We start from the raw sequence: 144,179 nt of genomic DNA, 5'->3' as shown, positions 1-144,179 counted from the left end.
TTCTAACCAAAAAAACATCCTCGCTGTTTTCCCTAATCATAAGCGGACCCGCAGACACATCACAACCTACGGAAGTGAACTCGAAAGCATCCGGATTGACTTTAACAAATTGACTTCAAATGAATTGCAGTCGGTCTTACTTGAAGTGTTTTGGAGATGTACAAGACGCAACTGTCAGAAACTGCTGTTATTGCAATACATTAGATAGGACCTACTTAATGTCGTGAGGCTTAATGCAACTTAAACCCGACATATTGAAGTGTCTTGTTTCCTGCTATCTTATCAAATCCAGGATTCTACTTAACATCCAGCGGTACAGGATTAAGGATTAAATGTATTTGCCTAAACCCTGCGAGAAACGCAGACTTGAACCTTGCACTTTTATTAGATTGCTCATCTGGAAGTATTCTGGCGGTATATTGACTCCAAGATTGCTGGCACGTCGCTGACTTTATCGAAATCATCTGACCTTTTCCATCCATTAAAATGATTGATTTGAATGAAGGACAGGGTTTCAACGTACAAATTACCACCAGCGATAATTTAAGATTGTCATGATTAGGAAGGCATTCGTGTGGGTTTTTTTTTCTTGACGTGTTAAAATCTCGGCTTCGTCTCCGGCTCCGGCTTCAGGACGTCTACACTCTAAAACTTCAATGGTCAGTTGATCCAGAATTCGGGTTCTTTTTCAAAACTGACACTTCTCCGGGTCAAAATGATACTTCCCTGACTCAATTGTCAGGTCATTTTGACCTGGAGAAGTATCCTTCTGACCCCAAAGTGTTGACCCTGAAAGGTGTCAGGCCAAGTAGAACCAGGATCATCCGGGTCACATTTGACCAGGGAGTTTTTACGGCATAGGCCCCTGCCTTGAAGACTCAGTCTCAATGACCAACCGTCTGCTTCATGATTGTCAACTCATATAAAATGAGAACAATCTTTTCATGAGTTTTGACAATAAAAGCTTGTAAGTGACGGAGACGCTAAAAACCGGAGACGCAACCGGGATTTCGAAAACACGCATCACATGAAACACTTTCCTCTGACGAAGGAGAAACCCCTGGCGATCACGTGACCATCATCCCTCAAGACATGCACTTAATACTTGCACACCTTGGGATGGGATTGGGAATTTAATTCACTCTGATGTACTCCGCAATCAAATTACTCCGAGTAAATGGGTGCGCTATAAAATGTAATCAAATCGAACCAAATTACGTCTACCAACGGTACGAAAACGCCACATTTAGTCATTTTAAACGTTAAGCCCGATAAACTGTCAAATCTGCACAGCGTGACCACGACGAATTCACTGGTTGGGCGGACAACTGTTTTTCTTGCAAATCGGAGTAGGCCTACATCCAGAGGCGAGTCTTCTTCACGGATTTTTTTGACGGCGTTTTCTGCCCCTGACCTGCCGTGCAAAGGGCGTTTCAATTAAGTCAAAGTGGCCCGCAGGATTTCAGGAAATCTGTCAAGAACTATCAATGGACTGAAGCAGAAACAACGCGACGACACGCTACAAACCGTGCGGTGACGATGAAAGACTGCCAAAAAAATAATACACGTATACCATGATAGAGCTGCCCAGTATAACACGTTACTTTGCGGTAAAACCATCCTTATTCTTAACCGCCCCCAATGCTACAAAATACTACTGAGGAGTAACCTGTAGTATGATTTTTTTTTCCCATACAAGTGTGCACAACACATGTAGTATTCTGTGGTATTTGGTACTTGACCCCCAAACAGCCCTTTGGGATTTTTAAAATGTACATGTACATACCACGCGATGTGAACAACATACATACCTCATGCGTTGCAGGTGTTTCAGAGAATGTTCTTTGTTATGTTAATTTCGTAACAATGAATACACAAAGGGTTTACTCATGCCTATCATAGCAATACAATACCACTGTCCTCTGACTCCGCCCTAACGCATAAGGTCTATTCCGGAAGCTCCGTTTGAACAGCTTATAACATCATTGTGTATATTATAATATACGAATGCAATATTGTCTACATCTTTTTATACAAATGCACTTAGTATCATGGTTATTGCACAAGCAACAGAGAAGCTAAATGAATTCGATATTTAATATGGAAAGTTTATAAATCAACTGATATAAAAGGTAATCATGTGTGTACACGGAGATAGTGCCTACATTTAAAGAAACAAAATTCTCGAAACTGTAACATCGATTGAGAACTCCAGAAAATTGACTTGACTTTAGCGTTTGCACTATTTTTTTTCATTACGTGATGAACACCAAGTCAGTTTGAGCCTCATCATTAGAACTAGGAATTTATTCGCACAATGTTCTGCCAATCACACATTTCGTAAAGTTAAGTCTTGTTAATTCCAGACTAGTCGTCCCTCGTAATTTAGCTCATCGCGGATCTTGAACACTAATAAATTGCTTGCTATGGTTTAAGCTAGCTACAATCCCGAAGCCATACTCGGTGTGATGACATAACACGTAACCTGTCCGTATTCACACCCTTTTTGAACGGCTCAGTTAACCATACACTGATTCTTGCAAACAGTCTCGTTTAAAAAGTCAATCTTAAACCTTATAAATGTATAAAAGCAAAAAAAGCATTGGGCGAGCATATTCTGCGAATTCTTGGAAGCTAATGATGCGATATGTTGGTTTTTCCCGCGTCTTTTATGGATGCTTGATTTTGTTGGGTAATCCCAGATCAATTTAATCCGCGTCGGAGGTCAGGCAGACAATCTATTGCCCTTATGGACTTGCCGTCGTTAAGAAAATATTGGCTATAGAGACGTAAACTAACGATCACATGAAGCCCCCCCCCCCTTTACAAACCATTATATTTTGTGTTGAGTCAAGTTAAGTCGCAGGTGGATTGACCCAATTGAAACATACTCGATGTAGACTAAAACAAAAGAAAGAACATTGACTTACTATGCAATGATTGTTGTGTTATTTTTTTTTTTAAAGGAATCGAACATCAGATCTCTATTACTGCAGGTTAAGGTCATAAAATCACTATCGTGGGTGTTCGTTGTCCACGGCTAATTAATTGGTATTCGATTTATATATTTTTTTTCGGGGGGGGGGGCATTGTGAAGATGCATAGCAATTTAACAAGGGTGTGTCTTGATCTTTCCAGTTAACAATTGCATAAATCATTTATAGCCATAGACCTGTTTAGTTAACACAAAACACGCAGTTGCAGACCACCTTTCGTTCCACATTTAATATTTCCTCAACTCCAGAAAGATCTGTTGAAAATAAAAAAGAAGTCATCACGATTGTGTTGTACACACGCCTGCATCAAGTACCAACACGAACTATCCATGCTACTGTAAAAGGCAAACAAAAGCTCTGTATAGAAATGATAATGCCTTTGGTGAAATGACACTGACACAGAACTGACCTGCTCAAAAATTGCCTTCAATGTCAAAATAATCTAAGAGGCTTGTCATAATACGGAGCCATCGTAGTGACCAATTTGGCGTAAGATGTTGGCCATCAGTGTCATGACTTGTAGTGGTATAGTATACAGTTTCACTATATTCGAGCCACCATATGCATTATTCATATTCTAAAATCTGAAGAAGAAAAAATGAATCGAAAAATTTTTTTTGCTCCTTCTTTTTTAGGGGTGGAGGTGGGGTGGGTTTTGCGTGTATTTTTATTTATTTTATGTTTTGTTTTGGACGGATTTTGTACAATAAAATACGTGTTTTGGTGGTTTTTCGACTATCGATTTTGACAATAAAAAACGCTATCGAGGATTTCTTAAAGCGATCTCTTTAGTAGCTATTTAAAAAAATAAACTGTACAAATCGAAATCAACTTCATTAGTTTTTGTTCTAATAAAGAATACATCACGTTATATAAAATATATCACAGCGACCAGGTTATTAGAACACAATGCCATTGTTAGGTAAGACAGGTATTGTGGCCCGAGCATGCATTTACAGCCCGGCATAATTGAGACCGTTTGGTGGTTTCTTGTCACTACGATGTCCTTGTATCACTCAGGTCTATGACAAGTCCCTGCCTAAACGACAACCAACAAAACCGAATCGAATCGGTGCAGCTTTCCTGACACAATTGACTTAAAAGCCCCGGCCATTCAGCTGGGATTTTACGACTGAACGTCCAAAGTGAAATAATTCCCGCCAAGGCCGTACACGTAGCGAGAATCTTCTATTGACAGTAACTTTCCTATATCAAACGGTACGAAGGACATACAGGCGCGTGACAATGAGGCAAATGCCTTCTTATGGCATGTGTGCATACCAAAATTATGCAGCTAACGCGGAATATCATTATAGAAAATAAATATTCCAGCAGGTATTTTTAATCTAATGCTGCAGTTTGTTGAACATTAGGAACTTCTTGAATACAGACCACGTCAGCTGTGATATTATCATGCCTAGCAGCTGTCAACATATACACACCGTCACCCAAACATCTTTCTCATGTGATTCTTCTCGTAATGTATAGTTTTAAAATACTGTTAAACCACAAATGTTTCAATTAATAACCACGCATGCAGTTTGCTTAAAGTCGGCATCATCACGTGACCACAATATCAAAATGTCTACACACAAAATGTGACAGTCTATATAGATACTGTTTTCAAATGTTAATGCATGTAATACTTAAAGAAAAATCAGTGCAGATGTCGTGTGCGACTTTACATTGCACTGAAATGAAACACGTATCCCGATACATTGATGATAGGAGTCCACATTCCGGTAATTTCAGAGTGTCACTCTACAGGGGCCGAATTCATCGGCCGAGACACGGCTGGTGTACTTTTCCAGGAGTCATTTTGATGTTTCATGTTTACATTGCTGTACAGCTGCTATCTGTCAGCGTGTACGCGCGGAGCCTGTGCCCTGGACAGTTTGGATTTGCACGGAGATCGAATATTGGGATCCTATAGATGAGTGAGAACACGGAGGAATTTATTCCTCCATGGTGAGACTTAGTAACATGACGGTGATAGTTTATCATCTTCTGCGCATACTCAGGAAAGTCATCTTCATCACTGGAAGACATTATCCTAACGTCAGGATAGGACTGTGCATCCGATTGCAATTAACCTGAAAACATGACCAGATTGTGGCCAACAGATGTTAGCGATGAACATGTTTGTGAAAAGTTGAGCCGGAATTGGAGTGACATGGTTGATAATAATGGCGATTGCGATTGCGATTCATAGCGAGAGATGTCAGACGCCAGTTAGACGCGGAACTTACTCGAATTGAAAATAAATGAGTTCCCCTTTCATTCAAAATTGTTTTTCTCGTAGGCCCTATGAAATGTTCAACTTGTCTGTTTTATTCCAACCAAAAAAAAGCTCCTTTTTACTTTTTGCCGTCTGCAAAATAACGGTTTTAACTTTAGTGTCATGTATTTACGTGGGTTATTCCGGGGAAATAACGTCAACAATGATACTGGGGGCTGCCATATTGGAAAGGTGATTTATTATGCTCACGTGACCTGACGTCATAACTGAGTTGATTATCAATGGGCGCATAAGTGATATAGTTCCAACATACAGTTCCGGTCATGCACAATACATTACATTTAGTCACTAACAGATCCGACAGGACTATAGTACATGAAGAATTCAATAACGAAATAACGTGGGTCGATTTTATCGGTCGATGTCTCATTCAAAAGTGAGTAACTTTGGTATTGCAAGTAAAATAGCAATTTAGAAAAGGAATCTATTTTTACAGGGTGAAACTCCAAAAACAGAAATGCATACTTTAATTTGATAAAGGAATCCGGTTGATCCAACAAAACTCTTCGAGATATGGGTAGGCCTACCGGTATGAGATATTCGACTTATTATTTGCGTCATTAAGATTTACACTCAAAATATTATTGTAGAAGTTGAACGGTAGAACTTCCCTGTTGGTTTCTGTTAGCAACAGCTAGTTCTGCCTTGGATTTAATTAAGTTATTCCACTTCCATATCCATCATGAAAAAATGCTGAAATCGGGACATTTGTATTATTTGAGCCCCGCTTTCAAGGGAGTTATGTACGTCTGTAACGACTGCTTTTAATACACACGGAGACGTAATTATTACAGACAACGCAAAAACCCAAACCGACCAATCAACTTGTGCTGTTGATTCAACGAGAAATCAATTTGACAATCTGGGCGAGATGCTCGTGATAAAAGTCTCCACCGTCTTGCAGGTTGTGATTCCAAGATAAGCCAGTCAAACAATTAGGGAAATCGTAGATGCGTGCACACGAAGATGGGCGTCGTTATAATAGAGATGGAGGCACAGGGGATGGCTGGACGGGAGACGTGGACTGAAATGGACCCGTCAGATTAGCCACTCAGTCTCTGGTACTCCAGCCATACCAACCACAATCTCTAAAAAACAAAAAAAATGGATAGCGCATTTGCTGTTACAAGTGACGTCACCGTCCGCCATCTTACCACTCCCATAACAACGGAATTGTAAACAAATCGATCTTAATTTGACCCCAAACCTATTTTACTTAATGTGTTCATTTTTTAAGGTAAAAATAAACTGGTGACTGAAATATTTTTATATCAAATTCTGTTATGATAAAAACTGTTTAATAAACGTTAATTATTATTTCAAATTTTATTATAAAAATCACCATGCATATATTTCAAGAACGCAATGTAGAATAGAAACGTCGCTGAAAACTGACCCAAAATCCAATTTTGTCAACAGGTGTGATGTTGTCTACATAAAAAGAAAACATCAATCTTTCAAGTGAATTTTTACATCCTTCTTCAGACCCGAAAACCCCCGAAATAATATAAAATATGATTTATACAAGAAACAAACAACAAGCTGATTAGTTGGGATAACCATTGGACGTTTGGAATCCGAAAGGGATTTGAGGTAAAACGAAATTTGCCAGACAATGAATAGGCAATGAGCAACGCCGAAGTCTTGGATTAAGGACCGAACCAAAATAACCGTCAGGCAATGCAAACACTCATAGTAATTGGACAAATAGTCTGGGCTCCTGAAGAGCACATTTCAGGGGAATCTCATCGGCTCGTGTTGCCACGGAGTCTGTAGCCAGATATTTCCAGGTTATGGTTTATACTGCCTTCGCCTTATTCCCCGTAAAAATACCTAAAACGGACCCACTGTTATCAGCTGTTATTCATGACGTGGGCTTTCTTTCAATTTCATGTTATTCATATACCACTGGAATATACATTCGACTGTTACAGTAAATTACAGTTGAAGGAAAGTCTCATCAACAAGTTTCATTAAGGTCTAGGATATAATGAATTCAAAGGATGTAAATGCTTGCGGATATAATCGGTCGGACATGAGGGCCTACTGTTACCACATGGAGTTATATCAGTGATTGATATCCCGGGTATAATTGAAAGAGAGATCCATTGGAATAAGTACATCATCAATTGTGTAAACCCAGGATGATAACAGAAACCTGATGGATACTGTAATCATGCCACTCACAAATGAGATACACGTATATCCATTACATTGAATTCAGGATAACACTAATCATCGTTTTACCATCAAATCTGGGCAGATGAGGCTTCATACTGTCTCACGTCAACGGACGAGACTCGTATGGACTACTCCGGCGAATGGTCTACAAATAATGAATGTTTGTGAGTGCAATGGTAAGAATAATTTCATGAGGTTGAACATTCCATCTGTCAGCGAATACAATAACTCTTTCCATTGCACCAATGTGCAATATTCATTGTTTGTTTTATACAACCTGAATAAATCCTCGTCATCTGATTGGCCAGAGCCGCCAAAGGTGTGACCGTGCAATAAGCCGTTTCGCGGATACCGCCATCTTTGACATTTTCGGGGGCATCACATTGAAAATACGTCCCATCATGCAACTGAAGCTGAGCATGATGGGACGTATTTTCATTGTGGTTCCCCCTAAAATTTCAAGTTGGCGGTATCCACAAAACGGCTTATGGGACTTCTATTTTTGTGGTGCGGCCGAGCCGCGCGTTGGGACGCATAAACCAATGACACGGATCAACGAACCACCAATCAGATGACGGGAATTTATTCAGGCGTTGTATAAAAGTCCACACTAACACGCTCGCATGTCGCATGCGTGCTTAAAGGGTAATGGGCAGTTTTCTCACAACGTATATCTTCCGAGATGGAGTTTCGACAGGTTACTTTTTTTAATAACCTGCTTCGCATATATTGTTTTTTTGTTCCTCGAATGAGCAAACAAAATGCTTTTTGTCCAATACCATAAATTCCGTCCATCAACACGCACACACAACTCCTGGACAATGAGCGATTGAATCGAGCTTTATGCTTTTTTCCATATACATGTACATTACATTGATTCGTCAGATTTTAAGAATAGATCATCCCTAATTGATATCGATTGTCTTGTTGCTCCACACAAACGTATCCATAGCCATTTTAGTGCCAGTTCGCACACTATGGTTCAACTATCAGTATTTTGCCGATGCTGTGCATCTCTCGCGGGGGATCGCACGAGAAAATAAGCAGCGACGATCCGGTCTCCTGGGGATTACATCTCTGCCAACTCAACTCAGAAGGATCTGTCTCTAAGCCTTACTGTCCGAACTAAAATGCCTGAAACATGATCCCTGAAGTAATGGACAAGGAACTAAAAACACGCAGAACAATATTAGAGAGATGGAAATACAAACTGTAGAATATTGACAAGTGACAAATGGCGAGTCGGCCGAGTGCCAAAAAGGATCTTCTCTACTTTTCAGAGTGGTTAGGCTACAGAATAAATCCACCATCTTTATTGCGATGTTCCATGATGACGTCATCCCTACACACTGCAATTGCATCAAAAATACATCAAACTTCGGTTTATTGATATCGTTCGCTTTGACTGAAAATGAAAATGAATTTTGTATCTTATTGTCGATATACCTCACCTGAAAGCAACGACACAAATCAGCGAATGGGGCATGCAAGGGAACACTAAAAAAAATGCAACAATAAAAGATGGGTTGTCAGAAAGTTTCATTACATTTGTACTGGCTTACAAGTCCATTGGGACACACGAGCCTCTCACGACTCCAATCAACAAACACAAAAACAGGAACACTTGTTTTTGTTCAATTAAAATTCGAGGATTTTCTAAGGCATTTGGTCTTCTTCATAAAATTCGTCATAACAGTAGAATCGATTTGCAAGTCAAATCCAAGGATGTGTTTGATGACAACACCATGTCGCTATACTCAGACACGAAACTGCAAGTATCGAGCCTTAAAATAAACCCGGAGTGTCGAAATCGATTTCTTCGCGTCGTATCAAAGATTTGTATTATTCGAATGACATTTTGTAAAATGTCTTCAAAGTCGATTTCTACGTTTTTAGTCGTGTCCTGTTTTCTTGTAATCCATGTAAACACCAACTACATATTACGTTTCCTGTCAAAATAGGACGGGCAACCGCAACGTGGTGTGAGTGCACGGTAGATGACCGGTGTTGACGGTGTGGGTAGGCACTTATACGAGGTTATTCCGTGTGACTTGATATCTGAACGTGCAAACGGATATAGAAGTCGCTCCCACCGACGTAGAGAAAACAGAAAATCTGATTTGCAAATTGGAAAATCCTCTGAAAATGATCTTAGTAAGGAGATCCAGCTTGAGAGGAAATGAGCGGTGCCTTAAGTCCTAGGGTTTACGGGTGATGTAAGCCAACGCTGGCCTGATTTCGGCGTGGGTATAGACGCGTATAGAAAACAGCAATTATGAAAACCAACTCGCGGATAAACAATAAATCCACATGTTGTGTTCTTAAATTAAGAGCGTTATTTCTGAATTGAACATGTGATTAAAGGGGCATTACGGCCTGAAAGCCCCGACAATTTCATGTTTTGGATTGGTTACTTATACTATTCAAAGGTCTGATCTCAAAGGAAACAAACCTATAATGTCTTATACTGTTCCCGAGAAAAGATGAAAAAAAAAAACCCCGATTGTTTACATCGGACGTGACAGACATTTTGTGGCATACGTGTTTTCAAGTCGAGTCTATTTAATGCAGCGTCACGCCTACACGTTGTGTGTGTGGCACATTAACACACATTTTTCTACGTCCTCAGAGTAGAGTGCGAACCACTGTGAGGCCGGCTGGATCACAACTAGCACTGCACAGCTCAATTTTTGGGGGACAAAATATTGTGACCCCCGAAATTTGTTCTCGCATGGTTCCCCCAAGAATACCAGGAAAACGCCCAGTTTTTAAAGGATGACTGTGTGGACGTTTGTATTCTTCTTTTAAATGCTCTTTCTACTTTAAAATCATTTCGTTTAAAACGCGTTTTATAGCCCAATTGGGCGCATTCCAGGCCGTAATATCCCTTTAAATCCTGCGGAAATGATACAAACATTCCCTTCTTCAACTATGAGGAATTCTCACTACGGAATCGTTGATCATTCTTGTTAATTTTAATGGGTTTTTTTTAACTATGGTTTATTATTTTACAGAGAACCTTTTTTTTTTTAATTTTAGGAAAATCATAGTTTGTCCGAGAAAATCAGTTTGAACCGATTTATGTGCTCATTCATTGGTACACTTTGATACTTTCATGTGTGTGACATACCGAGTGACGTCACTGAAGAGATAACTAAAGTGCCCTCTATTGTCCAAGCACAAAGAAGCCACACATTTTCCTGCATTTTATCAAGTCTCAGTCGGGTACTCCTTTAATCGATACACTTACCACGTTGATGCTTGCCGATAGGCGATCTGACTACATGTTTTGAGGAGCTGCCTACGTGTGGTCAAAGCGGGAAGGTTTTTCGAAACGTCGCCTTCAACCTAGATTTTGACTTCAGAAATTGTAAAGGTCATGTTACCTTAGACCAATAAAGTCCCTGTTCTACCTCAATAACCTTTATTCCTGTAATAAGGCCGACTTTTTTTGTGGAGTATTTGCACATACTTTTAATATTTAAGGCTTCAAAAACGAGTCTGAAGCTAGGTACCAATTTATCCAAAGCCAGGGACAGACCGGGGTTTGGAAACACCTAACCCCTGCCCATCTTCGTCCCCAGGGTACGATTTCCTGTCTCTCTACCATACAGGAATTGATGGAGATGTAGGGATCGATACATATCCGGACGATGAGGACCCCAGCTATCTAAAATTCCTAAGCATATAACCATATGAGCCAGCACAAAGCGATATGAAACATTTGAACACGGTGTTCTCACACTCTGTGTCCTTCCTCCATGCACTAACTCATGATATAGTCTGTCGATGAATGGGTTCTAAAGACTCGGAACACTTGAAGGCATCCCAAAATCTACCGTTAATTGAACTAATGTTACGAACTTTCATTCTCGGTTTACTCAATCTTATTCACATATCTGACATGAGAGATACAACTGCGATGTATCTGAAACTTTCAAATTTAAATCCACACACACTCACTCTGAATCCCTCATGTTTGAGTATGTTTTAGTGTAGCTTTCTGTAATGAAATTACAGGCTGCACTTGTGTCTTTCTTTCTGTCTGCATGACATGATTTAATGCAATTACTTAGACTCTATGTTTTAGCGAGACACAAAAGTTCCCCAGGGCACATGTTTCAATTCATCAAATTAACACCATACCGACAGAACCCCACTTGGTAGGTCAGCTCTATAGGCCCGAGAAATATTCCCCATCCCTAGTCCCAGGGATCTGATTTTATGGAATTACAGATCCCTTGGGCTTAATTAATAATTGGCTTTACAATGAGGGTGTTGAACTCTAAGGAATTCCACAATTAATCCAATCTAAGTAGTTCATCATCACGCATTCTCTTCTTCTCAGGTTTGACACACACATGGAGCCTTGGGTCTGCCTTAATGACACACAAGTCGTTGGTGTCCAGCTATTAGAGTGAGTACCTAGCGGTCTATATTAGCTTATTGCCTTGAATAAAAACTATGTTTTTAACGGGAAGGAATAATAATGACTATGACGTCATCGCTGGCTGGTTAGTTGGGCCATACCTCTTGGTTGTTCAGCGAACTTATAGTGGGGCAGATGGGGAAATATTTGTGGAATCGTGCCTTTGATGATGATACAAGCATGGCATTTGGCACACAGTCAGAGTATATAATGAGAAAGATATTATCTATTGGGCAGATTTGTCCTTTTTAAAAAATATAGGTAGAATAACAAGCAATGACAGCCATTTTTGAAAATTTTGAAAATTACTTGTTATTCTACTTATAATTAGGACAAATCTGTGATGGCCTTATAGCCAGATATATTTCTTAAGACATACTCTGCCTGTGTGCTAAATGCCATGCTTGTATCATCAAAGGCACAATCCCATCACCTATCTGCCGTACTATTGTGGAACCATAAAATCAAACTTAAAACATAGTACATTGGCTGTACTTCTGACGTGCAGTTTACAGATTCCTGACACGCACCGACCAAAGGACAGTTCGGCACATTCACCTTTAGGCTTTATCGACAAAACACATCTACTGTCATACATGGGCGCGTTCATCTTTTTAACGGCTAACGAAAGATCTGAAGGCATTTTGATTACGATAATAAGCACAGGTCGATGGACCCTTACAAGTGTCAAAAACAATAAAGATTTAGGCGAGGACTGGCTGGCCTTTTTCGCATGCCGCCAGCTGATGAATTAAACATGATGAAATTATACCTGCCGGTACCTCCATCTACTGCATCCGTTTAAACCCTTTGGTACTGTTTCTCCGGCCGCAATATGTGCTTCATTTCTCGCGTTGGTTCAGGTCAGTGAATCAATTCATTAAAATCAGCTCGCCACACCGACAGACCCAAGCACCTATCGACCGACCATTGTTATATGCTATATTCTCATCCATTTTGGTACATGACGTCATTGTTACGTCCATCACCAAGGTTACTGACTGTAGATAATTAATTTGTTTACTCGCACACTGACATTATAAATATCTCAAATTCGCAAAATTTATCTCGTCTTAATGAAATCCAAAACAGGAAAGAATTCTCAGCACATAATTGAAATAACCTCAAACCAAGAATCTACGGAAGACGACAAAAATTGCATTTGGTTTGCACGCAGAGTACAGTCTTACAAAACCCTTGGTTATCGTGTTTTGTTTTATGTTTTAATTCCTGAAAATATTAAAAATGTTTAGCTATAAAACAAACGTGATTGTTTTATAGGATCACTTACATTTTGAATTGAGTTGTTTCGAGGGTTTGAAGAGGTCATTAACCACCAGTCAATGACATTTTAAAGAGACGGCAGTTTTTTTGACTGGTCACAACATATAAAATGCGGAAAAAAATCTCTCCAGCATCGGAGAACTCATTTGACGAAAAGGGACTAAGAAAAGAAGAAGACCCTCTACAGAGAAAGAATGAATAATTTCCCGTGAGGTAATTTTTGTTTATGAAGGCAAACTTTTGAAGAGTCTAGGACGAGGTATAATTAAGATAAAAACCTTGTGTCTGGGATTGATGCCTGCGGCATTTCTGTAGACTGACACTATAGCTACTCGTTACCATGGCAATACCAGGAGTATTGGCAATTCACTAGATTGGCTTCTTGTCCATTTCTAAGCCTTAGATTGGGGGGGGGGGGGGGGTAGTTGGATGGTGGGAGATACATGTAGCCTGAGTGCGAAAGGCCAGGCGTTGGCGAGGCTGGTCACCAGGAACCCATCTCGCGCCTCGGCTGATGACCCGAGCCACACGCTTCCAACACCCACGCCTTCTAATCGAATCATGGGTATTATTAGCAACATAGAGTTTGACTGAAAACACGATAGACCTGAAAAATATAAATTAATGCTCCAAGTTTTCATGTATAAATATAGCGTGCGGTTAATCCGATGAAATGTTGATGATGCCACATTATTTGTGCTGATGTCCAAATCAATACCTCAGAACCAACTTAAAGGGCCTGCTTTTCGGAGGGCTACATTAAATTGAATCATATATGATAATGCATCGTAATTTGATTGAATGAAATTCCTGCTGATTACGTGTTGAATTGCATGGATAACGCAAGCGGTCGTTGACCTAGTGCCAAGATAGTTTCTTATAGCCAGCGGGACATTACAGGCAGAGAATATTAAGAATCTGTAGGAGGAGCACAATTATCAGCTATCAGCTGCTTCTATGAAGGCATCATACACCATGCTGCTCCCCAGCAATATTGACCCTATTAATTGAACGGCCAGCAAGTTTTAGCTGAGGGAGTTGCTTGTGAGCGCACGTAGACATGACCTAGACGGGTAAGGTCTTTGTAATAGAGCCGGTTGGATGTACCGCGTTTCGCCTGCTCCTTCCTCGCCTGACATCGACTTCTTACATCCCATGTCTTTCACTGTGGTTGCAGGGGGGTCACAGCTCGCCTCCGTTGTAATTCTCAATCACATGTCACTTGTCACGTCAGGCGAGAGGATCTTGTGGCCGCTTCCGTGTATTTCCCGGGTGAAATGAAAACACGTCAAGGAGCAGATGACAACGTAGCCATCTTAGTTCAACCAATGCTTGATATGCGACTGACCCCTTGATGGTGATACTATACTCTTGCCGATGCGTAACTGGCCGGTACATGATCAAACTACATTATCAGACTTAAAGGTACACCACGACGAAATGCTTACATTAACGTGGTTATTAAAATGAAAAGTTGTTAACAAAAGTATAGTGCTGTTCGTGCCATTGTGTACGCATGTCGGACATGCACGGCTGTAATGGCGTTCTCTATACGTTAGTCTATTTATCTGCCTCATAACAATCGCAGGTTTAGGCTAAAGACCTTTCGACCCCTCTCTCCAGAGTAGCTGTGTCTCGTATACACCTGCCCCCAGGCAAATAAATTACTTCTAAACGCCATTAGTTCAAACAAGCCCCTTGGTAACAACAGTTTCGTCCAATGGTTGTGCCTCATGCCTAGACTTGTAACCAGTCCTACATCAACATGTGGTGGGTCCTACATTGGCTGATGAATCGGATTTGCTCACCTAGTGACTGTTTGTACAACTGGTACAAGTTTACTCTCAGCTACCAACCCCCTATGGCACTAGGCGACTATCAGGGGCTGTTCTCATTTGGCAACTGTCTGAAAGTCATGCCTTACCCTTAGGCCAGCTATGTCCCATGCTTTGGTCAGACACACACCGATTCAATGCTGTACTAGCGTACTGTTAAACCTCAGTTGGCCTAAGCCCTAGGTGACAACACTTACTGTAATTGTAAGAAAGGTGCCAAGGCAGCTGTTCTGCTGTTCTGGTCAGCTTTGACCTTTCGCTAAGTGAGTTTCATCTGACCTAGGGTTACCCAAGACATGATCCAAGTCACCATGGCTACAGCAACGTCCCTTTAATCTACTTTGGACTTCTTAGAGGAAAAAGAAGGAGTGGTATTCCTACTTTGCCATTAGTAAATCACGTAACATGAGAAACGCCAGGTTAACGTGCTTTTACAAGATAAACTGACACTGTTGAGATACAATACAAGCAGAAGAACAAAGAAATCAAACTTGAACGGTCCTTGTACCCAATCCACTTTCTCTTTCACCAACTGCAGCATTGGTACCAGGTCTTTTACCAAGTAATCAATTCAGATTTGCGAGTAATGGATGAATCTTTCAAAAGATACATCGTCTGTTTTTTTATGCAAGGTGGAAGAGCTGGAAATTTGTCAAAAGGGAAGCTTGGCAGATTTGACCTGTATTCGATTATTTTTTTATTAAGGCCCAACACCTTTGCGTAATCTTGACAAAATAGGTGAACAAATCGATAGAAATATGAATAACAGCAGCCGGGTGTATAAATAGCTAACCAAAGGAACCAAACACACTGTAGAAATCCAATAATACAATAATGCACGCAGAATTTCAATTTTTCTCGGTAACTATTCACTTTTAGAGATATTGTGATTTCACGGGAACCTGCACTGTCAGAAACGCTTCCCTTTTTTTCGCTTTAGCGGGGCAGAATGTCCCCTGGCTACAACATACGTGTTGGACATCCTGCGCGTGGGAAGTCTCACTTGTACCAAATACCCAGAGATTTGGCAACTCTGTCAACGGCTGTTTATCATCTCTTGGTGGAAAGGTAAATAATACATGGAACAGTCGTTGAGTTAGCAGGTAGCAATGTCCTCTACTTCGGCGGAGGTGACAAGTTTGATGTTCGTAGTATAATGGGTTGACTTTGCAAGACAACAATAAGTGTCAGTTGCAAAATCAATACTGTCGGTTTCACTTGGCCGATAATTCCACAACCACGACTGATCAACCTTAATACTACTTATCCATGTCCCACTGCGTAATGTAAGGTCAGTTCACAACAGTGATATGGAAACGTTCAGTGCAGCAACACAAACAGCAGAAAGTTTTGAGGGTTGAGGGTTGCTAACCAAGTGGTTATCACGTGCAGACATGCGCAGGAAGATTCGAATCAAGATTCGAACGCGCTATTAGGGCCAAGTTCGGGCAAGGATCATTAGTCGACTAGTGGTTGATTTGTGACGTACCTTACGCCTGCGCACTAATAGCAACGTGCGAACGTCTCTAGTCAAACGCTGGTCAAAATGTCATCGCAAAACTTCTGGATCCTGGCTCTCTGCTAGCGTTATGAATGCGCGCGGCTATTGGTTACCAGCGAAGCAACCAACCCCAGTAGGCTGGTTCCAAATAGTCGACTAGCGTAGTCAACCACCGTCGACTAGACAGAGTTCGGGCAAACGTTAGTTAACCATTGGTCAACTATAGTCCTTGCGCAAACTTGGCCACGAATTAAATTCAAGTCACGTGAGTCAAACATCATGGAAATACCAATTTAAAACGAAGATGACCTTGTAAGTGCAGAAACAAAGGTGATTTAACGATCGTGTTCAACTAATTAAAAAAACCTTGATTTTTAACGTATGGATATTTTTAATGTATCTATGAAATTCTTTGAACCTGTCTACAACGTACAAATGATGACACCACAGATTTCTCAGCAATGCGTTTATCGTGTTTAGTACCAGCTTGGACTGGTAGGCAGCTGATTGTAACTACCATTACCAACGCAGACCTATTTGCCTTGGTTACCAGCTTGGACTGGTAGGCAGCTGATTGTAACTACCATTACCAACGCAGACCTATTTGCCTTGGTAACCAGCTAAGACTGGTATGCAGCAGATGGTAACTACAATTACCAACGAAGACCTATGGCCTAAGTTACCAGCTTAGACTAGTAGGAAGCTGATGGTAACTACCGTCCATTACTAACGCAGACCTATTTGCCTTGGTTAGCAGCTTAGACTGGAAGGCAGATGATTGTAACTACCATAACCAACGCAGACCTATTTGCCTCGGTTACCAGCTAGGACTGGCTGGCAGCTGATTGTAACTACCATTACCAAATGAGACCTATTTGCCTTTGCCTATAGTGCATGCGGAATTGGAACCTGGGACGATCCAAAAGACTTGACTTATATTTCACAACGATACAAGAAAAACTTCAAACAAAGTGAACAAAGAACACTGTAATCTGAGCGGTTTGTGGCACAGTACTGGCGCAAAGTGGAATCTCATGGGATCCGCAAGGCATATTGAAGTGGTATTCTGATTGTAATACACAGGAGTATAGCATTCACAATAAAGCTACCATCAGTGTAGGGCTACCATAATGTACACTTTCGAATTGGTACAAGTGTAATGTTAGGCTTTCAAATTCAAATAGGCACTAATGTGATGTTAGGGTCTTATTCAGGTTTATATATTTTGATCACAATCCGGGAAGACAAAATCTTCTCAATGTGTTGTGTATTCCATAGAACTATTAATTATATTCCATCAGGGTAAGACGTTCTGGCGTAGATAACACACAGTACAAGCAATAAAGAATATTTTATGGAAACAATCCATTTACAAACATAAGGACCTTCACATTCTTGTACCCATCTCAAGATTATATTATTATCATCACTACAGCCAGCACTAAGTTGACTGAAGATCTTCAAGACCAGTCAGGTCTGAAAAAGCCATCACGATAATATATCTGAGTTCAGACTCAAAGGTGAAGCAACGTGCTGAAAGAAGCACCTACCGTTAAGTTTAATATGACATCCAATGGCGGAGCATTTGATGTTTGCCCGACGCTGAAATATAGTCTGACAAAAAGACACCAAGTGCCGCCAAAGGAGTCTATATAGGAAACCTGCTAAAAACATCGGCTAAAACGACAGCCTTAAAAGCAAACACGCGTGGCTTGTTCTGTTAAAAACATAAAATGCTTGAAATTTAACTTAGAGGCCACACAAACATGCGCAATGCGATCCTCTCAATTTATCGGTCACTTCAATTCAGATGCCAAGGGAACCACTTACTTTGTCATCTTTCTTAAACATTGGTTTAAAATTATCCAGATATATCGAGCAGGTGAAAATCTACCAAATACCGTAGGTGGGACAATTCCTTACATAGAAGTCAAATGTCGTTATCCAGTTCGTTTGTAACACTACAAGAAATCAGGACAATAAATTGGCAGGGATCCGGAACGACAAACTTTTGCATCTCAGGTCTTTGAACTGAAATGGTGGGAGTGAAAGGACCTGTTTAAATTCAAAAGTTTACAGAGGTATCCTTGCAATTAAGTCTCATTATTGCCCAACTATATACATCAGGCATGACTGGTCATTTTGGTTACGCGTGACTGCAGAAAAGGTAACACTCTTGTGACAAATCCTTGAAAGAATAAAATAATAGCCACCCTGGTAAACAGGTCAACAAAACGTAACGCAGACAACAAGACGCGCAAGGTCTGGAACTTTGCCAACAATATTGATAACCTCCTCCTCGAGGTATTTGCTCTTTGTGCTGAGACGCCATGATAAAACCAAAGTGAGGCAGCGTTTGCAGAACAATGACTCTTTGGCGTTGTAATTAGCCCCTCTCCTCCTTTTTTTTAAGCGATGGCAGAAACAACAGGAGGGCACTATTTTAGTCTTGGTCAAATCTTTTGTATTTTACTCAAATTTACTCAAACCAAAAGCGCCCTTCTATCGTGTCCGCCATAGCTAAAATATGCTAATTTATAGGTTGATTCGCTATCAAGATCCTATTCAAACAAGTAAAGTCTGTCTTTCAACCCTTCCTCCCCACTTGTGTCTTCGGGAATACCTCCTAAAATCCTTAATAGCTTCCGTGTATGCAAATTAGATACATACTTAATCGTTTCAGTAGTAAAGTCTGTCACGGGCCAATATCGCCCTTCCGGCAGGGGTTTATATCTCCGGTTTCAGTAGCGTGAAACGACTGAGAATATTTCTATATGGGATGCCAGTCCATAGCAGGTTACTCCCAGCTGATGCCGGTATCCATTTATACTCCTGGGTGGAGAGAGGCAAGTGGGGTGAAGTGCCTTGCCCAAGGACACAACATACGACCAGCAGCTGGATTCGAACCCCTGACCCACTGATCATGAGTCACGAACCCTAACCACTAGGCCACACTCCTCCATTTCAGCCAATTTGGTGAGATCGCATCCAGATCGCTATAATTGAGATTTCTATTAAACTGATAACATGGAGACTTTCCTTCAATTATTGAGTTGCGTCTAACCAAAACAACTCGCATTGCATTTCAACTATCTTGAAAAAAGATAGTTAATAAGGAGATTTCTATTAAACTGATAACATGGAGACTTTCCTTCAATTATTGAGTTGCGTCTAACCAAAACAACTCGCATTGCATTTCAACTATCTTGAAAAAAGAAGAAGACACGATTGTTATAATCGGGGATTAAAATACTGAACCAATTTAAACCCGTTGAATGCTGCTCTATTTAAAAGACTAAAAAACTCGGCTGAAATGAATTATATATTCCTGTTTAAAAAGGAAACATCTATCCCATTTCATGATAGAACATAATTACAATTAGATTCTGCTCTTAAAATTCCTGCATGGATGGAGATGTCGTGCAGCATGATCAGCATCCAAAACATCAATTTAATCATTCTTTCCTTCACTCCCCCTACACATGGACTTTTTACCGTGTTTTCATTTTCAACGGATATATGATGTCAATAGCTCTAGAAAAACAACCCTGGGCTACACGCTGCAGATTTCTTTGCGCCAGGCACGCAGTGGAGTTTTTTGCATACTCTGTACCGTCTTCATATCGTTCCAGCCCCGTCATATTCCCTAAGGATCCGGCTCACAGTGACTGCTTTCTTCGGTGTTTACTCCCAGGTTGTGATTGTCCTCGTTTCTAGTGTAAATCAATGATTTTTTTTTCTCGCAATAATGAACCACTTCGAACTCGGTCACCTTTTCTTGTGCGACACACATCTTTTCTGGACCCAAAGTTTATTCTTGTTTCACATTCTGCGGACGTGCGAGGAACAACATGTGTGTGTTGGTGCTGTGTGTATTATGTGACACACGCACAGAACGTGTACCGTACATCGAATGGACACGGCGGGAAATACGTATGAGTATGCCACAGAATGTACGCCGCGTGCGATGTAAACACCCGGTTTTTTTTCCCGTCTATTCTCGGGATCGGTAAGACATTATTGGTTAGTTTCCCTTCAACCATGACCTTTGAAAAAGGATGAGTAAATAATCCCAAACATAAAAGTTTCGGGGATTTCAGACCGGAATGCACCTTTAAGTATGCTTCTCAGTACAAAGAGCATTATTCGGTAATGACACACTACTTCCCTAGGGAGATCTGAATTCATAAGATCGCTGTCACGCGGAAAGTTAGCCGAATATTTTTTCTTTCTTGAGAAAATGACGCATTGTATAAACATGACCGCGTGTTTTCCAAAATGTCAGCAGCTGAACGACCCGTGTTTTCTTACACAGGGAACGCCCACAGTCTGGTCATTTTCAACTCCAAAATAGTCTCCGATATTGATGTTTTGATTCAATACCTAGGTCAAATTAGCCCACTTAAATACTCTTACCCGGTTTTCTAATCAATTAGAGTCTTCCCTGCAACATGCCGCGCGTGACTTCCTGGATATTTTTACAAGTCTGAAAAACAAAGAAAAATTGTGCTGATTGCCGGCGGCGTGTCTTAGGTTAGGAGGATCCTAAGCCTGATGCAACGTTTTTATTACTTGATTGGTATGCTAGGCCGGGGATACAACCATAGCGACTGCTCCAATGTGTGTGGTTCTTACTGAAGAGGCTTGTGAAGCGGCTGCAGGCGAAATGGACACAGCAATACAGGTTTCCCGCCAACGCGAAAAAAAAATCTGTCGGCTGAGTAAATGAACCAACAAACACAATGTGCGTGATATCTACGAGTCCTCGCCAATTAACCCAACACTACTTTCTCCACTAGTCCAATATAATTTACACATTCCTCATCTGATGTGTCATTTGCCAGTATCAAACAAACAGTTGTATCAGAAGTAGATAAGAAACAAACGATAAGAAAAAGAGGGAAAGCAATTAGGTTGAAAAAAAAAATCCAGAGTGGGAAACGGCATTGAGCCGCCTTGGGGTCGAAACCCGTCCCACATAGGCCTAACTGCAATACGAACAAAAAATGATTTCGCAAGAGAACAAAAGCCAAAATCCATTTTGGTAACTCGATCTCTATGTTGACTTGAGTACCTACTGAGTTCCGGTCAGGGATTTATTCAGGGAAAGTACCATTTGACCAACCTTTCCTGCTCGCTGTTCAACACTGTAAGTCGAACCCGATAGCCGTATTACGTAGGTCAATATTTAGTCACCGCCAATGTGCAAATGATTGGACTGGCTTGAAACTCAAACAAATCCCTTCCAATTTACAACAAACCCGTAAGGATTCTTGCAGAACGAGGATTAACCCAAAGTGGAAATCGCAAAATCTGGGAAAATCCTCGCAATAAAGGCAGGAAATCCCCCACGGAATCAGACACTGAGTAACCGAACACCATGAGGCTTTCGAAAATACACATTAACTCTGCCATTTCCAGGTATTACAGAGATGGGGTACTTTTGTCATGTATTTTTTGTTTGTAAATCGAATTTTTATTTTCTGTGAATCCATTCTTATCAGCGTACTGGACACAACGCATAATAAGCCATCGCGAGTATTGCATCAATTGTAATAAACTGTTTCTTCGAATTGCTTCACTAAGTTTTATTTATGTTTTTTTTCTTCTTTTCTATGTAGTTTACGCATTATATTTTTGTAGATGTCTCTTTCACCCGTTCTTTCTTGATAATGTGGGAACACTTCATTTCAAAGAAATTGGATCGAGGGATCTATATCACATCGACGGAGAGTATGAAGTCTACATGCTGAACATGAGTGGCTGTTTAAAAACAGAGCAGTCATCTTTCTGAAATTACAGCCGTGGTATAGGTCATATCGGCCCGAGGGCGGGTCTACTAATTGCACGGTGCCCCAGAGACAAGATTCACTCTCCACTCTCACTGGGAAATCTCCCCCTTTAACTCACAAGTTCGTCTTGTATCTTTTTACTCCGACTGGTTGGCTGAAGATGTAACGAACAGCCTGAATATCCGGCCGTAATTAAGACTTGATTACATTAGCTGGTTGCGGGGGGGGGGGGGGGGGGGGGGCTGTGTGTATGGGTGTGTGGCTCTGTGGCAAGTATAGTCCAACATACAACATAGTCCAACTGCCTCAAAAACAGAAAATAACGCATGTATGCCTCAAAACACGAACATGTTCCAACTTCGTGTCAACGGGAAATGTACACAACACTTTTGCATGAGTGTATATCAACCTCCATACCGTATATTTGTGTTTGTAAGACAAACGTGATTTTCTTTAACAGTGTGGCAATTTCATATATATTTTAAATATGTTGAAAAATTTAAAAGGTATAAAAAAATCCTTAAGACGAATAGGGCCCCAATTGCGAAATTGGCGATTACTGTCTGCTTGAAATTACTTTTCAACTTGATCACCACGATAATTAAAGGTACACAATTTGTGTCAAAATATTGACTGTGATAACGTCACATTGAATTTATTCACATTTCTTGGACACTCCAGAAAAAAAAGAGAGTAAAATACAATGGCCTTGATTTGGCAAATTTCAAACGCCGAGTATTTTGTTATAATACTGTTGTGATCTGACCCAGTTAGATTAGTGAATGTTGATGAACCACATATTGTCCGACTTATCTTAATCCTATAAATACTAATCCGATTACCCAGTTATCCAATCTTTAGGGTGGTGTGAGCTGCACACCAAGCAAATCAGCAACAGCTATATGGGCAATATCATACGGGTCATTTCAATGCCCAAGTACGAATCAATTAAATTGTGTCTGGCCGTGAAACGGCTGCTACATGTACATGGCTACGGCCGCAGCTGTTGATCTTTACGCGCCAATGGCAAGAGCCTAACCGTAGCCATAAAAACAGCCGAGTCGGATGTCAGTAATGTCACTTTAGCTTGGTTGTCTTATCAGAGATATAATATGGAATCGAAAGTCTGATTTCAGTGTTCTTTAAATCTCTTCCTTTTGGATCATGTGATGAGCACTTATCCCACGTGCTGTCTGAATTCATTATATTTGACACAGTCACCCCATTTGCCATGGCTTTTTTTTTCTTATAAAAAAGACAAAGTCCACGAATCCACACATTCATTTGTGAGTGTTGTTTTAAAGAAGGCAATCTCAATTGCATGATTCTCATAATTTCGCATCCCACATTTTTGGGCTAAATCACTTATCGATTTTGTGGCTCAAAACATTAATGACGATTTTTCCATGCAAAGAAAAGCGGTTGCACTCCTTTATGCTGTATTGCTAATTTGTTCAAATTTGCACAGGCCTACACGGAAAACATACAATACAATCTGGTCTGACGGATTCAAAGCACATGTACTCTAACACCTTCCAGTTATTTGCAAATAATTCGAGTGAGAAGGAAAAAAAACACGCACGAAAGCTCAGTCACCTAAGAGTGCATAGTAAAATGTATATATTGATACAACTGGGTCAATATTGGAACTATACACTTGAACCCGAGCTGAAATATTAGGTTACATGGGGCTACCGCGTCACGTGATTTGCCATTTACAGTCAGTATACTATACAAAAATGAAGGGAATTTGGACATGCATCTGAGAGATTTACATTGAAGTGATCACATAATTATCATTAGTCACTAAAAAAAAAAGTGGAAATGCGACAAATTTATTTAAAGACTGAAATACTGTTTTTCCCTTTTCTGCGACCGTTTGTATTATAGTTGTATATTATTCAGTTTGGTATGATAGTAACTACTGACTGTACTAGGGAATTGACCGTTTACTTCTGTACTCTAAAATTTGATCTTTATTATTTTTTTTAAAATAAAAATGTTATGCTTATTTACAATGAACCCCTTGCAATAATCATCTGTTTCCTTCAACGGACTTGGACAAGTCTAGCTACGATCCTCACTTTCCTTGTAATTTGTGTGCGACTGGGATCAATCCGCAGAGCGTGTAACGAGCAAAACATGGAGAGACTTACTTCACAAGATCACGATGGGACCCTACAAGAATTAGGAGCAAGAAATACACAAACAGAGCAAAGAGAACGATGAATGATGAGTAAAGTACAAAGATTATCCTCCAGGGATGAAGCAGGGATCCATCAAAATTGTGTCCTCGGAATGCCAAGCACTCCAGATATCTAGCGGGTTGCTTGCGGTGTTTTGAAAAGACATCTATAGAAAAACAGACAATTTGACTTCAAACGGGCGCCAGGGCTAATATTGGTGTTGCCTTCTGTTGGGTCAGTCGACCCGATCGTACGGGTCAATGACAGGCTGAGCAACTGAATACATCAACAGAATGTCTTCAAATGATTGACGAATGTCACAACATACACCATCGGTGCGTCTACTACCGTGTTTATATGAAACAGTCTTTTTAGAAAATCGCAGGCCGTGTTGTAATTAAACTCCGAAATTAATTAAGCGACAAAAATATTCCACCTTCACGCATGATACAACAGACTGTTTGCTTGGCTAAGTCAATTTTCTGCTTCATCCGAACAACGTGTAATATATATAGATTCAAATATTTATGATTTGTTTTTTTCATATCAATAATATATCGCAGTAAGAGATTGATTGAGTCTCACCTTTTAAAAAGTTGAACAATTAACCAGGATTTAATTTTGAAATTCGTCTCCTTCCTTCGAATAACATCAACAAGACTCCCAAACAAACATGTTGACATTTTCCCAGTGTTTATCAACTAACATGATAATCTAATAAAAATAATTATAAGGTGGCAAAAAAACCACCACAAATTATGCAGGCAGGGGTGACTTCAGCGCGTGATTACCACGCGCGCGTTCTCTTCTTGACGTCATACACTTCACAACTTTCCTCATTCAGCCTGTGCAATATTCCACACCGTGACGTCATTTTGGCGCGCACGCCCCTGAAACTAATTCCCTGACTGGCAACAAAAGAAAACAAATAGCAGGAAAGCCGATGTTGAAATAAAACACTGCATAATAAGCTTGGCATTGACGGCGCTTGCATCTCATCGACACGAGACTGGAATTAATCTGGTTGACCGAATGAGCACTTTCAGGGAGGTTAGGAGAATTTTATTTTCTTGTCATCAACTAGGGTTTTTTTATATTTCATCACGTTACAGATTAAAATTCACAAAAAAAATTACAAATTTTTGCTTCTCATACCCACAAAACAATTAAAACACCCACCAACACACCCACCATCATAATTATGCGTAATTCAGGCAAAATATTCATGTTCATACACTATCTGCACGACCACAGCTCCCTGATAGCTTGTACTTACAACTGACGACTACACGCCGCATGGTGGCGATATTCAACATACCAATACTCGATTCCATTTATTCCTCTCTGTTTTTTTTTTATCTAGCTACAAAAAGTACAACTGATTAGATTCTTGAGGGTGGCGGTTGTTGTCTCAGGGGAGCAGATCGCTTACGTGATTTTTTTTTCAATAAAAATATCCACCACAGCCTTAAATTTGCAGAAAATAATAACAAAAACTTCAATCTATCAACCTATCAAGGATGAATCTTGGAAATGAAACAGAAAAGGTGATACATTAATCTTCAGAGGCATTGTACTTTTGTTTATTATCAATTGAGGCTATTTAATTTCAGAGTTTGACTGGAGGTTAAGATCCCCTTATACAGTTGTGGCGATAGAAGGATTTATAATGAATTAATTACAGAAGTCTTGATGCTTCCTGTGTGATTGATGAACGTTTACAAAAACAATGAAATCTTCCTCGAATTTTGCTGTTAATGCCATTCGTGGCAAAGCATACAATTAGTTTTCAAGCAGAATATGCATAATTATTTTCTCATTTGTGGCATTAAAAAAAAAAAAAACCACCAATAGTAGCATTTGCTTTACGATCACTCAGTTTTCATTAGAAATTGAGAATATGATACAAATTCACAAAATCCCACCTAACGACTTGAAAAGTGCATCAGCGGAATACCGAACACTATTGCTGTGCATTTTGAATAATTTAGTATTTGATTATTCTAACTTGAACCAGAACAAACATTTGAATATTCGAAATGTACTAATCAAGTTGCATATACCCCAAGCTAAGCTGGCCACCAATAGGGATTTGTGTGCAACTGCGCTTGTTGAGAATTGACTAAGAGATTATTCAAACTATATGCAAAGCATAACGTATGTATCGATACATTTTTTGAGGTAGCAGAATGGCTGATATTCAGAAGAAATTTGAGCCAATATTCCTCAAGAAAGCTCTCCAATCACGCATGTAAAGTGGCTTCCAACAAAAGTGTAGCATTTAACAAATAGCAAAACCACATTTTATACAATTAAAAATAACGTTATGGATGTTTTTCATCACCTCCTGGAGACCGCATAATTTTTGAATATCTGAATCAAAAAACATACTATTCAATTGCTGATCGAATATTCGAATATTGGGTATATTCAGCACAACCCTAATGAGCACGCTTGCCATATTTGTTTCCTGCATGCAACTCTGATTGACAGTGAGATGAAACAACGTACAGCAGGATACTCAAATCAAATTTCCATCAATTCAACGGAATAAATTGCAGCAAAAATGGTTCCTTTTTTAGAAGTTGTGGAGAGGTTCTTGACAAGATAAAACCACTTATTGTTGATTTCAATCCTACCATTTCATTTATACTGTCACTGAACACATAATTTGAGTCAGCACCAATTCAATTTGCTGCATTCAATCCGTGGGATTTGGTCAATATTTTAGCAACAGCAAATCAGCACTGGATATTTTGAAGAGTCTTTGATGGGAATTAACTGCTTGCATCCACAGCTTCCACATGAACATGATGAACATTACAGGCGTTTGGAACGTCATTGACACATGAAAACATACAGCACAATACAGACACATGCTTGCCTGCGTCCATCCAATCTCTGGACTCCCAAGGAGTTCTTGTCTTGTCATCTAGAAGATTCCTTGCTTCCAATCCTCAGGTATTTGAACCTGTACTGGCCGTTTCTCCCGTCTCATCTTTGATTAGAGTCAGAGGAGAATCTCTGCTGTGGAGAACAAGAAGAAATGTACACCTGTGATTTTGGATAGCAACAGATGATGCTGCAAGTTTAGAGGCAGGATTGTTTGCTTTTTATGCATTTTGTTTGTTTCCAATAATAACACCAATCAGAATCCAAAGACGAATGTTCTAAACCTAACCTGTTGAAGGTTCAGCTCAGTGGATATTACACTTTTTGAAAAAAGTGAAAAACCTTGCATAATCTTTTGATATCGTAACACGATTTTGTCCATAGCACACAGTATTTCCAAAAATCGGTCAATTGACCGATCGTTGGAAATATCATACATTTCTTGATTTCTGCTAAATGACAGCAAGCCAGACGAAATAATTTCACGGGGTATTTAGTACCAATACGATATTTAACCCAAGTAAGCTTGTTTTGATAATGATTGGGTAGGTTACTTTTGGGATAAATGCAAATGATCCCATATGCCTTTAAGTCTGCTTTAAACGTAGCTTTCATCAATAAGCGTCTTGTTTGTGGCAAGGAAGGAAGAGAACTTCTTCAAGCATTCAAATTGTCGTTTTCATTCTCACAACTGTGGCATGTTCATGAACTCGTCAATTAATTTTCTTGACAACAGGTGTTTTTACCTTGCTTTCACTGCCTTGGCTGCTTGGGCTTTGGCATTTAGTTGTCTCTTGCATGTTATGGAGTCTTTCAGCATATTTTCTATTGATGCGAAGGACTGAGTGCTATTCTGTATATCACTCACTGCCCTGCAGAGGTAAAAATCCAGTGTTTAAACTGACAACGTTATTACGAAACAGACGAGAATATAAACATCATGCATACAATCAGCACGACCTAAACTCTATAGGTTGTTCAATCGGTTGGGAACTTCATTGGTCATGTTGGTATAAACTCAATGGATTTGAAATATTATCTGTTCTTCGTTATTAAGATTTTCTTCCCCCCCCCTTTTTTTCTTGAGGGTGGGCGGGGGGGGGGGGGGGGGGGTTAGGGATGTTGGCTGGTGATTCAGTGAGATATTTTCATAAAGTCAGCGAGACTGACTTTATTTCTCATTTTTTTCTTCTTTTTTTTTTTTGGGGGGGGATTGACAACAAACTTGCTGACAAACAATCTAGCGAAGGTTCGTTTGCTCAATGAGGCTCTAAATGCCGACTGAGAGGAATTATTGGGGTGTATTTTTTTTTGGGGGGGGGATGCCACACACACCTCAGTTTGCTACACCCCTGATTAAATATTTCCCAATGTGTGTTTTTTCCCTACCTGATGGCATAATCCACATCATAATAGGCTCCTTGGACAAGTTGTTGCGTCTGACCAAGCTCCATCTAAGTACAATGTCAAAAAATCGTGAATTCAGGATTGATTTGAGGTATTTTGGTGTATTTAATCTGACAAAAATGTTAAGGGAGTAAATATGGAGTTATTTCAATCCCAAAGAACTACAATGGTGTTGAAGCATAACGACAAAAGTACAATACCTACAATCTTCAACCTACCTTACACTCTGCAAGCTTTGGTAGAGACTTCCTGATGTGTTCTTGAATTCTGAACATGGCAAGCGACGGCTCATTGGCAACAATATGCATACACTCGGAGAACTTCTCGGTAACTGTGGAGTAAATAAAGGCAGTGGCAAGGTGATTACAAATACACGATTCAGTGCACTTATAAAAAAACAATTGCGAGATAAGTACATGTACATTTCTAACTGTTACTCAAAACCTCATTTGGCAAAACTAGGACTGTATTAAACAAATAATACATTTTTATATTGCAAGGAAATATTTCATTACATCATACATTGTACCTTTTTTGACTCGATATTCCACTTCAGGATCACCAGAATCTATTGAGAATATAAAACAAATAAAAATAGCCTCATTGAGTCATTATTATATAGTCTTGCTGCACATGAAATTTCTTACGACAGCAGAGTTTGTTTCACAAACTACGTAAAAGTCTAGTGCACAACCAGCTTAAGTTACAACTCGCCGCGTCCTACCTCCATGGTCATAGTCATGTCTAAATAAACATATCGTGAAAAAAACATGCAAAACATGACACGTATTTCTACAGGTAGAAGCTATAACTAAGGCGCAGATATGACCATGATGACAAAATCAAAAATCATGACAAACAATAACAAAACATGTCATTTTTACTGTCCACATTATTATATTAACTGATTGACAAGTTTCCTACCTGAACTTCGATTTATTGATGCATGAAGAAGAGCTTGACTACCGAAAGAATCCATTACTAGTCGCCGACGCTAATTTCTAGCCTTTTCTCAACAATTTCAAATTTCAAACTGCTTAATTTACATGATTTTCGTTGCCTTTAAAAATGTCATTGTCAGTCCATTTTTCGAAACCCGTCTTTGCAAACACAGACTTACAATGTATGAGGTAAAAGGAGCTGGGCCCGCAATGCACAATTCATAGACTTTTATACCAGTGAATAGAACGTTTTGATCCTGAAAAGTGCAACAACTTTAGCACTTAGATGATTGTAATGCAACTGAAATGTGACACACCAATAAAGTGTCAATATTTGGAACTCAAATGATAGTGCGTTGCAGATATTTTTAGGTAATTGTTTACAAAAATAAACTTGATACTTTTGGAAATAGGAAAACTCTAAATCTCCCGTTACTGCATACGTTCAGTGTATCTTATTGAAAAAACATTTCTTGAGGGCGCTCGTCCGGAAAAATGGAGTAAATTTTTAATGTACAAATCTAACATTTTGACACTGAGCCAAATACATGCTTTAATTTCAACACAACCAACTGAGAGTACAGATAGTGTTGGAAAATTCAAAATATGTTGGATAATGTTATTTCAAAGTACTTTTAGGCATGTCGTTTAGCGCCCTCTGTTGACATAAACGACAAACAGCAGGAATACCAATGAATGATCGAACGTGCCCTCCCCCTCCTTCACCCCCCAACACACACACAGACACACACGCAGTCGTATCCTATACTTATGAGGAGCTCCCCTTCTTTGTTTTCATTGTTTGTAACTTTTTCTCAACATCTCCCGTAAGGTGTACACGAAAACCTCCCGAAGACTTGGCTGAGGTTCTTGGGATTATTGTTATTGCAAATCCCCCATAGTCTCAATTCACGATAACAAGATCAACCTTACAGATGAGTGTGGGGTACTTGCATTGTTCTCCCTTAGCTCCCTCTTCTTTAGAATTTCCCTACAGGGGGAACCTGTAGCGTTTAACAAAGGCTGACTTCAAGTGGGGTACCATTGTGCCCTTTCTTGGCACTACCCAATAAGGTAGCGCTCAGAGGAGCATACATCCAAGATTATTCAACCCACACGCCACCCCAAACCCCATCAACGAAAAAAGACGCATGCTCCTTGCCGTTGACGAATCAAGTTCGTGAAATATTAAAAGGGAAAGGTACAACGTCAAGGAGTCATGCAGGTTATAGCGGCACTTTCCTTGCCTTCCACCGCTGTGACCCGGGCTAGATACCTACCTGGGCCAATATGTGGATTGGGTTTTCAGTCCCTACTTGATTCTGTGGATTTTCCTCAGAATATTATACTGGGGTTTTCCTACCACATCGAAAACTGTAATTTCGTCACATAATTGTCTTCTCCTTAGGCCTCATGGGAGACAGGTGGATCCCATTTAATGGGCTTCCAAGTTAAAAATAAGAATTAGAATTAAAGAATAAGAATTAAAAAAAATATATACCATCCCCTCTTCCGATTTTTCAAATTGCTGGCTGGTCAACCAGTACAGTACCCGCTCACGACAAATTTTGGGTGCGCCACTGTTTTCCTGGCCCCCCTCTCCCCCCCCCTCCCCCTACCCCCCCCCCCCCAAAAAAAACACCCAACAACAACAACAACAACAACAACAACAACAAAAATCCCCGAATAACAGGGTCTGGCCGGGTCCGCAGGCCCAAAACGTGTCGTTTCTGGTCGGTCATTTTTTCCCAGTTTGTTTGGAAAATTGCAGTCCTTACATGATCGATTGTGTTTTACGCATTTGTGGGTATCCTGCATGGTTATGATAATAAACCGTTTAGGAATAATCAACGTTCTAGTATTACTGCCCGATTTCAGTGATCAATTATTTGCAATATAGCCTGCCATCCCACACTGAAACCTGATACCGAACTGCACTTTAAGCTCAAGCAAATCACATTCGATCCATCCGGTTGCTATTTTTTTTTTTTGCCATTCCCTCTTTTTCCCCGGGTTGCAAACCCTTACAGCTTGTCAAAACACCCGTGTGTGTTTGAACTGAGACGAATGACGAGCCAGCACTGACATTTTGATTACCATGGACCGAGAAACTGTCTCCAAGCTTGCTCATAGGTAACGGATAAATCGTACAAACAGACACTGCCAGAGTATTTGCAAATGTTTAGAGTAGACAAATCCGGGAAATCGGCCAAGTTATTCTAGCTTCGCGTCCCGCCGTCTTGTGCATCGTGTGCATGCAACCAACTTGGTTGGCTATTGTGAATTCTTCGATTCAAAATAGCAAGAGACAGATGAACGTATCTCAGATAATGGTGTTTGGTGATAGTCTAAAATAGGCCAAATACTTAGAATAACAAAATGGATCTAAACGTGGACTTACGCGATTGAACAACTTGCAAAAATAATAGAAGTATTTTGCGTATGACACGAAATTCGTCAAGCGTCCCAAAATTTTAAAGGTGTTTGATTGCGTATGAGATAGGTATTGAGATTTATTTTGTTTTTCTGGATGACTAAGAACATCACACGTCCTAATACTTGCTTGGCAGTCGGAATGTTGTTTAGAAAGTAATAATAATTTGTTCAAGAAATCATTTGTAAAATCTAACGAAAATACGAGGACAAATTTCAAGATAATGCCTCATTTCCACAACTAATAGATTTTCACTACGTGACCATCATTCTCTCTCTCTCATTAATCCAATCACATGTTCAATGGCTAAAATCATCATGATCCTGACGGAATTTCATCGTATGGCGGCGCCCTTTCAACAACCGCTAAAAGTTCTGACGGCCTATCGGCACCGCACGCAAAGTTGCATTATTCCACTCCAGTGTGTTTTTCAGCGTGCGCTTGGCCAATCAGGCGCGGCGCTAATCGATAATCGCCTGGTGGGTAAAGACTAGTGCCCCACAACTGCTCACTCAAAGGCTCTTCACGTCGACTTTCATTAGAATTGTTGATCGTCAGGGGATATGGTGGGTCCAGAGAGCACGGCTACCCCCTGGGTGGGGATGGGTTCACCGGGGACGTGGGATAGTTGGACGGGGAATCTCGCCTCCACATCCGGCGACTATCTCACCGATAACACGGTGGACTCGACCACAACGTCATCTCTCACTACTACATATATTCAGGACATTACTTCGGATCGTACGCAGACTTTGTGGTCGACTGTGACTCAGAGGCAATCGACCATTGCGTCTACCACTCATGAGGAGTTTTTCACCGGCTCGACAGCGATATCGACGGTGTATGCGACGACAGACAACACGCTTATATCTAGCGTAACGTCTGCAACATCATCAAACCCTTATGACTCTGGGACTACCATCGATGAGTTCCAGTCGACAATGATGGATTCAACATCATTTGTTGGAACTACTTGGCTGAACAATTCTGCCTCTATGGTTGATATCGTCACGAGTGAGACTCCAATAGAAGACACTCTTGCAAGGGATATTATTGTCGGTGTCTTACTCTCATCACTCGGACTTCTGACTGTCTTTGGAAACACCTTAGTTATTCTCGCCATTTATCGCGAGAGGTGCTTACGTACTGTCACCAATTTCTTCATAGCCTCACTTGCATCAGCTGACTTTATCATTGGAACAACGGTCATACCCTTCGCTATCTATAACGAGCTGCGTTTTGGTCAGTGGGTTTTTGGTAAACCCTGGTGCGACATGTGGCATGCCATTGACATATTAGCATGTACTGCATCCATAACTAATTTGTGTGTCATTGCAGTGGACCGATACTGGGCAATCACTCGTCCAATGAGCTATCCATCCAAAATGACCAAGAAACTGGGAACTCTCTTGGTCGCTTTCGTCTGGATTTGTTCGTCGTTAATCTCATTTCCTTGCATCGCTTGGTGGCACGCTGTCGAACCGGCTGACAGACCAGATACAGACTGCGTCTTTCCTGAAGATGCAACATATCTCATCATTTCATCTTGTATTTCATTCTATATCCCATCCGCTATGATGATATTCATGTATGCACAGGTTTACCGAACAGCCGTCGAGCAAGTGAAAGTTATCAAAAGTGGGCAGCGGAAAGTTCACGCCGGTCCGCAACAAGGTGCAATGTCTATGCGAGTACATCGAGGTGGAACTATGAATAACAACCATGCAGCTGGCTATACCAACGGGTATAACGCTCGAAACGTCGGCGTAACTGGCGGAGCACACGGTGGAGCTAAGAATGCTGTGAGCAATGCAAGAAGGTCGCTCCTGGCTGGAATGAACCGAGAACACAAAGCTGCTCGAACTCTTGGTATCGTCATGGGGGTCTTCATCATGTGTTGGTTACCTTTCTTTATTTGCAACGTCATGGCGCCTGTGTGTCCACAGTGCATTGTCAATCCACATATAACTTTTCCTGTGGTGACGTGGTTAGGCTACGCGAACAGCGCCCTGAATCCGGCAATCTATGCCTTTACCAGTCGTAAATTCAAACGTGCCTTCATCAAGATAATCTGCGACTGTCTACCGCGTCGATACCAACCAGACAAGTGGGAGAGGAGGCGGCGACCACGCCGTACAATGTCTATGAGTAACATGGAACAAGACTCATCTTATACCATGGTGGAGTATGGAGATTCGCTGGTTCGCTCACCAGACCGTATAAAGATTGATTCGTCAACAGCCATTCTCAGCGGAGGCAGGCCTCATTTGTATTCTCTTAGACAAACTTACTTCTAGAAACAAAGCAAACTTATGGCTTGAATATTTATGTGTTGATGGTGACTTGTACAAAGTGTCATTTTGTTCTCAAAAGGGAGAGTGTTGACCCTGAATTAATGATCTGTGTATGATTGTGGTAAAGAACAATTTGCTTCTTATAAATATAGGCACAATTTTTAAAATTATTTTAGGACATGAAATTCAGGGTATACAATTCTAAAATTCTAGGGCGACGCCATATTGAAACTCAACATTCAAATTGAATAGGAATGCACGCAAAAAGGCTCACTTAAGAAATACTAAGTCAACAGCAAAATCTACTGTGCATTGTTAGTAAACAAACAAAATATACATTTGTTAATACCATTAAGCCTAATTACTCGAAAGGGTAACGTCTTGTGTAAGGTTTAGTTGTGCACACTTAACTCTAAAAGAAATGACAACTCAGAACGAGGCCGGTAGGGGATCAAATGGATACAGTGACAATACAAGTGATAATTATGTGATCTCTTTTTTGGACGTCGGGGAGCACGACGAAAAGTTGCCTTTTTATATTACTTAAGTCAAGTTGATGATGTCTGTATTTTGAAAATGATATTCGTTATCTCAGTACGGCGGCACATGCGAAGGAACCGTTTCATACGGTAGGCCTATTTCCCGAGAAAACGTACGCGAGTGTAAACCATGAGAAGTCCACTTTATAATGCTAACTACGTAATGTCGTAAGTGTTGACGTTAGAATAGAAAAGTGTTCCGTTGTTGCTAATTGTTGATTCTGTTCATTTATAGGAAGGTTTGAATGCGATGGCAACCTAAATCGTACAATTTGAACTCACGCAAGTTTGTTGTTCAAGTTGACAAGATGGGTGAAATTAAGATGGATAACAAATTATTAGATAAGTAAATTTACATAGGTAAAACATTTAAATATTAGGCTAATAGACGTGTCATAATGACGTCACGCTTTGTTTACCCTTGCTCTTTCCTATGGGAGCTTGGTGGCTCTCACCCCAACAGGAATCCCACAGCAAAGCGCACTTGTAAACAAAGTATGACGTCATCGTGTTTCAGGAATTCAGGTCTATTATTAAACCGAACTGTCTGGCTGGTGTATCTGCCCACGTCAACCGCCAACCTCGGGCAAAATTGGTAGTAAATGGAGCGAAACGAATTCCATTTATCACTTTAATTACCGAATTCCGTTTACATCGCAATGAACGCAGTCAGAAACATAAAATCGATGAGAATTTTAGCTCAGCTGATGAGATGCCATCTGCAGTGATTACGGATATGCTTCGAGATCGTGGCGTCGTTTAATGATAAATATAATTAACGATCAAGGACTGGAAATACATGATGGCTGCTGGCCAAAATCGAGATAAAAAATTATAATAATTATATAGGAATTAAGTCCACTTGTTTTTTGAACGAATATTTTTTTCTTCAATGTGCATTTCAATTTATTTCACAAGGAATTTAAGTTATTCTGATAATTTACCTGAGCGAAAGTTTTGTTTGAAGACAGAAAGTATTTTCTTAATTTAGTTCGATTAAATGTTGTTTACTAAACATAAATCTTGCATTAATGGCAATGCTTTCTCTATACCAGCAACTTTTCTGATGTACAATGGCACACAATTCCTGCAGGCAGAATGTATTTATTTTGATATTTTTCAGCATTTTTGGTAAAAAAAAATGAGATCTATTTCGTTTTTGTACATTTTATTTAAAATAAAGTAAATTAAATGTGTTTAAGTTCATGATAATGCAACATTTATGTATTTTATTGTTTTGATATTGTGGTAAAAGATAACTAAGTGACGTAACGACTGTTTTACCTATCACAATTGTGGAAGGCCAATGGTACGTAAGTTCATGTTCGCTGTTTCTGCTTAAATGCAAACTGCAAAATATCTGTCCTTGAAAATCCATTATATTAACAGAATTCGTACCGAATTCTAAGGCTTCATTTACTGTCTTCAATCACTGCCAGTGAAAATCAATGCTAACAAAATCAAAGCAAAAAAAAAATCAATAAATAACTAAAATTAAAATACTAGGAATCTTTTCAACTCTAAGTTTTGATCTTAATCACTCAAAGTTTACCAAAACCTTTAATATCGAGTTCATCTCAATGTTTCGATCCAATACTGATTGCCACGTTTGTATACATGACAATCTCGCATAGCTTATTCAGTAGTGCTCTTTTTTATGTGTTAACGTCAATGTAATAAATGCAGACATGTTAGAAGATTTTAATGTGGATTTATTTTTGTATCGAAACTGTAGTGACAAACTTGACCAGTTCTATTCGATGATGCCAAATAAATCTTTCCTAACAGAAAAGCAACTCCCTTTATTTATACCTTAACATTTGTTTATTTTGTAAATCTGTAACGTTCACGTTCTGGTAAAAATGAGATATCTTTAAAGATATTTTGAATATCCTTTCTGATATCTTCAAAGATATCTATTGAATGGGTTCTTGAAGTAGTCGACACTGAATGGCGAAGAAAGTAACGATTGCTACTTTTTTACACTTAAGATATTGCTATGCACAGACGACATTTTGCTGCCTAACTGGAATTGTATAGTGCAAACAAGGCAAAGACGTGAACTTTATTTTAGATTCTGGGCGAGAAATTTAACCAGGTCCCATGAGGATTCCAAACTGTCACAATTATTGACTTGAATTGCAAAATGCACAACAGACAATCGACCAGTTGCCACGGGCAACTAGCCAGCCATCTAGTCTAATAGGACAATACCCTTTTGGGGGATCGAATGTAACCCTGATGTCATCGCCGACGTCATAGTTTACCCCCTTAACTTCCTGCAAGCTCGATTTTGTATCAGCGGAGATTGGGTTACCGACTATTAGATCAACGAAGTAACAGAATATAAGTGGACAAAAGAGTGTTGGTTTCATTTCATTCCGTAACCAGGGCTACCAGCCTTTATCAAGTTTTCATGATGCTGTGCATTACAAATTAACTAGAATGATCGTCTTGCAAAGACCTTTTTCTGTGAGCAAGGCGTGAGAGAACCGTTCAGGCAACGTAATCTCTTGTGATGTGTACACAGTACACCACACGGCAGTCACAGTATTAGGCACAATTAAGGAAAAAAAAAGATTGCAGCAGGCTTTATTGTCCAAGCAAGATGGAATGTGTTCCTTTGAATCATATACAAGCTTATAAAGTAAACGGAGTTGCATAAACTGCCGTTAGCTGAATAAAACCTGACTTGTTATTATGCACAATTACGGAGGCAGGATTTGCCGGACTTCTTGTAAAGCAGTCAAGCTTTTAAGACCTGATTTCAGCTTTCTATCCTAAGTGAGCATCTCATTAGGATGCAACAACGGCGCTGCTTTCCTGTGTCAGCTCCTCAGGGTCGTATCCAATCACGTACATCATTGTTAGCTTTAGTTGGTTGAAATCAACGACTCGAGTAGCGGGTCCAATGGGTATAATACGATACCCACATGGCTGGTTAGCTTGATATTGCCTAGTGCGTTTCGATAGAGGAAAATAAAGGTTTCACTGTATTTTTGTTTCATTTTCAAATTTCTCCGTCTTAATTAATCGCAGGATGCCAGTAACCAAGGCAGACTTATTTCTTCAACCAAAGCCGAGGGGCAAATCTCAATAAATATCCATCACAGATTCAATCATATCTGGAGCGTGGGTTGAAATATAATTTTGAAAAATGAAATATAATTTCGGCGGTTAGCCTCTTTGTTATTTGGTATGTTGCGCGCTGATGATTGATAACGTGCCACAAAGCTTAGATGTTAGCCGGCTTCGAGGGACGCATCATCTACACGGTCCATGAGAAGAATCCTCTCCAAACAAATTAATTGTATTATCATGTAGATGAAACACACCAGTTATTATCAATGAGATGTAAAAGGCAGACAATAAGAATAAATTGGAGTTAGTCGTCAAGTCATCAAGGTAATATGTTTACATTAATAAGACGTCTGATGAGCTACGTAGCTTCTCAAACATCTCATTGATGTAAACCTAAACTCTGTTCACATTAAACGAGAATTAAACCAAGGATGTCCGTGTTTACCACAAGACACAGTAATTAACAACGTGGTCAGGCTGGATTGCAAATGATCGTAGTGAAGTTATCAATAACAAGCGAGGAAATCCTCGCTTAGTGGTAATGGACCATGATTCAGACAAGCTACAGGTGACGAGACGTTCTCCGCCGCCACCACCTTTCACCCATGCTACAGAATTTACTTTGGTACTCCAAACAAATTCAACATTGCGAAAATGTTTTTAATGTCCGTTGACTGTGATATCCAAAAGTCAAACATTGTTGTTTTGTTCAGTTTGATTTAAGCAAGCCAATTAAGAAAAACCCACTGTATTCGATGAATGTAAATGACATCAATTTTTAAGATGCACCAAATTACGTTGTAAGTTGAGGAGTCACTTTTTGAATTCATGAGTTTGATAATCCAGGAATACACAATCAGAATTGATGCATAACTGAATAGATTGCAATCGTGGTGAGCATTTTACAGAAATAAATCCGAGTCTTGACTTTGTGAAGCAAATGAGTTGAAGGCAGGATGCGCTTTCGCCACTCCGAGTATTCCGTGGCGGATCACAACAGATCTCAAGACATTCTACTCATTCGATCTATCACATAGTGCACCTTTTCAGTTTCAATTTTTTTTAACGTTTCGTGTCAATTTTTCCCGACCTTCAGCACTTTTCACGTTAATGGTAAACCTTATACGTTATTTATTTTACACAGAATATACGATAGCATCGTGTAACGGTTCCAGATAACATCAAAGAAGAACGTTTCAATTAAGGAAGTCGTAATAGCTTCACGGTTATTGGCCTATTAAACAACAGACGAACGCTAGTGAAGGTCAAGCCCATCTTGGGTTTACCGGCTCAGTTTTTGCATGCACCGTCAGCTATTTACGTTTGTTCACAGGTATAATACAATTATGCAACCACTGGCTGTTCGGAAAACAGAATTTCGGTACATTTGGATAATTTATGATCAAAGCGGCCGACATATGACAGAAATCGATGGAGAGTTGAGCGAAATAAACGGCACACTTAGCAATGGGAAGGCCGTGGGTTTGACTACGCATGATGGCAGGCGTGTTGACACGGTCAAGGCGAGCGACTGACTTCCGGTTGGATGAATAGAAAGCAATGATATCCACCTCCTAGATGATTGAGATTTCATTTCGTGATTGAGCAGCGATTTTAGTTCGCATCAGTGAAAAGGTATGATTGAACCTGTATAGAGTAATTCACAACCTCAATAAGGAGCCATAATCCTGAGGTGGAACCACGCTTGCGCGCAGGTGGTATACGCGCGCATTTAATGCTTCTTCGACCTTCATCATGCTGCAACCATTTCAGGCATGTTCCCTGTATCCAATAACTACTGAATGATGATGGTTTTGTGCAAAAGGGAACCAGACTATTTTTCCTTCCAGCCTCGCTTTGGGTACATTGATATGAATGGGCAAAAATCAAATGGCTGCAACATGATAATGGTCTATAGGGTTACCAAAATGGCGCGCCTCGATTTCAAGAATGCGTCGTGCGAGCGTGTTTCCATATCGTTCGTGGCTTAAAATTTTGGTGGACGGATTCGTCTTTACCACATCTGACCAAAAGCGTTAAACATTCACAATAAACAGCATCAAATTATTTATCCAGAACGAAACAAAGTAAGAGTTTGGAACAAAAGTACCAAACAGTGTAATTGTTGGCATAAAATATAGAAAGTTGCTGCAGGCGCACGGTTGAGGCGTATCGAATAAGTTTTCATGGAATTAAAAAAAATCCCAGACACCGATCTCCCATGTCGTTTGCACGCAGCAAAATTTAATTCCTAACCCTAGGCTGGGGACAAAGATTATCCTCGGGTTGTTTTGGGCTTCTTTTTATGGATTTATGAGAAGACGTCCCCGGTTATTCTGTATGCTCGATCTTCTGGGCTCTTTAACGACAATATAACGCCGATATCACGACAAGCTGACTGACCGTAAAACGAGATGTTATCACATTCCCCTTGTTGATTCGTCTTCGTCTAATTGATCGTTTACAATTCAGTTGGTCAACTCGACCGGCCTCAACAGGTCTGATAGCATCAGTGATGGTTAGTCTCACTGTTATCTAAACACTCCCATCTGTACACAACAACACGGTAGCTATGCTCTAAGCGAACCGTTACTAGGTATAGCAATTAGACCTTATATAAAGAATATGGGTCGTTTCAGTAACCCTGAACGTCATCAATATGCTATCTTTTCACGTACACCGGAATTGACAGATTAAAAATTCAGTCAAAACACGCCACACCTTGTTAATTTCTAAGTGATTCAGTTCAGACAATGACGTCAATGTATGAAGTCTATTAGCAGACTCAAGATATGATATTTAATGATGATATTGGTGGCAGCGACTGACGTCACCTTCTCTGGGAAATGTTTTTCCAGTCGGACCTGTGGAGGCGAGGGTAAATGCAGTAAACATTTACTTTCAAAGTACATCAGCTTCCGAGCGTGTCAGTTTTCATTGAATCTAGTCTCCCTGTACTGCATGGAGTCAACGTGATCACAAGACACTATTAACTCCCTCGGCTTCACTGCCCCAATATCGAATGCTGCACAACTGCAAACAACTCGAACTCATACAAACACACACCAACGTTTAGTTTACGTGCCAAACGTGTCAGATTCGCACAACTGATTGCTACCTGAGTTGACTTTCGAAAACATGCGCATAAATCCGATAATACGGATCGTTTCATTGACTGCTATGATTCTGAGTCTCTGTTGAGGTACAGAGTGCGATATAAAAAATGGAACATTCAGAAAAAAAATAATTTATTAAACTGTTTAATATTTTTCTCTTCAATGAAACTATACAATAGCCTGACTATTCCTCAATCCACTCCTTTTTTTTATCTACCCATTTTCACTTGGGTCCCTAGATCCAGAAATACAATCAATTATTAAGTGAAAGGGTGTAAATTTTACTTTTTTTTATAGCCACTCCCACATGGACATTCTGAATCTGGTTTAAGCATTGCATAGGCATTGAATAGTTGATGTTAATGACATCAGAGGTGAGAGTGGCCCAAGTAACCTTTACACCCTTTTACTTAACCCTGACTCCCTAGACGGTGTGCAAAATTATATCGAAATTGGAGGATTCAGGACTGTTGATTGTATTTCTGGATCTAAGGACCCAAATGGAATTGCATTTTTGTTGACAAGCACGCGCAATGCGCGTTAAAGAGGTTGTGGAATGCTCGAAGACATTTCCGTCATTTTTCGGGTATATGTAGCCTAAGGTGTGATGAAATAAAAACGACTATTGTGTCTGTCATGATTTGAGTACAAAAGGTACTTTTGAGAGCTGTTTTTCAGGTCCTGTTGCAGTGTAGTATAAACGAGTCCTGTTTATTACGTCATGATTTACTATGTTTTGTTTGCTGCCCCCAACGACGGCTTGTACACAAACTGCGCGTTCGGGTCGAAACAGGACCTGAAAACAGCTCTCAAAAGTACCTTTTGTACTCATTTCATGACAGACACAATATTCGTTTTTATTTCATCACACCTTAGGCTACATATACCCCCAAAATGACAGAAATGTCTTTGAGCATTCCACAACCTCTTTAATTGGTGTACAGTGAGTCTACACGTCTTCAAAGTAAATCGTAAGATCTCGCCACATAATGGAGTAACTTACTGTTGGACGGGTGATTTTTTTTCTTCATATAAAACAAAACCATGCAAAATAAATGCTCATAGAACATACAGTAAACACTGAAGCAACGGCAGTTCCATTAGCGCAGTGACGTCACGCTCATGAGTTCTTATTTGACGCGCGCTGTGTAATTTGAAAACCATATTGGTCGCAAGAGCTGTGAGTGCGCGCGTATCATCTGCGCGCGAGCGTGTTGCCACCATCTTCTCAGATCATCTTCAGCTGCAGATAAGTCTGCAGATGTTAAGCTTTCTTGGTATGTCTATAAAACCTCCCCTCCCCTCCCCCGGTTTGTTATTATGACAGTGAGTATCAGGGGGGTATCGATTTAACGTCAAGTTTCTGCACAGGCCATCCAAGCTGAAAGAAAAACGAAAAGATGGTACGGCTAGGCTATACCTAGGGACAAGCTGAGATGCTGCCGTGCACACAGCAATTCCGTCCACTAAATCTCCCAGTCCGACGGCTTTTTAAGGCGCCATTTCAAAATTCCAGTTTGCATTCATTCTCGATTACAAAAAAAAACACATTTCAATGACATACAAATCGGTCGTCGGACCAGGGCTGTTCTCATCGCAGCTGTCAATTTGGCGTTACCTCAAACAGTGAAGGTAATGTTCTGAAATCTGTTGAATGTGACGACAATTTTTACTTTTACCTTACTGTCATGTTGTGCTGATGATGTGAATAGTGACACCTACATTATCAACGGTTGTTGACAGGATGCATTTTATTGCCAAAATATCAGGTCCAACATCTGCAATTTCTTTCCTCGGGACATTATTGATGAGTATTCGCCAAATAAAATAGCTCATGAAAATAGTCATGTCCAACAACTGGTATGCAATTTTGCAACACCTGTGATAACAGTGTTGACAAAATAATAATACATAAAATATTGATTCGTTCAAAGCAATCATTCATTATTTCATTAATTGGAGTACACCATCTCTTCGAAACAGAGAACATGAAAATTATAAACACTAAGTCTAGTAAAGACACATTTGGTGGTAAATAATGTTTCCGCTTTCAATGTGAGCAAAAAAATTCAAAACATAAAGGTAGATCCGAAGAGAAAAAAAAAACATCACATAAAAAATGTGAGGGAAGGGAATAAATAAAATAGAGTGGATGTACGTTTTTGCTTGGTTTGGTCAGCTGATTCAATCGACCTTCACGAGGTATATTGAATGCCGCCAACCCTGCCTGGATTATCCGACTTCGTTCATGCGGAGGTAACCAGGTCCCGAAATAGGAAGAAGTTTTTCCCGGGAAACGATTCGGTTTCATAAAAGAGCAGCGGAAGCCGAGGACTCGAGGTCGACATTCGGGAGAGGAAACAGGTGAACAATGGTCACTGGTACCGAAGTAATCCAAAAATTATTGTTTACAGAGACAAAATAAATTGCTGTATAAGGCAACAGTTTCATAACACAACAAATTACCAACTATCATACATTTCTGGAATTGTACGTTCCAATTACGTCTATCAGGATTGGCCCATGTAATATAATTTTTTTAATGCAATCCTTGACAATGCACCATTGTGTCCCATTTAACCTTATTTTAAATTTTCATTTTTTCCGTTTGTAAGGGTATTTTTGGTGCTTTTGTGGTTTTTATGCTAAAATAAATAGATAAATATAAGCATGAGCAAAAGTGTGATGTCGTTTGAGGCAGAAACCTCAATGTTACAGCTATTTTAGCACCAAAAGTTGCCAGAATTTCGGGTATTTTGCTGTCGTATATTTTCTTCTCTTTGGTGATTCGTTGTTGTTTCGGCCAATGAGCAAAATTTTCTCACAAAAGTTTTCAATGAGCAAATTTTGGTTCACAATTTGAAAAGAGATCCTAAATTGAATAGTTTCTCCCTGAAATAACATCATAGCAACAACGCCCTAATTTGTCAGGAAAAGCAATGGACAATTTAAAATGTTTAAAAAGGTGCAAGGTGCAATTTTCGATACAATTAGCCAATTAGGGGTGTCAAATAGATTTCATACATTTAAGAGGAGTAGAAAGTTGTACAAAATATGTTCCAAAGTAAGATTCATATCATGGGCCCTTTCCTACATAGGAAATTAAATGAAACAAAAGGTAAATCCGAAACGGGGACTATCATCAGTCAATAAACCATCGAAAATGGGGTTAGAAAACTGCCCTAAAAGCATCCAGTAACCAGTATAGTGCTCTGTTGGTTAAATATTACAAAGGACGCAATAATCTTGTGATCGGTGTTACTCCATCAACGGACCTCCTGACTTGACATTCTCAAGTCCATCAAATGCATCTCCACCCAATATTTCATCCAAGGAACCTCAAAATATGACAGCTTATTTTTATTAAAGAAAAATATGTCCGTGCAATGTAAACACGCTTCCCGAACACATGTTATAAAACACATGCTATCATTCAATCGTTGCTGTGCGGAGTTGACACAGTCGAGTGCAATTATAAAATAAAGGCTTCTGTAGTCTTTAAAATAATTGAAGTTGGATGAAATTGAAAGAGCTATATTTTGCGTTGAAGGTGTGGAGAACGGTTTCTCTTCCAGTAAATTATTTAATTTTAAATTCCTTTCAAATAACACCTATACCCACTTTAAGAATTTTGCTTTATGCGTAAGTAGACTAAATATTTTGTTTCATGTCGTTTTATACAATATTATACGTTATTTCCAATATTAATAATAATCACCAATTTCACAGAGTGATGCGGAACTCAAAATCGTTCACAGCATATATTGGTAAATTAAACTCAAATATCACGGCGCTATAAATAGACAAGCTCAATATAAATCTTGAACTTGAGGACGGTCAGACTCGCATCCCACTCACGTCTTCCCTTCACACACTGACAGTGAATTCCACTCTAATTCGCCTGAATTCCTCCGTATTACCAACAGCTGAGGTTCGTAAGAAAACATCAGCAACCGCGTCCAAGGTCTCCTGTTTTCAAATCCATTATCGCCAGCCCTTTCACCGATGTTCCCTCGACTGTGATATGTTAATGCTTAATTGGGCTCCCGTTACCATGACAGCCTGAAATCAGTCCAAATTAGGCACAGAACGAGTGCAGATTGATTAACATAAATTTGCAGTTCCATCAGACTTTATTGCAAGAACAGTCAGCCTAACTATCTCCCTCAATAAAAATTACTCCATAAGACTACACACGTGGGCATCTTTGGAGAAAAGACTCCCAACTAACAAGACAGAATCAAGAAAGACACAAGACGTTGCGATGCAAGGCCGAAGAGGGAAATCAAGGTATGTTTCAAGGTGGATGCTTGGCTAAGTCTCAAGAGCAGAACGCACTTTGCAAAGCTGCATCCAACGGGGAAATGATGTCCGGAGGAAGCCTCGGCATACAGGCCATTTCGCGGTACATTTCCGAATCAATCGCACGGTAGAATTTAAACAGGCTCCATTCGCCAACCTTTCTTCTAAAGTACACGTTATGAGGGAAACAAAAAAGATCACAAGAAAGAAGAAAACAATGCGATAACATCTTAAACAAATCACGATACCTCCAAAAAGCTTTGAGGTTACAGATTATACATTTTCCCTCTTGATTATCATATTATTACAAGGTTGAATTAATTTAATTCATCTTATTAAAGCATGTCTAACAATTAACTCTAGATAATTTAAGTCAGACAATTAAGTAACAACAATTCAAAGTTACAATCTGTACAAAATAAAAATGTATGTATTTATTTTTATGTCTGAATGCTTCACTTATGTCCAACACAAAATCGTATCGTAAGCACTTAGTATTGCTTTATCAACGCATTGTCCCCTGCTTGTGAAATTTGTTTTAAAAAATGTACATTTTATTTCTTCAGTACGACTTCTTTGAAATGAATAAGCCAATTGAAGCATTTTCAAGAAAGACCTTGACCGTGCGTTCACCGCGCGTGTTATCTGAAGTCGTGGGCGTGCAAGCGCCGAAACCGGGCTCACCATAAACACGAAGTCTGCGTTGGAGCTCGTACAGGGCACTTTACTCCGCTAGTCTCCGAGACTAGAATTGCGATGAAAATCTTATTCATTTTATCAGATGAATTCGTAATTCAGTAAAACCTGGTCGACCAAATCGTTCAACTAGCATTTTGAATTAAAAAAAATAAAAATAAATAAAAACAAATTGAAAACAAATTAAAAGAAAATAATAGAAACGGAAGACACTGCAATTTTAATGATCATTGAAGCCTATTAGTCGTGTTTGGAGGTACATCCACAGTCAAGAAATACCAAAAAGATATCTCAAAGACCTTCTGATTTGAAGAAAAAAAACCGTAAACATGTTTGAGGTCTTATCAAAAAAAGAAAAAAGGCATGAAATTAAAAAAAGACCGCACAAGCTCTGAAGACAGATATTTGCAATAATGCGAGTAAGATGGATGGTGCATGCGTGGGATATTAAACGCAACCTGGCCTAGATTCCTCAAGAGCTATATTTATCATAAGTCCTCCGGATTCGAAGTATTGCATAGAGAACTATTCCTCATGCATGCATGGTAAACATCAAATCACACGTCGCTCCAACAAAAACATCAGCGCCAAACGTTAGTGCTTTGTCAATCAAATATAGATTAGAGAGTAGCGGGAGATGCATTTATGTAGTGCCTCCTGATCAAGTCAATCCATTATCGCTGTGTCGGTCCGTCTTGAAATCACTCAGAAGTCACAAATTGGTATTTCATTCAAATCCATCTTTATATATCTGGCGTGTCTTCCCGCTGCACGTGAGCTTGGTTTTCGAGAGAGCTCTAAAGCAGAGCATTGAATCTATATTCACAGACCCAGCCATGGTTGATGCATGGCTTACAGCGCGTATTCACTTCAGTCCTGATCTGATCATGTTTCTCTTTAAACCTTCAAGTTACTGTTCGGCTATTTCCTGCTGGACAGGTGAACACACCTCTTGCATATTTAATTGCACCAGGAGTTTTGTAATTGACTGGTTTTTTTTACACAAACAGGTGGCTTAAGTAACATGGACACGTGTCAACTTCCACAAATTAACGGAATTCAATTTCGTTTCACATAATTACAGTGCTTGGCAATGAACATGTCGGCTTCTTAAGGAGAAAACGAAATTCACTGGACTGTTGTGCAATTATTATTATTTATTTTTTTAAATTAAAATTCGTCTCTTAATCAAATATTCTAAATATATAATTGTTACTTGCTGCCTACCGATTGACAATAGCACACCTCTCACGGTGTTTTATATCAGTCGATTAGTGCAGACACCTAAAGCGAGTGATGTCTTGAAAGTTGAGAACGAAGCACCATATCTCAATGACACATCCCTCCGATAATTTCTTATTTATCCAAAGTTCTGCTCTCAATTTACTCCTGTTTTTACTGACTTTTCATGTCATCAATATTTTTGTTTACGTCCCAACCACTATCCGGCCACTGGGGAACTCATACATCAAAATATCAGTTTGCCGAATTCCGTTGATGCTTGCGAGAAAACAGAATAACCATCCGAAAAGTTGAACCGTATATATCTGCCAGAAATGTAACAAGAACTGCAGGCAGTCAACATGATTACATCGACAACAAACGTCTCAAAACGCCACCATGAAGAAGTTATTAAAGTCAGAAGACGCCGTCAATAAGGGGAAGGAGGACTCCTAGCTTATACGCCCGGTGAAATGACCTATATCGACATCATCGATTGCACCGCGTCAATCCAATGAATGCTCAAGAATTTCAAGCACATCACGTGTTGATCCTCTCTCTCTCTCTCTAAAAACCCGAAAACAGACAACTTCAATCTCCCACAGAGTCGATTTTGTTGCTTATATCCTTCATTGGTTCGCAGAGAAAGCTGATTTATTTAACCGTTATTTTGTGTGGTACCGGTGCACAAACCTACCCAAGATAAGTTTAATTGATCAGGGACAGGTAGGAGTTGACAAGGGATTTGTTTGTCTAGACAGTGATGCAGCGGGGTCAATCAGGGGGAACCAATTTTATGGTCTCTGGCCAAACCGTCTCAATTATCTTTCAAAGAATAACTATATGCCTAGACCAGAATGCAGACAACCATAAGCAAATTAAACATATTATAGCCATATATTATAGCTGTACAATGTGCATGTCAATTACCGGGTATTCATTCCGAACGACCGCGCCGGCGCACACAGGTGAGGGCGCTACAACGAACACGTGACCTTGGCTGATGGGCTTTCAAATTATCAGTGCCCTATTTCATGGCTCTGCATGCGAAAAATCCCTGATTCTTGCAGCAGAAAATATTTTACGGGTTAGCAAGGAATTATGGCTTCTGCGCGTGCGTACATTCCGTTCCTATACGGATTCTGCGCTTACAGGGTTAGGCCAAAAAAAAAGTCTCCGGTTTCTGGTATGGAGCTTGTCCAAAAAGTGGTGCGGCGACGCGGCTTTTTTTTTTTTTTTTACCTGACTTTTTTTTTTTTACCTGACTTTTTTGCTTCAAATGTCGGCTGGTGACTGCAAATGGTGCCCGACTAAACTTAGTGCAAATATATGGGAGTCCAGAGAGGCCACATAAAGCTTATTCTCGATCATAACCCCATCTAAAAACACGTTGAAATTGCGCAGCAGCAGAATTCCAGTCAAACCAGTGAGTTTGGCGGTTTTGAGGCATCATCTTTCATTGAAAAAAAACCTTTTTCATTTTGCCGACGCGCATGGCTACGGCGACGCGCGCGCATACCAGAAACCGGAGACTTTTTTTTTTGGCCTTAAGCACGCAGCTCCTCTACACAGAGGATCCGTGGTTAGCACTAAGTAGCGCTGTTAGCTCAGAATGGTGACCGTAAGCACTTAGAATTTGTGTGGTTAGCAGAGCCATGAAATTAAGCCCAGGGCTCACATTAATTACCTGCTTAGCAGAAAACAATGACAAGAAACCGAATGTGCTTAAAATCAATGAGAAGTCATAAGCAGAATCAATTGGCTGACATTGTTTTTAGGCCAATAACCTGTGTTTATTTTCCGTGTTTAGTAAATTTAACGTTATAAGTAGCTCCATCAGGACCCTGGTTGTCCTATTTACACTCTCCTTTGAGTACCTACTTATAGAAAGATGAGAACAAAACAAAACGACGACATTTTTTTGTAATTCTCAATCCCGCTCTACTGGAGTCATTTCCTGCCGTCTCCATCTCGCTTCCTGTATCTTGAACAGATCTTCCAAGTATTTCCTTCGGCAGCGGCACGTAGCGACTAACCTGCATCAACAAGTACAAGTGATCTCGAGTATTTGATCAACAAACCAAATGGATTCCAGCGCCTGGCTGTCGCTTACACTTGTTTTTCAACAGCAACCTTTTGAAATGTTTCTCTAGGGGCCTATACGAACTTCGTTTTCTCAGAATAAGAAACTTCGGATTCGTCAGTTTTGTTTTCTGGGAGATGGATGATGTTCGAAAACATTTCAATTACATGTGACAGTTGTCACATTCATGGCATTAGCGGATGCTGGAGAAGCAAGGCTGTGCCTGGATGCATGTCATCTCAATCGGCTTTTGCTGTCTCATCATCGTCATGCGGCATTTGCCGGCATCGTTACCATAGCCACTCACAGCCATAGCGCGTCTAAAGCAGACACGCGTTGTTGCCCTGGGGTTAAGTAAGCTGTACCGACATTACCATATACCCGCCACCAATTACTTTTTCTGCGACCAAGTATAGTAGGCTAAGTAATGCGCATGCGTCAGTTGGTAACGGAATGGTTCTCGGACTTAACTTCCCTTTAAAAAAATCCCCCAGAGCCATGAATGTGAAGAAAAGGGTGTAATGTATTTTATCCATCATCAAACATGATTAAAAAACAATTTAAGGAAGAAAATTCACTTTTTGGGGAAAGGGGAATGAAAATGTTGTAAAGTTCCCTCCACGATTCGAACCCGGTACCTCAACCTGCAGCATTCAGACCAGCGATTTAACGCAGCGGGCTATAGCGAACCACGCTGACTGTCATGAAATATAAGCTATGACACATAATTAGTTGTTCACGTGATATGTTTGACGCATGCGTATTACGGTCAATGACTTTACCGAGATGCAAAAACAAATTAGCTACCCGGCAACTGTCCATTTCGAATTTGTATTGAGTGACATACGAAACCAGCAATATTACTGATCAAATTGTTGTTTTTACTTCGCTGAGTTTGCATCAGCTTTGTCCAAGATTGTATTCCAATGACTGACTGCTTCAAAGGTGTGAGGAATTATCCAAACCCGGCAGACTTAAGTCATCGGGGAAAGAGGTTAATGGAACGAGGTGACTGAAATAGAAGAATTGAATTTTTGTCGAGCTACTCTGCATGCGGAGCTTTCAATTTCCTAAGCGATATGTCCTCAGGATATCATCATTTTAAGGGTATAAAGAGCATTCTTCGCGCCGTGCATCAGCATTAAATAACAGATAGCGGCAGGCAGGGGGATCTTTGAAAAAAGGCCTGAAAAAATCCTATATATTGTGAGGCTGAGTAGTTCCCTGTTAGGCAGTTATTCCTCTCGGTGGACTGAGCAGCTACTTCGCTAGAATCTTTAAGATCGCGACGCCGACACATTCAGAGCTACTTTGAACCAAAATAGCCGCAACTGGGTAATATGTAAATCAGGAATATACAGTTTTTTTATTCTGCAAAAAGAAAATATATAATGGTAACATGGAATGTCAACCAATCATCCCCTACATTTGTAAAAACTAATGACATTCATGTTTTTTTTACGTTTGAAGGAACAAAATAAAATGAGTATACAAAGTAACGTAAATACGAAATTAATGGCACTTTATCACGCTTGCCACGCTTTTTTCTTATAAATTTAAACAAGTCAGTATTTAATAATATATAAAACGGCATTTTAACAGCATTTTCTTTCCACCTACGTTGTCTACTTTCAAGTTGATAAATGATCATATATAAGTATGGCACATCGAGCATAATATATATCCCTATACATCCTTCATTGAGAATAGACAGGAAATTCTAGTTGACCTTGTACGTTGAGTCTATTCGAGCAGTCACATGTTGGCTCAAAGCCAAACGCACGAACCACTTTCTCTTCCGTTCTCGGATGAAATGCTTTTATTATCAAATGTCCATCTGTTTCCTTCCTTTATTTCTGGAAAAGCCATTAGTCCTCAGCACACATTGGACAGACAAAACAAAAGTGTTTTTGTGTTCACATTTTAATTTCATTTGAGTCTTGGTCTCGAGCACGAATCGAATCGTGATAATGTTGATCTGGGCATCATCTTCCAGTTTAGTTTTGAGAAAATGTTATTCAGAGAGTTACAAAATAAATGAGGGTCATAAAAGAATCTTTTTTGGCATTCACATTTACACAGTTCACAACGAATTCTTTCAAGTTGAATGTAGGATTCATTTAAAACGATATATGGTGGCTTCACATACACGAACTTGATTTATTAATAATAAACCGATACAGTTATTATCAATAAACAAACAAATTGATTACCTGTATCAATAATAAAGACAACTATTTTATTCAATGAATAAAATAGAGCTTGTGCACTTTTCTGGCAAGTTCTCGGGCAACGCTGAGTAGCCAATACAGTGTTTGTAAAAAAAATAATAAAAAAATAAGTCGTTGAAGGGCAAAACCCAATATTGAATTTCTATCCCCAAGACAAGTATTCAGCCTTTATGATTGGGGGGAAAGATGATAATGTACTCGACATCTGCTTGGCCGACTACAATCACCTTTACAAGAATATCCATTCATTTCTATTCCAATGCTTTTCAATTCACCATTATTGCAAAACCAGATGATTATTAATGTAAACCACAGACACATTCATCCTGGCATACATGCGGCGCTAAAGCTGTACAAAGCGATGTCAATGTCAGATCATAGACACTCATCAGAAATCGGGATTGTTTTTTCTGCAACTAAATATGAATCAGACTGCACATAGGGAGTTGAATTGTCGGTGGCCAGGTACCTCTCGTTCTATTTTTACCTTTTATAACAAGACAACGGTTGACATAACGTGGCTTCTGAAAACGGCCAATATTTGAACACCTCAAGCAAGCCAGTGGAGGTATCTGATTCTTTTCATGATTGGGGCCAAAAGATCGAGTCTCTGCTCTCAAGAATCGATTGAAGACAAAACTCGCCATTGTGATATTTGCACGTGTCACCTGACTACAATAGAAGTGACCTTTACTACCATGCCCCGATTCCCTAATTGCAGCGACGATATGGTTACACAATTTATTAATATCGCTGCCAGACTTGGGGGAACTTGTCAATTTAATTAAATTCACATCGGGGGCAATAAAAGCACAGCCTCTTCGTTCGCGGACTTAGCTTACAATCGTCGAGCCGTGAACTAAATTGTGTCTTGCTGTGAACTAATTTATCACCACGCGGGCAGCGAACAGGTCAAGTGATTTCTAAATGTATGGACAAATTCGACAACCTCAGAAGCCATTTACTGGGGTGGTACCGTCATGCCCGCGCGCGTCTTGCGCACGCACTCAATTCTCCTTCTACAAATAGGGCTAGCCCTTTCGATCATGGACAGATACAGACGCCCACTTTCCCCAAATCCCTCATTTTGAATTCAACAGTCTCGTAGATTGAGCACTGCCCACGTCATTTCAAATTAGTACAGTACAGTTCACATTCACACCCGTTATGTCTCTTTGTATGTCAAATTTCAATCAATAACGGCACATTTTTACAAATTGGTTTTTGGATAACATTTCGATTTCCAAATCGTGTCGTCTCAATACTTAGTAACTTACCCGTCCTAATCCATTATTATTGAGCCTTAGGGGAATGACAAATATGAATGACAATACATGCAATAATTGGCATGTTTAATACAGAAACCTGCCACGTGAGGACAATATTAAAGACTAGTGCAACATGAAATGCTTGTCCTGAGAGATTAAATTGTTGATTTCCAATAATTCCATGAAAAAAATTGCCGAAAGGTGTTGGCATAATTATTATAATAAAAGACTGCACCTCAACTGTACGTTTGAACAACCAATCGATACGAACAAAATTACAGGAATGAATAACACATTTATATTGCCCTTAAAAAAAGGTATTTCATCCACATGTGCTATTTGCAAGCAAAGAATCGAATCGACTGAAATAATTGTATGCTAAAATGGTACCCCAATACTCTACCTAGAAGCTATAGGCCTGTACGTTCTGCCGAGCTGTGGCGTTATTGGTCACTATACAACTACAGTTGGAACAAAATTAAATTTGAAAGCCCATACCTATGGTTGAGTTAGATTTTGCGTGTCAAGGCTGTTTTTGACCAGCAAAGGAACAGAGACTCGGGCAGGGAGCACTAGACTGCAGGTTTGCCGCCTTTTATCTTGACTTTCATCGGATTACAAAGCCCCATAGCACGGAGGCTTTACGGTGGCTGATAGTGCTATGGAGTACCAAATATCGTATCAAGCATCCAGGGTTGCTGAGGAATGAGGCCAATTACGATCTCACCCTGGGCTAGAATGGACATTTTGACACCCCTGCATTGCATCTCAGCGACTCGGAACACGGCTTGTCTGTCCCGTGTGATACCCCACCAGAGAGCGCAGCTTAGAATCTGAGAAACGTTGGCACGTTTTCCCCGCTAGCGCCATTGGCAACAAACGAAAGGGAAACACGCGGTGATACGCGTTGCAAATATTCCCCCGTGTTGGTGTTTTGATATTAATTTCTCAGTTTACAAAAGGCGGCACTAGTCACGTTTTCTGGGCATTTGCGAGTCTCTTTGTCGTTTCTAAGGCTTACTTCATCTTTGATTTATTAAATATTATGACAGCTGGCTTTTGTTATTTTGATACACATTGGCACATCAGCGCCTTCGCATAATGAACTATAAAGTTGTGAAGTCTTTTTAAGTAAACAGAAGTATATAACTGCAGAATAAAATGACCGTACACGATGTTAGAAAACGTGTAAATATTTATTGTAAAAACTGGCATTTTAATACTGCTATTTTTTTTACAACCATGCACTGGTGACCCGATGTCAAGACATGGATACCGTGGCTAAATAAGAACACAGTGCTATATTTACGGCAAGTATTCTTGGTATTGAAATAAATCCTGTCAGCGATTCGTATCGTCAATTGGAGATTGTTGGCATAGTGTAGGCGATGTTTTCTTAGAAATAAATGCTGCTGTACTCTTTGTTTATTTGAAGAACCGTGGCAAAGTGTATAATTGGTCAGGAACAGCAGATCAAATTCACAATTTCTGACGAGTTCGCTTGCCGATCTGAACTCAAGACTATTGAATTAAGCCACCAACACAACAAACATACAGTCGTTCTGTATAATCGGGACACGGATTCATTTCACACCACAAAATGCAATGCTCTTTGTTTTTTTATTTGACGAGAACGTTGGGTATTCCAACCGTATTAGATTGAGTCGTTGGCCTCAGCTGAAGTAATTTCTGCCGAAACCGAAGTGTTATTTTACCAGAGAAATTAAGGAACGGGAAACTGATGCTTGCGAGGGTAACTAAAGTCCGGGAGCGATATGAGTCAGCGGTTCTGATTGGTGTAAGTAACGGGTTCTCGGGGCTTATATCTCCCGCTCAATATCGCCATCCGCCCGCTAGCTATGACCGCTAGCTGAACTCTTTTCATTTATAACGACTATAATGCATTAGCCAATTCACCTATATCTTTTTTTTTTAAAGAAGGGAACTTTAATTTTATTTTGTTGTACAAATAGATTATTTCAATTCGCAGATGTAATCCACTAAACAAGTGTTTTGCTTGTATTCTTATATTGCATTGAGTATATACTAGGGACATTAGTCACATCGGTATTTGCCGCTAAAAAGCCATTAGAAGGTGCTTTATTTGAAGCAAGGAGAAATAAATTATAGCCCATGGTCACATCAACTCCCCGTATCATGACGACCGGTTATCAAAGGACTACACATTAGGACAAAACAGCAGAGAAAAGTCAGAAAACTGCAATAATAACACAATTGAAGGTAGAAATTAAACAGGTTTTGCTACCGAGTCACGTCGACATTGTTCTTTTTCCCCCTCTCTTCAGAAAGGTGTGACAGTTTTTCCAGAACGCGCGAAAAAAACAAACAGTTGCGCGCGAAGGCAACATCATGCATGCTATTCCCAGAAGACCTGCTAATTCTGTTTCGTTGCTAAGCAACGACATGTGGCTGGTAATCCGGTGGTGCAGAATGCATCACGTGACACGCAAAGGAGGGGAAAGATCTGAATATCTCTACTGATAAAGAATTCACGAATTCGTGATACTTCCTCTTCGAAAAATTAATTGGAATGTTTCTATATTGCTTTGTATTTTTTTTTTAAATAGCAGGTCACACAATGACGCGAACAACCATCGAAAATAAATAATCGCATATTAAAAAATAGATCCAGTACATTTTACTATTCAAATTTTTGTTTGTTAGATACTACGGTAGTCATTTCGAAATATAGCTTAATAGCTTTTGCTGTAAAGTGACACAATACATGCATGCCGGACTTATCACGTCCTAACTGAAAGCATGCGAACCCGAATGGACAAACAAGCTACAGCCAGGCTAATTAAAAGCCCGTTAGAAGGCGAGAGGGCGCCCCCTTGAGAATATAAAGGTGTGATGGGTATGCATGGTGTTTACAAGAATATACCGTTTGCGAAATTAATGCAGTGTCTTCGATTGCAATATGCGCGTTGTTTTCATTATCATTAGTTGTTTTTTCTTCTTCAACGACCGTATTAAAGTGAACCAGTGCCCAAAACTCTGTAGCGAAATCATGGGAATTAATATTCAACTATTCAGGCGTTTGATATGCACACAAAACCCCAGTGGAGTGTTTATTTCTGCACGATATTCATAAAGAAGTTGACACGAACCACCTTTGCGTCATTTGAAATCCCAAGAGTCCGCTTCTTCACGGTAGAGTTTGGAGTCCGACGTCACATGGGGGTTTGTACTATCGGAACACCTACATTGTATCGTCATCTCACAGCTTGCTTCCGTCATACGCGGCAAGCTGAGCTGATTTTCCCTGTAAAATGGCCCATTTTGGTGCCTTTCCGTCTACGCACACATTCATTCATTGATCCTGCTGTAATGACATGAAATAGACTTGCCCCAAGCTAAGTCTTGACGACACACTTTCAAGCATTACTTAAAACATACCAACCATAAGGCAATCCGCATTTATACCGCACATAAGACATAAGTTGGGGTTTATTGTCCTTTAATTTCATTCATTCATGTTTATGATCCTGGATTTAGTATCGTTCCACTTTCTGACAAATTGCTCGTGGCACATACGGTGTAAAAATTAAAACAACGGACAAACTTGTGACTTGTTGAGGTCTCTTTGAGAGCTTGATCGGATCTGAGATAGTGGGATGGGATGGTTGAATCATAAGGCCGCATTTGCATTCGTTGATTGTTTCCGACTTTCCGTGAATATGTCCACTAATAGCCACACAGTCTACAAAGAGAAATGCGATGCCGTATACCAATGACGAGAAATCTTGAAAAAAAAGCGGCTGGAACGAGACGCGAACCAAATATACCGTGACATCTACATTCAAGCGACACCGTAAATTTCCGAATATTGAGTCAAATGACGATGATCCCACAGTTGAAGTCACTATTGTATTACTGACAAAATTATAGCCTAGCAGCGGTTTGAATTACAGTAAGACAAGAACGACTTCATTACATGAAGTAACATGAACAAGTGTTGCAGATAACGAAAGAATCCTAAGTTGTTTTTTATTAATTCATTGATGCATCTATAGGATATCAATTTTGTAAAGGCATAGGCCTATTGGATTATTTGCTTTTCATGCATTTTGTTGTTTCCAATAATAACACCACTCACATTCCAAAGAAAAATGTTCAAGACCTTACCTGTTGAAATTTCAGCTCAGTGGATATTACACTTTTCGAGAAAATTAAAAACCATGGGCACAACCTTTTCATTACGAATCACGAATTTGTCCATAGCACCCTTTATTTCCAAAACTCAGTCACTTAACTGATCGCTAAACTTCTTGATGTCTTCTATACGACAGCAAGCGGAATAGGTGTTTAGTACAGTACATCTTTAATACAAGTAAGCTTTAAAATCATTTTTGGTAGGTTACTTTTGGGATTAAATTTGTATATGATCCTACATGCCTTGAAAACCCGATGACAAGTCGCAATCATTGATCAACGTGCCAATGAACAACCTTCTTCATATTCCTACCTATATCTCAACCTGCCTCTAAGATCAAAGAGTCAACATCTTGACTTGTTTTGTCCCCACCTTTCCTTAAAGTACGGTTCGTCGACCGCCAACTATCCTCCAACCATACGGTTAAGACATAAATCCAATTGGACTGTTGAGGGGCACGCGCGCGTCAAAGCACCGATCCTGCATAGCCCGAGAACCCTCATCGCGCGATATGGCAGCAATGAGATGGACAAAACAAAAATCCCCATGGCAATGTCATTTCTGCTCGTGTAGGTTAAGAAGGGAGAGAGAACCACGAAAAGACTGACACTTTTAGTATTGAATGAAATATGGCTATCCGCGCGGTAACACAGAAATTGGAGCGTAAGGTTACAAGAAACCCCGAGTATGTGGTAAATGGTGCATTCACCAAAACACGTGCGCTTCATTCACGACACTTCAAAACACCATCACAATTTATGCTGATTCGAAATTGGTCGGCTACTTGTTTTCTTCAAGCGCACGCCCGCGGTACCATAGGCCTCCTCTTATAAAAAAAAGAAAGAAAAGGGACAATATTGCCAAGGGTTTCCACGCGGCCAAAGTGAACTCTCGAATCACGCAGTACCTTCAGCACAAGGACTTTGTTTTCCAAAACAGACCGCATTTCTTTGAACGACTAAATCGAACAAGGAAAAGGAAAAATCGTTCAAGACTTCAAGTCTAAAAGTATAGAACAGTCAACAGTATAGGGTGTCGCACTGTTTACAAGGAAAAACACTTAAAAAGGTGTGTGAGGCATGATTTATCAGAGTTGTATAATGACTCGAGTCAATTACTCGATTCGAGTCACAATTTTTGGTGACTCGACTCTAGTCCCTATACGGGTAAATAACTCGACTCGAGTCGAGTCACTGCGAGCAATGGACTCGACTCGATTCCCTCATCAGAAGACTCGACTCAACTCGAGCGAAGGCTAATACGACTCGAGTCCAAAGAATGAAAGCAAAACTTTGCAAAAAAAATATTTGCAATGACTTATTACGGTGCCAAATTTATGTTCACGTCACTCTGCGAATACAAAGAGTACGGCGGTACAATGCATGCCTGCTTGTGTACAAACATACGACGTGTCACTCATACACTCATACCTAGAGGTTCTGGAACGCACAAAACACTATCCCGGAATCGGACTCACACATTTTCCAATTCATGGTTTCATCATTGGCTCTGGGCGATTTCTCATTAAGGCTCTTTGAGGCCAGCTAAATTTATGTCCCTTTAAAAATTAAATAGATACATGCCCACTTTTAAATAATCAGAAACAGTTTTGTATAATGCAATTTGGTTTTGATGTTGTCAGCGATCAGCGAAAAACAATCATGAACGAAGCCGAACCTGAAGCTTCACTTCTTGTCAACTGTTAGTGATACAAATGACTTTCTCTCTTGTCTATATTTGTAATAAAGTATTCGTGACATTCGTGACTCGAGCTAAATATTTGACTCGACTCGACTGGACTACTCACTGTGACTCGACTCGACATTCTTGAGCTAATGACTCGACTCGAGTCACTTCTTTAAAATGAATCGACTCAAGTCACAAACATCAGTGACTCGTTACTCTATTATTCTTTGTTTTGAATATGCGTACAATTTCCTCGACGCAAATTCCATCTTACAATTTTAAGCACAATTTGGCCATCGTAAAGGCAAATCATTTTGAGGATTGTTTTTTTCCCATTTCAATATTCCGGCAGTATGTGATTTCAGTTTAACGCAGCAGCCCAGGAATTCGTCTTTTTTTCCTTCCATATGATTTTTGTCTATGCATCGGGACAGAGCTATCCGAACTTGACCAGAAAAAATACACAAATTCGTACTTCACAGGCCTGATGGGGAATATAAAGCGATTTTAAACAGACGTTCTCAATAACCACGCAATTAAATTGCCACCCACATTTTTAAAGAATACATATTCCACACATGCACGAGGTGACAAATACACGTTTAAATGTAGGCGATATGACACGCAAGGGCTGCTACGTGAAGCGCTATGTAGGTGCTGTGGGAGGCGCCATAAGTGAGGCGCTTTACGCAACGGGCTGTGTGAGGTGCTAAGGCACGGCAAGGCGTTTTTCGGAGGCGCATATAATTTGAATGGATGCACAAATAATAGGTCATTCAGTGAAGTTGCAGGCTGGTCTTTTCTTTAAGATATGCCAACCTCTCCCCCCAGATATTGCGTTCGCCTGAGGAACTATGAAGATTATATTCAAGTCATGTATAGACTAATAACTCAGCAAATGCCATTACTGAGGAGGAACCAAACTTATGCGCATGTCGCACGCGCTCTAAAAATTTTTGAGGCGCGCATGGGTAAGCCTATCCGAAAGACCACCACCTGTGACGGTGCGACCTTCGCGCTTCTAATTTTGGTGTTCAAATAAGTCTGTACGGATCCCTGGGAGACGTCATCCTAATCAATTGCTGCTTCCCTGCCACACTATAAATCTCAAATCAGTGCCTTAAGATGACAAGATCCCGCTAGACCACATTAATGATGCATCATTCAATCACGAATACAGTTCGTTCACTTTAGACGATTACGTCCATCGCCTAGCTATCCACAGGCCATTCACCTTAGACTCAGGACGATATGAGGAACCAATCTTTCCCGATGAAACCTTACGATCTTTTTATCTTGAACGCAAACATCGATCCTGAACTCTGATGTTGAAATATGAACTAAGAATCGATTTGCATGGAGTAATTGAGTATTGGCACTTTCTCTCTGCTTATGATGACGTGGTTTTGAGACTGTCTTCATTTCACAGACTACCAAGACATGCATTTCATTCGAAATAATGCCAAGCCCTGCTTTATACAATGAGCAATTCTAGTCGCACACTTTCATTCATCGGATTGACTTTAAACTTGGTTCAAACCAAGAGCACAATGACAAAATGTGCATTGAGAAGGGTTTCAAGATGACATCATCGCAGGGCATGTGACGTCATGTGATAAAGCTTTATTTTTGGAATTTTTCTAAGCATTTTGAACAACATTTAACTGTATTAAATACTCTAAAAAGTGACTGCAAAAGGACAGACATAGCATACACATTTATAAAATGCGAAAAGCCCCATGTTCTGTTTTCAAACAGACATACAGCTCTAGTTATATTTCTATTTCTGTAAAGAAACATATCTCTGTCTATCAGCTTCTAATCGTCCAATCTAACGCCGTTTAAGGCCAACACAGGGAGTTTTTTTCTGAGAAGTAAAACGGAGAGCCTGGAGATTTCAATTTTGAGGAGGCGGGAATCCCTTGAGATTTCTTCTGGAAGACAAACACGCGACTGGACGAGGGCTGGAAAGCTGAACATACACAGAGAAAATGGGATGTGAACAAGGGGAGGTATTAAAGATTGCATGCAAGGAGATAGTGGTGTGAGGGGCAAGCAGTTATAGACTGGGCCGGGTTGAACACAGAGTAAAAAAAATCTCAACATTGCTTTAAATATATATATAGCACAGAAATGATTTATTTGTCTGATTCTTTTGCTTGCATTTATTGCATCTAATCATTCCATTAAGACTGCCTACATATTCAGAATCCATCAGTTATAAAGATCGCTAAATAAGAATCATAATTATACAATTTTTACTAGGTTGATTACTATAAATGATATCGAGTAAAGAATAAATCTGTGAATTTGGAACTTTTGGAAAATCCCTCATTGGCAAGACGGAAATACAAATTGTTATTTTCCTATGGAGTTCAATCACGTTTCAAAACGATTTTAAAGGAATAAATTCAGCAAAAGAAATTATCTCACTCCCCCCAAAAAACTAGGTCATTCCAATTATCACAGGTGCTAATTAATTGACTACAAATTTCACACATTATTAAGCAAATCTTATGCAGGTATACTGACTATAAGCATGAACAACAAAAGAGAAGTCAAGAGGAATGAAGTGTTAAAACAAGCAGGAAGTTCAAAATGACCATATCTACTAAAATTAATTAAGTGTGAAAATTAAATTCAATGTCATTCAATTCCAAATTGGAGCAATGTTTCAATCCTTCATTTCTGACAGTTTTTGTTTGTGGTCAGTTACCTCAAGTGGCCGGAACACTAAATATCTGAGGAGTTGCAAAACTCCAAGTGTGTCATCTGACCATCACGCAGTAGGTCTAATCCATGTAACCATATCCGTCCTGATATGTCAAGCGATACCCCGAGACAGAGATATACAGGGTTCAGCCGCTAGAATGATTCATATGGCTCTGGCCCGCTGCTTGTCGACGAACAAATCACATGGTTTATTTTGCTACACATTGTTTATGATCACATACAGAATATCTATTTTGATAGAAGTTTGTTGCTCATATCTTGTTTTTCTTTAGGTTTGGGATTCAACATCTAGTTTTAAGAGACTTCAGTTGAGACTTCAGTGTTATGTTTCAAATGTCATCTCCTCTACATGAAAATTTAAAGAAAGTGTTTTTTTAGGTATCGTTTTATTATTGCAGGCGGAGAAATTTCAGGTCAACGTACAAATGTATATACTTGGTTGAATAAGGCAGAACATTAACTATCACAAAAATAGCTTTGATTATTATTACTGATAGGATTAACATACCTTTTTGATTCTTTGATCTCTTCCAACAACCAAAAGATTACACAATTTTTGCTCACAAATTATTTTCTTTTAAAGTGCAAAACACAAAGTAACAAAAACGTGGAATGTTCTGATGTAACTACAATGTATATCATCCACAGTATAATGAGCCATTTTGCTCATGAACGTTTCTGATGAAACAAATGTATCTATAGTCACTGTGGACAATTTTGCAAATGTTTCTAAAATAAAAGAGAACCGTAAATTAAAAAAACAATATTAACCAATGTTTTCTTTGTTTAGCATCTCTGGTTATCGTGAGTGCTGGGCAACATAATTAACTTGAAAATCTCTCTAATCTTGAGTTATACAAAATCTCATTTTATGAGTACCCACACTAACCCAACATTTCCCCCCAAACAAACAAATAAACAAAGGAGTACATGAACAAACAACTTTAGCTCTACCTCTATTGCCCAGTAGTGCTCCACATCTGGGCGGGGCTTGAGTGAGTGAGGAGTGGGCGGGACCGCTAATTCAGCAGGTACATGAATGTTAGTGCAGGGATCGGTGCACCTGTTGGCACCCCTGGGAAGGGGCCCGATGAACCAGCGATATCCAGGTGAGAATATTTCAGCGGCTGATTGGAGTCTATACCGTGCTGTACAGGAAACAATGGGTCAAAGGTCAAGAAGTGAATTATGCTTCGTGGCATCATTCAACCGATTTCCCTTCTCAAACAAATTCAGTGAAGACGTCAAAGTGCCCCAAAACACTGATTTCCAAGTAGACTCTGATGAATACATACCGCTGCCATTAATAAGTAAATACCAATTGGAGTTTGTCATTTCCGGAAAAAAATGAAGGTTATTTGGACCTCGTCTAGTCTCATGGTCTGATCTATAGGTCAAACGGCTATTATTATCTTATTGATGCAAACAACAAGCGTAGCTTCTCAACAAATTCCACAGCCAACTGGGTCCTTTGGGAAAAATAGGTTGGGTGGAGGGATATACATTCAAATATGAAATATTCATGGTAATCCTAAGCGCCGAGTCAATGACGTCATCCTGTTTTAAGGAAGAGTTAGACAAAGGGGGGGGGGGGGGGATGTCTGATCATGTCTCATCTGGATTGATGAAGCTGTTTGGTCATCGATAGTTTCAGAAGGTTTGAGAGCAACAGGATGTTAGAACACTGCTTAGTGCCTGACATTTTGCTTTACTGGTTCAAGTCCGAATAAAAATGATGGATTAACCTTTTTTTGAGATACATGTAGTTGGACACAATAGGACGGCTTTATGGACTCTGAGCATGAGTACCCGCTCTATGGTTACAAAGAGAAACTTTCGGGGGCAACCAAAGGAAGGGGCTCATACTAACATTGTGGACCATGCCTGACGCTCATGAGTATGGAATACCATTTTGTGGACTCACTCTCAGAACAACATCTCTCATGCATACTTTGCACCGTACATGTAGGTGTGTGAATGAGTTCACGCACGCGATGTTTCTAGAGCTCTCACAAGAGGTTATGTAGTGCCCTCTACCATTCATGAACGGAGTCCATTTGATAGGGGTAAATTGTTTTTCGGTTACCCAATATACCCGCACAAAATCGTGCCTCCTATTGTGTCCACCACATCTCAATGAGGCTAACAGAGCTTCCTTGTGCAAAACATACACGAACAAGCTTTACAGCCTAAGTAATGAATCTCAGTGAATATAACGGAGGTACATAAATGTGCATGTATCCTCAACAGCTTTTTAACAGCTCGCAACGCCATAGTGAATTTCAATGTATGTTTTTTATATACAAATGACAATAAATTCTATGACTAACATGGTCAGGTGAATTTGTGAGATTGACTTTAAAGCATGATAAGGTTCTTCATGGAAGCCTCCAGACTCCATTGGACTCAGTCCATGAACAATAGATGGTTCGGGTTCCAAACGTTTTAATTCTGGATGTGCCTAAAACAGTGGTGTCTTCACGTGTTAGTGCCAGACGCCATCGGGAATGCATTCGAACATCCCTCCCAGTTGTCACTCCCAAATTTACATGAGATAAATGTTCCATTAGTAGTGAGAGTGTAGAATTAGGACAAGTGGAAATCTAGCTGGTGTTTGTGTGAATGTAAATGATCACAAGACTATGAATAGCAAGTGAGTCAATGTATGACAAGGTTCCCTTAATGCCACCTGCAATGTACCCTCGTGTGCATCTTGAGATTATTGGCATGAGGACACATCTAGAGTTCATCCACACTTATTTTAAAACCATGCCGTTCCTGAAAATACGAATGCAGTTGGTTGAAAAGTCAATGTTATAGGCTGGAGTCAAAGTGGCCATGTATTCTACCTCAGACATAAAACACATCCCATTGTAAAGACTGCATAACTCAGCTGGTAAAGTGCCAGTAATAATTGAAGTCCAAGATCCAAAATAAATCCCATTTCTTTCTCCGACCCAAACTTTAGTGTTATAGTTTGTGTTTGATGATTAGTCAAATCCCAGTGGATTACAGCACAGCTACTGTATGTTTCTCAACATGAGGCGATTATATTTACAGAATGTAACCAAACTGTATCCACAATAACACTGCTATGATTCACTTGACATTTCTCCCACAGAACAAATCGATGGAGAGAAGACAAAAATCAATTACATCTACAGGCATATATTCACTGCCCAAGTGTTACTACTTAAAGAACGGTAAATCTTGCCATACTATGAAATAACGAAAGACTTTAGGAGACAAGATCTTCAAGTTGGAAGACAGGGTGACAGACGTTAATTTTACGTGTACACACATTTACGGCAGTACTTATTCACTGCTACACCACTCCAATAATTATTCTTACACCTACGTCGAACAAGATGCATACATTTTTGATGCCATTCCCACTAAGCCTTACTTCAATTCCATAGTAATCAAATTATAATCCACACTTCAAGCGTGCCCATGCATATTATGTAAAAACCTCTTCCCCATTCTCCAACACTGCAGGAAAACCTTCCGGAAAAGTTCCGGATTCTGAAAATTTGACACGTATCTGACAGAACTGTGAAACCTCATGGGACCTGAGTGGGCGTAGCACACCTTCGCCGGATACACTTGCCTTCATGTTTACTACAAGGATCGCTAGCTGCCAGCCTCCATATTTTAAACTTGTTTACCCAAAAAGTGGTGAATACATTTTGCAGGACTTAACTCTCAAAACCTAAAAAAATTATCTTTTCCTTTCATCCTCAATGAGCATCAATCTTAAGTTTAATCCTTTCCAACTTTGTACCATGTCTCTTTTAAATGCAACTTATTTTGGGACTTAGCTTTGATGTCAATAAAAAATTCCTCTTTTTTCCATCTTCATCCTGATATTGAACAACTCAAATCCCAGTTATTATCGACAACATAACATGTCTTGAGACAATCTCCTTGTCTCAAGGGCTTACAGTTGGTCGGAGGTGGAGGCCGGACCGAGTGGGTGTAAGTAACAAGTCATGCGAGAGACAGACGACTGGGATAAAATGAAAGGCCAAGGTGATTGTCAACGAAAATAAATCTCTGAGTAGCGGCTTACGCAGGCGGAAAATTATAGAACCTGAGGGTTGATTACTTGAAGATCAACATCATCGTCATCTTGCAATCATCCTACAACAGGTGTACAATATATATATCCCTGGCTGCCTACTTCTAGCCTTGATCCTGTTTACTCCCATCCTACAAAGGGTTATTCCCAAAAAAATCAACTTTAAACATGGTAAACAATTTACCGCAACCCTGTATTTTTAATGTTTGCATCCTTCAGGCAATGGTTATAACCATTCTTTCTTTGAAATCATGTTTCCCTAGTTGACAGGCACAACTGAGGGGTGTATTTTCCTGACAGTCTGATTTCGTGCTTTAGGTTGGACAATTTGTTTGTCATTCTGTTTGTTGTAATTTGTCTAATTGTTTATAGGTATGTGTCTTAGATGCTTATATGGTGGGATGTGAAGCTTGAAAGCAATCATGATCATACTGTCAGTTTGTCTGTGCATTGTTTATACATGTATGTGTACGTCTCTGTATCCCCTCATTGGTATGTGTGTTGGTTTGTCAGTTTAGTTGCCAGAGTGTCATCTGTCTGTCCATATGTATGAATGATCGTCACAACACTGTCCGTCTACATGCCTGTCTGTACTTAGTCTAGCTAAGGCCCTGTCTGAATGTCCTTTTTTAATTGACATTTCTTGCAATCTGTTTGTTTGTTATGGAGGCTGACTGGCTGTGCATCTATCTGTCGGTCCGCCAATTTTATGATATTTCCTTCCATCTGTTTGTCACTTTAATTTGCTGTGCATCAGATTGCCTGTTTTTGATATTTATTTCAATCGGTTTGTTAGTTTAATTGGCAGTGCATCTGTCTGTCTGCTATTGATATTTATTTCAATTTGTTTGTTAGTTTAAGTTCAATCTCTTTGTCTGTCATGGTAGCTGTGCATCTGTCTGTCAATCCGTTTTATTTATATTTAGTACGACCTGTTTGTCAGTTGGGTTGGCTGTGCATCTGATTGTCTGTCTGTTGTTGATACTTCTGTCAATCTGTTTGTTGTTGATACTTCTGTCAATCTGTTTGTCAGTTTAATTGGCTGTGCATCTGATTGTCTGTTATGGTGGCTGTGCATCTAATTGCCCGTTACTGATATTTCTTTCAATCTGTTTGTCTGTTATGGTGGCTGCACATCTGTCTGTCTGTCTGCTATTGATATTCCTTTCAATCATTTTGTCAGTTTAATTGGCTGCATCTGATTGTCTGCCACTGATATTTCTTTTAATCAGTTTGTCGGTTTAATTGGCTGTGCCTCTCTTTGTCTGTCTGTGGTTGGTATTTCTCCCAATCTGTTTGTTTGCTTGCTGGTTATTAAACTCCCTCCCTCTCCTATCGCTTCATGAGGCTCCTTGTCACCAAGTCTTCATGAGGTCAACATTCTCCCTGAATGTTTACAACCCAGATTCTCCGACCCCCAAGGACCAACCTGACTATCAAATTACCGCATTTTCATAACAACGGCGGTTACTCATTTGCTTCCAACAAATGATGCCGTTTGCAAGTCAGTGTACCTAGAACCGTAACAAATTGAACCTGACACATCTTCTTCCATGATGTCACAACCTACTGTGATAATAATGAGCGGAGCGACGACTTTGGCTCGAAAAAATATCCAAATAAATATCCTCTCCCACAGGCGTTAGTTTTTCTGAGCCAACACAATATGTTTTTCTGAGCCAACACAATATGTCATGTCCACACCGGGCTTATTTTCCATGACATTTTCAAAGAATTGGCAAAGACATCCATCAATACTTAATTCACCAAACCAATGAATAAAACAAGCAAGCGTCAGAGTTTGATCAAGAGCTTCAGTTTGTAATGACGCCCGTGAGCTGATGCATTATGGAATCATTAAGACATCACTTGCAGTCTGCAATTCATCATGTCTGGCTGCAATGACAGTTGCAAATACTGTAATTCAATAACAAAAGGAAAGTTTCATGAAGGAAAGTATCAAGTATTTCCCTTTAAACACTCCGACTTTAAAATGCGCATTTCATGTACATGTATGTTTACATTTGTTTTCTAAAAATATTTTTCCCCGTTAAGCTAATTTTTAACAAATTTAAAAACAAGAAGATTTACAACAACTCGGGGTTTACAAGCAAATTTATCTTTTTTTCACAGGATACGGTTACCATGGACACCATTTCAAAACGAAAATTAAAAGGCCCATGCAATGTACTTTTTTTTAATGCAATCCTTGAAAATGCACTTTTGTGCAGCATTTAATCTCATGTTCAATTTTTGTTTTGCCATTTTAAAGGGCATTTGACATAATTTGCGTGCCTTTTTGGTTTTTATGCTAATTCAAATTTCCATATTCATGAGCAAAACTGTGATGTCATTCCGGGCAGAAACCTCCATGTTACAGCTATTTCAGCACAAAAGTTGCTAGAATTTTGTTGTAGTAACTTTTATTTTTTTTGGGTGATTCGTTGTTGTCTACGTACATGGCAGTAAGGCAATGAGCAACCCTTTCTCACAACTGTTTTCAATGAGCACATTTTGGGTTCACAATTTGAACACAAAACCCCTAAACTGAGATGTGTCTTCCTGGAATGACATCACAGCAACAGCGCCCTCAGTTGTCCGGAAAAGCATGAACATTTTTTAATGTTTAAAGAAAAGCACTTTTCAATAAAATTCACCAAAAAAGGATGTCAAAAATAATAGTCACACATTTAAGAGGAGTAGAACGTTTCACAAAATGTGTTCCTTTGCAAAATTCACTGCATGGACGCTTTAATGAAGATGCTTGTTTTACAAGATGTCAAATCCTGCTCGCTCTTATCAAACATCTACCTCTAGATCCTCTCCACGCTGTTGGAAGAGTGTTGGGTATATAGATCTAGCTGTCCGCATTTTGTGTACTGACATGCCGCGCTGGTAAAATTGTGGATTGAATTAAGTGTCTGCAGTTGTCTGGATAAATCTTTGTGACCAAGGTTGCACGCAGAGACAGGAAAAAATACCAAGTTTTTAATACCACGGAGAAGAACATTAGCATAATGACTGCATGTGTAAACTCAAATGGTGAGCTGATAATATAATAAAATATTCTCGCTCTCTAAATTGCCTTGGAATGCCTGAGGCCTACACAAATTATATTTTGAGCTTTTTTTTTCTAATTTATATTCTTGCCATTTTTCCCAACCATGTACAGGTATTTTTTTTCCAGAACAGCAGTTATTCCCTTGGTGTTTTAGAGACTGGTTAGGAATTCCATAGAGAACTGTGGGAATAATACATTTATAATTACGTATTATTTTAAATAGAAACTGCAAATTGAATGAAGAACATGATTATACATGCAAGTGTTCATGCGTGAATGTATGTGGGAAACAGATCACGCTTTTGCCCTCATAATTCCAGAAAAAAAAGCTAAAACTTTAACGGTATCGGATTCCATATATCTGAGAAGGTGGTACTGTATATCTGCACAACAATTAAAAAAAAAAGCTGTTTCCAAAATACATGTAAATGTAGCTATGCCCAAAAGACCTTTACAACCTTCTAAGAATAAGCCCATTCTTACACCCATAAGCCCACTATTTCACTGGGAAATTAATTCACATGGGCGGCTTTTCTCAGTCCCGTTAGGCTACCATTCTCTCCAAGAACCTTATTGTACATCAAAGACCTCCATCAAAAAGGAGAAGCATAGATCTGAGGGACGGCTTTCCGGAAGCCCTTTATTCTGGGTTGATGGAGCACGCTGGCTTGCCTCGACCCACATCCGGAGTGAACACAATAAGACGCTAGCCTGCTTTCTGACAATCCTTCACTTGGCCGCGTCATTAACAATGCATCAACATGAACAATGAAACAAGCGTGATTGTTGAATCTATGAATGGGTGATGAGTGCTCTATTGTAGAGGGAGAGAATTCAGACTGACGATGAGACTAGCTGCCAGATATTTGCAGTTCTCCTGCCAAAAGCTATTATTAATACTAATAAACTGTTTTATCTTAATCGTTATAATATATCTCATTTATTTAGAAGAATTCTACATGTACCATGAGGTGGAATGAACTAAAGTAAAAAACTGCACAAAATGGTGCCCTCTATTGACTATTCATAAAGAGTGACAGGCAGAATTACATAATATATTTATAAAAGATGTTTACTCAATATGAGGTCTTTTTTGTTTTTGTTTTTCGTTTCTTAAATAAATATGTTGACCCTAATGACTTACAATTTATAATTTTTGCAATATAATGTAATTTTCTATAAACTTGATACAACTTTGAAGCTGTAAAAATGGTATGGTACCGTATTTCATGGTAAGTATACATTGTGTCAGGAAAATCTGAAATTTCCGAAACCTTGTGTTGTTTATGCTCAACTGTGCATAAATTTAGACCTAGATTATTCTTGAAATCCTCCGCATTGCTCCAGGATGTCACTGGCTCTGCCTCAACATATTGATTGTGGAGGATTTTGCAGGATTGATGCAGTGATCACCACTCCAAGGCCCACATTCAAGAAATGGCAGAGGATTTTGCAGGATTGAGGCTGTATGCAAGTTTTACATGGAGGCAGTTAGAGGATTTTGCAGGATTGAGGTTGCATCCTAGCAAAAATGCCTAGGGGGTTAGCGTTAAAGAATGCCACATCATGGACTAGGTATGATCATCTTGATATTTTCAACTGACGTAGAGTGCATAACCTTTTCTTTTTATCAGGACACAAGAACTAGTTCTTTTAATCTCCAAAGTGCAGTCACTAACCTAACACACTGGATGTGAATATCCCAATGCGTGTCAAGCCTGGAGCAAAAATATTGCCTTACTAAACAGTGACTATTCAAAGTGCGTCTGTCTTGAAACACAAGAGAATGGCACTTCAGAATTGGTCGCAATAAAACGCTGCCATTCCTCATGTTACCGTCATCAATGTCTGGAAAGACGAGGATTAAGCCTCCTACGCAAACATACATTCTGTGCCAAGTTGTCCTTGCAGTCAAACTCAATCCAGTGACTGTGTTTAACAGTTAAGAGCTCCCAGCTACATAAAGTAGGACTGACTGGCTGTGACTGTTTATGTAACTTGATACAGCTATGATTTGACTGTGGGTGATTGATAAGCCAGTTGATTGATGCCTACCAGTCGCCTGCTTTTTGTCTTTTGAATGAATTTGAGTAGTCAGAGTGATTGCTTGAAATATGATCTGACTGTTGGTGACTAGCCTGTGTAAAAGGCATGGCAGGGGAAGAGGATTGATTTTGTGATTGTCTGTGACTGTTCAAACAGGAGGGAAAAAGATACTGGGAACATTTGCCTTAGTGCATTTTGAAACAAAAATTGTTCAAAATCTTAGTTTCCATTTTTAGAAAACAGAGCGAGCGTATGCACAATTGTTTGGGTCTCGTAACTGGATTCTGTTGCTAACACATCTGTACGGGTGGGCACAGTTTCTCAGACCACCTTCAATGATTGTTTTCTTCCGATTGATGCCATAGCAGGAGGAATAATTTCACAGGGTATTTGGTATCAGTCCTATCTTCACTTTGAGCATGGTATTTTCTCGTTAAACTGGTAGGTACGTTTCTGAGTCCTAGCCATTACTTTGTGATAAAGAACTGAGTACTACAGAATACTACAAAAATTATGTATGCAGGCACCACATACACCAAAATACTATGAGTGCTGTGCCCAGTTATACATGTATGCTGAAGTACTGCATACTACAGTTTACTACCAGTAGTATTTTGTAGCTTTAGGTGAGGTTGGGGTTAAGGTTGCTACTTGTTCTGACACAATGCACTATGTTGTTACGTTCTTCAATCTCGTAACGCATTCTTCACAATGTCACATCCGTGTTCTACAGTTATAAATGTGTTAACAGTTTAGACAGTCTTTGTAATGGATTAGTGGATGGATAGAATTCCAGATAATGGAATGGATCTTGATTGGAAAGTTTGCTGGAAATTTGATTCATAAAAGTAATCAGTTTGATTTTCAGGCTTGAGAAAACACAAAATGCTTTATTTCAATGGCATTATGTGGTCAAAATCATGCAAAGAATGTATTTTTGGGGAATAACACATTCCGTAGATTTCCCCAACTGCCAGCCCTAGGCAGTGCACTGTGCACTTGCGTAAGACACTTGCCACGTCAGAATCAGCTGTTTTGTGGCCAAGGCTTTGACTTTCACCATTCACACGATACAGTTAATAGCCATAGCCATGACTCCACGTGAATTATGTCATCTTGGGATTTCTAAAGGATCGATCACGGGGGGCAATCTGCCGAATGTCGCCGGAGGGAAATGACTGCGATTCCTATTACAGAATGTTGCATGCGATGCACAATGTCAACTCACATGGGAACACAGCCCGTAGCATGATACTTTGACTTTTATCCAAAAAGCTTGTTTGTGCCATTTTACCGACAGATCCATACAGATGAAATTTCACTTGTTACTTGTTGGCAATAGACTTCTTGTTAATTTGGTTTGTTTTGCAAGGCAGTTATTAATTATGGTGCCACTGACACTAAAGACAAAAATGTATTTCATGAGATAACAACTAAAATTGTGCGACAATGCATATTTTTTTTACGACCTCGGAAACCTTTTTTTGCGACATGAAATTTACGACATGTATTGATGTCAGGAGTTTTTGTGTGATTATTTATTTCCATATCAAACGGGCTTATGATGACTTTGCATGCCCTAGGTCCGTATACAGCATACTTTCTCCTATAGCCATTTTTCACGTCCAAAATGCATGGGTTATGGTCCAGTGCAGACGTAAAATATAAACATCTGTCTGTATGGACAGAAGTTGAATATTACAAAGGCCTTATTAAAGGTACAGTCCATCATTTGTAATTTGTGCATTCTGTTCGTTTGAAGCAACAAAAGTGCGCCAAATCTAAAGAAGGGTGCTGAACAACTAACCTGACAAAGTTTTAGCTCAGCTTCAGCAGTTTATTTGGAGAAATACAACATTCTAGGATCTCGAATTCAAATCAAAAGTTGCTGAATCATGTTTTGAATTGGGCCTGAATTCAGCGTACAAGACACGTTCTCACTGAGCCGGTTGCAGCTACGTGATGTGTGCGTGTGCATCGTGTGAACGCCTGCGCGCACTTCGCCAAATAAAAAAACGAACTACTAACGGAAATTTCCAATGATAGACGCACCGTTTGAAAGGCCTTCTTTCATTGATTTCTTCAAAATGACAGCATGCCAGAAAGAATAATTACGTCAGTTACTTTTTGGATAGCTGCAAATGATGGACTGTAGCTTTAAAGTCACCGAACTGATCACATGCCAGCGCCTGGGTCTGAGTGATTATGTAAATCCGTCAAATTACATGCGATAAATGTTTGTTTTGAATAACGTAGATAGAGCTCGTATAAAATATTCGTGGCAAAAATTTTGTGAATGCATGTCGTGAATCTTATGCTGCAAATTTTTTTGCAATGTCGTTAAATAAATTGCGATGTCATAAAAAAATTGAGGTGTCCTGAAATACATTATTTATGTCTTTGATATCCTTAATTCAGGGACATCATAATTAATGAATATCTATTCAGGCCTATTGCAAATGAATGCGCACGTAACACTGCTAGGTGATATGTATTATTGTTAAAGGTACATATATCTTGGATTTTCACAACATGAGTCATTTTATCTGGCATGTTTTCGGTAGCGTCCTGATCTTGTTTTGCCGGTGTTCCATCCAACATCAACATCTAACAAAAACATACATGTGAGCTTCATGAACATTTTACTGTGCTTTTGCACAATGACACTGCTCCACAAACAGACACAATTTTTCACACAACGTAACTTGGGGTTGAAAGGTCAAAGTTGACTTACCGCATCCAGGCCGGAGGTCATGATAAGGAATGCCGCAGGTGACTGATGGCCACGCGCTGTAGAGCTAGATGGCTCATTGTTACATTGCAAGATGTCCTCATACTCAGACTTCCCCGTGTGGAATTCATAGTCCTGAACAAGAAAGGGGCAACACACAAAAATGAAATTTGAAGAAAAGTACATTTACACACACCTAATTAAGTTTACTAAACAAGAAGTAGACAATGTTATTTCTGGGCAGGAGACTTTGGTTCACCCCTAGGAATTATGCAAAGACTGCGAAATGTATGTATGTAATACCGAGTCAAGTCTGCTATTAAGAGAAAGACGATAGTCTTGGAATCGAACACTTGAAATGTTGTCAAACTCATGTCAAAACTAGAGTCAAATTACAAAGTGTTATTTAAGACTTTTGCTCAAATACAAAAGACTCAAATTCCAGCTTTAGTCTCTGGAATTGAGTACTCTGTTTAAATCCTGTCCAAGTTTGCTTAAAAATGAAATATTTTAAATTTGTTTTGCTCCTACATGACATACATGTACTTTCAATTTTAAATCACAATTTTTAAAATATGAAAATGAATACTAAATTGATTCCCCTTTAACCACTGAACGCAAAATAATTATTTTGGAACTTCTAAATAGCTCATAAAAAAATTAATAAAACTAAGCTCACCTCCCTACGAATGGTTGAAATCTCAAAGGGATCGCCCATTTGATCACCGGCTGCAAAACAAAACAATAAATGTAACTAAAATGGAATTAACAAACCTCTAATTCAGATAATTAGACTGGCAACCTGTTCTAAGCAAGTCCTACTAAATGCAGTAGGTGATTTTAGGTACCTGACTCTAAAGATAATGTATCATGATGTTTATATGCTTGAGGGCATTGTTCATATTTCATCCGTGTTCAGCCGAACGATGTCTCACCACCGTGCAGTTTCTTTTACATTGCCCCTAAACCTCGTAAATTCAATATTTATTAAGAAAACACGAGCGGCTTCTGAAGTGGGCCCTATTTCATAGCACTGCTGAACAGTTAGCAGAGAAGTTGCGCTATAAACTACCTGTATAGCAGAAAATTGTGCTAACCTTAAGCACTATTTCATAGCCTGGACGTGCTAACGGTTGCGCATGCATGGAGATTTCTCTTGTTACATCACTAATTTAAGCAAGTTTTTCCAACGCTGGTTGGCTGACCAGCATTGGAGAAAACTGGCTTTAAAAAAAAAATGCTCCTAACTTTTCACATTTAGTTATTCCGCATTTTCTTGCAATTGATTACACACCTGCGAATTGGGTACAAGCCTGCTAGACTGATTCTCTGACCTAACAATTCCCCGAAGTCTATAAATTGCTCTGTTTCATCTTAAGTGGGGTCAGGGAACCAGACTACAAGAACATGGTACGTTTTCTTGGATTTCCAAGCATCTCCGAACCCAAAATGTGAAGCAAGTCAGTTTAACAATATTTGCTATGACATACTAATCCTCCAAATCCATTTATTTCTGAAAATTGCAGCAAAAGCAAATGTTGTACATTCCCTTTAAGAAAACAATAAAAGAAGGCCATTTCCAAAGATGCATCAAGTGATGCATTTTAGGAAATTTCCGTTAGTAGTTCATTTGTAATTCAGCAAATGGGTGCAGACAAGTGTTGACACGACGCACAAGCATGCGAGGTGCGTGACATCGTGTAGCTGCAATTGGCTGAATGAGAATGTGTCCCGGACGCTGATTTCGGGCGCAATTCAAAATATGAATCAACTTTTGAATTGAACACGAGATCCTAGAATATTGTTTTCTCAGAACACACAGCATTTACTGAGCTAAAACTTCATCAGGTTAGTTGTTAAGCACCCTTCTTTTGATTATGAGCATTTTGCTACTTCAAATGAAAACAAAATGAACAAATGACAAATTATCAACTCTCCCTTTCACAACGTAGCAAACAGTACTACCAGTGATAATGGATTAAATTGCAAGAATTATTATCTCACCTGCCTGCACGGCCTGTGCATTTTTCGTCTGGAAAGCCGGACCATTATCCAAGATAATCTGAAAAGTAGAAAATTAAACAGATTACATAAACAAAACTAAGGCTGCAAAATCTAACAAGAAGACAATAACACAACAACAAAATGATTGTCAGTATTCACTGTATAAATCCATATAATATTAATATATGCTGTACTGCTTGTCACAACTTTTGAAAAAAAAAGGTTAACAGTGCTTTTCAATGGAGCCTGGAGAATTGCAGACAGTCGAAGAAAAAACAAACATGTTTGACTAGCTGCATTTAGCTGTGAAGAGTTTCAGAACAATGATATTTAATAGAGAGACAGCTGAAGAAAGATTCTCTCTTTCTGGGAACGGAATTGCCAACAGCCAAACAGCTAAATAAACAAACAGACACAACAGAGAAACGATCTTATGTGTCTGCACTGAAAAATTTTCATTCCTTTTATTCTGATTTTTATTTTATTCCAATCCCTAGATCAAGGAACTTTTAAGTTAAAATGATGCTACAACAGTGAATTGGAAAACAAGGAGAAATCTATTAACAGAGAACTAAACACAATTCATTCTCATATTATATACAAGTTAAAAAAAGAAGCAAATATCTTTTTTTTTAAACAGTGGCAACTACTCAAGGGGCAAATTGAATGTTTCTGATTTCTCTGGCAATGTTACGGTGTCCATGGAGATACTTTCTTTCCTTTTTGTCTCAACAAAAAGGCAGTGGATTTGGATAATGTTACAACAGATGCATTTCAATCTTCAACAAAAAATATCCAGGGTAAGGACCGGTCTGTAGCCTAGGGGTTAGAGCGGCACACTTCCAGCCTAGTGAGACGGATTCAATTGAATTAAGCAGAAGGAACGCAATTCAAGCAGGAAAATTATGCCACAGACTGCAGGATAAACGGGCAAATTACACTGCAGGAACACGATAAACAAGCTCGCGCCCCTGGGCCTGAATCGGTCTATCAATAGAGAGTTACATTTCGGATCACTGCACTATCTACCGCAACAACACTGTATAATACCGCAGGTCGAGCGTACAACCTACACGGATGAAAAACAACGTAGGGGCGCGTTGCCGGGCATTTTGTGTTGACGAAGCGAACAGCTTGTTTTTGACACATCTCATGTGTGAGAGGGTGTTTAAATTATCCGATAAGTGTTTTGACAGATTTCGTAATAACTGGACAAACAAAGTACGTTTCCCACTCTCAAAAGGCCTGCTAGATATTAGATTGACAAGTTTGCACGGTGGAAATGACAGACGACGGAATGTTTGCTGTACCTTCGTGTAAAAATTATCTTTTTCAAAGGCAGTATTCCTCTTCAGATGGCCTGATCAGTGCAAAACAAGTCAAATCTTTAATGAATTTTTTCTAATTTCATCCAGTATATCTTCACGTACTAACAGTGTACTAGGGACAGTGATCTACAGGACAGGCCAGAAAGAAAGTAACATAAACGCACGACAAACAAGCAGTGCAGTTCGTAGTGATACTTACGGTATACTTGGGTCCCATCGCACGGATAGCATGCCCAGTCAGTGTTGCTATGGTAAACAGATGAGGATTCACTTCATTCCCAGCCTAAAAATAACAACAAAAATGATTGAAAGACTGGTTACCCCTCCCTCTCTGGCTGGCAAATTCAGCTACACCATCACAGTAGTCAAAATCAATCAAGTTTTGAAAAGTTAAGAATCCCTTTCTGAATTTCATATATATGCTTTGACTGGAGGTGACTGTTATGCCAGCTGACCTCTTTTGGATCTGGGTAGAGCCTCGCAACATTTTCCCTATGTGCATTGCTGGACTTGCGTAGAAGCCATGTTGGATTCGTGCTAGTGTGAAAGGGGTCTTGGGGTTGGACCCAGCTCCAGCATGGGGAATTGGGATTTTGTTCAAGGGTGTTTAGTGTTCTTTGAGAATGTTTCAAGAGTTGATAGATGACAAACCTTTTCCTTCATTTCACAGAGGCAATCAGCCATTGCCATACGTCCTTCAGCGTCAGTGTTACCGACGCGAATACGCTTACCAGCTCTCGATGTTATGATCTCATCAGATACATAGCTCTCTGACAAAAAAAAGAAAAAAGAAAGAAAACGATTTCAAATTTCTATAATTGGTTAAAAAGGGGGGGGGGGAAATGAAAATACAAGATTTCATGCAATTATTTACCACACCTTGATAACCTATATAAATCCATTATTATCATTATTTTCATTACTCAATTTCAACTGCTGTTGACTAATGAAATGCAACATTGCAAGATGCTCAAGGTAGTGGGTGATGTGTGAATTAACTGCCATATTCCATGACTCTTTTTTGCCTCTGATTTCTTTAGAAGAAAGGGAAAATATTTGTATTTTCAGAGATTGAAGTTGTGGTCTGGTGATGGATGTACTAATGGTCTGGCTTCAGACTCACCCACTCCTACGCTATTACGGACCATAGCCATGGTTCCAATCACTTTGATGTTCTTGGGCTTCAGGAGATCCAAGGTTTGGAAGAATCCCGCAACGGTGGCTGCTCCACACTTGTCTCTGAAAGAAATATCATTCCAAAGTTGAGATAAAAAGCATAGTCCAAATCTTAACACAAATTCATTGGCTTACTTAAGCATGGGCCTTATGCCCGAGTTGGCTATTTTTGCTGAGTTCCCTGAATGTATTGCATTAATTGTTAATTGTTGAATGAGATGGCGCCAGACTACTGATGCAGGCATAATGCAGCCTAATTTTACTGTATTTTTTTTTTTTAAATCTGGCTTTAAACATTAGAAAATGTTTCATTACAAATTTTAAATTATTCATGGAAGCAGGCTGGAATTAATTAGTAAACAACTTGCTTTCATTCGTCTTCACAACTTCCAAAAATTGAGATTTTACATCACTTTCAAGTCAATATGGCCGACTCGTCAATACGGCCGACTTTGCTCAAGCCCCCCGAGGCCCCCCCCCCCCCCCGGTGCGCCACTGAGTTAAGAAGTTTCTTAGCATCAACAATGATCAAAACTTAACGTAACTAAAGTATTGTAGGCCTCGACAACTTTTGAAAAATTGAATCTATCATATTTACCTGTGCATTCCTGCCATGTGACCTCCAGCTTTAATATCAGCTCCACCTGTGTCATAGGTCACGCCCTGAAAGAGCAAAATATGAAAATTCACAAGCTTGCTTAGATGGGACTCGGACCATGATCTCCTGCTGATGTCTTAACCACTTGATTTGGCATGCCATTTTTTTTTCAGGTATATGGGATCATTTGCATTTATCCCAAAAAGCAACCTTCAGAATTATCAATAATAAGCTTACTAGGATTAAAGATCCTACTGACACTAAATGCCCTGTTAAATGATTCCATCTGGCTTGCTGTCATTTAGGAAGACATCAAGAAATGTAGGTGATTTCCAACAACCAGTCAATTGACTGAATGGTGGAAATAAAAAGTTGTACAGACAAAATCATGTCTTGTGATCAAAAGGTTTGGCGTTTTTCCTCTACTGTTTCTTCGAAAAGTGTAATATCCACCGAGCTGAAACTTCAACAGGTTAGGTTTTGAACATTCTTCTGTGGATTTTGAGTGGTATTACTGGAAACAAAATTATGAAAAGCAAATGATCCTATAAGCCTGTAAACTGGTATTAAAATTGACATCTTCCTCAAGATATTGCACGATAATGACACCATTAACCTTCGACCTTTCTTTTCACCAACCTACCTTACCAACCAGCATCAATGTTTTCTTCACTTCGCCTGCTCCTGTATACTCTAGCTTGATGATACGTCCTTGATGACGCTGAACAAGCTTAGCACAACGATTGACGGCCGAGAACAGCGGGTACGACTGCATCAGAGTGTTGTCATCAAAAACAACGCTCACCTGTAGGAAACAAAGAATGAGATAATTTGAAATGGAAATAAGTGAATGAACTGAGCAGTTATTCACAAAACAGTATTTAAGACGTACTTTTTAAGACTTTACTAATACTTATATTCCTTACAATGTACTGTGAAAAAATTAATGGTACAAGATGAACGATAATCGTTGCAAGTAGACTCTGACATGTGCAAGAAATTTGCGGTAAACGTCTACACATATTTAAGGTGGAAATATGTTAAATGCGGAGTACAAAGCCCGACATCCTGTAATTACTAAGAGGCTTACATCCCTGTAAATGATAATCATCAGATTTTAAAAATTTGTATTGTGACGTTTCGCACACAAACAAGTTTGAAGTGAGATCATGTTATCTGTTTTGAGATTGTGTGTGGGTCCAGAACACATTCAAAAATAGGTTTCTTCTCCCATTTAGCGTTATATAGAGTCACAGCAAGCTAGCACTTATAGACGATTAGCCATAGGCAATTACCTTGATGCTTGGCGAGTCTTGGAACAGACCCGCTACATACTGGGCAACATTGGGTGCGGCCATACGCTCTGGGTCAGATCCACCGATATCACGGGCTACCAGCCTGAGGAAGTGAAATATACAATACGAAAACTGTCACATATTGCTGATTCAGCGACTATAAAATAACAAATATGACATGTGAACCGTGTTGCATCAGAGGTACATGTGAAGGATCACAGATGATCACAGATGATCACAAGTCAATCACAAGTCATCCAGTCCCCAGTCAACACACAAGCTATTCAGAACCGTGACAAAGGATTTCTTTGTTATTTTTCATTCCGTGACTTGTGAATTGATTTGTGACAAGACTTGTGACGTACTCGTGATCCATCACAACTATCTCGACTACAAGACTGATTTTCTCAATCAAAACAAACAACTTAAATCCTTGCTAGCTACCTTCCACTCTCGATAGCCGTAGCTTGTTTTATCAGAGCATCTTTGCTTGCAGCATCCTCGCACCAAACTAGGAGTTTCTCCACCTTCTTGGCCTTAGAAGAAACATCTTGACGGATCTCAAAGGGCTGTGGGGAAATAAAACATGGTAAAAGCAAAATTGTAATAAAAAAAATGCGAGTATAGATTTTCTGTCAAACACAAAAATCACCCAAAGCACAAGGTCTTGACATTTTGAATTTGAAAAATATTGGGAGATCTCTCTACTTTTGAAAAGTTAAAAAGTTATGGCATAAAATATTAGTAATCCATGTATCAATGTCTCCTTGTGATATATATCTCTTTTAAATTTGCTATGCTAGAAATTAAAAACAGTGTTTTTAATGTGTTTTTTTTATGGGATACTTTTACATTTCGTAAGAGTATGTTTAAAAGCAAACAGCTTAATTCAAACATTTAAAAATTCAGGTGTATGGGCCCCACACACAGGTATTCATACCCCCTCAATGGCAAGAAAGGGAGAGTTGGCGGAGAACACTGGCAGAGACATTTACACACAATACGGACTTTGTGAACATTCAGAATAAACTAATTGGGGCGTATTTTGCAATATGCACTACAGCTTTGTTTACTGTACAGAATTATTAAAGTGGGGCTCACTTCAGGCTATGGCACCTGAACCAGTAAACATGCTGTCTCGCCTACTAGGATTTCTAAAGTTGTAAAGGAGCACACTCTCTTGTTCGCCCATGGAGCCAATAGGCTCTTCAAACCGGAACAAGTTTGTTCAATTTCTAGAAAAAAAATATTGTCTAAACTCTTACCACATACAAGACTTGCAATGCACCAAGCAGAGATACCAGATTGGTTTTAGGGAAAGTATCATCAGGAGCGCAGACAAGGAGTGGATGCTTGCTGCCTGCTGTTATTGCACTAAAGAGAACAAAATGAACATATTATATCAAGTAAAAAAATAGATCAGTTTCTCAACCCTGCATAACCCTGGCAAGCTCAGTGGTTCAATTGTTGAGACCTCTGCACTGCTAAGCCGGAGATCGCTTTTAAATATTTTCTTCCAAGCACTGCTTTTAAAACTAGAACGGCGAAGCCGCCATGGCTCGCTGTCCAAGGCAGGAAGGGAGGCTGAAGGTAGGGTTGGGGATGGGCATGATGGAAGGGGATCAGGATTCTTGTTGATGTGCCTAGGTGTAGGGGTCAGTTTTTAAATGTCAACATAAAAAGTCAACAGATTACCTAATAAATACATGTGTATATAGGTTAGCCGTCACTGTATTATGGGGGAGTTTTCCATTGTTAGGGTAATTAGGACCCAGTTGTGGATTTTTGCAGCCCCAACAGTGTCTTCTGCTCCCCATACTTGTATTACCATGGGAAAACTCTTGTGTAGTCGCCACAAATGCAGAACAAGAATGGGTATACATGTACATGTAGACACAGCACCATCACCACCTCCCCCATACCTTACCCCATCCCAAAACCTTACCCCATCCCCAACCCGCCCCCTCCCCCACCCAACCCCCTACCCACACCCATTCCATCCTCCCCTAATCATCCCCACCCTATCACCTACACATCCAAACCCCACCCAAACTCCAATCCCTATCTCCTTCCCCCTCCCCTGACCCGTACCCTTCCCTACCCCAACCCCCTACACCCACCTACCCTATCTTCCCCTATCTGTCCTTACCCACCCCTACATATCCCCACCCTAACCCTTACTCGAATTCCAATATCCCGCCCACCCCATTCCCCCACCCATACATCCCCACCTGACCCCATGCAACCCCTACTCTGATCCCTATATACTGCCCCCTCCCCTTATCCAACCCCTACAACAACCCATCCCTACACATCCCCAACCCAACCCTTACTCCGATCATATATCCCGCCCCCTGCCCAACCCCCTCCTAACCCAACCCCTACATCCATGCCCATCCTCTCCCTACCTGTCTCTCCCTACCTTTTGCCACCCCACCCCTGCAAATCCCCACCCCACCCAAACCCAGTATTCCAACCCCTCTCCCCACCCCACCCCACCCCACCCCAACCCGCCCCGCCCCACCCATCCTATAGCTCCCCTACTCATCCTACTCACACAAACCCTAACTCCAACCCTATACCCCACCCCGACCCCACTCCACCCTCCCCTACCCCATCCCTACTCCAACCCCATAAACTAAAAGATCAAACCAGAAGCTCATGCACATCCCCAAAATGCATAGTGTACATGTACATGTTATACCGGTATACACACATGTACATGTTATACCAGTATACATGTACATGTAACAATTAAAAACTTTAACATTTCCTTGAATTAAAGTTCCTCAATAAAATCATAAAATTTACTGCAATGATATGAACCTAACTGAAGTTATAGGCCTAGAGATGATAGCTGACAACTGCATTTAATTTTTTTCCCCAAGTTAACTAAAACCAAAAACTTCAACATTTTTATCTAAACGCGGACGGCCGGACGGACGGACGGACGGGCGCCCGGACAGACGGACGGAAATTGGTATTACATAGGCTCGCATCTGCTTCGCAGCTCGCCAAAAATAAGTAGGTCAAGGGCAAAACCACAAATGAAAAAAGTTATGTTGTTTACCGTTGGATACCGGCCCCAGCTGCATCTGCAAAGCGTCTGACATCATCGTAGTCCCTGTTGATTGGACCAGTGGGTGAAAAGACCAACGCTTTGGGAGGGTTCAGCGGTAGAGCAATCAAGGACACTGAACAACCTACAGAACTGTCAACCTGGAGAGAGAAAAGAGTTGGTCACTGAAAATCTGAGAAGCACTGCTGGAAACTCTGGATTGGACCAGTGGGTGAAAAGACCAAAGCTTTGGGAGGGTCTAGCGGTAGAGCAATCAAGGACACTGTACAACCTAAAGAACTGCCAACCTGCAGAGAAAAAAAGAGAGTCGGTCACTGGTTGAAACTCTGGGGATTTCCACTTATTTTTCCCCTCAGAAACAGACGTACTCACAAAAGGAACCCAAACTCCCAAGGTATTTTTGCTAGGATGAGACAGTAACTGCAACTAAAAATAATAATAGAGATCAGAGCTTGAGTTCAGTTTTGTACCTTTTGTTGAGCCAAGAGCACCGTCTTGTATAGCTCCAGACATCCTGTCAATTTCTCAAGACTGCTTGCAACCAGAACGATGCTGTCGCTGTTTGCATCTTTGCAGTCTGAGGTTGCTACCACCTCGCATGGAAGTCTGCAAAAAAAACCAGATTCCGACTTTTGAAAACTTTTATTCGGTTGATTGTGCTGCCATCAGTGTTTCATTTTTTGTTTTTATTCAAGGCTCAGAAGAATTCACTTCAAAAAGTCAGAGATTTCCTTCAGGGTCAACCAATCGCGAAAAAAACCCAATCATTGAATCAATCGACCTTAATTTGGGTGAACAATAAAACAAAAATATATATATGCTAGGCCTAGGGTCTATAATAAGTACTAACGTTAGGCCAAAAAAAAGTGGTTCTGCTTCCGATTACATGGCATTTGAAAATAGGGTAGGTAGGTAGGGAATTTTTCGTTTTTGCACATTTATTTTGTGTACGATCATATTGAGGGGTCTGCGTGTAGTCAAGGGTAAAAGGTAGAAATTGATGGTTTTGAATGTTTTTCTTTTCTCATTATTTCCAATAAAAGAATATTTAGGTAGGGAAACCGGAAGCAGAAATATAATTTTTTTTGGCCTTAGCGGCTACACTGTAGGAAACTTAAAGAAAATTATTGAGAAACAAACATGATTTTAACCTAGTAGTAAAAGGTCCAAAGCATTTCAAATGCGACAGCCTAACTTTAGTGAGTGTAGGAATTAAACAATTTACATTGATTTTTGCTATTCCACAGCAAATTTTGGAATGATCAGTGATGATATCAACCGTGTACTATTAAAATCAATATTCCTGATCAGCTGATAGCGATGTTATTAACTGTAGTCATTTGTCAGGTGATCTAGGTAGGAATGTTGAAATTTACACGAAAATGTCATCATCTGACGGAAATGACGAAAACTGACATATATAACCAAATTGCCACCTATTAATTGTTCACACCCCCACGATTACGCCGCAGAGCTGGATTCTATCTAGTCAAAAGAGCAATTTTTGGCAGCTTCTGGACATCTTTTCTTTTCGTGACATGCTATGATACATACAGATTACAGGGACTTGTAACTTGTCTAGCCTAAACAAAGCACTTCCCAGACTACTTCTAAAATCAGAAGGCTTCTCTCCGTCAGCTGACGGAGAGAAGCCTTCTGATTTTAGGTGTATTCCCAGACTAGTTCCCAGTCCTCCGTTATTACAAAACTTCCCATAGTAGGCAGAAAAAGGCAATAATAACAGGTTTAATTTGATTCAAATTATCGTAGTTATACGAGTACAGAAGCATAGAACATTTTCTTTCCTCTTTATTTTATATGAATTATTTCCCTTTTAACCGCTATACATTTCATTTAACATAATTATGTCGTGCAAGGTTTGTTAAGATTGCGCAAAATTCATAAATTGCGCACGTGATATTCCCACGCAATCTTAAGAATGCGCGCGCATTCTTAAGATTGCGTGATTTTCAAGAAAGCGCACAACAGCCTGACAGGAGCAAAATTAGAATGTTTAAAACATTTTTTTTTTTTACAAATGGTAGGCCTAAGAGAAAACCAACCAAGTTAAAATAAACCTCCTCCTAGTCCTATTCCAAATTGATATAAATTAATTTTACAACACACGTATCGTATCGTACAACGTGAATGTATTGTATTTACAAGGTAGTGAACAAAAATACACACCCTCCGTATCTCGCCATTTTTCCCGAAAAGAAAGACTTCTTGGTACTCCGGGAAAACTTGCCACGTTTTCTAGTATATAGTAGACGGTCACCAACGAAAAGTTTGCAAGCGGGAAAATCATGTGACGAGTCACATGATCCAAACCCTGATTTCTCAGTCAGGTAACCTCCCACGGGTAGTTTGGTAAATGAACCATAAGGTACTGGAAGCAAGACCACCCTGTCCCAGGCCAGCTGTTCTATCTATCTTGTCGGTATCGTCTTGTTTGTTTGTTTATAATCTAAATCTTGTTTGTTTACTTATTCCCGAGAGGGAGGTGTATTCATGAACCGACTGATATATCTTTCATTTGCTCTGCATTCAGTCAAAAAGCTTAAAACACTTTGCCTATTTAGAACGACATTTGTGAGTGGATTAAACAGCATTCGAAATCCAAGATATTTCAGTGCATCAAAACAACACAATATGCGATTGGTTCAATTTCAATGTGGTGGGAGGATGAGTGTAGGGGCGGAGCTTGGGAAAGGGGGTGATGTTGTTGATTTCTGTGCTGGGGACGCAAGTATTCCAAGTAACATGAAGACGTTCGTCGAGGGAGGACAGCAAATGTTAGATGCAGCAAAACAGTAAGTAAACTCATGGAGAAATGTGTTTTATTTCTCCATGGTAAACTTGGGTCTAGTTTTACACAGTAGTAGAAACATACTTAAGTGAAAAACATTTTGATCTAGGCCTAGGCCTAGACCTGGGGCGCTAAGTACAGTAGAAGAACAGACCAAATCCACAATTTGAAAAAAAGAAGAGTTTTAGCGCACCAGTACAGTGGGTTTAATTTTGATCGATTTTGTTTTAAACTTTTGATTTTGTCCTAAAAAGTAATCATGGTGATTTTATTTTTATAATCATTCTTATTTGTTAATTATAAAGCTATAACTACATATGTAAGCAATGTTAGCAGTGTAAACTAGCCTGAGACCCAGTAACCATGGTAACTGGCGCGCTAGAACTCCTTTTTTTGAAATTCTTTATTTGGTCTGTCGTATCCAAAAATTTGAAAAAAAGGAGTTCTAACTTCTAGTGCCCAAGTTATAATTACTGGGTCTAAAGTAGTCCCAGGTGTAAATTAGAATGATTACTAACAAACCTTCATTTTCCATTTTTTTTTCTTCAATGAACAGGGTGATATCATCCGGCAAGCATGTCCTGAAAAGAGAAACAGTTACTCTACGAGCTCCCATCAATAACTGTGATAAAGTTCTCTGCGTCGGAATGAATTACAGAGAACACTGTATCGAGCAAAACGTTCCAATCCCAACTGAGCCCATATTCTTTAGTAAGTTTGCGAGTACCATTGTGGCATCTGGGGATGACATCATTTATCCAGATGTCACCGAGGAGCTGGATTGGGAGGTAGAACTTGTCATCGTCATCGGGAAAAATGGCAAAAATATTCAGGTATTATTGAAACTCCGAAGTCCGACCTCTGTCAGATGCTGTTTGTATTTTCTGTTACTGCTTAAATTTTCTTTATAAACAATCTGTTCACCTTTTCTTTCTGACCATGCAGAAGGAAATTATTTAAATTATTTTTAAATATTCGTTTGAAAGGAATCTGATGCCATGGATCACGTGATTGGATACACAGTGGCACATGACGTCAGCGCAAGAGATTGGCAACTTAAGAAAAACGGTGGCCAATGGCTACTGGGTAAAACCATGGATACGTTCTGTCCCGTAGGCCCAGCTATTGTGACTAAGGAGGAGATCTCAGGTACAAAAAACTGAATCAGAAATTCATCTGTGGTTGCAAAGGGGAGTGGCATAACTATGAGCGGTGGGGGGGGGGGGGGGGGGTAGGTGGGGGGAATGTCTCCCAGTGGTCTTCCCCAAATCTCCCCTTTTTGACAATTGAGGGGGCACTTGTGCACGGAGACCATTGGTGCCCACATGCTAATAGGATATCCAGAATCCCTATGCTCGATGTACATGTATGCCACTGGGGAATAAACAAGAAGGAGGGTGAAATTTGATCATCAATAAAAGACTGACAGCTGACAGAGTAGATTGGCCAAAACAAAGCAAATATAATATAGATTGATATATATACAGATCTAGATGATAACTTTCATCGTGAGTTGCAATTTCCTCTCTTGACAGATCCTCATAATTTGGGAATTAGATGCAGAGTGAATGGCGAAACGAGACAAAATAGCAACACTAACGAGTTGGTGTTTAACACAATGCAGCTGATTGCATTTATTTCCAGGTACATGTTTTCTTGCTTGACCATGTTGACAATAAAGACAGTTTAGTAATGATAATGGTGATAAATAATTCTTGTGATTATGTTGATAACAGTGATTTTATTGGTGATACTGGTAGTGATTCCAGAGATTATGCGAGTTCAGCCGGATAAAACAATAGTTTCTCCTCCTCTTTTTCACCCCTCCCAAGATGGTGGATGTATTCTTCCATTTTCTCAACTCTTATGCTGATGTTTTTGTCTCCATTTTACCAGATTCCGTCACTCTTTTTACCAGATTTTGAACTTTCATTCATAGCTGCAATTTTGGAAACAAAAAGACAAATATATTGCAAACTTATGATTAAAAAAAACAAGAAAAAAGAGGTGGGTGGGAAAAACCAAGTGGCAAGGACGAGAAACTGGTTTATTTTTTAATTGGCCTTGATGCTGAAAAAACTAGCTGACGATGTAACAAAAATATCAAAGACAATGGAACATAAGAATTTCATATTGTCAGTGTTGCATTTTAAAAGGTGTATTTCTTTATTTCCCAAAGTTAGATGGAAAATTCCTTTCTGATCCTTGGAACATTCCAAAAACAAGCTTTTTATTTGAATGAGTCATTTGATTGATTATTGCTATATTTTGATCCAAGGTTGCTAACGCTGAGGGCTGGAGATCTGATCTTGACTGGCACACCGTCGGGTGTTGGTGTCTTCCGAAAACCCAAACCAATCTTCCTCAAGGTAAAATGATTTAATCACTTTGGTTAAACTGACATTTGCAGCTAAGCAAAGAGTATTTAATGGGCACATGTAATCTATTTTTTTTAATGCACTCCCTTGAAAGTGCGCCTTTGTGTCTCATTTAACCCTAGTTTCAATTTTCATCTTGCCATTTTCAAGGGTATGTTGCTGCTTTTTTGGTTTTACTGCTTTTTAGCTTGTTCAAGTTTCAATTCAGTAAAACTGAACCAGTTCAGGCAGAATTATTTCACAGGGTATTTGATTACTTTGAGCAAGGATTTTTATGTTAGATCAGTTGGTACGTTAATTCTAGGTAAGGTTCAATTCTTCGTCAGTGAAATCCACATTAGAAATTTGAAAATCCTGTGTAAGTTATTTTCTTATCATTCCCTTTTTTTCCTTTTTTTTTCAGCGAGGTGATGTGGTGGAATGTGAAATCGATGAAATAGGGACCATCTCCAACAAGGTTGTGTAAAGGTCAAAGGTCAACTTGAAGACATATGGATTACAGCCTTATTAATGCATAAACAAAACTGAAAAAATATTGATAAAATCCAAAATGGAGTGAGCAAATGTATGCATTTATTTTTACATCAGTTTTCAAGTTATGGACAAATTTGAATGATGGAGTTCCTTTTGCTCAGTTATTTTGGAGGTTTAAAACTCATTTGGCAAACAGAAAAAGAATTTCTGTCTCGCTCAAACCACAATTATTATTTGCAGTAAATCTTATAATATGGGTTTTCCCGCTCAATTTCAACAAATTAACACCTAAATTAGCTTCAAAGTCATTCATTTTAGTGTGCATTCGAATGCAGTTTCAGATCTTCGTTCAGTTAACTAAAATAAAATGTTCAATTTAGTTTTTTGAGCACGCGATTGGGAAAATAAAACAATCAAATTTAAATTAAAAGTATGCTCATTCAAATTGAAATTGTAGGCAAGGAGCATTCAAATTCGCCCAAGCCATGCGACAAGAATTATGGTCAACTGAATTCATAATTGGGAACAAATATTCGACATTTTGGCATTGGGATTCATTCCATGATTTTGGAGAACAATCACCAGAAACTTGAAAGAATTATATCTATAATTCCAACAAGATAATTATGTATACATCAAGTAAAGGATAAAGAATGCTTTGTTATTTGTAAAGCTTTTTGTTCTCATCGTAACTGTCGGTTACTTTTTGTTCATTTGATGTAATAATTTTGAATGCTCAAAGTGCTAAATTGATTGCACATAAACAGAAAGGAAAGTAAGAATTGAACGTAGAAACCTCATTAAAAAGGTATGCTAAATTAAATTACGATTGGGTGCTATTTAATTGAATGGCGCAAATTTGAATGTCTGTAAACGAAATAAAACGCCATGAAAATGATTAAGAACCAAGGAATTAGTAGCAGTGTGATTAAAATCGTTTATGTACGTTTAAAAATGAAGTTGAATTTATGACAAATTTGAGCGGCAAAACCTACAGCTATGTTACAACATGTAAAATATGAGTACCGTAATTTTCGGAATATAAGCCGCGCGGAGTATAAGCCACAGCACGCAAAAATCTGCAAATTAAGATTTGAAGTCGGCGAATTACTATTAACCGCACCGGGGTATAAGCCGCACGACCGCAGCGGTTTTAGTTTTGTAAAGCCTCCAAATTCTAGTCAAAATGCTCTGAACCAGTTCCATTTTACACTACGAAAGGATAAAAAGGGCCACAAAAGTTATATCAAATCATTTACAGTCGATACTCTTACAAACAAATATGGAAATTGATGATGAGAAATAAACACCTATTATTATATAAACAAAACTTATCAAATTGTTGTGATTACTAACAGTCAACACAATGCTGACATTTTTATGGAATCCATTAATTTCGTAAGGGGTGATTTAGCCCCTGTTTTGAGTTTTACATCGTTTCTTGAATACATTTCAAGAAAAAAATTATAATGTGACGTTGAACAACTGATGATCGAATAAAGAAATGTTTTGAACTCCATGAAAAGTATTTGTTGTCTTTTTTTTTTTTTAAACAGCTAAAATATTTGAACCAGTACATTAAATACACATTTGAATCTCATATTTATTCTTCAAGGCTCGGTGTATAAGCCGCCCTGTGTATAAGCCGCAGTAAACTTTTTCATGGGCAAATTCAACGTACATGTATAAGCCGCGGCTTATATTTCTAAGATTACGGTACATAATTTATGCATACGTGCATCATGTATAATGAAAGATTTGTATGAATTCTTATCTGGCTTATTTAGTCATGCAAGGTGAAATTGCAAACATGAAAAATATTGTCAGTGAAACCATTCGTTTGCTATATGGATAAATACAGGCTGTACAGAATTATTTTTTTATCATAACTCGTGATTATATTTTTGAAAAAAAAACAATTTTTACAAAAATCCCTTTTTTAATTATGCCATCATGTTATTTTACCACGGCAAATATCAGCGCTCCATATTTATTAATATTTCTAAAAGGATTTAAATATAATCATTTGAATTACCTTATGTTAAAAATCACAGATGGATATATAAATTCTGAAAGAAAAAACAATCAAATTTTGAAAATTTAGAACGTGGAAATTTTTTTCACGACTCACAATGTAAAGAATTTTTTTCTTACTTTTTTGTTTAAATTATACTTCTGAAAATACAATTGTAACAAAATCCACTTTTTGATAATGCCAACATCCTGAACATGTTATTTTGCCATGGCAAATATCAGTGCTCCAAATCTCTAAATATTTCTTAAAGGATTAAAATATAATGATTTGAAATACCTTACTTATGCTAAAAAATCTAAGATGAATATATAACGGTTATGAAGGACATTTAATAAAATTTTGAAATTTAGTAGGTGGAAATTTTACCACAGCTCATGATTTAAAGATTTTTTTTTTTCAATTATGCTTCTGAAAATTTTTGATGATATGCCAATTTATGCCGTCAGGCTATTTTGTCACGGCAAATATTAGCACTGCACATCTCTAAATATTTCTAAAAGGATCTAAATGTAATAATTTGAAATACTTATGTTCAAAAATTGCAGATGGAGATATAATTATAAATTATGAAGAAAAAAATAAAAAAATTTTGAAATTCAGAAGGTGGAAAATGGTAAGAGCTGTCCGTTAATTTCATGTGGTGTAACAGAGAGGCAAAATGAAGTTGTATGGTTACAGTTTTCATTTTAAGCGGTATCACAGATAAGTCTGAAATAGTGTTAGTGTCACTGGCAGTCATCCTGGTTCAAGGCAGGATAATTCACATACTTTGTTGCTGTTCATGGGTGGCTAGTGCTTGCCTCTAACCAGTGTGGCCCTGGTCCATTCCCAACTAGGGCCGTTTGTGAGTAGAGTTGTGCGTTGAGGGTTTTTCTCCGGGCCCTCTGGTTTTTCTCCCTCCGAAAAACAATCGAACACTTTCAATGTCTGGCTGTGGTCCGTGGTCATATATGGGTCACATGGCTGACTGCCAAAGATGCCATTACATGCCGGCCGCTTGATCACTTTGCAGCCGCGTCCTTCGCAATTCAGCTTCTCAGCTGTGAGTAAAGACGATTAGCCTCCCAAATTATTATTTTTATTTATTGTTTCAGGATGGCATTGACCGGGAAAAAATATTGGCTGATCTTTTTGGTCTGATGTTAAGTGATTTCTTTTTCTGAAGAGGAGCTGTAGACTAGACGAGTTGAAGGGGGTTGATGTACTGCTGGCAAGGAAATACTCGTCAGTCTCTTAGTCACCATGGTGACCAGCGCAGGCATCAGCATATTTGCAGAAGTTAAAGTCATGAAAGGCGTCGGGGTCCTCAAAGTAGGTGGAGTTGTTAAGCTGACACAATCTTTGTCCAGTTTCGATGTGTTTGATGTTGAAGGAACGACATCCAGGCTGCAGCACACTGAGGGTCGCTTGAGGTTTGAAACTCTTTCATCACGTGACCAGCAAGACAGTTTGAAGTAATTACTCTTCCCTCATCGCTGATTGCGAAGGTATGGGAGAGAGATCTGCCGTAGTAAGAGGCATCACCCACGTTCATCCTGCAAGTAGCAGGAATGGCCTCATCGGTGCAGCTATAGGCGTACCACTTTGCATCGTACACAAGGATGGCACAGTCATTTACCCCTTGGTTGTACGCAGTAGCCGGAGTGCCACCAAGCCAGTTGGTGAAAGTATCTTCAACCACCGTTTGGCCGTTGCATACCCATACTCCCTCTGTCTTCCTGTCGTCACAGCCAATGCTGACATGAAATTCACCCTCTGGAATAACTGTAGTGATGAATTCGTTTTCTTCGGCTGAACGAGGAGCAAGTAGCTGGCCTCCGAGCTCACGACAGATAGACTGGGCTTGGAGCGCTGGCACCTTCTGAGTAACACGATAGCACGAGTCATTCCAGTGGACCCACATAGGAGGGCAACAGGGATGAGATGGGGATGTGCAGGTGTCTAGGCCCACTGCTGATGAGCTGAAGATTGCTACTTGAGTGACAACAACCAAGAAGATCATAATGCTGGATGGTTGGATGTGGTTAGCAAAGAGATGAAGTACAATTATGGCCTTATACAGTCTGCACGGCTGTTTTTATACAAACTGAGGCTGCATCCGAATCCCTTAATTGTTTTCAACTGTTGTCTACGCCTTTGCCAATAACAGCAGAAATAGCCTAAGGCCAAAAAAAAAAGTCTCCGGTTTCTGGTATGCGTGCGCGTCGCCGTAGCCATGCGTGTCGGCAAAATGAAAACTTTTTGGTTCAATGTAAGATGATGTCTCAAAACCGCCAAACTCACTGGTTTGACGTGTTTTTACAAGGGGTTACGATCGAGTATAAGCTTTATGTAGCCTCTCTGGACTCCCTTATATTTTGCACTAAATTTAGTCTGGCACCATTTGCAGTCATCAGCCAACATTTGGAGAAGAAAAAAAGAAAAAAAAAAAAGCCGCTTCGCTGCACCACTTTTGGGGCAAGCTCCATACCAGAAACCAGAGACTTTTTTGGGGGCCTAAAATGGCTTGAGTAGAATTTTAATTGCCTCTTATTGTATGCACTTAGTTGGAGTCATTACTTAAAACATCAATTCCTTAATTGCTTCCTATAGCTTGTTTTACTCAATTTGTAAAATGCGATACCCGATTTGAAGGTCTTCGCCATTAAGGGATTTAAAATTGAAGTGACCATGGATGTTTGAAGGTCTTCGCCATTAAGGGATTTAAAATTGAAGTGACCACGGACGTTGCCAGGATGCTCCCCCCCCCCCCAAGGAAACAAAAAAGACAGGGGCAAAAAAGAAAGAAAAATAATAAAAAGAGGTGCGAATTCATATTTGCTATTAATTTAATACACATTTAACAACGTGCGCGTCTGCAGGGGTGTCAATGGGGTAGGGGTGGGTAAATGTCCCAGCTGTCCCGAAAAAATGATAAATTGAGAGTATGCTAGAGAAAGTGCAAGGATTTTTGGAAAAAAAATGTACCTTCTTCCCCCCCCCCCAAGAAAAAATCCTGGCGATGCCCATGATATGGAAGTGACTGCCTGCAAAAGTGAACTATTAACTTAGGGTCTTTACTCCTGTCGTTATAAGCACACAAAGGCTCTGTAGATATACATGTAGCAATTCAGGATTGCACAATAACAAATAAATGGTTATCCACAAGATCCTTTTCTTTATCAGTTCCTTATTCATATTCCTTTAAGTAATTTCCACATGTAAAGCCATTGAACTGCCACTTTGGCCATAAGGTGGCAGCCGCATCAGCCGACTAGCCAGTGTTGGGCCAACTACTCATCAGCCCGATTAACTTCTCAAGTTATGAACGCAACATTAAGAAGAAATAATAACCGTAGTGCATTTATAGCGCTTTCCATCGTATCAACAATCTCAAAGCGCTTTCCAATTATTACCCCGTTCATCAGGCCACGAAACCACGCAGCAGCCGATATCAGCGCTCAATCGGTCTTCGACCCTCACGGGTACCCATTTACTCCTATATTCAATTCAACAGTCTTCATTCATTCATTCAAAATCATATGTCGTGGTCATTTGCAAGCCTCCCCCTCTCACAGACGAATTCTGTCTGGTTCACTAGTTTTTTTTAACTTAACATGAGAAAAGTTTGAGTGTGTTGGACTTTCCCCGAAAAGCTGTACCATCATCATCTTTCACGCTATTAAGTATCAACTGCTAGAAAATAATTGCACTGAATTTTCCTTGAAAAAGGGAATTGGTAATAAAAATAATAGCTTGATTAAAAAAATGACCATGGGTATCAGGCATGTCAGGCAATTAATTATAAGATTGGTTTGTTTATCAAAATTAACTGCATATATAACCTTCAGCATGCAAAGGTTATAAGATTGGTTTGTTTATCAAAATTAACTGCATATATAACCTTCAGCATGCAAAGGCAATTTGCGTTATGAAGATGGCTAATTACACAGGGATCGTTAGCTTGATTAATTAGCAAAATGCAATAGGTGACTTTCAAAATAATATCTAGCCAGCTCGGTCAGTTAGTTTAGATTAATTGTTCTAAGCGCCCTTGACGTATAATTAGTCATTATCCCCTGTCAACTTTAAGGACACTTTGGTTTATGCAATAAGTGGCTGAGTGCAAAACCATAGGAGAAAAATTCAAAAATTTGTGATCACAAATTCAGAGGTTTAGTATAGTAGTATTAAATCCCCTTCTATCTTGATCATTGAGTACATTTTTAGAGTCAGGATCTACTGATTACAAAATCATTTTGAGTCTTGGTCCACTTTCAAACTCTCAAAAACTTGTCTTCATGAGAGCAGCCTTGATATGTTTGTAGCATTATGTTAAACCAAGACAAATATTGATAAAAAGTCAATGCATTCTTGAACCTTAACATTGTTCAGTCAAGCAACGATGAATTAAAATGAACTTTTAAAATAAACTTTTTCTTCTAATTCTACACTGTTTAAAACTACTCAATTGTTTTCTGCTGTGCAGTGCATGGGGTCAGATTTTATGAGAATGTAGGAAAATGTATGAGACATGCTGCTGGAAAGAAAGTACATTCATAGGCTTTCAAGCAGATCCAGGTGGAAAAAAAACAACAGGGGGATCAAAAAAAAATAAAAAAATTAGGACTTTAGAGGACAAAATCGGGATAAAAGTAGGACTTTTCGACTTTCAGGAGTTTTTGTTTACAATCACCCATTTCTGCAGCATTACAAGCTTCATTTGGCATGTTCTGTACTCAGAACTTGTGCTCCATCCTCAAATTTAAGCTCTTGGAAGTACAGTTGCCCCCAAGCCCTTCATTGTGTGACTTACATGACAGCATGTAACACGGTTGTGAAAAATATTCAATGAGATTTCATTTTTTCGGAGTTGCGGCACAAAAAAGTAGGAAAAGGTACATGTAGGAATCGCAATAAAAGTGCAGGAAAAGTAGGAGCAAGAAACAAAAAAAATAAGAAAAAGTGGAAAAGTAGGACAATTTGAAAACCTGATATAAAAATATTGTAAGAATTTCTTTCCTAATTGTGAGGATTATCCTCATGATCTTTTTGACAGCATTTATATCTTGCCAATTTGCCAAAACAGCTCCTAAAAATATTGCCACTTGACCTTTAGTGGTTGGCGAGGACATCTTGAATAAACCAGGAGATGTTTTGCAGTATGCATGTGAAAATTTGATGACAGCTAAGTTATTACATGATAAAATTTGTCCTTGGTAATTGAAGCCCTTGTATCCAGTCCGTAAGTGACTGCACGTACATGCCCACGTACCACTGTGATACCTTGCACCCATTGGCTAAACATGCCACTTTGTACTACTCCCGGTTGCAATGGCTCCAATGCTACTCCATGGGTAGTGGCCGTGGTTTAAGTTGAGATGACGTCTGTACACTTACGAAACGGATAGACTCTTCATTGTATAAAGTGATGTGAACCTTGACCAATGTGGTTTATATAAACCACAGGACAGGCTTTTTCACTCCTCAGTCTGCTGTGTGTTGGTATCCATGCATCCACATCGGTGATGAACTTGAGACTTTAAATTTTGAAATTAAGACATCAACAGTAATCTGATCTTATAGAGATGTTGCTGCTAAAAGCCAGTGCCGTGTGCCTATCTGCCATCATCATCATCATCATCGTAGCAAGACGAGGATCAGCATCCTGCCCCTCACCTACATGTACTGGACGTTGCCCGCCGACATTCAACCGCATAGGCAATGCATGTTACCGTGTTGTTAATCCCTTCACTTTGGGCGAATCATGGGCCAAGAACCAGGCAGCTTGTCAGGCTATGGGGGGCGAGCTGGCTGCTCCTCACTCATCAGAGGAAAACCAGCTACTCCAGAGCATGGTGCCTGAGAGAGTCAATCTTTGGATTGGTTGTAGGGATGAGGCTGGCGACGGAGAGTGGGTTTGTGAGGGTCAAGAACAGAGTGACACTTACACAAATTGGATCCCTAGTCAGCCTGGATTCCCTGACCAGACGTCTGGGCCATACTTCACCTGTGCCGTGCAAGAAAACGGTTATCCTGAGCCATATACTGGGGTGTGGCAAACACAACCGTGCCATGTTGGTTTCCGAGCAGTCTGCGTCTATCGTTTGAGAGGGCTTCGCCAACACTGCTTCGCTTCAAGCAATAACCCCCAGTTTACTAACTGGTGTCTCATCGATCACATCATCAGAGAGTTTGTCACTAAGACTGTTGCTAGCTGCACCTCTGCCTGTATCACGGAGTCTGGATGCCGGTCCTTCAATGTCATCATCAAGGAGCAAGGACAGAAACTATGTCAACTCAACGATGCCACAACCTTCGATGATGTCCACAAGTTTCAACGTGTCAGCTCCAGTTGTACCTATTACTCTGAATACTTCACTGCTTGTATGAACTCAAACTAATTTGAGAGTCATCGCAAAACAAAACATTTACTAAAACTATTCATGACGCATAAACCTGATGCTGAAGATAGACTTTCAGTTGAATACTAGCATCTCATCAGCTGTAGTTAAAAGATTTCTTTGCTTTGCATGTATTTAGGCACAAATGTTCTTAAAGACATCCAGAGCCTGGATGTAGGGCCTTGAATGTCACGATCAACAACCAAGAACTAACGGTGTGTCATAGGACACTTAATAAATAAAATATTTTGCTGCTTGTATTGATAAATGATTGAGACTGGGAAAACCTGAATGACAAGACAAACAATTCAAAATGACAAATCTTGAATTATCGAATGAACATTATTTTAAAGGATTCAGTCTCCACGAATAAAATGCATAGTAGACTCAGAAAAAAGTCAAACAACCATTTCTTTTTAAGAAATGTGAAGAAGGATGTACATAAAAATGCAACTTCAAGTGTATATATTCATAATTTGCTGTACATAAAAAAAATTCTTGTCCCTTTTTCAAACTTCAAGATCGTAGTTCAGTCTATGCACACATATTTTCAGAATTTGCACTTTTCATCAATTATACTTTAAAATTCATTCAGTTACTAAAATTAATAATACTTTTATTCAATGAAGCAATGAAAGTCAATGATCATTTGTTGGAGGCATTGACTGAAGAAATCAGCCGAGTTTAGAAATTTGGGATTTGATGGAGGATGAAATATTCTTTGAAAAAAAAAAAATTGTACTTTTTGATCGGTTCAAATTGTAAATTAATAATTATAATCTAAAATTATATTAAAATTGAAGTTCAGTTTCAAATGTTTGACTTTGTTGACCATATTGACCTACATGTATTTGGTCCAGAACATTTTCTTTAGAACATCCAAAGTATATTTCAGCTCAAATATATTTTGCAATTTACGTGCACAATGTCAGACTTGCATAATGCCAAACAATACAAACTATAATAGTACTCATGTAACAATACTGAAAATTGTACAGGCACATTTTTTACTTCAGAACATGTACATGAACACACATATACATAGCCTTTCATTTATCATGGTCTTTTGAGCACTTTTGACAAAAGGCCTCACACCCCCAATACAAAAAAAAAAAACTCTCTATATTTGTAAAAAAAAAACACCCCCCCCAAAAAAAAAGCTGGAAATTTCCCCGAACGAAAACCCCATTTCAATATACAATTAAAAAATTATTCCTAAATTTACTCAAATTAATTAAAGTGCAGTGTAAAACACAAACATTCTAGTGCATGATTGCAATAAAATATAAGTGAATTGTTAGCTTTCACAAAAGATAATAGGGTCAAAATGCTCATGAATTTATGAAAATCTTTACATGTAAGTCAGTAAAATACTCCAGGTCTGTGTGAAACAAGTTAATAAATAACGTGCGAAACAAAAAGGAGTGCATAAACGGTTCAGTTTAGGTTTAGGGATCGTCTGCAAAGCAGGCGACACGCCCGTGAAGAGACGACACGCCCGTGAAGGGGGTGACACGCCCGTGAAGGGGGCGACACGCCCGTGAAGGGGGCAACTTGCCTGTGAAGTGGGTATTAGGCAATCAAGCCCCTACTGCCTTGTACCGGGCACTGCAAATTTAAGCCTCATTTTATATATTTTGCTTTAAGTTTTTATCATTATTTTATATTTATGTTGAAATCTTTTGGATGATCCTCTGTGCTCCGGCTGGCATTATTTCTTACTTTTCTTTGCTTTGGCCATTGTCTTTTTACCATGAAAAAAGACGGATAAACTCCACAATTACTTCAGCAAGTTTGGGCTCTACAGGTGCATAGGCGTTCAGAAAGCAATCAATTAACAAAGGCTGATATTAAAGTTTGCACGTTCTCTTTGGACATGTTTGGACAAACCCATTTTGTTCAGCTACTTCTATCATGTCCATTCTAACTTCAAGTTGAAATTTTCTCTCTTGGCAATCCTTTCCCACGTCTCGTAGTCTCTACGAGAAATCTGAACGCAGTTGATAAGTTTGACAAACTCCAACTGGTTACCAGAGCTGAGAAGTAGCTCAGACAGTGTTTCCTGCGTGATGCAATGACATTCATGTATTGATAGCTGCTTGAGGTTCGTAAAGTTATTTTTCTTTAGAACGTCCCACAAGACGTTATCTGTGAACGTATCAATTCTGATTAGTCCCAAGGTCTGCACTGCGACACTGTTTGACAATACCTGACCCAAGGCCTCCTCCGATAGGGATAAGTCGCCATTCTGACACCAGAAATCCAACTGGATTAAACCCGTCATGGCTTGAAGACCGTTATTGTTGGGAATTCCTGGGACCGAACCGAACACTTTCCCCTCTGTCATCATTAGAAGAAAAAGTTTCCTGAGATTGGGGCAGAGTTGACATACCGCCACTGGATCCAGCCCATCGATGTCTTGAAGAGATAGAACTTTTAAATTCTGACCAATCTCCAGCAGGACTGGCAGGATGCCGCTGGCAAAAGTGATATCCTCACTCTCTTCACAACAAAGCTGAAGATCTTTCAGGTTTTTCAATTGCGTCAGATGACCTAAACCTTCACTGTCGAAACCGCAGGCAAACCTGAGGTCAAGCTGGGTCACCTGGGGGCAAAGGTCAGGGATAGCTTGGAGCATGCCATTAGAGACCGACATATAATCCTGGCACTGTATTGATCGTAGTTTGTAGCACTTTGAATGTTGCAAGACAGAATCCGCATTGTCTGGTTCAGGGTTATCATATAAGCTAGTTAGTAGACTTGGGTATTCTAACACCTGCAACTGTGGAATGCCTTCAAGTACTGCACGTGCTCCCTTCTCGGTGATTAATGTATAGGAAATATCCAACCGCTTCAACTGAGTCTTTGAATGGCCTGATGAAGCGACCTGGCACAGTACCATGACGTCCTGGTCACTGACCAGACAATGTTTCAACGAGAGATCCCTCAGTCCGAAGCAATGCTTGAATATACCCTGAGCAGCTGAGCCGCGGAGGTTTGTCTTTGTGGCATTCAAGGTGGAGAGTTGAGGAAGACGGGTTGCTATGGCAACAAACCCTGCTGATGTAACGCGCTTGCAGTAAGACAAGTCTAATGCCTGAAGCATCTGTAGAAATTTCAATTTAAACAAAAATGATATCTAATGAAATGCTAGAGTGCCTAGTCTTGGCTGATTGAATGCATTTAACTCCGTTATCAATGAGTGAATCTTCCTGTATTTTGTTTGCGGAAGATGTCAGTTCAATATCTTTTTTCAGATAACCCGTCACTTTTTGAAAACAAAATTTCCAAAATTCATGAAAAATATTTTCATTTTAACAAGGTAGTCAAGAGGTGGTGTAGCACAGCCAATTGTTATTGTCTGGGGAGTTGTGTGGTACACACACTGCATAAAAAGCCACCATAGCCAGTCAGTCAATGGAAACATGGCATAAGACGCACCTACACCAAACTGGCAAAAACCCTCCCTTCTGGGTCACTGCCAAATTCCAAAAGTAACCCCTAATATTTGGCGCTTTGGCAAAATTCCCTGAGGTTTCCCTGACTGGAAAAAATGGAAACTCTATATTTCAGAGTTTTCCTTTTTTCCAGAGTGGCTGGGAAAACTGGGTTTTTTTGGCCCATCATTAATTTTTTAATTTAATTGAAGTGCGATACAAACTTTACTGTTCTACTAAAAAAAGTATTTATGAATGGCAATAAAGTGCGATAAGCCCATTTCTTCTGTTCATTTAGACCTCGAGAGTCGAGATGGTGTGTTGCTACTTGTTATTCTCATACCTTACATGAAGACGCAACGATTCCAATGACTTCATCATTAACGATGCGGTTACAACTGCTCAGATCCAATTGACGAAGTGCGCCCCCATACAGCAGGAGATGGAGAGCTGATCGGCTTAGTCGTTGGTGCTTGACGAGAATTGCAAGCAGATCTTCAGAAAGTTGAGAGTCTGAAAGAAATTATCATGAATTTAATGATTTTTGGGTGAAATTTAATTCAACTTCGCTTAACAAAGTAAAACAGATGCAGCTTAGAACTTTCTTAAAATCCAAATTTTTATTAGTTACATACAAAAGAAATTGTGTGTGGTTTGAGACAGAAATTCATGCCAGTGTTAATGCAAATTGTGCTTGGAATGAAAACTTTCCCTTGTTTTTTTAAAATCATTTTGGCTTTTTTATCGAAATACGAGAAGAAATTATTTATACAGTGGTATACTTTTATGGATCCATTTTCCTTATGAACGCTTCAGCAATTATGTGTTTCAACAATTTGTGCAATTTTTGATGGAAATAACTCCACTTTTTAAGATGATTTAATACAAGAGCAACTGAAGTAAGAGAAACTTACTAAGTTGATTGAATGGTCCAAGAACAAAGCGATATACTGCTTGCCCTAGGTGATACTCTTCATAGTGTTCAGTCCAGTAAGTCACATTCTTGGCAATGAATTGTAGACACACATTATGCAGACTTCCTGGTGATTTGCGTTGAGGCATTATTCCTGAAAAAGAAAACATGCACAATACAAAACTTGTCATTGAAGACTTTGATTAACAGGAAACACGCTAGGGCTGTCCGAAATATACCAAATACCCAATATTCGATCATAAACGGAATATCCAAATAGTTTTTTACCGGTTCGAATATTTGAAAGAAAAATGTACTAACACGACTGTGATTTTAATCGTAACGTTGCAGCGGTGTATTAATTGTCGGATGCCACTTTTTGTCCACAGTAACTTTTTTGTCAACGTCGGTTCATTGTTCTCCTCCATTTAGCAGGTTAAAGCCCTTGGCAGTTTTTGAATATTTGAATATTCAGTGGAATGCAGTTTCAAATAATCCAATAGGCCTACTAAATAATTCGACAGGGACAGCCCTAATTAACACATATCACAAATTTATCCACACTGTTTAAAACTCTTTTGCACTGACGTATAGGAACTTCGGAAATAATCTTGTTCCTAAATCATTTTCTTGAAAATGAATGGTTCTTGAGTTCGGAATGCAGAATGATGTACATCACTACAGTTACTGTCAGTAGAAACCGATGAAAACTCGCATGCAATGAAAAAAAGATGGGAAAAGCATTTTTCTGTGATTAGTGATTAGTTCCATGAGATAGTAAAGGCCCTCGCGGCTTTGCCGCTCGTGCTAGTCTTTTTACGTGCGTTACGTGTCCAGATGGTCCACGTATAGGCGCGTGGGACTTGACTAAAGGCTAGACACATAGAGAAAGGATGTTGTGCGCTTTCTTGAAAATCACGCATTCTTAAGAATGCGCATGCACATTCTTATGATTGTGCAACTGGATCCTTGCGCAATCTTCGCAAAAAATAACTCTTCCAGATTGAGCGCACATTCTTAAGAATGCGCGACAAGATAACGGTCTTGTCGATGCCGTGCACCGGCTGCGCTTGGCAAGTCTAGCTGCATCCTCGTTCACTGATTCTTATTAATTATACTGTTGCAACGCAAGGCGCTGAAAAGTAGAGTGGATATGAAAAGTATACGCGTATTTGGGGGGGGGGGGGGGGGGACCGGGAGACATAATAATAGTGTATTGGAAAGAATTCTGATTTTTGGGATAATAAAAGCGGGGGGGGGGGGGGGGGGGGGGGGGGGAGGGACGTAAGAATGAAGAATGTGAAGAAAGAGAATGAATACTGTGACATCCCATAGTGCTAATGCTATTTCCCATTTAAATTGCCACCAATTTATTGTTCACACCCCCACCATTACAAGGGCGGATCCAGGGGGGGGGGGGGGGGGGGGCCAAAGGGGGCCATGGCCCCCCCCCCCCAACGAAACCAATTTTTTATATTTTTTTATGTGACATCGCAATAAAGGCAGGCAATGAGTACACCACCATCTTTTTCTCAAAAAAACATTGGTTAAAGTGGTCAGAAATTGCCTCAGATCGCACCACAGAGCATCTAGAATCAAAAAAATGAGCGCTCATTCTTAAGAACGCGTGCTCATTCTTAAGAACGCGCGCTCATTCTTAAGAACGCGCGCTCATTCTTAAGAATGCGCGCGCATTCTTAAGATTGCGTGATTTTCAAGAAAGCGCACAACAATGACACAATGCAGATACTCACACGCGAGACGTGTGATTTTTTTAGACAGTAATACTATAGGCCTACTACTAGTAAGTTAAAAAATGGCATATCGATATATCTCTTTTTTAAAAATCCACTAAATGTGCACATAAGTGTCAGAAGAACTTACTGTATTACTTGTGAACCGTGCGGCCGCCTTACTTGTTTCCACAATGAACGAAAAAACAGCAAATAGTTGGGGCGTAACACTAGTTCAATTCGATCAGCTGTCAACATTGCACAACTGTATTGAAATGCACGGTAGTCTGGTGCTCAACATAACAAATGTAGATGCTCTTTCGCACTTAATCTTGTATGCCGTATACGAGTCGTTAGGGAACCACACACACTAATGTTGCGTGCGATTTACGGGGAATTTTCTACGTGAGTTGTGCGAATGTCAGATTGTGATGTTTCTGTGATCCAGATTAAGTGAATGGTAAATGCATCGATACTAATGAACATTTACATTGTGCACATTTTAGAAATTTGCCAAAAATTGACGATAAGACATGAATCTTGGACTGAGAAACATTTCCAATTGTGTTACTTTTGTTACTAAAATAGGGACAATTTTCTTGACTCTCCATAGACTTTGTACACACACATGACGCACCTGCGCTGCTGAAGTCAGCTTTATCGTCAGTGAAGTGGCGCTGTTGTGCGCTTTTTTGCAAATCACGCAGTCTTAAGAATGAGCGCGCATTCTTAAGAACGAGCACGCATTCTTTAAGAATGAGCACGCAATCTGAAGAATGAGCGCTCATTCTTAAGATTGCGTGGGAATATCACGTGCGCAATTTATGAATTTTGCGCAATCTTAACAAACATTGCATGGCATGCGCGGCATAATTATGATAAATGAAATGTATAGCGCGCAGTTAAAGGGGAAATAATTCATATAAGTTATAACGAGGAAAGAAAATGATGCGGCTTCTGTACTCGTATAACTACGATAATTTGAATCAAATTAAACCTGTTATTATTGCATTTTTCTGCCAACAAGACCGTTACCTTGTCGCGCATTCTTAAGAATGTGCGCCCAATCTGGAAGGGTTTTTTTTGGCGAAGATTGCGCAAGGATCCGATTGCGCAATCATAAGAATGTGCAAGCGCATTCTTATGATTGCGCAAATCACAAGAAAGCGCACAACAGCGCCAGACAAGATTTTTTTCCGTCTTATCATATTTGCAATGACTGACCTTCATTGAGATGATATGTTAAGAAAAAGCAGCGTCAGTTTGCAACATTCTTTCCTAGATTATATTAGCACACGTTGGCCTTCACTACAATTTAAACAAAAATCTCGAAATATTCTGCCATATTTTATTTTGTTGTTGAAATGCAGTGTTTTTCTTCATTGACGGCTATGACAACCTAATATGATTGATGGAGAAATCAAGTACAGGGAGCGGTGATGGTGCAGAAAATGATCCTAATAAAGATAAAGACACTGCTGCTATGACAACTAGCAATGAGCAAGATAATCCATTTGCGGAGTACATGTGGATGGGAGATCCTAAGGAAGAAGATGAGGTCAATTTACAGGTCAGTCTCGATTTCCCCCCCCCCTCCTCATCCCTTACATGTATATATATCCTGATTCTGGCTATCATCACCTGATCATGTACGTGTACGTTCTCCTCTTTAATTAAGTAGGCCTAAATCAACTGTGGTGAGGCACTTTATAAAGAAACTGCCTGAGCAAGATGGCTTTATGGATTTATTAGGAACTAAGTAAAATGTAATGCAAGATAATGAGTTTAAATGCCCTTTCTCATCTTTCAACTAATTAGAGAGAATCAAAGATTGGAATAAAAATGAAAACTGATGGTTCATTTTACCCCTCTTAGTTTGTTTGCACCCAATCCGAAAAAGTGGCGACCCTTTCAAAAATATATTTGGCACTGAACATCACAAATCGCGTGCCTTGTTCTTTTCTCACAGGTAATGGAGGAGATTCTGGAAGAGGAATTTATCGAGTCTTGCTTTGAAGACATGCTGGAGGAAGAAGCGCTTGGACTCTTTACACCACCGGGCGAGGAGCCTGGTGGTGATGGGGATGATGAGATTATCCCTGCCCTTCATAGCTTGAGTCTGGATGAAAACGATGCAGTCGCTGATCTCAATGCAGTTGTAGATGTAGAGAGCAGAGATGATGAGAATCAAGATCATGAAGGGGATGGATGGAGGGGCGGAGCTAATGGATCAACACCCTCAGGATTTGGGGGTCAAGGTTCAGATGGAGAATCAGAGGTATAGGCCTAGCTCTTTACTCGAAGGGAATGTGTTGAAAATTCACACTAGGACAATAGCAGGGATATGAAGAGACCCCACTCATTTTTTAAATGTAAATTGTTTACTAGTTTGTGCAATTAATTTCACAACTTAAACTTAAAGATGATACACATCCATTGCTGTTGCTGTAATTTTTTGGAAATAGATGGATTTGGGGTTTCGTGTTTTATAGCAATTATTGATCTTGTAGTCGGGTTGCAATTTATATCGTCGGGGATACCTCTTCATGGATGTGTAACCAATTGCAAACAAAATGTGGACTAAATTTGCTAAATTGGGGGCAGTATTTGAAAAAGTATGTTTTTTTTTCCAATGATGGTCAGCCGAAATCGATACAAAAATTTCACTTTTCTTTAGAATGACAGCACACCATGATTTCACAGGATGCTTGGGACTATTATTGACTTACAATCAAGTAAGGTATTTCATAATAATTTTTTTTTTTTTTTTATGTTTGCAATATTTTAACAAGTGCAACAGCGGGACATTCAAGTAGTGAACAAAAGACATTAGTTCTAATTAATTTTGGAACTGTTGGATTTAGCAGGATGCAAAAGTCTTTGCTGCTGGAGGTACCGTTGCATCTACGCCCCAGATACTGCATTGTCATGATTGTTCCAACTATAATTAGTCCAATTCCCATCTTTAGTTGCGGCCATTGCTATATTTGGAGTGACACATCACTGTAAGGGTACTTAGAAAAATTCCCGTTTAAAAACTGTTATTTTTTGTTTTTTCTGTGTTTTTATAATTCTAATCAGAATTCTGATGCGGATTCCTTGGGAGACACGCCACAGAGGTAGATCTGAAGCAGTTATCAACATTCTTAGAGTTCCCCATCTGGACCAAAGAAAGGTGTCAATTTGCCAGGAATATTTATTTAATCAGATGTGTAGGCATGTGTAGAGTAGTATGTCGTTCCATATATATGTACATGTATGTAATTCTGCATTTGTATGATTTCAATCAAAGTTGTTAAGTGCTGGAGAAGAATTGGCAACCTTCTTTGCTGCATTTAAATGATTGCAACTTAAATAAAAAATACTTTCAAAGATGCCCAAACATTTAAAATAGATTTTTTAAAGCTACCTAAAATAATCAATTAATAGATAAGAAATATCATTAGTTTTTCCTGTATCCCTGGAAAATATTATTTTTTTTGTTTGGTTGAAAACTTGAGTGAATGAGAAATTAAGTATGGTCTGAGCTTTGTTTTTGGATCTTGACGACAGTTCTTTTGTATACTTTTAGGTGAATTATCAATAGTATAATTAGTACGTATACATGCTTTGTCCTTTGCATAATATGCCATGTTGTGTCTAGTCTTCGCCCAAGACGTCAGTGATCGACAGCGATGGTTGCATTGTTGTAGAGCACCCTTGCATATTTTTTTTTGGGGGGGGGGAATCTTGGAGCAATGGGGGTGTGACCGTTTTATGTCCGTTGGTGTAAATACCGGTATTAATGTCTTCGAACAATATTCCCATATTTGATATAGTCGCAGGCGCGGGGGTATCACTGCATTACGTATCTAATTAGCAAAGCTTAATCACATGCACGTAGCGCGCATGCTACATCTTTCATGTGACGACTATAAACTTTCTCAAACAAAAGGCACAGCGTTCAGTGGCTGAACGTTCATTATTGAGCGCACAACTGACTCTAAACCATTTTCGCGAAAGCCTAGGGAGAAAAAGAAAAAGTTAAACAGCAAGTACATGATTCTCAAGACGTTAGTGCGAGCAGGCGCGCTGGTCTAATGCTGTTAGATATGCAGGATCTACTGTCAATCACTAGTGTCTTGGGCAAAGACTATGTTATGTCATGTTTCTCAGTTTTTGTCATTAGTGAGTGATGGACAGAACAGGTTGTCTAGTACAGATTGCGCTACTCATATAAAGGTGTGTGTCACATGTACAGGTCTGAAAATGGTCACATTTTATGCATTTAAACTTCCATCGTCCATTTGAAAGAGGCGTTTGAAATATCAAGATGTAAAAAGTAACAGCGCGTGTATTCCTATTTTCGTTGTACAAATTTGCTAACATTTCTGTTATACACAAAGTTCTGTAGATGTGTCACTCATGCTCAATGAATACAGAATATTTACTCGTATTTAAAGATGCATTCCCAATGCTATTTTTGATTTTCACCTCGAAAAGTAGATTTTTTTTCAATTGCTTTTTTCCTTACATTACACAAAGAATTAACTTTTGAATTTGAGGGAGATACTGAACAAAAAATCGACTTATGTCGAGTCAGAGTTAGTAAATTATTTCTTAACAAAATTCAAATTGTTGGCTGCCAATTTAGCTCTCGCGGGGCGAGTTTATTTGTGCGCAAAATCGGTAAAAAAAAAAGAGTAGATTTTAAAACAACATATAAATAGAAAATATGTCAGGAGAAAAGACAATCGAAATCAATTTAAAAAATGAAGCAATGTATATGCATCTTTAACCCTAACCTTCCCAAATTCTCCAAAATCCTTTTTGTAAAATGGAGGACTGAGGCTACATGGCAAAATGGGTGGCTGGTTTTGGAGGATGCATTGTGTTAAGGTCTTGGGCCGGACCTTGTGTTGTTTATGCTCAGCCGTGCATAAATTTAGGCCGAGATTGTACTTGAAATCCTCTGCACTGCTCCAGGATGTCACTGGCCCTGCCTCATCATATTGACAAGAGGATTTGGCAGGATTGAGGTAGTGGTCACCCCTCCGTAGACCACATTCAAGAAACAACAGATGATTTTGGAAGGATTGGGGCTGTATGCAATTTTTACATGGAGGCAGTTGGGTTATTGCAGGATTGAGGTTGCATCCTGGCAAACATTCCTAGGGAGTTCAGGTTAAAGGTAGTGTGCGTGTGTGAGGTATGCTCACAATTTCTCGGGTAATCTTAAAATTTCCTAGACTGGATTCGATCATCTTGTAAATCCAGAATTGGACCAAGACTAACACACTGTATGTAACAAGGCATTCCATTTCACAACGTTCCATAATGTACCAACAGAAAGATAACTTGATGTTCAGGAAGACGTCAGTGTTATTGATGGTTACTTGAGTATAAATGACGATGTTGCATGATTGACATGCGACAACATATGTGATGGGGAAGTTTGCAGGTAACAATGTGAAGTGACTAGAAACGGGGTTCTGAAAAGAGTCCTTTGAAATGTACATGTTTCGCTCAACCCATCGCCCAAACAGGGCGCTGGGAAGGGCAAACTTCTTTTCTTCAAGATGCATGACGTAATTTCTTCGAGTCCTCACTGGTTCAAATGTGTTTGGACAAAAACACGGGTCAACTCTTAATTCCGAGAGCAGGTGAGGCGTTCGCGCCGAGTGTACACACACATTGATTTTGGTATATAGCAAGCTACCCACAATGCTTTGCAACGCATGTGCTTCCTTTGAAAAAGTTTGCGAAAGAGATTAGCCCTTTTCAGCACCATGTTTGAGCGCCCTGTTTGGGTGCCGGGTACGAGCGAAATGTACATGTATATGATATAGCATCATGGCAACACTGGATATAGGAGTGTACATCATGTACAATAGTTCTGTATTGCAAACTTGTATTTTATAAACATTCCACCTTAATCCTACGTTTTTGAAGAAATTAGGTCTATTACTTTAGAGGAGTCTTAGTTTGCTGTATCAAATGATAGATCACGCCAATGTTCAACATTCACAGCTAAGCATTTTGTATAAGGTTTTTGTCATGTGGATAGGTGCAAAGGCTAATCGTCACAGGTTTATGTGTAGTATAATATCAAACAAACGTGACACTTCAAATTATGGACAAACGACCCTCGTGTGACTAATTATTTCAATTTTTAATTTTCATATAAATTGCACAATTTATACAAAATAATTTCTTGCCCCTTATACAAATACCGAATCATATACACTGTACTTCAAGATAATACACTCTGATTTCAAGTGGGCTTTATACATGCGCATAAACAAAATAAAACTAAAAACACGTTTTCAACACAGCAAGAAGTTCAAGATGGTTTAATTCTGCATTCCTTTGCTTTGTTTTTGTTGAGTTCTTTTTTTTAATTCAGAAAAATGCGTAGAGATTTTAATAATTCAGTTTTCAAACATGTAAATAAAATTTACAGGACAGAAAATGTGATCTGGCTAGTGTCATTTTGTTTGATGTTCCGAGTCTACACTCAACAAATACTAAACATTTATTAATCCTTATCCAAGATACAAACCGCCAATTACAGAGAGCGGATACAAAAGGAGCAATTGTAAACCTTTCCTCATTTTCAGGCCACACTCATTGAGGAAAACATTCTGTGGCTAAAAAAATTAAGGGAGTTGTTATGCTTTGGAACTCCATCTATTTCATAAAACTTAACATTTAAATTTGACATCTTCCAAAAACCAGGTTCCACACAGCCAATTTTCAAGTATTTTCATTTGAATATGCACAGCGCTGTGGAAAATCACTTCGTTACACATTATCAGACAATTATATACATGTTTTGCCAAAATTATAAAATAAACTCCCTTCCATATATTCACATCATTGTTTTCCTTTTTAATATTTATAAGCTAGTGATATAAATCATTGACTACAATTCCACCCCAGATCTTTTCTACAGTTATTGTTATAACCGATTTTTTTTTTCCCTCTGGTTTCTGCTTAATAATTTAATAATTTGTTGGTAGTATTTACAGACGTCATTTCTAATGACAAACGGGATTCCTTTCCAAGTGAATCAATGTGCTACAACATAAAGCGAAATCATCTAAAATGCAACTTGCTTACCAGAATTCAAACACTATGAAACAAATGGTGCGGCTGTCCTATGACAAGAACGTTTGCTGCTAATATCATTACTGAAAAAGGAAAGCTTAAAATATGTTAAGCAGATTATCCTTGCGCTCACTACAGAATATAATATAAGCTTCCCATTATATTGTAATAATGTCGGTAGCCAATTATTCAAAAGACTCCCTAAGCTTCAAAAATACACATCTTTGTCAAGTCATAAGGACTTATTTATAGTACTGATTTTTAGATTAACACTTTGCAAAAGTACAGTTTATTTAATGCAATCAATTTTTACAAAACAAGAAATGATATTTTCCGGTTACTTTGTCTACTGGGTAAATCTCCATAAGGTAAGTGGACAAGTTTGCTTTGTTTTAAGTAATTTTCCTAATGTTCAAAACCCGTAATTGCAACGATGTGTTACATGTATGTAAGATCTAATGAACATGTACAATGATTGCGTTTTTGTAATGGCATTGTGGTAGTTGTGACTACAGCCCCCCCCCCCCCTCCCCCCACAGGGTTGGGGGGGGGGGAGGGAAGGAGCACGCCAGTTCACTTACTCCATACACCATGTGTGTTCCTTCCATTTTGCATCACTAGAACAGCATATTGGTAAAACTCCAAGACTCGGTGATCAATACGTTTTCAGAAGACATAAGATGTACTGCATTGCAAATACAATCCTCAAGTATTAAAATTATCCACATTCCTGCATTTCCAATTACAGTTCCCAAACGGGGATGGATTTATTTACAAAGAATTAAATACATTCTGTGCCAAGTTGTCCTTGCAGTCCAAAGCAATCAAGTGACCGTTTTAAGAGCTCCCAGCCTACATAAAGCAGGATTGACTGACTGTGACTGTTTATGTAACTTGATACAGCTGTGGTTTGACTGTAGGTGATTGATAAGACATGTGTGCTAGCCACTTGCCTGCTTTTGTCCACTGACTGAATTTGACTAGTCAGAGTGCTTGCATAAAATATGATCTGACTGTTGGTGACTAGCCTGTGTAAAAGGCATGGCAGGGAAGAGGATTGATTCTTTTACTGTAGCTGTTTGGATAGCAGGAGGGTTCATATCACTTCAGTCATACTCTGAATTGTCCTACAATTTGGCAAGTTGGGCTATTGTTCAAGCGTTTACCCGGGACAGTGAACATGGTGAATGATGAGTTATCGTTGGCATTTCTAAAAATCAGGTTGTTGATGAGTCTTGTTCAATCCAACATTTACAATTTGTTGAGGGTCACCATAGCTTGAATGCCATTTTGATGAGGGATAACAATTGCATGAAATATCGCTAAGGAAGTACTTCTGCCTGAACTTTAAATATTTTTAGTCCACTTCTGCAATGAACAGTTTACCGATTTCAATTCACTACAAAAGCTCTCATTTAAACAATTTAAAAATCTACAAATCATTTATAGAAAATATAAATTTTCTTTGTTACTATTAAGCTGATATTTAGTTTACTCAAAGAGGAAAAAATCTCACACAGTTGATAAGAAAAAGATAAGTAGACTCCTGATATGGTACTTGTATGAACAGATGTGGGCACAGAATCAAAAGTACACATGCTGGGGGTTGCACAGACGGAGTCAATTTATTTGGCCAGCACAATTATCACAGAGTGGTTTTTTTCTGCTTACAGAGAGCCAGCCTACAGTAATGTTTGTACCTTGTTCACCGACTGATTGACTGACTGACTGACCGACGTGTATGAATAAGACTGGCTTCAGCCTCACCTTGGCCAAAATTTGGACTGTGCTGCTCGCAGAGGGCCAGCATACATCCTCTTCGTACCCATCTCACCAACTGACTGACCGACCATCGCGTCTAAATTAGACTTCTTCAACCTCACCTTGACCCCAAACTTTTGCTCAGTTGACTACCTCTACCCCTTAGACCAAGTCGGGCTGGTACCAGCTTTATTAGACTCGTCTAGCGTTTTGTAAAATGGATAATGGACTTTTTGTACAATTCTTAAGTAACCTTCAACAGTTAACTAGAGAGAGATAGAGGGTCTCCAAAATGCACTGATGCTGCATGCCCAGCACTCGTGAGATGACACAACAGGCCTGTGCATATACAGTTTAATATGAATTGCGGATACTCTGGGCCGTACATACAAACCAAAACACAGCCTACGGTTCATGCACAGTGCCATAGCCAGCACTGCTTTCACCATTACCGGGGTAACCCTGTGATTGTACAATGGTTCTGTGCCCAGATTTTCTTTTATAAAATAACTTGAAAGGAATAAAGAGAAACATTCTAAAACTTGTCAAACACAAGATCAATGTCATGAACTAGCATTTTCTTGTTGCCACAATTTAAAGAAACAAAAAGTCTGCAATAAGTACAATTTCTCAGACCATTTAGGAACGGAAAAAAGGAATGATTTAGATGAAAGTCAAAAACTGAAACTTGTACTTCGAGTCTACCAATCTCTTCTTACAAGGCAAGTCTAGTTTATACCATCGCTGCGTTATCATACGATGCCGGGAAATGGTTTTGGATGACGTGAAGTTCTGGTCGTGGTCGTTCTTCGACCAGATCTCTTTCATCCATATCCGTAGGATCAGGGTTACCTTCTAGGGGTGGACTAGGGGTGGTACATGCGTTGTTCAGACAGGCTTCAGACCTGACCGGTTCCCTTGTCTCCGTCTTCTGATGACTGTTCCTGCGCTCGCCCTTCTTTGCTTTGGCTTGAACGAGAGCCGAAGCCAGGCAGAATCTGGTCTGACCGTAAGGAACCTTGTCGCCGTCCGGCATGGGCATTTGCATAAAAAGAGTGGCTACTTGGGCCTTGCTATCCGAGCAGTTTTCTGTTGAAAATGCGAGGGGGTATTTCTGGCAGAAGAAAGAAGAAACAAAAGGAAAATTCAACGTTAGTTTTGGTTGCTAGACCACAAGATAGTTTTGTTGCTATGGGCTCCATGCTCAAGAACCCCTTAACAGTTACAAGGAGAGAGTTGAGGGGAGACCACTGAAACAGACGTCTTAACACATTATCGTCGGCTTCAACGCTCACAGGAAGACACTACAGGTTCATGCAAGCTCACAACATAATTAGTCGTGTGTACTTCGCGCCATACAAAGTTTCAAACTGTAGTGAGCATTATTGTACTTTCATTAACAGTAACTTACTTTCTTTGTTCCGGCCACGATGTCCGGCGGCACGGTATTCTCGATGACTAGATTGACTGTTGCGAATGGACGCCTTGCCATAACAGCCAGCTCGACTGCACGATTCTGATGAAATGAAATCAACAAAGAATAAACATCAACATGTTGCTCATAGCCTCAAGTTTTTTTTTTAAATTTTCCCCCAAATTGGAAGAATGTTAGATTTTTTTCAAAAAAGTGAGCTTTTGACTTTAACATGTCCATTTAATTGGTTTATTAGGCACAACTAGCATAAAGGTCTTATTTTATATCACAACCCATATCCAAATAATTTATGTGGATTGCAATTATGGAAATTAAACATTTTGATCTGAGAAAATCAGATTGATAAGAATCTTGCTCTGGTTTAATAATCTTTTTGAACTAATAATTCCTTTTGAAGACTCCTCAGATCAGTAAAACTGTTACGTAAAAAAAATCATAGTTTATTGCCGGACTTAAAATGATTTGAAAATGACTCATGCACTATTCTAAACCACCACAAAATAGAGAAACTGTGCACAAAGAATGCATTGATGACAGTGCTGCACCATCCAAACACAAAAACATGCAGTGACATGCGACGGAGTCTACACCCAGCAAAACACACACAAACAATCCCCAAAAAAATGGTGTTGGGTTTCAGAAACAGAGTTGGGCCCTAAATTACTGAAAGTTGGACTTATTCCGTTTAGACTCGAAGAGTTCAATTCCAAAATGTCACATATCCTTTGAAAAAAAGGGAAAAATGTGAGCGTTTATCAAATTTGAAGATTTAGCTTTTTTTTATAATTTGGAAATAAAGTCTTCACTTATTCCATGGCGAGTTATTTATATCACACGGTTTGGGGAAGTTCAGCGGCTACTCTTAAATCTTAAGACACGTTTCTGGCAGTTCAAGTACTAATCTTGTAAACACTTCATCTCTGATTCATCTTCCATTTCAACCATGCCAGTTTTCTCGAAGACATGTGACCCACCTGAAATGATGGTCTTTGAAATCTGAAATGTTGAACACTGAATGCAACATGGAAATGCCGAGGATGTCTTGACAAACATTTGGCGGATGAATTAACGGACATACAAATAATGAAGCTACCTACCTTTGAGAAGGACGAGATATTAGCTTGACCCAAAACTAGTTTTGAGCAACACTAAAGCAGCAAAACTTGTGCATAGTAAGAAACTTTGAGATATCGGCATATCAGATGATTGCTTGGTGTGCATATCACGGCAAGTTATTTTCTTTGGTAGTAAAATAACAATGTCAATTTTTCAAACGAGTTGCTGTGAGCCATAATTGAGCAGACAGACTTGAAGCGGAAATCAAACAAATTGTGAATAAAAAAACCCACCAAAACCTGATCAAACTTTTGATGTTTCAAGCAACATTTTAAGAAAGATGACTGAACAAAAAACGTAATCAGTCTGTGTTTCATTCAAAATGATTTGATAATGTTATAATTGAAGAGTGGGGACGACGTATGCGAAATGATTCATGATTGAAGAATGACCGATGGTGAATGAGTTCATGTCATGATGGTTCAATCACAACCAATCCACAAGGACGATCACACGCTACTGCTTACCCTTCGCCGGTGATAGCGATCCCAGAAGTCTTTCAGTTTCAGGAACGTTCCAAAAAGTATGATGATTACGAAAAAGCACACAAAGAATGCTACGAGTACAGTCACAAGATCAAATGAACGCTGATAGAATGTTATCTGAAGTGACGGAACAGAAGATGGAAGACAAGAACACAATGATGAAAAAATGACAATGGAGGAGGTGACATGAAAAAGGGGAGGGGACATGAAAAGGGGTAGGACATGAAAAGGGGTGGGGCATGAAAAGGGGAGGGAACATGAAAAGGGGAGGGGACATGAAAAAGGGCGGGGCATGAATAGAGGGCACATGAAAAAAAGGAAAGGGACATGAAAAGGGGAGGGGACATAAAAAGGGGGCAGGGCATGAAAAGCGGGGACATGAAAAGGGGAGGGGACATGCAAATGGGAGGGGACATGAAAAGGGGGAGATGACATGAAAAGGGAAGTGGACATGGAAAGGGAAGGGGACGTGGGGCGTTAATATTAAGTCAGGAACAATGTGGAAATCATGGAAAGATGGGAACATTGATTTAACATGACATGAAATGAGATACAAGAGCAACAAAGATGGAAAAAAAGGCAAGAAAGAGAGAGAAAAAAAAGAGTTTGGATTGGGAGAGAAAAGAGGGGAAAAGAAACACAAGACAATAGGTTAGACCTCCATGCGATACAACGTGCACCATTCTGACCATTATATAATAGACATGCCAAACATTAACACAGCCAACTTTCTCTGGAAATAATGACATACGCAGTCTTCAATACCATTCAACAGTTTTGGTAAGAATTTCAAAATGAAGATACAACAATCAGAAAATCATATGCTTTTTGGAAAAACAAATTAGAAGAATTTTCTTTCATTTCAACCTTCAAAAGAAGAATACCAGAGAAAACTGCACAGTAGTCAACCTTGACATGTCAAGACCGAGAGTGAACATAAAACAAGTGCAAATCAGCATTCTAGTCACCACAATGCGCACCAACACTAGAAAAAGAAAACACAAAATCAAAATTAATTTCCCGACAGAAAGACGGTTAAGGGAGGTGGTTTTAGGTTCTGGACATCCTTGGCGACGTCTTCTTTGCGTTACCTGTTGGCGACGGAAACTGTCACATCGTTGTTTGACTTTCCAACCGACCACGAAGAAGAGGAGGAAGGATAGAAAGCAGCTGAAGAAGACCACGAGAAACTCCAGAAGATTCAAAAGAAGGAATCGTTGACGAACTGAAACCTGTGAAGAGTGGGTGCGTCATGGGTTGCAGTAAGGGAGAAATAGGCTCGTTACAAGACAGAAGAGCAATGTTAACAACCAATGCACTGAGTGATTTACACTGTATGTTTAAGAGGAAGCGTTGTCGAATGAACCTGTCAAGTGTGCTTATGCAACAGGCTGTAGTAAGGAAGGAAAAAGCTGTCACACATGTTTAGAAGAACGTTTAGAACATTACACTCAAATGAATAATGATTGTGTGTTAAAACTGACATTCTACAACTCATCGTGGTTCTGCTGAACTGTAAAAGCAAACAACATAATGTGATCATTGTGGAGATAATAAGCATTTTCAGTGGAAATGTCATTATGAAGAAATGAAATAAAATGAAATAGCCAAAAACAATAGTGTACCTTTAGTCTTCTTGAGGAGAAAAATCAATGAGAAATGAGAAATTCCTGTTCAGAGAGAGTGCCACTTAACATGTGCCAAATACCACTTGATAAAGAAATGGCCTTTGTGCAAAAGTACCCCCTCAATAGTAAGAAAGGGAGAGCTGGATGGAAAGAAGGGAAAAAAACATCATCTGAATATCCTTGCAGTAATTGCCGACACTGTGATTCCAGTGGGTTTGAAATCATCTGGGTGTACTTGATGCTCTGTTGAGTCTCCACTGTTCCAGTTGATATCCCCTATAACAAGCTTGAGCTTGATGAGGTTAGTGAGAGATTTAATTAGCACTTTAAGAAGAGGCGGTTAGAATGATTTAGCATAGCAGTATGTTAGCTAGTGAAATGATTACTTACCTTCAAACTGCTAGGGAGGTAGCATGTAAATAACCTGTTCAGATGTACTTACCCGGGCCCTTCACAGTGAGTTAGGTCTTCCCGAATCATCTATTTAGATCACTCCTATCAGTTCAATGGTTTCAAACGAGTCCACCTAGACTTACTCCCTATATCACTGCAATTTATACTCAATGAAATCTGCTGAAAAGTCAACTCAGCTCCGTAAGATAACCAGTCTCCTAACCATGAAGATATTACCCGCTAACTTTCTTTTGCGATTGTTTATGGTTTAAATTGTGTGTTAGTGATAAAATCTGAGACAGGGCCTCGTATTTAAACTGTCTTAGATCTACACTGTCATCAAGCATTCTTTGTTGTCAAACAGTTTCTCTGTTTTGGGCTACAGTTTCAAGACGATGAACGATTCAAAGGATGATAATGTTACCAGGGCTCTACATTAATGACTACTTGATTCTTAGTTCGGCGTCGATGTACGGGACAATACCTGCGTTATGACTCGGTTCATGTAGAGTTGGTAAAATCTCCACACTATCCCCATGATACTCAGCAGAATAACAAGGGTGATGATGAAATACAAGAGAATATAGAATATCAAACTCAGCTGACCATTCCCTTGGGTGAATGTCACCTGTTGGAGGGATTCATGAACAGAAACAAACATGACGTCATTTTCAATGTAACACAATAGACAACAGCTGTGAAAAGCAACAGAAAATTTGGGATTGAATTTTAAATTGGTTATACAAATTAAAAGAACCATTGAATGTTACTCATGATAAGAATGAGTTAGGCGTGGACAAATCTAACTACGTCCTGAGTTGGATGGATCAAGACGTTCTGATAAGACTCCTCAACTGATGATGGTCTCGTAGCCTGGCTGAACAAAATGTTGGGCAAAAAAGTGCTGCTGAATGAGAAACTGGTATAGATGCTACCACTGAAGAGGGTACATGTACACATGGAGACCATGATAAATCTATGTGGGCCATTCTGTAAATTTGGGGTCCCCCTTTTTTTCCTGTCCCTGTTATTGTCTGACATCTATGATTTTATACTTAATACAGTCATCCTCCAAGAGTGATTATGAATAGCAAACTACCTACCCAACAAATAAAAACATTTTGAAGTCATTCTTATTGATACTTGAATGGTAAATTACAAAGTACCAAGGTAACAGGGACAGGAAAAATGTCAAACTTCGACCCTAAATTTATGAAATGACCCAAGTGCGCTTGTGGTAATGTTGTGTGGTTTTACGTTTAGTTCTTGTGGAGGTTTTAAGAAAAAAGATCTTCACATCTAAGGAAAGAAACTGATAAAGGTAGGGTAACAATGAATATATGACAAGTTGCAATTCTTTACTGCCTGTCGAGTGTATCTGTTGATATGGGATAAACAAGAATATGAACCGAATACAATAACCATTAGTGAGGCATTCTTGCAAAATGAGACAGAATTGCGCACAGGCCGTAATGGAGAAAAATGCAAAAAACTGAATGGAGCTGATTTTTTTCCGATTTATTGATATTTGTAACCTTTGATATGTCTACTGCACTTGCTTTAAAGAAATGGTTTTAAAAGCGTGGAGTAAAAGTGTTTTTAAGAAAAAAAAATTGGCATCTTTCATTTTCATGACTACAAAACTTGAAACTTTAAAGTTTTTTTCTCAGTATTTTACATTTTGACATGTCGGTTCAACAGCCATAACTTGTCAACAGTAATGTAAGGAGAATTCTGTTCTCTTTCCTAATACCAGCAAACCCTCATTTTGACCTCTGTCCAGTTCTGTCTCATTTTGCGAGAATGCCCCACAATTAAATGTATGTCTAGTCACTCCTGCCTTATCTAAATATAAAAATGCATCAAATAATAATTTACAATTTTTTTTTTACATCTGCTCTGTGCATAAACCATTGAGGGCAGTATCTACACTTTGCAATGATCACCATAGAAGTAACATTTCACTGGTATTAAGTTTTTAACAGTTAAAAACCTTGCATTGTTGGACACGAGGGAAGTATTACCAACGGCAACACAGTCTAGGATATCTCGCCACAATGTTACTTTTTATTTATTAATACATTTATCCAAAAAGTAGCACGCCTAGCTTTGCACAGAGCAGATGTCATAGCATACTGCAAAGCTATAATCTGGTATTGTGGAACAATCGTTTGAAAGTACTTTCTAGCCGTGATTTGGTTGGTTTATTTACCTTGAAGGACAGTGGCACGGTGAAGTTCGAGAGGTAGACATAGAAAGTTGTATTTGCTTCATCTTCAAAGTTGTAATCCGAGGCGGACAGGGTGGTGGTGTAATAATCGACGTTGGCTCTAAACACGATCTCACGCTCGATGCCAGGCATTCCATCTGTGTAAACAATTAAAGAAATACACATTTTCTTTCTGCTGTTACAACTAATGGTCAGCTAGGGTTGTGACGAATCTATGCCGACTATTTGAGTATTCGATCATCAACCATATTTCTGAATAGCATATTTTCGAGACCGCTTTTCGAGAAAAATTGAGTAGGCTTGGGGACATGATGAAAAACATCCACACTGTTATTTTATTCGGATGAGCTCAACTTTCTTCATTAAAGCCAGACAATTCCACTACCTCTTCTTTCCATTATTTAATTTGTTTTTGTAAATTTTCCAATTACCGCAGGCACTCGCAAGCCCCCAAAAGTGGCCAGTTTAGGCTGGTGCTTATTTCACTTGATCAGCGCATTTAAAAAACGAATATTTGAATATTCAATCGAATCCAAGTTGGAATAATCAAATATTAAATTAATTGAGCATGCACAGCCCTATAGTCATTACAGTCTTACTCTATTCTAAGTCCCATCTTCCTTCTGTTTGTAAATCAAAATAATCAACAGACCAACAATCAAAAATCTAAATCAACCTGAATTCATGCTGTACTTACTGGTTCTGTAGGTGATGTTCATATTGATATTTTTGCCGACTTGAAGAATGAACTCGATATCGCGATTGCTGACACCGGGCGATGTCATCAGATTGATCATTGTCAAGTACAAATCATCATTGGAAGACAGGTTGAATGTGTACTCGTAATTCATCGACAGCTTATCTGCAAATCGGACAGATGATCAGAAAATATCAAAGGACTTGAAGATGAAATTAAACCAAAGCTGCTTTACAGTGTCAAATATGATCTATTTGTTAAAAGTCATAATTTTTGATCTTATTTATTCCATTCAAAGTAGGCTTCACACTTTCCAATTCGTAAATTCATACATCTATAATGTTCCTGCAGATAAAGCCCTAACGTAGCTTCATAATTTTTTTTTATCCTTGTTACAAATTTAAATTCACAAGATTCATTGTTATTTTATTGTAATATTATCCCACTTAAAATTGTAATGTTATTGTTTAGGGCCAACACAGCAACAAAAATTTGCGGTCTATTATTTTTATTCCATTCAGGGCATAGATATTTGCACAAAATATATTCTGCCTTTGACAAAAGATCCTGCCCAATAGGCTTTCTAATATTCATTTGAAAATATGTTTCATGTAAAATTTGTATCATTGGCTCTTGAAGCAAATTAAAATTTGTTAGTTAGGGACACAAAGCATCCAGACAGAAAAGTGGTTGCAGACAAACAGACCGGGTGACTTACAGTAACAAGTTCCACTATTTAGAGGGTTGCCATAGTAGTTTTGTTGAATGTCACAGCTGTAAAAATAAAACAAACAAAAGAGAAGATTTTTGTACAACTATTTCAGGTACGGAATATTTTAGCATTGAGATGAAAAGTTCAAGTATGATTGGAGATCCAAGTACCAACAAGGATGAACATTCACGCAAACGGATAAAACAGTTGAAGATATACGAGTCGTTCTATAAATTTAGCGTCCGAAGTGTGACATGTTTGCTGTCCCTGTTACCTTGGAACTTTCTAATTTGCCATTCAAGTATCATTAAGAATGACTTCATTTGTTGAGTAGTTTGCTATTTATAATCACTCTTGGAGGATGACTGCATTTTGACTAGTAATTCAAAATGTTTAAAGTAATAATTCAACAGCTAAACGTGGGCCGCTTTTTTTCAGTTGGTGTCTCATTCAAAAGTGAATAACTATTGTATTGCAAGAAAAAATAGCAATTTAGAAATGGAATCCATTTTTCAGGGTGAAACTTGAAAACAGCACGGGGAATCGTCTTTACTGTTACGTGAATTACCTGTCACAGGTAGGCCCAGTCACGCCTTTGGTATTACAGTAACATCTTCCTCCGTAATTGTCACACAATGTTCCATGATTGTTGCACTCACACGGCGTGCAGGAACCACCATTTAACGCGTCGCCAAAGTAACCTTCCGCACAGATTTCACACTCTGGGCCTACAACAAAAAATGACATCACAACATGGTCACATTATTACCTACCGGTACTGTGCAACTAATTTTCTTCAATTTCATTCTTAATTTGAGGGATACAGTTTATCTGAATTGGTAAATGAATGTTTGATATGTTTCTACAAGTCCGAGTCCACTATTTTCTGCATTTTGGAAGTACCTTCAGCTGGACATGTTAAATATTGTATGCCTCGTTGTATTACCAATGCCCTTTTTTTCTGTTTGAAGACGTTACGAGCTTTAAGAAGTTCAACCTCCTAAGAAGGAAACAATAAAATTCCCCTTTTATTTCAACGATAGTACCTGTGGTATTGTTCTGGCAGTTTTCACATATGGACGTAGTTTCATTCACACATCGACTGTGTCCATTACACTGGCATGCTGGGTAAAAAAAGAGAGGAAACAAAAACAGAAAACAAACAAATGGATATTGGGATAAACAAAAAAAGAAATGGCAACTTAAAACACCGATTCAACAAAATCACCTCCAACAATACTAGCCTGTATCTAAGACATCAATAACCATGATGAGTCTAGTCATCTAAAAAGCCCATATATAATTTTATTTAATGCAATCCTTGAAAATGCAGCTTTGTGTCTCATTTAACTTTATTTCCAATCTCAAAAAATTAGATGAAAATACAACCACCCAAAGGTATGAGAATGATGAGAAAAAAATGGAGGCTTTCAACATCAATCCTTGATCAATGTGCATTGAGTAGTCAATGTTATAGCCACCAAACACTTATTTCTAATCTTGCATTCTACATGAAATGTTCAGTGTCATAATGCAATTTACATCCGTTTCTAATTTGAACATTTATTCTTCACACAGGTGTTGCATCTGTTCTAAATAATTGGTACTCAACAACTCACAAACAAGGGAATATTTGAAGTTCATTTACACAGCTAGCCGTGTTTGATTTCTGTTGGAGGTGCATGCAAGATCTACTATTTTCAAGCTTTGATTGTTGGGAGGTTTCTATCAATAATAAAAACTGGAAGGGATAATAATAAGGGGACAACCAAATCCACATTGTATACATAAATGAACTACATTGGAGCACAAAGACAGTGTACAACATGGGGTGCAAATGTGCTGTTCTTGAAGATGTCAATGCCTATAACCTCCGTAAAATTGAATTTTAGTTCAGAATTGGGTGGAATTCATGATTGATAACAACCTTTTCAAATTCTACACCTTTTTGATTTTGTCAAGTTTTTTTTAAAAGCATTATTATTCTACCAATACCATTCCATCAGTGATATCTTCATGGAAAGTTAGTAGAACACATCTGATACAATGACAATGTGTCACATGACAGTTTGTCACATGACAATGTGTCACGTGACAGCATTCTGTTGTTAATTTCATACAACGACCAACACTCAGTTTTACAAGCATGCATGTTACTTGATACTTGGCAACATTTTTATCCAATGGAATAACTCATTCTGCAGAACATCTCAAAAACAGAAAGCCGAAAGTTGTGTACTCACATGGACAGTCAAAGAAAAACCAACTCTCGGCCGGACAGAGTCCCATATCCACCACTGCGTCACCAGCGTCATCCACCTTGACTGGGCCGGTTAGACTGCCCTCTTTGCACGTACCTATACCGGTCATGTCACCCGAGTCGCACCATCCACAGTGTGGATCTTCATGGCAACTATCGCAGGTCTGATATAACGAACAGTTGGTCACTGAAATAAGAAACGATCACGCAAAAATTAATCAAATGATTAACTCAGTGGACGGACTCCCCATGACCCGGACGCGAGAAAGATTATTGTGAGCATGCGCATGCCTAAAATGTTTGCCCCAACTTCGAATTGAATTGAGTTTTGCACGGCAACTGCTTGACATGTAAGACAGCAGGCCTTACTTGTGAATTGACTTGACAATTGTCTTGTGAATTGTCTAGTGAATCGTCTTGTGTATTGTCTTGTGAATTGTCTTGTGAATTGTCTTGTGAATTGTCTACTGACTTGTCTTGTGAACTGTCATGTGAATCGTCTAGTGAATCGTCATGTGAATTGTCTTGTGAATTTTCTAGTGAATTGTCTTGTGAATTGTCTAGTGAATCGTCTTGTGCATTGTCTTGTGAATTGTCTTGTAAATTGTCTTGTAAATTGTCTTGTGAGTTGTCTTGTGAATTTTCTAGTGAATTGTCTAGTGCATTGTCTAGTGAATCGTCTTGTGCATTGTCTTGTGAATTGTCTTGTAAATTGTCTAGTGAATTGTCTTGTGCATTCCCTTGTGAATTGTCTTGTGAATTAATTGTCTTGTAAATTGTCTTGTGAATTGTCTAGTGAATTGTCTTGTGCATTCTCTTGTGAATTATCCTGTGAATTGTCTTGTGAATTGTCCAGTGAATTGTCCTGTGAATTGTCTTGTGAATTGTCTTGTGAATTGTCTAGTGAATCGTCTTGTGCATTGTCCTGTGAATTGTCTTGTGATAGTCTAGTGAACTAGCAGAGACAACCCACCTGGGCAGTTTTTCTGATTGGTGTGCCACTCCCAGCACAGTCCATATGGGAAGGACGTAATGTAGGAATTGGAGTTGATACAGCGCTGCTGGTTGCTACACCACATACATGAAGCTTCCCCCAGACAGGAACGACAGCTTGAAATGTCATCACAGGAGATGCCACAATCACTTTTAGAACCTTCAAATAAAAAACAAAGACAAACAATGGTTAGCTTCTGGATGCCCATTTGAAAATGTCTAACTCCTGTAAGTACCAAGCAATCCACAGTAGCACTATATAACCGTAACCGCCTTGAATCCTTCGGAATCCTCTTTGCCAAAGTGGAGGAATTTGGAGGATTGAGGTTATGGCAAAAGTGCGTCACTGATTTCGTAGGATACACTTGTCAAGGTCTTGGGCCGGACCTTGTGTTGTTTTTGCTCAGCCATGCATAAATATAGGCCTGGATTATGCTTGAAATCCTCCGCACTGCTCCAGGATGTCACTGGCCAAGCCTCAGCCTATTGACAGTCACTGCCGCAGGATTTTGCAGGATTCAGGCAGTGGTCACCCTTCCACGGACCATATTCAAGAAATAATGGAGGAATTTGCAGGATTGAGGCAAAAAGGCCTAGGGGGGTAGGGTTAAGACTTTATTTCAGAATGTCGATTCTCCCCACTCTGTCTGGAATGCCTTTGCCATCCACTGGCATTTTTTTCGCCAAGCACTGGCTGGTAAACTATGGGAACAGGATTCTTTAAACACAACCGAAGTCAGGAACAATTCTGAAAAAACATCAAGATATCAGGAAAAAAACAAAAAAATATCAACCCTTGATTTGTTGATAAAAGACAATCCCTCGTACATACCTCCGCCATAACTCTGACACTCGTTATCATTCCATCTGCACCCTTCCTGGTCATTGCATAATCTGCAGTTCTTAAACGGGCCACATACAGAGACCGAACAGAAGATATCATGCTGGTCGGAAAACAGAACAAAAAAGAGGAAAAATCTGTCCAGTTAATCAAAAACATACGTCAATTTCATTAAGAGTTCATTGTTTCTGAGTTGAATGAACGGCAAAACTAAATAGAGGCCCCTAAGAATATGAGAGTTTATCAGTTGTTGGAAGCCATTTCAATAGGAACAAGAGAAGAACACAGATAGACCTACCCGGCTATCGCACTCCGACAGGTGTTTGCATTCACTATTACACCAAGCACACCCTGGCGCCAGCTGGCAGTGTGTGCAGTCACCAATCCCAATGCAATCTGGACCTGTGAAACAGACAAGACAGTTTCTCAGTTTCAAAAAGAAACACATTTTGATTATGAAATATGAAATAACCTTAGAGCCATGTGGTTAGGGTTCGTGACTCATGATCAGAGGGTCAGGGGTTGGAATCCAGCTGCTGGCCATATGTTGTGTCCTTGGGCAAGCCACTTTATCCCTACTTCCCTCTCTCCAACCAGGAGTATAAATGGATACCAGCATTAGCTGGGGAGTAACCTGCTATGGACTAGGGGGATAGAAATAATGTTTATGTTAAGGAAACTGGAGATAAATGCCGGTCTGATGAGCCTTATTAGCTCCTGGCAGACTTTATTTTTTATTTACAGTTATCCTTGTTTTTCCTTACAATGTCATCGCAAATACTCACCCAATGGAATGTTGGGGCAATGCTCTGAGGACGTGTTCCCTGGTTCTACTTCAAACTGGTCCCTGAGTATACACTGGTCATCGTCATCATCCCACTGGCATGACAATCCAGGTGTGATCTCCAGGCAGAGAGTTTCATTGGTACGCGCCGAGCAGTTACCTACAGAGGAATTAATAGAGGGGATTAAGAATGTGAAATATTGTATATTTTGCAAAACCCTTTTTAATTTTTTTTCAAATCGAGTTACCAAATCCTTTGAGGTAATCCTCTGTGGAGTATGGAAAACACTTCACTGCCCTGGACAATTCTTTTGTGTGGTTAAGCTCAGGGCAAGCAGGCAGATTCAGTCACGCTTCACTGCTCTCCACAGTGCCGTCTTTTTTGTGCAGTGACTCTCTGTGTGACACAGTTACTTTAAAACTTCATATCCCTTCACCTGAAACTGACCTGCAGTACTGCCTATGCACTGCCATAGTCAGTTAGAAATTGATTTAAGCTACACCAACACAACACACTTGTTAAACAAAAAAAGTCATCCATGAATTTTAAAAATCCAATCAACCTCAAACTTGTATCCCACTGACCACTTGCTCAATCCACATAATAGTACACAGTTCAACAGAGGTGTTAAATGGTTCTTTGTTGAACCTCTGAAGTTGAACAATAAACATCAGGAAGGATTAAGACCACAGCCTATTGTTAGAAGTTTAACAATGCTGGTAAGTAAACAAGCTAAGGAAATTAAGGTTTTTATGGCTGGACACTTAGGATTATCCATGACTAACTGTTCACAGTAACTTCTCAATTAAGGAACAGAGCGTGCAAGTTGACCTCATTAACCTGCAAGATTGTACAATAATACAACACATCCGGGCACCATGTATAAGATAGATCTGCATCATGTTGAACATCTTATTTTGTGCACTAGGCTTAATATCCAGTCAAGGGCAATAATTGGGCTTTGCGAAAGAAAAGAAAGCATTTCAATTCAAAACATAATGAAATGATGATTGTGATGAAATGGAAAACTTTGACCTAAACTTCCTTTTGATCGATCACGCAGACATCAATTGGGCACATTCTAACACGGGAGTCTGTGACTAGATTAGTCATTGTTTGGTACCAACATGTGCAGACAACAATTGGAAACATTCTAGCACAGGAGTCTGTGACTAGACTAGTCAGTGTTTGCTACCAACATGTTCATATAAAAATAAACTCAATTTTGAAATTTTGTTGGAAAAGATGAACGGTGTTAACGGTACTGATTGGAGAACTGACCTGGGTGGTAAACAACGATGTTATCTTGCATCACTCCTGTGAAACCACTGTAGATGAAGATGTTATCGTCGTAAACAAACGACGCATGGCCATATCGTGGGATATCCGGAGATATAGTCGCGTCTGAAGGAATAGTACTCCATGATTGACAGCCTGAAACAATGGATGACAATAAACAATTAATCCATTACCACCTGCACTGGAAATGCATTGTATTTCATTAAACAACACCTGAGCAAATCCCTGTCATCTAATTGGTAGGTTGTTGATCACATGTCATTGAATTATTCGTCCCATTCACGGCCCGGCCGCATGCAAAAATAGAAGTTCTAATCCAAGGTAAACAGAACTTCCACTGTAGTATCACTACTGGTGGATCTGACCAATCAGATGACGAAGATTTATCCAGGCGTTGTATAAAACAAGTCATGAACGTGTCACATTTTGTGCAATGGATAGAATAATTTCATTCAGTGATAGATGGAATGATCTGAAATTATTCTTGCCACTGTACTCATAAATATTCATTATTTCTATATTATTTCCCTGATGAATACATACAACCATACAGTGTTGGGATGATTTTTAGTGGTACAGTGAGTAACAGACAGGGCGGTTTGGGGCGGTACAGGGACAAAAGGGTTAATCTGCAGATACAGAGGTCCTACGAACTCAATCATATCAGTAATATGAAAATGAATAAACTGCTACAAACTGCTTGCTGACTGGATTGACCTGAAATATACACAACTCAAAACAAAAGTAGACAGCCTAACGTTTCGATTCCAGCAGAATCTGTATCATGTCTAGCAGAATCTTTGTAACGTCAGAAATGTTAAAATCCCGAAAAAATCTCAATGATATGACATCACAAAACAGAAAATATTCACATTAAAATGTTTTTAACAGTAATATAATATTTGAAATGCGAGGATGTAAGATAATCAAAACACAGAATGGCAAACACAACAAGAAGATCTTAAACCCCAAGCTTCAATTTTTTTTTCACAAAATGAAAATAAATGTCACTGATAGATGTATACTCACTGATATGATAAGCCAAGAAGTCATTGGAGAAACATTTTGCTCCCGTGTACTGTACTGAGTCTGTGTGTGTATTGCCGCCATACACAAACATGATGTCGTTGAGAATGACTGCCGAGTGTAGAAACCTGGGCTGAAGGCTGGATGGTAAGACACGCCTGTAAAAGAGAGAGATAGGGTACAAGACTGTTGGTGGAGCCATGGGGGTGCATCGAGACTTGCATATAGGGGACAGAGAGTCAGGGTACAAGACTGTAAGTGGAACCATGTGGGTTGCACTAAGACTGCCTATAAAGGACAGAGAGTCAGGGTACAAGACTGGTAGTTGAACCACGGGGATGACACTAAGACTTTCCCATGGAAGACAGAGAGTCAGGGTATAAGACTGTTACTGGAACCACAGGGGTTACACTAAGACTTGAAAATAGAGAACAGAGAGTCAAGGTACAAGACTTGTTAGTGGAACCAGAGGAGGTGCAGTTTGAATACATACCATTCCTTCTTAGCTAAGTCATACTGATACAGGTCGTCTGTCAAATCAGTCTGGGCAGCTGTGGGCACAAATCCTCCATGGATGTAGACTATATTCCTGATTGGATCCATGGCGCTGGAGTGACCATACGTTCCAAGAGGTTGTGCACCTGTTGTTCTGGCTATGGTCCAAGTTTGGTTGACTGTGAAAAGGACAGTGCAGACCAGATTTAGTAATGTAATTTATTGGGTTTTTATTTTTTAGAATAGTCGTCAGAATATTTTTAAAAGCGTACCTCACAAAGACAATTCTAAATCCTAAATGTAGCATTTGTCCATTTCTGGCTGATGCCGTTTTTTGCTTGGTTAAAGGCATATAGGATCATTTGCGGAAGTAAAGATTGCTAGAGACAAAATCATGTTTCGTTATCAAAAGATTGTGCATGGCTTCTCACAGTTTTCTCAAAAAGCGTAATATCCACTGAGCTGAAAATTCACCAGGTTAAGCTTTGAGATACTATCGCTAGAAAAAATAGCAATATAGAAAAGGAATCTAATTTTTGAGGGATGAAATTCGAAAAAAAGCACCGGGAACGCAACTTAATGAAAATAAATTAGAAGCACAAATTACTCACTAAAGTTATACTCCTGAACCACGCTGAGGTAGCCATACTTGGGACTATATCCAAACATGACCACCATGGTGTCTTCATACAGGACCGCTGTGTGCCCCTCCACGGGTAAGGGAGTACCATCCAACGTTACATTGGACATCCATGTAGATGACGTAATGTTGAATACATGCAGTTCACCAACAACTTGACTCCCGTGAAGTGAGCCTCCATACATGTAAATGGCATCCTGGGAAAGAATCAAAACATGATTATAATTCTCACTAAAATAAAAAGAATAGGATGTAGCATTTTTGCCTTAAAATAATTATACATGTAGATAAATCAATTGTTTTTTTAATGACATTACAATATAATGACACCATTGCAAAAAAAAAGATCAAAAACAAAAAACAGATTAAATGAGTCAATTTCACACAAATACCAAACAGAAATCTGACAAAATAAACTGTAAATATTTCTAAATTTATAAGACCCATGTTCTGTGGACGTAGGGACTGTGTAAATCTAACCTCATAAAGAACTGCCGTGTGACCGTATCTTGTTCGTGGAATGTTTCCAAGTTGAGTTATTTCTTCTGAAGATCCATCGGCTACATTGTATCTAACAGAGAGAAACGGAAAAAAAGACACATAATAGAAATTCTCCAAAACCATCCGTGGATTTACAACTCCGAACTGAACTTCTTGAAAATTGCTATTTAATGTTAAGCTTGTGGACAACTCAAGGCAGGAATAAAGAACGACTGCAAAACAGAAAACCGGAATGCTCTAGACACTGCATGTTGTTTCATCGTACTCCTACATCTTAAGGACAGTAAAATTCCATGACTTTTTCATGACTTTTTCATGACCAAATTATAAAAAATCCATGGCCTAGTTCATCAAAGTGCAGATCAAACCTGTTAAATTTGTACCATGATCAGTGCTTAACCATGTTAACAGAAACAGAAAAACAACATCCTTTGAAAATCAAAATGTTTCTATCAGCTAAATTTGTCACATTTTGTCGCGTATAATAAAAACAGTAAATCAGATACATTCTAATGCAAAATTATGTATACAAGGCATTTAAAAATTAAAATAAATTGGTCCTTACAAAATTCCATGACTTTTGTCATTATTACAAATTTCCCCAACTTTTCCAGGCCTGGAAAATTTAAAATAAAATTCAATGACTTTTCCATGTTTTTCTAGGCCAGGGGAACTTTGACTTTGTGACAGAGTCTGACTGGCTACCATAGTCACCTGATCAAAAGTCGTGTTCTAATTGGTCAATGCTCACTGTTTGAGTGATTGACAGGTATTAACAGTTTATATTCCTACCTGACAATTGTGATGTTGTGTTTGTTGTCAAACTCATAGCCACCGACGACCCAGACTATATTGTCTTGTTGAACCACTGCAGCTGATGCTCTACCATATGCTTTGTCTTCCTCAACTTGCCAATAACCTTCATCTGATACCATACTGCAATCTGATCCTAATTCAAGAAGATACATGTATGATGAAGATATAAAAATAAATCAGATTGTGCAAATGTAATTTTAGAATTACATGTACATGCAAACTCATGTTAATAACCGAATGCAGGAATGTTTGTGTCACAGACATGTCGAAAAAGAACTGACGTTCGCCTGAATTTTCTGACCGTGAATTTGAACGCAATTACCGGGTAGTGATGCTGCATTCTTGCCTTTAATATAGTGATCTAGTGATTGGGCGTGCTTATCTATGTATACATCTCTGACTCAGACAGGAATTCATCAGAGATCCTGACAAGGAACTCAGCAATCTATTTCCTCCCGGATTAATTGCAACGGCTTGACGCCACTTCACATGTTAGGAAGTGATGACTACACAAAGTCACAGAGGAAACAAAACTGCTTTCATCTGAACACAGAATCGTAGTAGCTTAATAAGAAACCACAGTACAAGTACAAGATAATTAAAATGTCTAAAAGTAGTAGTGATAGTGAAATTGTACATGTACATTCAGTTATTTTTTGTTAGCTTATTGTATTTTATCGTCAACTTACCTTTAAATCCCGGTCTACACACACATATCTTCTGGCTGATACTGCATTCCCCATTGTCGCTACAGTTAGCGGGACATGCCGGTGTGTCACAGGCGTAACCAGTCCATTGGGGGTCACAGGTACAGTTTTTATACACCGGATGACACACACCATGATTGGAACATCCCATAGGACAGCCATCCACTCTGTGGCACAATATCATGACGTACAGTATCACAATACATGTACATACAACATTACAGGATTCAAATCGAGATAACGAGGCTTCCCTTTAGAGAATTATCATAGGAATACAGAATTTTTAATGGCAACTGTTAATTCATTCAACAGAAAGCAATTTATTTTCACAGATGTTTGTGATTGGGCATAGTGAAGGTTATGTATACACGTAGCTTGATACAGAAACGATCATTAAAAACATATCTACTACATGTACATGCAGATGTCGCATTATGATAATTGGAGAATATACATAACATGTACGTGTAGTTTGCAGAGACGTACTTCAAAAAAAAAAATTTTGAAAAGAAAAATATGTTTTTTTATTCTGTGTGCATACATTTTTGTTTGTTCAAAATATTTTGATGTGATTGTAATGTCGGTGTCAATTTTCCTCAAATTATAAATCACAAGACCTCTTTAGTGCATGCAATATTTTATAAATACTTAACCGTCTTGCTGTCTGAAAAGTCAGACAGTAAAAAAAATTCCAATCTCTTCCCTGCCATGCCTTTTACACAGGCTAGTCACCAACATTCAGATCACATTTCAAGCAAGCACTGTGACTAGTCAAAGTCAATGAACAGACAAAAGCAGGCAAGTGGTAGGCCCAGTTGGCTTATCAATCGCCTACAGTCAAAGCATAGCTGTTTCAAGTTACATAAACAGTCACAGCCAGTCAATCCTGCTTTTTGTAGGCTGGGAGCTCTTACATGTAACTTGTAGAAACAGTCACTTGATCGAGTTTGACTGAAAGGACAACTTGGCACAGAATGTATGTTTGCAGAGCAGGGTTAATAAGGATATTTTCAAACAATTTCCAGGACATTCCAATCAACCCACCTGTAGGTTATATTAAAACCTTCAAATTTAAAAGCAGCATCGCTGTAGAAGTACAGGAAAGCATAGCCTGATGTGGTAGTGACTTCATGTACGATGTCGACATTGTTATAGCGTATGGGTCCACTGCACCAAGAGAAAAGTTGAACATGAAAACAACCCTGCACTATTACGTGTACTTGGGGTTCACCTACAGCAAGCTAGCGGGTGTTGCTAGTTGTGTTTTTGATCAGTTATATAACAAATGCCACAATCTCACTCATGCTCTATGTGTGTAAAAGGTAAGATCATCCAACTGTTTTGATCATTGTCATCATTATATTTTCAAAACTGCATTAAATAGCCAATTATGTTAGGTAGTTCCATCTGCGTCGAACAATTACTAAACAGCATGTGTGCATTTTCCAACATTACCCTTAGGCCAAAAAAAAAATATTTGGTCTCTGGTCAGACCAAAGTTCCGGAATTGACGCGGGGACGCGGCTGCTTTTTTTTTTTCCAAGCTTGGATTGTACAGACAAGGTGGGGAATTTTTTTGCTTTTTTGGTGTCCTCATGTACATTGGTGTCCTCCATAATTTGCCTTGGTGCTCTCGATCATTTGCCTTGGTGCAATTTCCCATTCCTTGGTGCTCTTTGGTAAAAAAAATTGAGGAGGTACGGCAATAGAGGGCGCTGTTGGAGCTACCGCGGAACATTTTGGAAAAAAAAAAGATTGACGCGCATGATTAAAATTGACGCGCGCGCTGACCAGAGACTGACTTATTTTTTTTTGGGCCTTACATTGCAGATATTTCCTTTTTTTTATAGAACAAACCAAATGGATTGAATTTAAAAACACAACAACACTGTAATCAAGTAATGACAGGATTAAAGAATTTGTATATACATGTAGAATGGGTGTATTGATATGTTTGAAGGCATTCTTTCCAAATCTCACCTAAAAGCTGCGGCTAATGGAGCATAAATGGAGTCTCCATCGAATATGTAGAGATAATCCCAGCTGCACTCAGTAGCAAAACTCTCTAGATATAAGCTGATACTCGTACCTGGCCTGCAAAAAATTCAATAAAACAATCAAATTATTATTAAAATAATAAAAGGGTAAACGTTCATTCTAATTCCACATCTGACATGTCTGACATACATGTATTACTTTGCTTCTTTTGGAAGGCCACATATTAATTTCCTTGTTCAGTATTTATTCATAATATTTTGTTTATTGATCTGCGCAAGGATCCGAACCATGCCACTTATTAGGTAACTCAGCCCACACAGTGAGTATGTGTGTCTATGTTTATCAGATCCTCATTACTGATCGTATCACCTGCATTGGCAGTCATGCGGCTACAGAAGATGTGAATCATGATAAGATATTCAAAGGTCATTCCGGTTGAATAACAAAAACATGTGTCTGGCCGTGCACAACACGTGATAATTAAAAGTTCCAAAATAACATGTTCGTAATATGAAAAAGAATCTTCTATACTTGTACCTTGTTTGAAATCTTAATTATTTCAGACTGTGAAATATATGCACGTGACATTCCAATAAAATATTTAATTACCGTATTTTTATATTTCTGAATGTTATAAAGAACTTTTAAACCAGACACTCTCTTGCGAGACTAGTTGGCTGTTGATTATAAGACGACTGGTCAATGCAGGCCGTCGTATGTTACACCCATAGATGTGAAGTGCTGTGTGCCTACGCACATATCTAATGCTGTCATAACATGCCTACGGGAAGGGCTTTGCTAAACGTCCAACACTTCTGAATAGCAAAGGGTGGTAAGAGGCTGCCCAAGCCCTCTTGATATTTGAATGGCGCCAAGGCATACGTCAGTGTACACTGTATCATATTTTGTGCCAGACATGTCATGCATCATTTGATGCCGATGTCTTCTGGATGTTCGACAACACATGAAGTAGATCGTCACTGCCAAGTTTAATTATAACTGAAGGTTTTTTTTGTCACACATGTTCTTATTAGTCTTGAGGATCAGACATTCTCGTGGGCAGAGCCACGGTGCGAACGTCTGATATATCGTAGCATGTCAATTTTATTGCGACCCCAGGCCAGCCAATCGGAGTGGTCTTTAGAAACAATGACGTCATTTCAATCAGAATTGTGGACTAAGCTGTTGATTGGTCAATTTGGCTGCAATGTTTTTGTAATACAAAAACGGGTTACGGAAGACCCGACAGAAGGCGCCTGCTGAATGGTCAGAATCTCAAAGGCAGGGCACAGTCTTGTTTTGCATTTATAATGAATCGCCGAATCTGCTCGCATACACTGCACTACAGACTCTCGTTACGCAAGAAGATACATGTATTCCATAGACTACTTGTATATTCTTGTACTGGTAGGTTTGAGCATGAAATGCAAATTACAAAAACGTCACAATGAGAAATTTTAATTTGGGGGAGGGGGGGGGGGGGGGAGAAATATGTATTTTGGCTGCTAATTTTTTTTTTCAAGTGCTGTGTCATTACATGCCACACAAACACTCTCAAGCAGACATATTGTGTCCTGAGAGTCACAGCCAATGTCTACTTACATGCCACTATCCACCAACCAGACACATGTCGTGTCCGTGTTATACTGCCCTCGCGAGTCATGAATTGTGCCTGTTGATGCTTCCAATCTGAAACATAAATCAAACAGTGGAGAAAAGGCATTAAGTTTTTTTTTAAATTATATTAATAGTTAATAGTTGACATCCGGGCAGCTTTGCAGAACGAGCAAACCAAAGCCAGTCCAGTCTCTTTGGATGGCACAGTACCCCCAAATAATCCCAACCCAGCTGCCGAATGACCTTTAATGAATCGTGATTAAATTTCACTGACTAGGTTTTAGATTTCACACGGCTGTATGAACACTGGATACGCCCTGTGTGTATGTACATCCCACGCCACTCCGAAACTGTATCATGTATCCAACATGAAGGCTATCAGTTGACATTAGTGTAAGTTGAGGGTTGATGGGATTATTATGTTTCAGCTATGCACATTTTAAACGTAGTATTTCCTCCCATACTCGTAGCTAATATCATCCACATAATATACTGTCTCGAGCCAATATGGCCTAGCTATAGGCTGATGATTATCTCTGGTTTCCTAATTGGACTGACTAAGAATATTTCTGTTGGATGAAATGCAAGTCCATTGCAGGTTACTCCCTGGCCAAATATGTACCCTTTTTATACTCCAGTGGGGGTGAAGTGGCTTGCCCAAGGACACAGCACATGACCAGCAGCTTGATTCGAACCCCTCACCCTCTGATCATGAGTCAAGAACCCTAACCACTTGCCACATACTGCCTTACGTACATGTACATTAATTTTACATGAGAAGCAGTTAATAATTTATGATTCAAACATCAGGCAATTTGATTGAACAAACCCATTCAGTATGACAAGTGCTTCATTATAACACAGTTTTGTTCAACTGCCTGGAACATGTGCAATATTAATAATTCAATCGAATGAATTTTGTATGCTGTGACAAAGTGCTATAGAGCATTGTCGCTTGATTAGTGTGTCATTAAGTCTAGCCGGGTCTACAGCATTACAAGGAAGGACTGAATTGCATGTACAACAGTCATACTAGCCTTACACATATACATGTATACCATTCACAACTGTCATGACTGTAATTGATATGTGCATAATACACACAAGGATAGGATTTATTACAGCACATGTGTTTTCTCTCTCATAAAAAAAAAAAAATCAGTTTTCATAAACTGTAGATGTTGTTATGTACTCACAAGTGTATGCATGACCATTAAGTGGGCTAAAATAAAAGCACACACAACAGCAACTACACAATGAAGAAGGGGAATTAATTGATCAACCATATTTGTAATTTTTAAATTGCGGTAAAATATACATGAAAATGTCTGTTGTAGGAAAGAGTAATATTACAAAGCATTAGGATTTTGTACAAGTTTCCAGATTACTAACATAGGTTTTCCTGGCTATTTTAAAATGTTTATCATTCTAAATCAACGTTTCTATTATTCAAATTCGTCCATTATCATCAATATAATTAAAGTGCACTTACAATGTTTCATTTCGTCTCTTGTCAGACAATTTCAAATCCTGTTTAAGCAAATTCAAACAATGAGCACACGTTTTCGTCCCGGCGTAATCGATTTTGTCTCATCTTTGCCAAACCTTGTTAATATTCAGAAATCAAATTCGTCTAATTGATTTATATAAGACAAATTTGATCTCTGAATGCTGCCATTGGGCAACAGCTTAGACAAATTTGATACATTGTATGTAATGACAAATATTCTCGACCCGGTGACTAAAGTCAGTGACCAAACTTTAAAATTGAATGGTAAATGACTAAATTGGTTTTGGTTAAAGCGTATGAAATTTTTCGTGGACGAAATTGAATGAAATATCTTTTAAAATAGCCGGGAAAACCTATATTATATAATTATAATTTTACATTGGGTTTTGTCCTTTGCTGACGTATTTTGACAATTTACAGCATTCATAAATAATGCCCCTGCATCAATCATATGAATGGAGGGGGCTGTACCGCCATTATTGTCGATCTGTAATCAAGTCATCTTCACCTCCTATAGGCGCACACGCTGAGTCATGAGTTAAGCATTAAATTGCTTATTGAATCCCCGCTCCTGGCAAAACCTGGCCCATCAATGAAGGGACCTGGCATATTAAATTGCCCGACACAGTTTGTAAAGGGTCAAGTTAGAAGCAGGGGAATAAACTCTGTACGATATTCATGTAGCGGAGAAAAAAAAAACTGTGTTTACTTAGACTTAGAGTAATGCCCTAAAAATATCCAGGTACATAAATAGGTAGGTAGGAAAATATTTTATTTTGTAACTTTGTTGTTGTTAATGTTTTATTAGTCGGTCTTACTTTGTTTACTTTAGGATATCTTTAACGTTTTTCTCTTTGATCATGTTGATTGACCAGTTAATATTAACCAATGGCACACAAAAACTCCTACGGGGAAGATTATTTTTTCATATATATATTCAAAATATACTTTATTTTATATTTTTGGCTAAATGTGGCAATGACAATCTTGAGGTCCCAATTTTGGCCAAAAACAAAAAATCCTGATCAGGTTATGGTAAACATACATTTGTTTTGTCTGTATGTGAGATGTGTGTATTTGTACCAAAGCCAATGGTTCGTGAATCTTTATTTCATGAACTACAATTTTCCATTTGTGACAAGCATTAATAGTTTCAATGCTTAAAATCGATTGTCAAATTTTCTGCCACTTTTCATACAAAATTTGCTTTAAAAAAAATCAAATAATATTAATATTAATATTAATATTATCAACTAGAATGTAAACGATTAAATTTCATTACTCAAGTTTTATGGGCTCCGTTCACAAGTACCCCCTCAACGGCAAGAAAGTGAGAGTTGGGGAGACCACTGGGAGAGACATTCGAATGTATTGCTGACAACGCCTGATGTTCACGCTAAGCCACAATAGCGTTTTGCACGCTCAGACTAAAATAAGTCATGCGCGAACCAGTAAGTAAATAAATGCCCTTTCTTGTTCACGTGCAGAGGCCATATCTACATGTATGTGTGAAAATCAGCGTTTGATTCAAGCTACGAATGTAGCTAAATTCTCTTTAAAAACTAGTGATTCCGTTTTCTGGACACATGCATCATGCTGGCAATATACCATGCATCTCAAACTGTGTAATAAAAAGGATGTCCTGTTACAGTATAATCACTTCAAATGCATTATCAGCGCAATTAAGAGTGTAAAGACGGGAGCTTGGCATTCTAAGAGACTTCCTCTCCACGACACCCCAAGGTGAAGACTTTTTACAAAATGCAAATAGAGGCATCTTGGCATGCCGTCTGTGTACATTGTACCTACATGTAACCCCCTCCCCCTTCCCTTATTATGCATCAAGCGTGTAGCATATATTCACAGCCCCAGTTTATTTTGCAAGGTGAAGTGTTTGTATTTAATTACTTGGAGTGAGTGTATTAGATTTGTTCAGGATTAGAATGGTGGATGAAGTCAGCCTGACTGCACAAGATCAATCAGTGTTTGACTGGAAGTGGCAGGGAGTGGATATTGATACAAAGGTAGTACATGTTCATGTACATATCCAGAGCATACAACTGCTGGCAACTTCAGTTGGGAAAAAGCGTACTCTAACTAAATGTTATTCCAAAGTCACAATAGACATGTGCCATTTGCCCAATCATTCTCACTGACCTTGAAAAGGTAGGCCTATTCCTTGAAACATATTGATTTGTTCGCAATATTCATACTTGTAAGATTAAATTTACGCAAAATAGAAAAAAAAATAACATCATAATTTGATGTACAGTAACTTATAGACAGAAACAATGGCAGGATTTGACATACAACTACAGATGACAGTCTGTAGTACGGGCAAGGTCCCGAATCTTTGAAAGTAAATAAAAACGAAAATTGAAAAATTAATGCAGCATACAGAGGGCAAATCATTGCCAGCTTGAAAATGTCAATATTAATAGGGGAAAAAAAGAAAAAAATTACTCAAAGCAGCAATATTTTGTCGGGTTTGCGTTCATGGCAATCACTGTTTGTTTTGTTTTCTGAATTCCCATGGCAAAATTTCCTGAAATCACAGGACTAGTAAACATAGGCCTACACTGTTGACTGAGTTAGATGTAATAGAGATGTTCAAAGACGATGTCACACATATTTTGAACTACAGGCTAATATAGTGCACCTTGCTCTACCGTATCGTGCAACCATGTACCATGTCGCTATAGACACCATACAACTAAGTAAACTACAGGGTTAATCATTGCCTAATTTCTATGTCAACAACTTGAACAGGTACATTGTGTATTATGTATGGACACTCCCTACGGCCTATCATGCTTGAAGTCATGCCATGTTCAGTGCAGGTAGTATGTACAGTGCGTATGTCAAAGCGTATGTATGTATGTAGGCTGCTCTACTTAGTGGATATAACCATGCTTTTCTGTACGTATCCTATATCTTCATCATGCTTATACCTAGAAATTAGGGGTGTGCAAAAACGGGTAGTCCAGGAGCCAGGTACCCGATTGAAAAAACATGGGTACCCTGGTACCTGTTAAATTTTGTCATCAAGAAACCCAACCCAAAAATTCAAATCTTGAAAGTTGCTGTTCACAGTTCAGACTGTTTATGAAGGTCTGCATGATGTATCGTGCATCAATACTGCAGGTGCAAGGTACATGTGTACGGTGGGCTTCGTAGCTACATGTACATGTATAAGGTATAAACTGCAACTTTTGTGATGGTCATAAATGAAACACGTTTGTTTTCCTCAAGTAACCTGGCCTTTTTTCTTTTTCAAATTTCCCACAAGTGACATTCAAAAACTTTCTTTGTCACTGTCTGAGAAGTAACTAAATAATATCTGGCACCCGGTTCTGATGCACAGCACTACTAGAAATTATGATAATTACATGCAGGGAGTTAAAAAGACGAGACCTTTAAGTTATGATAATTTGAAAAGTGCATCTTCACACTGACATGTACTGTAGCAGATACACTAGGGCTGTTCACAACATGGAAAGTGCAAATTATGTACCGTAGCCTTGGATTTTTGATTGGTGATTTGTTCACAATGCAAATTTACACTGTTCTCACCTGTTCAGTAGGGCTACAGAATATTGTCTGTTTTTACACATTTCTAACCGACTGCCAAATTACAGCATTTAGACGGTGTGGAATTTTCATGGAATATAACTGCAACACATTTTAGGTATTTGTTACTGACGCAGTATTTAAGGACTTAGCTTAAAATTCAAAGGGTAAAAACATCTACATACATGTACTGAACAAATGTTTACCCCCCCCCCCCCAACCGCCCTGAATCCTCCAAAATCCTTTTTGCAAATTGGAGGAATTTGCAGGATTGAGGTTACATGGCAAAAGTGCATTGCCGATTTCGGAGTACGCACTGTGTCAAGGTCTTGGGCCGGACCTCGTGTTGTTTATGCTCAGCCGTGCATAAATTTAGTCCTTGATTATACTTGACATCCTCCGCACTGCTCCAGGATGTCACTGCCTCTGCCTCAGCCTATTGACAGTTATAGCCGGAGGATTTTGCAGGATTCAGACAGTGGTCACCCCTCCATGGACCATATTCAAGAAATAACGGAGGAATATGCAGGATTGAGGCTATATGCTATTTTTCCTTGAGGCCAATTGGAGGATTTTGCAGGATTGAGGCTACATCCTAGCAAAAAGGCCTAGGGAGTTAGGGTTATTGTAACGATTGATACACAAATTTATGTATGTGAGGGTTTGAAGAAAGACTGGTTTCTGATTTGAACACACAGACCTTCATTACACATTTAAGATATCCAGGAAAAACATGCAATACAAGAAAATGGGTAAGAAATAACATTATGAGTTAGGAATATGCAAGTAATAGAAAATTAAAAAATTGGCATATGAACTACATGTAAAAAACATATTTCATTTTCAAATGCACTGTGACAAAATATTATAATATGAAAAGGGTATCGGGGTATTTTCAGTAAGGCATGGAAGAAGTCTTTGAGTGTATCAATAAGTGTACAAAGTGTAATCATAGAGCAACGGTGTAACAGGTACAATGGATACATTGGTCATAATAGGCCTACTGCATACATGTGTACATAGGTTTTTTTCACAAAACCTCAAGGTAAAATTGTTGAATAAAATCATTGGAAAATTGTGCATTTTTGACTTTTTTAAAAACCTGCTAGGGGCCTGGTAGCGAATAATTGGGCTCGGGTCATTATCAGCGTCAGGCCCCGGCCCTAGCCGGTTTTAAAGTACTTGTTTTAAACAGCCAAGCACATTCCCTCAAGTGATATCAACACTGTCAGTTTGACTGGTAACATTATATAAGAGAGTGCTCTGGCTCCAATTAAAGAAATAACATTTGAATACTGCAATATTGCAAGCAAACCATGCGGATGGAATTATTGGACCAACAACATCTAGTAACTAAAACAAAAAATTAAGGCAGTAAATATAATTTGTTTGTGAATATTATAATTATAATATTGTTTATAAAGCGTTATAATACTGTTAACCAGTCCCTCATATTTTCTGTTCTTAGCACTGGCACTTCCTCCACTTGTTAATGCTTGTATGCCCATGTACACGATGTACTATCACTGCAACAAACCAAGTTCCGAGTTTCTGTGTCTGAGAGACATCATTTTGTAGTACATTTATAAAAAATTCTCCCTATCATTTGTTAAAACCAATGATGTTCACACAGACTCAACATAAGGGCAAGTAAGTCATGGCTTTATTACAGGACTGATCCCAACAATTGCAGATTACGCACGACGTGCGTGCAGGCTCGTACATGTACACATGTACAATTCATCATTTACGGCGTGCTCAGCACGCGTGTCGTGTGTCACGCCTGTCATCATACAGACTGCACACTATACACTGCATCGTGTGCATGGGTTATCTGCAACTGTATTGAGCATGGACAAAAATTTGTTGGCGAACACGACAATTCATTCAATTCAAATGAAAAAATACAGTATGATACTTGAGGTTATTTCCTTGTTAAGCCAAGAAAAAATATATTGAGTAGGGCCTAAAACATCATGCATGTACGGAAACCAGAATTTTGCCTTTACAGGCTTCTCTTCAGAAACAAAACAAGTGGATATATTTTGCCGAACTAAATTGTGGTAATAACTAATATGTTTAGACTCAGAGCAATTTCCAAAATTTCTTTGGAAAGAATGTTGCAACCTGACGCTGCTTTTTTCTTCATATATCATCTCAATGAAGGTCAGTCATTGCAAAAATGATGATAAAACATGAATCTGGGACTGAACAATTTTGTTTGGAAATATTTTAAAAATTGTCTTGACTCTCCATAGACCCACAACCGCCGATTAAGTAGTGTCTGGTTGCAACATTCTTTCCATCCCCTTCTTTTTTCCAACAGCAACAGACAGTAGGCCTACAAAAATTCCCCCCCCCCAAATTTTTTCAAAAACTATATTCAAGTTACACTTGACTAAATATTAAATGTCAATGTACAAACGCTAAAGTCTCCTTTCATGTTTTCACTTTTACCTTACTTAAAAAACAGGAGAAACCCACGAATGAGTCATTTTTTTACAGCGGAGTCATCGTGATGATTCTTACCGTGCTCTACCGCCGCAGTGATCACACCGATCGCCCGTCCAGCCTTCGTCGCACTCACACGCACCATTCTCGCTACAAACTCCACGATAGCAGTCACAGCTACACCAACATAGTTCAACCATTAAACACAAAACTAGGCATATAAAAATCAGACGACAGCATGACTGTGTCCTAAACTTGGACTTGGCGAAGAGAAATCCCATTAAATTTCGGTCTAACATGTTTGTTTTGGTAAGAATATTGGGTCAGTTTCGGTGCGAAATGTCATCCTTTCTGTAGCGCCAGTCAGCAATATCAGTATGCGCGCGCTATATGCAGTGTGTACGCGAATCGAATGGAATGGAATGACGTACTGAAATCATTTTTTACTTCCTTGACTATCGAGTCTGGCCTACGCGCCCAATTCTAAATACAATGCCAATGTATGAGGCGGAGACTAGATGCAGGTGCGGGGGGGGGGGGGGGGGGGGGTGCGCGGAGGAGATATCGCGATCGATCACGGAAAAATGACATTGCAAGATGGATCGATTTAGGATAACAATTGGGTTTTGTATTGCCTGTGATTCAATTCTGGAATTAAATCCGGTTGGCCGATGCACCATATATGTCGTATATTAGGCCACTGAGCAGTCGGACCATGGAGGTAGATTTATCATTTTTCGAGGGTTGGCAGGAAAATTATTTTGTCCCTCTCCCCCACCTTATTAAATTAACAGCAACAAGACTTCGCGTCTCTCTTTCTCCTTTTTTCCCTCTTTTTTTTTTTTTTTTTTGGTTGCTTTCCGGGGGGGGGGGGGAAGCGCCCCTTTCCCCCCTCCCCCGCCCATGAAGATGATCTTAGTTCATCTTCATTTGAGATGATCTTAGTTGCGATCATTAATTTTGACATGACGATATAAACGTCAAAATTGGGTGCGGGTACCATGGTGGCATAGCCTAGCCCAGTGAAAGGACGGTACGGGACCGGGCTAGCCTAAGGCTGCAAATGCGTCTTTTTGGTTCAATTATTTGGTTAGATGTAGCAAAATCAAATTAGCTTTGGGTGTTTGAGCGTCAACGGCAGCCATTTCACGACGGCATCAACAATACTTTGTGACATTTGTTCCTTTTCTAAATATATTGAGTTGTTAAATTATTACAATGTATTATCTTATTTTATTCATGCCATAAACATGTCACTACAACAAACTGGGCAAATGTTAAGCTTGGTATGTGTACTGCGCTTTCATATCATTGATTTCTTATCATTAAGTATTTTTCTGGCTGAATTTCCTATTTTACTTTTAAGTGAGTTCAAATTTGTAAAGTCCATCAATTAACAGTTTTTTTTTCCAGCTCAACCCTTAACAACCACTCCCCTTTCCAATGATTTCTATTTGGCCCCGTAAACGTACATATTGAGAGGCGCGCTAGCTATAGACCTTATGCGTTAAGGCTAAAGACAGGGCAATGTTTTAAGGCTTTGTGCATTCATTGTTACTTAATACTTATTATAAAGAATAATCTCTGAGACAACTGCAACGGACAATGTCTATTACGTTGACTGGAATCTAAAGTGTAAAATCATTCTATTCATTCCTTTTAAGTTGAGGGCGCTATTCAAGTTTACCTGAGCATTTCGTTGAGGGCTTGAGGGCGCTATTCAAGTTTACTGGTGCGTTTCGTCGAGGGCTTGAGGGCGCTATTCAAGTTTAGCGGTGGTGCAGTTCTGCAAAATCATTTTGTTGAGGGCGCTGTTCAACTTTACCGGGAGGGTGTACAAAACTTTCATTATTCATTAAATCTTTTCATTATTTTCAGTACAATGAAATCATTTGCATTTCAATATAAAATTTAAAAAAAATCAACAGTTTAACATTTTTAAATATCCTACGACCATGA

The 144,179-nt window shown here is 39.1% G+C and overlaps 7 protein-coding genes across 12 annotated transcripts; 3 read left to right on the top strand and 4 right to left on the bottom strand.

The window, feature by feature from the left end:
* Positions 1 to 27,429: 27,429 nt before the first annotated feature.
* On the bottom strand, positions 27,430 to 29,936 carry LOC119740181 (BLOC-1-related complex subunit 8-like). Of its 2 annotated transcripts, none has more exons than XM_038215399.1 (6): positions 29,727 to 29,936; positions 29,332 to 29,370; positions 29,021 to 29,133; positions 28,785 to 28,849; positions 28,142 to 28,267; positions 27,430 to 27,530 (listed from the first exon to the last, which is right to left on the bottom strand). In XM_038215399.1, exons 1-6 carry the CDS (start codon positions 29,779 to 29,781, stop codon positions 27,461 to 27,463), a joined length of 468 nt encoding a protein of 155 aa, XP_038071327.1. In that variant the 5' UTR covers positions 29,782 to 29,936; the 3' UTR covers positions 27,430 to 27,460. The 2 variants fall into 2 exon arrangements, with proteins under 2 accessions (XP_038071327.1, XP_038071328.1); XM_038215400.1 differs by having other exon boundaries at positions 27,430 to 27,527; positions 29,727 to 29,935.
* A 2,677-nt stretch (positions 29,937 to 32,613) lies between these two features.
* LOC119740014 (dopamine receptor 2-like) lies at positions 32,614 to 36,715 on the top strand. The gene has a single exon (XM_038215203.1). It carries the CDS (start codon positions 32,741 to 32,743, stop codon positions 34,472 to 34,474), a length of 1,734 nt encoding a protein of 577 aa, XP_038071131.1. The 5' UTR covers positions 32,614 to 32,740; the 3' UTR covers positions 34,475 to 36,715.
* A 24,265-nt stretch (positions 36,716 to 60,980) lies between these two features.
* On the bottom strand, positions 60,981 to 85,296 carry LOC119739695 (putative aminopeptidase W07G4.4). Its single transcript, XM_038214717.1, has 15 exons — positions 85,191 to 85,296; positions 83,474 to 83,609; positions 82,995 to 83,143; positions 81,190 to 81,298; positions 80,369 to 80,493; positions 79,925 to 80,027; positions 79,273 to 79,434; positions 78,630 to 78,694; positions 77,979 to 78,094; positions 77,507 to 77,625; positions 77,055 to 77,138; positions 75,528 to 75,585; positions 74,203 to 74,252; positions 73,527 to 73,658; positions 60,981 to 62,752 (listed from the first exon to the last, which is right to left on the bottom strand). Exons 1-15 carry the CDS (start codon positions 85,205 to 85,207, stop codon positions 62,624 to 62,626), a joined length of 1,554 nt encoding a protein of 517 aa, XP_038070645.1. The 5' UTR covers positions 85,208 to 85,296; the 3' UTR covers positions 60,981 to 62,623.
* Positions 85,297 to 85,355: 59 nt separating this feature from the next.
* On the top strand, positions 85,356 to 89,573 carry LOC119739696 (fumarylacetoacetate hydrolase domain-containing protein 2-like). The gene is made up of 6 exons (XM_038214718.1): positions 85,356 to 85,816; positions 86,369 to 86,645; positions 86,799 to 86,961; positions 87,348 to 87,456; positions 88,091 to 88,181; positions 88,594 to 89,573. The coding sequence occupies exons 1-6, from the start codon at positions 85,515 to 85,517 to the stop codon at positions 88,654 to 88,656; spliced, it is 1,005 nt and encodes a 334-aa protein (XP_038070646.1). The 5' UTR covers positions 85,356 to 85,514; the 3' UTR covers positions 88,657 to 89,573.
* Positions 89,574 to 98,218: 8,645 nt separating this feature from the next.
* Positions 98,219 to 103,439, bottom strand: LOC119739924 (EIN3-binding F-box protein 2-like). The gene is made up of 4 exons (XM_038215063.1): positions 103,317 to 103,439; positions 101,434 to 101,586; positions 100,863 to 101,032; positions 98,219 to 100,188 (listed from the first exon to the last, which is right to left on the bottom strand). Exons 2-4 carry the CDS (start codon positions 101,579 to 101,581, stop codon positions 98,995 to 98,997), a joined length of 1,512 nt encoding a protein of 503 aa, XP_038070991.1. The 5' UTR covers positions 101,582 to 101,586; positions 103,317 to 103,439; the 3' UTR covers positions 98,219 to 98,994.
* A 48-nt stretch (positions 103,440 to 103,487) lies between these two features.
* LOC119739925 (polyadenylate-binding protein-interacting protein 2B-like) lies at positions 103,488 to 109,621 on the top strand. 3 transcript variants are annotated; one of them, XM_038215066.1, is made up of 5 exons: positions 103,533 to 103,625; positions 104,536 to 104,735; positions 105,135 to 105,443; positions 105,843 to 105,900; positions 106,247 to 109,621. In XM_038215066.1, the coding sequence occupies exons 2-4, from the start codon at positions 104,577 to 104,579 to the stop codon at positions 105,858 to 105,860; spliced, it is 486 nt and encodes a 161-aa protein (XP_038070994.1). In that variant the 5' UTR covers positions 103,533 to 103,625; positions 104,536 to 104,576; the 3' UTR covers positions 105,861 to 105,900; positions 106,247 to 109,621. The 3 variants fall into 3 exon arrangements, with proteins under 3 accessions (XP_038070993.1, XP_038070994.1, XP_038070992.1); XM_038215065.1 differs by lacking the exon at positions 105,843 to 105,900 and having other exon boundaries at positions 103,488 to 103,570; XM_038215064.1 differs by lacking the exon at positions 105,843 to 105,900 and having other exon boundaries at positions 103,536 to 103,625.
* Positions 109,622 to 112,012: 2,391 nt separating this feature from the next.
* LOC119739923 (attractin-like) lies at positions 112,013 to 142,643 on the bottom strand. 3 transcript variants are annotated; one of them, XM_038215060.1, is made up of 24 exons: positions 142,299 to 142,643; positions 134,675 to 134,761; positions 133,055 to 133,168; positions 132,119 to 132,241; positions 131,057 to 131,241; positions 130,344 to 130,500; positions 129,531 to 129,621; positions 129,022 to 129,247; positions 128,409 to 128,589; positions 127,919 to 128,073; positions 126,872 to 127,024; positions 125,591 to 125,749; positions 125,104 to 125,207; positions 124,797 to 124,908; positions 123,945 to 124,124; positions 122,955 to 123,158; positions 121,758 to 121,835; positions 121,280 to 121,439; positions 120,718 to 120,773; positions 120,000 to 120,164; positions 119,285 to 119,439; positions 117,557 to 117,700; positions 113,427 to 113,531; positions 112,013 to 113,129 (listed from the first exon to the last, which is right to left on the bottom strand). In XM_038215060.1, the coding sequence occupies exons 1-24, from the start codon at positions 142,517 to 142,519 to the stop codon at positions 112,749 to 112,751; spliced, it is 3,696 nt and encodes a 1,231-aa protein (XP_038070988.1). In that variant the 5' UTR covers positions 142,520 to 142,643; the 3' UTR covers positions 112,013 to 112,748. The 3 variants fall into 3 exon arrangements, with proteins under 3 accessions (XP_038070988.1, XP_038070989.1, XP_038070990.1); XM_038215061.1 differs by lacking the exon at positions 117,557 to 117,700 and adding an exon at positions 116,143 to 116,283 and having other exon boundaries at positions 142,299 to 142,591; XM_038215062.1 differs by lacking the exon at positions 117,557 to 117,700 and adding an exon at positions 115,034 to 115,168 and having other exon boundaries at positions 142,299 to 142,591.
* Positions 142,644 to 144,179: the final 1,536 nt, after the last annotated feature.

Source organism: Patiria miniata, unplaced genomic scaffold, assembly GCF_015706575.1.
Source record: "Patiria miniata isolate m_02_andy unplaced genomic scaffold, ASM1570657v1 HiC_scaffold_4, whole genome shotgun sequence".
Taxonomy (NCBI): Eukaryota; Metazoa; Echinodermata; class Asteroidea; order Valvatida; family Asterinidae; genus Patiria; species Patiria miniata.
The sequence above is the reverse complement of the archived record's forward strand: the minus strand, read 5'-3'. Positions and strand labels throughout refer to the sequence as shown.

Bases quoted from the DNA above. Each gene is read 5' to 3' on its own strand.
- LOC119740181 (XM_038215399.1), bottom strand. From the start codon at position 29,781: ATGGATTCTTTCGGTAGTCAAGCTCTTCTTCATGCATCAATAAATCGA. The intron at 28,850-29,020 runs GTAGGTTGAAGA...CATTGTACTTAG, and splicing joins CAAAGCTTGCAGAGTGTAAG to ATGGAGCTTGGTCAGACGCA. The intron at 28,268-28,784 runs GTAGGGAAAAAA...TTACCTCTGCAG, and splicing joins GATGTGGATTATGCCATCAG to GGCAGTGAGTGATATACAGA.
- LOC119740014 (XM_038215203.1), top strand. From the start codon at position 32,741: ATGGTGGGTCCAGAGAGCACGGCTACCCCCTGGGTGGGGATGGGTTCA.
- LOC119739695 (XM_038214717.1), bottom strand. The intron at 83,144-83,473 runs GTACAAAACTGA...TTCTCTCTCCAG, and splicing joins TGCTCTTGGCTCAACAAAAG to GTTGACAGTTCTGTAGGTTG. The intron at 79,435-79,924 runs GTAATTGCCTAT...TGTTTCCTACAG, and splicing joins AAGACTCGCCAAGCATCAAG to GTGAGCGTTGTTTTTGATGA.
- LOC119739696 (XM_038214718.1), top strand. From the start codon at position 85,515: ATGAACCGACTGATATATCTTTCATTTGCTCTGCATTCAGTCAAAAAG. The intron at 86,646-86,798 runs GTATTATTGAAA...TTCGTTTGAAAG, and splicing joins AAAATGGCAAAAATATTCAG to GAATCTGATGCCATGGATCA. The intron at 87,457-88,090 runs GTACATGTTTTC...TTTTGATCCAAG, and splicing joins CTGATTGCATTTATTTCCAG to GTTGCTAACGCTGAGGGCTG.
- LOC119739924 (XM_038215063.1), bottom strand. From the start codon at position 101,581: ATGCCTCAACGCAAATCACCAGGAAGTCTGCATAATGTGTGTCTACAA. The intron at 101,033-101,433 runs GTAAGTTTCTCT...AATTTCTTTCAG, and splicing joins TGGACCATTCAATCAACTTA to ACTCTCAACTTTCTGAAGAT. The intron at 100,189-100,862 runs GTATGAGAATAA...AAATTTCTACAG, and splicing joins TCGTTGCGTCTTCATGTAAG to ATGCTTCAGGCATTAGACTT.
- LOC119739925 (XM_038215065.1), top strand. From the start codon at position 104,577: ATGGAGAAATCAAGTACAGGGAGCGGTGATGGTGCAGAAAATGATCCT. The intron at 104,736-105,134 runs GTCAGTCTCGAT...CTTTTCTCACAG, and splicing joins AAGATGAGGTCAATTTACAG to GTAATGGAGGAGATTCTGGA. The intron at 105,444-106,246 runs GTATAGGCCTAG...AATTCTAATCAG, and splicing joins GTTCAGATGGAGAATCAGAG to AATTCTGATGCGGATTCCTT.
- LOC119739923 (XM_038215060.1), bottom strand. From the start codon at position 142,519: ATGTTAGACCGAAATTTAATGGGATTTCTCTTCGCCAAGTCCAAGTTT. The intron at 133,169-134,674 runs GTAAGTAGACAT...AATTTTTTGCAG, and splicing joins TGGTTGGTGGATAGTGGCAT to GCCAGGTACGAGTATCAGCT. The intron at 124,909-125,103 runs GTAGGTCTATCT...TTTTCCGACCAG, and splicing joins TGTCGGAGTGCGATAGCCGG to CATGATATCTTCTGTTCGGT.